The sequence below is a fragment of the Papilio machaon genome, chromosome 3, assembly GCF_912999745.1.
Source record: "Papilio machaon chromosome 3, ilPapMach1.1, whole genome shotgun sequence".
Classification (NCBI taxonomy): Eukaryota; Metazoa; Arthropoda; class Insecta; order Lepidoptera; family Papilionidae; genus Papilio; species Papilio machaon.
This window is the reverse complement of record NC_059988.1, coordinates 7,913,344-8,057,522: the sequence shown is the minus strand read 5'-3', so window position 1 is coordinate 8,057,522 and position 144,179 is coordinate 7,913,344. Positions and strand designations below refer to the sequence as shown.

Sequence of the window (144,179 nt, the reverse complement as noted above, 5' to 3'; positions counted from 1 at the left end):
ATCGTCAAGGTTACCGTGTAAAATATGTCAAGTATGTATGTTATTTATATTAATTCAATGTTAACTATGACCATTATAAACTAAGGTGTAGAATAAATACGCGAAACATTGTACTAATATTTGTGAAGTGATAAACATCGCAATATCAATATGACATTAAAATTACAAAATAAATCATAATAAAACGGGATAGTGTTGATCTTTACAAAACACTTTGTCCAAAACAATAACGAAAAAATAATAATTTGTCCATTGTTTTCGCTGGTTAGAAAATAAATCTTATTATTAACTTATATAGGAACAGCTAAAACACTCACGTACATATGTGCGGTGTCGGCCGCTGATGAAGGGCTCCCGATGCGCTTGAAACTAGTCGGTGCCGACACCGGACATATGTACGTGAGTGTTTTAGCCGTTCCTATATAAGTTAATGATAATGTCTCACGAAAGTTTGAATAATGAAATCTTATTAATTAAATCTTGAATTAACTAATACATCGGTTTTTACGAACCATTATGAGCACCAGAAAAGTTTAATAAATAATACACAAGTTGCATTTCAGTATCTCAATAAAAACAAGAAAGCATTTCAATGTAACCTCTTTTAAGAAAATAACTCTGAAGTTTATATAAATGTCGTCATCAGTGGCTTTGTTTATTTGGCTCTTATAAAATGCAAAAGAGTTGAGTTCACTGATCTACGGCATATCAATTTGTATACGGAGCCAAAACAAAGGAAAGCACAAAGTAGGTCGCATGTGTAAGTCGAAGCCAGAATTTCTATCAAAGAGGCCTACTTCGCAAATTGGTTGAGTAAGAGACGTTCTACATTAGCTCCTAATCGAATGGCTTCAATAAAACCATATTGCAACCTTGAATATTACAGACTCTGTATTAATTGCATATTACGTTGAAATACAATATGTACCGCAGAAAATGATTATAACTTAGAGTCTTTAAATGGCCGCGTATAGGACCTTTAGCAAGGATTTAGTATAAAAAATCTATATTAAGGATCAGCATTAGTCAGTGACAGAATAAGAGAATATGTAAGTGCTTTAAACAACTATACCTACTCTACAATTTAGTAATTTCAGGACTTTATTGTTGGTATCTAAACTATCAAGATTTTTATTTGTTACAAATTAAAAACAAAAATTGTTACGAAGTAGGTACCCGGACACTGGATTTATATTCCACAATGCATCTCAATCCCAAATGTTGCTTAATATAAATTACTTTTGTCTGACAATACAGCCACTTTTCAAACAACTAAATAATATTAAAAGAATAAGATGTGGCTGCGGTTTCTACTTGGCCTATTCTCCGCTATCTCATTCATTATCCTCTTCGCAGTCGGTGCGCTCCACTTTTGGTCTCGTGTACTGTAAGTCGTGCCCTATTTTCTAACTTACACATTACTCGATTATTTTTTATTTTAACAAAGTAATAACAATTGATGGAGCTCGACCTCTGCATAATATTGACGCTCTATTTAATTTTAAATTATTAACGTCTCGGTTTTATTGTGTCTTATCTACGTGTAATTGTTCTCTAATAAACTCTTACCTAACTCTCAAGATAGAAATTTTATGCAGAAAAAAATGCATCGGAACATTAAATAATAACCATACTGGCAGTCTACCATAGGTACATTAATTTTTAAATAATTGAAATCGATTTCATCGTACCAATATTATAAATGTGTAAGTTTGGATGGATGGATGTTTGGTTGAAGATATTTCCTGAACAGCTCAACGGATCTTGATGAAATTTTGCACAGATGCAGAACACAGTTTGGAATAACACATTACATACTTATACATTTTTTTCTTTTCACGCAGACGGAGTCGCGGGAAAAAGCTAGTATCGACATAAACTGAACGTCACTTCAATTTTATTTCAAGACTTCAAGACCTCGCAGTAGAAAGGATTTACGGATAGTACACACATTTGCATAAAAAATAATTCTAAATTAAGGAGCTATTAAAGTATTACAAATAATAGTAAATTTAAAATTACGTTTTTTCATATCGTACAGGTTTATTACTGGTTTATTAAAAAATGTAACAAGATTCCGGAAAACTCTATAGGGAATAAAATTATGTCAGTGGTGATGCAACTAAAAATTTGTTATTCGTGGAAACCAGAGCACAGATTTCAAATCATTACACTTAATCTGGTGAAGTACAGATACATATTAAATAGGTCATAATATTCACAGTACACTTGTATTTAACTATATTTATTTTTTTAAGATATGACATTTTTAAAACTTGTTTATAAATCTATATATATATAAAAGAAAGTCGTGTTAGTTACACTATTTATAACTCAAAAACGGCTGAATCGATTTGACTGAAAATTGGTGGGCAGGTAGCTTAGAACAAGGAAACGGACTTAGGATAATTTTTACCCCGTTTTCTATTTTTTTATTCCACGAGGACGGAGTCGCGGGTAAAAGCTAGTTAAACATAATAAATAAATCTCTTATTAATCTTACATATTTTATCTTTAGTATAAATATATATATACAAGTCAAAACCAGAAAGCATAAGTTTATAAAGTGTGCATTGAAATTGCGTAACGTTCAATCGTTAAATAAAAAAGTTCTAGTCACCATCACTGATGCTTAAATCAATGTTAGTTTGGATCACATCATTTCAGAACAATCGTTTCAAGTTTTTAAAATAACTATTATATATTTGTGACACGTATATCAAGGTGTTAGTAATATGGTAGAGTACATTAACCAACCGTAAACGTCAAGCTTACTACCATTGCATGCAAACACAAACCAAATACATTGTATATTTGTTAAAAAATGCAGCATGAAAAGCAATAAAATGTATCGGTTGATGTGTGTGTCCTGCACTATTGAAATAAGTTTTTTAAATCCGTTAAAAGGCACATGAAGCCAATAAAATTCGAATTAAATCGTGTTCAATGGCACGCTCATGGTGAGCGCGTACGCCCTATATTCCACAAGGTCTGTTCCACACGAGATTACAATAATGCAATTCCATACCTTTTAATTTTTTAAAACAAATCAACCTTTTAAAAATATATGAAGAGAAAGATCGAAAAGCGGCCGAAAAACCAAAAAAAATACCTAACAATCCGCTAACATATGAATTACAATCAACAGAAGTAAATTTCTTATCACTAACATTACCAACGTCGAATAGGCAACTATTATTTCAATGAAGAAGAAGACAAGTGCTGGTATACGAACTGAACTCACCAAACATTATGTCATACATCTAAACATCGGAAACAAACACAACAGAAACAAATGCTGTGATAATTCTTGAGTGGGAAGAATAAGACGAGGAGGAAGTGATAGAAGGAGTGATGTCTGCTGCATATCAATGAGAAATCTGTGTTAAAATAATTAAATATCCCTTTCTTGTAAACAAGTTTGTAGATAATAAGGTATATTTTTCGTATTCGCTATCCTTCAGGATTACTGGTATTCGTGTTAATATAATATGTGTCAATGTAAATGCAACTGTGAAATTGATATCAAACGTAATAACCTCAATTGTGTTGAAAGTTTACGACTAAGATCCGTCAATTGAGATTTATTGCCTGCATCCTGCGCTCAGAATATTTCACACCATTACCACGTCATTTGGACGTGTTTAAAGTTTATTGACATGTGTACCAAACATACGTCAGTGACAATAAAATAATCCATATTTTCTTGGTTACTACATTAACCAATCTTTTTGTATCTTCACAAGTTATCATTAAATGCTGTCGCCCACCAATCCGTCCCCATGGAATTAAAAAAAAACTTAATTAGTAGCTTCTACTATGTGTTCTTCCAGACTGTGTTCTAAATCTATGCCAAATTTCAGGGAGATCCATGCAGCCATTCTGGAGATACCTTCTAACAAACATCCATCAATCCAGATATTCGCATTTATAATGTTAGTAAGATGGGATGGTTCCACTTACATTATTTTGAGTTAATTTTTTTTATTTATATATAGAGTTAAAAAAACAAACAGGAAAACAAAACTACGCCTTTTTTTTATTCTTCACAAAAGATTTAATGATATGTTGTTCAGTACAAATATTAGTCAACTAAACTATTTGCAGTTCATTGACGTGGTTATTTTGGAATGAGTATCGATAATGACTAATTAGAAAGAACAATTCGGATTGTTTTTGTCATCTCTAATGAGCTAGATAAGGGATAGATAATGGAGATTGCCTTGCCGGCAATCTCCATTATCAAATAAATTTTGATAACCTTAGAATTATAAGTAAGCGATTATTAGAATTCTAGAACAAAATCCGTTTAAGTACACGACTTTACCTAAATTATTAAATAGACATTGCTTTAAAACTTTGATTTATTGTTAGCATTGCGTACCGCTGCCGAAGTCTTTGCAAAAAAAATGTCGTCCTTCTCACTCCAAAAAAATAGAGATAAATATATATTTATCTCTATTTTATTGTTGATGAACATACATTCATATACAGGCACTAAAAACAATTACTAAAACGAATGGAAACAGTCAGAAATAAATCGACAGAAAATCGGCGTTTTGCCACTAAGCTACAGCGTGAGTCAAGTTTAAACACCAAATTTTAATGGAAAAAAAAATTAAATCCTTATTAACTCAATGTAGTCAACTTTATCGTAGGTTTCCACTGAATCAAAACATATTGTTTTCTTTGTCTTTCTTATTTTTTTGAAAATGAGAGAGATGATAACATTTTTTAGATATTAGCAACATTAAATGGATAGGGAAGTATTAAAGCGTAAAGAGGTGCCGAATATGTCTGTAACGTAGCTGTTTCTTAACTTACAGACAATGCCGTGCTTAACTGACCCAATTTCAAAGGTTGCAACTTGTCCTAATTCCAAAGAAGCGTAAAAATCCTTACTGTGATTTTTATGACGCCGGAGTATTTGACCATTTTGTGTTTTTCATTTTGTAGAGAATGCATTATATATTTATAACAGAACCGAAGACGTAACAAGAATTATCAACCAAAATTGTATAGCCTCCTGAAGGTACAAAAGGATAAAATAATAGAAAAATATAGGTGTATTATGGATTAATTATATTATGGATTGTTAGTGTATTATTGATTATTATTACATTTTGAGGAATCTAAGGTGAACATTTCAGTTGTTGTATCGTAAAGATAGTTGAAATATTAGTTTTATAAATATTAAAGACATGTTTATTAATTCAAAGATGAACGAATATTTTGCGTGAGTATTTACAGTTACACTTGAAAGCAACGAAACTGTAAATTTATGTAATAAATATATACATATACTATATTTATAGTCTTTTGATAATAAAAGTTCGTAATAATCTATGGTAACTAAATTTTACATGCTTAACGGTACATACCTTAACGCTCGATAAAAAAATCAATTCAAACCAGACTAAGCTGGACACTCTTAAACACATATACACTGAAAATAAAAAGACAACCGGAGACCAGAATTTTTGGAATGAAATGAGGATTAGTTATTAACTATTCTTGTTATCTAAGTGGACTTACTAATGACATGTTTTGGTCAAACATTTGTGTTTCTTATCTGCAGTAAGCAATAAATACAGTGTATTAATGAGTGATAGTTTTTGTGTTCTCTGTCATATTAAATACTTCAAATTAATGTTATATGTTTTGTGTAATGTGTGTTACCAACTTATAAATTATTTTATCGAATTTGCAAAACATAATATATATATATATATATAATAATATAATGTATAATATAATATAATATAATATAATGTTACTGAGTAAATGTAATAAAAGACTATGAAACAGTCGAAACTACATGTGTACTTTAATACGAAAATGAGGCGTTGATCGAAGCCTTAGAATGTAGCACTCACCAGACTTAGGGGCATGGGCGCGGCGCGTCGCTCACCAGCGCACTCTCTTTACTAAATGAATCCGAGATAAAGTATCGCTCCAATTCTACCCATTTCCTTAATAGATACACCGAACATAAAGTAAAGTTTAATTTATCACGGTTGCCCGCCTCCTCGCACCGTTGTTGCTACGGGCAGATTAATCGTCAATCCTCGTAGGTTACATGAATGAAACCTACACATTTCCCGAAGTTGTGTAAATATTTCGCCAATCATATGCGACCTTGCGTTTATCTATGAAACTTTCTTAACATTTATAAAATGCTACGGTGAGATAAGTTCACGAGATGGACTTGGCACGATAAGTCTGAAGCTGAGGAGCGCGAGGTGGCGGATCGGTCGCGAGATCGTGAGCCGAGGCTAGGAGCCCAATGTGTCAGTGCCGTGTCTCGGACGAGGCGCAGACGGCGGCGGTGGAAGGTCGGGGATGCCGGGAGCGCTCGCCGCGAACCCGGGCTCCGCTGACGTCAGCGACGGCTCGGCGCCGCGCGGCCCTAGTCACCACCGTCGCCAGCCAATTATTATTTTATATACACGAACGAAAACGGCGTGAAACAAAAGGCGACAGCGGCCGCGGGGCGCGGGCGGAGAGAGCTAGCCGCAGGAGCGACGCGCGGCGCCATCTAGCGGGTCACTCGACGACCGCTCGAGCCTACTCCTTTCGGGTTTGCGGACGATCGAATCGAGACGAAACCTTTGCGTCCGAACCTCACCGGCGACGGAAACACTGACACTGTTCGAGAGCGGTGCACGGCTTCACTGTCCTGCAAGGAAACGAGGCCGAGGAGCGATTCGTACCGTCGTCAGAGCGTGGCTGCGTGCGGTGGTGGCGGTCGGGAGGGCCATGCTGTCAGGCGGCGCGTGAGAGGCGCGAGCCGGGCATGGCGGGTTCCTGCTCGACACTGCGGTGCGGGCGTCCGCGGCGCGCACTGCACGCCACTGGCCCGCGCACCGCCCGCGCCCGCCTGCCGCCACTGCGCGCGCACACCGCACGTCGCACGCCGCACAGGCCGCACGCCGCACCGCGCCCGCCCGCGCCGCCACCGAGCGCCGTTCGCCGCTCGCCGAGCGCCGTCTGCAGCCGCGTGCAACACCACACCGCCCACACGACACAACATACGCTACCTATCGATTGTCGACTTCACTCGCCTCTGCACTTTAAAAAAAAAGGTCGCCATGCACTTCAGCGTGAGAAGTGGTTACAGATGATTTCGCAGCACACAGCCCGCCGACTGTATTTGTTACGGTTTTACGGAATCTCTACATCGGATGCGTTTGGGGTATGGCTAGTTTGAGTGGTCATGTGATACATGGTGATTGAAATTTTTTTTGTAATTTTTTAAATGCACCATATGTTTTTTTCGTTCTTTGTCTCTTTAAGACACTATAAGAAAAATCAAAGAATTTTATTCTAAGCATATTGATTTATAAAAGCTTTAATTAGTTATGAATACGCAGGATATTTTTACTAAAAACATACAATTTATAATTAATGTTTATTTATTTATTTATTTATTTATTTATTTATTTTAGGAAGCCAACATATTACATGAAAGATGACAATCTAATAAAAAATGTTTATATCAAAGTACATTTTGTCATGTAATACACTTAAAGGCTAACACAACATTTTAACAAAATTATAATACAAAAACAGACAGAAAAACAGAAAACTTTAACATAGTAAATGAGTAAATAAGATAAATAACCTAAAAACCTCTTAAGGTGATTGATCTAAATTGAGAAAATAATCTTTAATTTTATTTTTTATAATTACACTTGAGTCTTTAAAGATGTCAATGTTGGATTGCTTATAAATTTTGTTATGATTGTGTGATATACGATTAAGTGGTGCTGATACTCCGGTATTGCTTTTGGATAGTCTAGTATTGAACAATTTATAATTTTTTAGTCTAGAATATGGTTTCGGAACTATATAAGAGATTTTACTAACAAGATTAGAAGAGCGTATTTTGTTGTTGACAATGCTATGCAATAATTTTATATCTAGTAGTGTTCTACGGTTCTCTAAAGACAACATATTGTAGTGACTCAGTCTTTCCTTGTACGTAGGTAGTTTATTTAATAGTTTATCTTTAAAAGTTATGTGTCTAATGAATTTTTTCTGAACCCTCTCTATTCTGTTTATGTACGTCTTATAATGCGGACTCCAGACTGCCGAACAGTATTCCATAGTACTAAGAATGAACGCGTTGAAAAGGATTATATTGGTTTGTGTGTTTTTAAAATCTTTGGTTACTCGCTTGATAAGCCCAAGAAATTTTAGACCCTTCTTAATAATATGATCAATATGAGTACCAAAGCTTAATTTACTGTCAATTAAAATGCCTAAATCACGAATTAAAGTTGTCTTTTGTATACTATTTTGGTTAATTTTATAATCTAACTCAAGGGGATGAATTTTTTTGTTGAATGAAATTTGATAGCATTTATCTTGATTTAGAGTCATTTTGTTAAGGTTGCACCAATCTACTAATCTATTTATATCCTCTTGAAGTAAATTTCCGTCAGCAGCAGTTTTTATTTCCTTGAAAATTTTTAAATCATCCGCGTAAAGAAGTACGTCACTATTTTGAAAACAATCTACTATGTCATTGATATATATATTAAATAAAATAGGTCCTAAATGCGATCCCTGCGGTACTCCGGAATGAATATTAACTTCATCAGACTGGAATCCATTTATAACTACTCTGAACTTTCTGTTCTTTAGGTAAGAAGTTAGCCAATTTAATAAGTTACCGTGGAAACCATATCGCTCTAGTTTTTTAATTAAAATTGATGGGTCCACAATATCAAACGCCCTGGAAAAGTCCGTATAGATCGCATCTACTTGCTCTCTGTTGTCTATAGATACGCTTATTTTATCAATAAACTCACAAAGGTTCGAGACAGTCGACTTTCCTTTCAGAAAACTATGTTGCTTATCCGTTAAAAAAGATTTTAAATGCCAATTGATAAAAGGGCAAACAACTGCTTCGAATAGTTTAGAAAATATGGATAGTAATGAGACAGGCCTATACTTAGTAATGTCAGTTTTATCCCCCTTTTTGAAAACAGGAACCACTTTCGCCTCCTTCCAGACAGATGGAAAGTGCCCTTCCTTCAAAGAGGTGTTATATAAGTAACATAAAGGCACTGCTAAAGCTTTGGCACATTTTTTAACAAAAATCGATGGAATATTATCGGGACCAGATCCTTTAGTGCTATCAATGTTTCTCAACTTTGATTCAATTTCACCCAAACTAATAGAAATGTCTGATAACACTGACTGATTTATATCTTTGCAAGGGCTGTTGAGGTAAGCTGTATTAGAGTGATTTTTATACATACTGGAAAAATAATCAGCAAAGCTATTACATATATCTTGACCCACGGAAAAATTTTGTCCGTTATAATTCATACAGGAGGGGTATTCACTCCTGTTATTTCGCACTTGTTTTATGTAAGACCAGAAATATTTTGGATTTGAAACAATATTCTTTTCTATATTTTTTATATAATTATTATAGCAAGCTGCAATTAAATTTTTACATCTTTTACGTAGTAATTTAAAAGATATTTCGTCTAGCGGGTTTTTATATTTTTTGTATAGAACTCTGTACCTATTTTTCTCTTTTAATCTTTTAATTAAGTCTCTGGAATACCAATGTGGATAATGGTCGACTTTTCTATGTTATATTTACCTACTCTTTAAAAACTTTATCTAATAGCTAAAGAAACATTGCTTCCCATCGAAGATTGTTGTTACACTATAACCGTCTTAAGGCAAGTCTTAATTCAATGAACTTAGTAGATTTGAACAGGTCATCGCACCTTAAGAGTGTCCAGCGCCGCTCAGTCTACCATTGCCTCTTACAATATCTCGAATGAGATCAGTGATTTTGAAGTTAACTGAATGAACTCTTTTGAACTGTGACATACCGTGAGTTTCTGAGACCGACATCCCCGTTCAAAACATATTGTCATCTCTGTTTTGTCAGAGAAAATGTACGCGCATGACGATTATATTTTATACAGAGATTTTGGTCTTAGAAACCAACGGTATGAGATTATGTCTAATGCCGTTATTAATTTTTTTTAGTCACTTTAGTAGCCACTCTTCAAAGCAAAAATGTCAATTTTTGCTTTAATTATACCTAACTCAATATAAACATAATAATGATAATAATATAAACATAATAGACAATAGGTCTCAAAGGAAGGGCTAACGAAGTACATTTACCTCAGTAGTAACCTACTTCTATCAGAAGATGGCGCTGAACCGAATACGCAATATATTAACAAATAAATTGTTGCTAACATATATATTAAACGATTAAAATAATTCATACATTAAATACTGAATAATTACCTTCAGAGTGAATTCATTGATGCATACATATAAGTTGTAAACAAGATTCAATGTCCGATATGCTACGATCGTCTACGCAATTTGCTACGCTTCGTAGCAGTGCTGTAGTGAGCTGAAAAGCTTCGTCATTTCATTAATTTTACATCTACATCACAATTTTACTGTTGAATTTTTTTCAGGACCAATAAATTTTTGAAAATTACGAGCTAGTCTTGAAGTTTGCGAAAACCATAGCCCCCCGCTACTAATTTAATAAACAATTATCATAAAATGTATGACAGAATGTTACATAGGTTGAAGTTTTTTTTATATAACGTTCGACTAAATAGAATGAATACAGAAGATCATCCAACTCCCGACACCTGGAATCACAAAAACTAAAAGTAGCCAGTGAAGTCCTCTCATACAAGTCTATATGGCATAAAAATCTGGAACCTAGAACTTCACTCTGAAAGCGCTAACTAGACTACTGCTGTTTTGTGAAATGTTTTATATACAATTTCAAAATAAAAAAATAACATAGACTTTCACAACATTATTTATTTTTGCACACTGCTACTACGTGGTAGATATGTGACGTCTTGACCGGAGAAGTACCACGACCTTAAGGAAAGGTTTAAGGCGCGAAAAAGAGGATTCAGAACAAGAATTAACAAAGGCTTATTACAAAGTTATAAAATCACTCAATCCTTCATATATTGTGTTAACCCTTTCACTGCCACTAGCTCTCTTGACGAGTTCATCTTCATATGAAAAAATCGTAGTGGCATGGAACGTGTTAAAACAAAGTTCCGAATCACTTCGAGGTCAAAAAGAAAAAAACAAAATAATTATTACCTAATAACATCAATCTTGCAGTAGGTAAGCACTCTACTATAATAACTATTAATGGTAAATCAACTAAAAAATAAAAAGGTAGTTCACTCGTAACTTAAAATCAAGACTCGTTTCATTATTTATCTCCAGACAAAGTACGACCTTTCTAAGTAAGCTTCCGCGTAAAAAGAGGTCGAGCTGAAAGCTCATGCATGTTAGCGAGTCCGCCACTCACCCGGCGAAATGTAAATAGGGAACACTACTTATGTTCTGAATATGCCCTAAATGTACTATGAACTATATTCATTTTCTATAAGCTAACTTTACAAGTGTCTATAATTACAAATTTTATTTGTATACATATTAAATATGACGTTATCTTACAGTTAAAAAAATCCCATAGTAAATCAAGCATTTTCTTTGAAAAATGCAACTGATGGACGGTTATAATCATTTAATTTAAAAACTAAAAAAAAATATTTATGTATCACGATAAGTATGTTTAACCGCAAAATAAAAATTAAAAACTTATTCGTTTGCAAAATTTCTTTTAATAGTAACCCTCGTGCACCTTCTAAATTTCGTAGACAAGAGTTGAGTAGTTCTAGTTGTAGATGCATACAAAATGAAGAGCTCTATGAAACTCAAGTAGAGAACGAAATATTCCAACCGGCGAGGCCTCTGTGTCTGTATGATTAAAAAGTGTCCGGCCTACATGTTTATAAAGATATTAAATTTTTAGCTTGCATTTGTTTAACACCAATTAGATATTACAGTCGTAGTAAGTTACAACGTTATTTGATTGAACTTGTCACAAATGTTTGGATAAATATTCATAAACTTTGATTATTACCTACTACATATATACATATATATTGATGTTAGCGTTGGACTCGATATCGTACCCCGGAACAAGCCGAAGACACAGCGGTGTGTAGGCAGAATCGAAACTTCAGGATAAGCAAGAGTTTAAATTTTTCTTTAAATGCTGCTTTTACCAGAGCTCAATAGTAAACTAAGTCATTCGTTCATCGTAATTGCAAAATCTATGCAACACTATCGTAGAATCGAGAAAATAAATCGTAATCTTAGAAAATATGAAATATTGATGAAAACGACATCTCAATTTTAATTGTAAAGGTACTTCCACACCTTCCCAATTACAAAGTTCAAGTGTAGGTATAATCGGGAGGTCGGCGCTGCAGCGGCGACGGCGGCGGCGGGGTTGCGGCGACGACCCAGTGACCGAGGTCGACGGCCGTGCGCCGCGCCGCCGCCGCCTGCACCCGGCCCCCGTGCAGTTGACCCCGCACCTACAAATGGGAACTACCTATGTTTGCAGTTAAGGACCCTTTTAACGCCTTAAGCGATAGAAGGCATTGAATTTCGCTGACTATTCGTCAGACGAATATTACTCGATTTTTTAAGTTTCATCTATATGCGCCTCAATCAAGAAAATTTATTAATATAAAGTAAATTTAATATCGTGCCCAATTTTTAGGGTTCCGTATCTCGAAAGGAAAAACTTTACAGAATCACTTTGCTGTCTGTCCTTCCGTGGAGGTATCAAGCTGGAATTTACATAAAATACTCAGGTCTACTGTCCCTTGGAGCTGTGAAAAAATCAAACTCAACGCAATCGAAAGATACAGCCGTTTATAGAGCAAATTGCCGCAAAATTTTGGACTCTCGCAAGGGAATCAAAACGGGTTCTTCCCGTGAACTCAGAATCTTGAAATTTGGTACGAAGCAACGTCTTATAGCACAGATAAAGAAAATATTGCAACAACCGTAAATTTTACTTACATACCTACAGGTTTGTACGGAACACTCGATGCGCGAGTCCGACTCCAAATTCGCCGGTTTTTTTATCCTGATCCTGGTTCGCAGTTCGGTTGCATTTCACCTCACTTTAATTGCATTGCCTCGTAGTAAAAATGTTTATTACAAATTTCTAATTTTACTTTAAAATTTCTCTAAATACCTTAAGAAGGAGTTTATAAAATAAATTATAAAATTATACATAAATTATGTTACACAATGTTACAATATGTATCTTTAACGTAAGGTAATTGCGCGTCCAGATAACCCGCCCCGGACCCAGTTCGAAGCGGCATTTCAAATTCCGTGCCAACAGCGGCGCACAAAGCAAACCGTTGATGGCCTACAAACGAGAACGCCATTGTCTCTACATTCACAATTATAGCTTCGGTTTTTAGCTATCTTAGCGGTTTTAGGTCTTCATTGTAATGGATAAAGAAGCTGTGTATTTATAAAAAAAATAAGGAAAAAAGAAGATCTTAAATCACGGTCCGTCAATCTTTTCACAAACAAGTGCGAAAGTCACCTTCACCAGCCCTTACTTTATATTTTAAAGGGGTTTTTGGTAACCAATATCAAAACAACGTAATCAACTGTGCGTAATTTATCATGGTCAAAAATAAACATATGGAATATTTTATTTTATAATTAACATTGTTATTGTAATTTTAATTAATGTAAAATAAATTTAAATTTCGAATGTTTCACATTTTAATAAATACATAAAACAAAAGCAGTCATGTTAAAATAAATCAAAATTACCTTCAGCCAATTAGTGAAGGTGTTGATCCGGCGTATTTATTTGTTAAACCATATATAGCAATTATAAATATGGGTTGAACATGGTTCTACTTAATTTAATCATTTATTTTATATATAAACTTTAAAAAATACACAAAATTCGGTGAATTATCTGCAAAGTAATTTTAATCAGGTGTAAGAAAATTGATGAACAAATTAAGATGTTACGATTTGTTTTAAATGCTACTTTTTAGTAATAAAATTTTACATCGGAATCATAATAGGTCAGAATTTATTGTAATTAATAAAAATTAACGCTACAATTAATTATAAAACTTGAATCCATATTTACCTATTTACACTAAAAGTTACCTTTAATGACCGAAGTTATTAGAGAATAGGTCCATAAAATAAAATACATGTATAGAAGTTTTCAATATTTTAAAAACATTAAATTATTATAAGTAGACTGCCTACAATGTACCACAAATATACATGTCCGCTAAGTTTATACGACAACTGAACTTTCCACCTAATTACTCTGCTTTATTAATATAGGGAAAGCAGCATAAAAATAGGTCATATATTGGCGACGGAGTGAGATAGAAAATAGTGCAACAAATTGTGGTATTGCTTTGTCCCGCTCTGCCGGCGGAAATCAATAATAGCATCTGGCCACGTGGAGCGACGAAGCCCGCTCCATTTACATTGGACAGACATGAAAAGCTGACAAAACCTTTTAATACAAAAAAATATCAACCTTAAAACTAAAGACGAAAAAATTTACAAGACGTCTACTTATAAGACCAAGATGAAAATTCTACTTTCGGGAATTTTTCGGGAGATTTCTTAATTAAAATATATATTTTTTTATATGATAATTTTATAAGTGAAACTTGTAATTATAGTTTAAAAATATATTTAATGTCATTAATTCTAAATTTACCCCTTATAAATATAAATTATCAAGTAATATTATTCGATGTTTCGGTCCTTAACCATTCTACTAGCGCCACCTATTAATTTTAATTGGGTAATATCAAAACAACAAAAGGTATATCACCAGAGGCTACATCACTAAGGGTAGTTTTCTATGAATAGAGGGCGTTGTTGGAGTTAAAGTGTAAGCTTATTCCGTTATAGGTTGAACGGCGCTGTACAAGCGTGTATACTAACGGTAACATTTGTGTCCTCCAGAGGGCAGTCTTCTTTGAAATTCGTAGAGCTTTTGTGCTATTGATGATTTACTCATAGAGGGCGTACGAGTTGTAATGTTAACGTTAAGTACAGTTTACCATAGAGGGCGCAACCGAACCTTATCAGACGAAAATCGCTAAATAAAGTTACAAAAAGTTTAGTTTACTTTGTAGAAATTTTGATTTGAGAGCTGCAATTAATGACGGTAAGTACATAAGAATAAAATGGTAAATTTATTTGAAGTGGAAAAAGTGGCTAACTAGTTCATTACTAGAGCTATGATAATTCGTTAGAACGAATTGAACATCGCTTAATCAGTTTCAGCAGCAGGTGTTTGGTTTTTAACCATAATGTAGTAGAGACTGAACACTTACATGATGTCACCCAGCTTGAGGCGCGTGTGTATAAGAGCGCAAGTCTTATGGTCGGAGACGGCGAGCGCGGCGCGGCGTCGGCGCGGCGGGCGCGGCGAGGCGGGCGGCGAGTCGGTGCCGACGTGCCGCCGCACGCCCGGCGAGCTGCCACGCCGCCGCACCGACGCGTGCCGACCGCCCACGCCGCCCAGCATCCTGCAATACCAAACAACAGCATCTGTTATTTCTGCTTCAAAACAGCTGCTTTGTGATTAGGTGTGCATTGAAATATTATTTGTACTACACTGTCTATTGCTTTGCCTCACTATTCTACCATCGTGTGAAACAGACATAAGAGTGGATGGCGAACATAGAGCACCGAATTGTTCTGCCAGATATAGAGCGATTTTGTGTCGGCCCTGACTATACTGGGATTGTGTTTCTCCTTCATATTAATCGGTTATATAGGTTCGTAAATTGATAGTAAATGTATGAACGCAGTGACCGCCTTTTGATAGGTTATATTTATAACTAATTCAATAAGACACCATACTTCTTAAAAGTATATTTAATCCGTAAACTATTTGTAAGAAAAGTTTTATCAAAATAATGTTATGCAAACGTTTTTGGAATTCTCATATCCTAGTAGACATCAGTTTTATTGCCTACATAAATGTAATACTCAAATTCAAAACGTATATATAACATTACAGTTGGTTTTACAGACCAAAATAACAAATGAAACATATCGTCAAACCTGTCATTATCTTTGACAAAACAGAAAAAAAGAATGTTTTAAACACGGATTTTTGGTCTCAGAAATCCACGGTTAGTCTTTATGCATGTGTGATTGACATAAGCAGAAAAGCTTTTGAGAAAGATCGTTTTTATCTCGAATCTAGTATTTGATTATTTACTTTTTAGCATTATAAACAACTACTTTTTAATTTATAAATTAAATAAAACACATCGCATAGTTTTTTCAGTAAAAATAACTTTATCTTCTGAATACTTATGATAAAATGAAAATAACACAATCCAGTTTTCCAGCGGTCTGATAACTGTGGAACGCAGCAACCGCGAGATTAAAGTCGACCGCCTCGCTACAAAGTAAGTTTCGAGTGCCTTCGTTTATGGCATCGTATTGTTATTAGCTTATGATGCATGCAAGAGTATTAAATTATATTACTTAGAGAAAATATTAGAAAATATTTATTTTTTTAAGATTTGTGATATAGGTATCCATAAGTCTGTAGGATTCGTATGTAACTTTTCCAAAAATTCGGTTATAGTAGCTTTTACGGATTAAACTTTATTGTCAAGTATTATTCCGCCATCATCAAAAGCCGAGGAACAATTAAGAGAAGAGATTCGACATAAGAAGCTCTTAACAGAAATGGTTAAGGCGATTATTTTAAGTGCACTTGAGCGAAGTGCACGGCTTGTGTAATAGTGGTAATGTATATTAATGCGGCTCAACACTTCTACACCGACACAAGATATTTCTCAGTCAACACTCTAAGTGTACACGATTAGTTGAAATAAATACGTATACTAAGATAAATGTATTTTAGTATTAAGAAATGATTTCCAAGATTTGCGTGTATTTTTTATTAAACATTCATAAATGGTAAAAATTCATCTCCGACGCAAAATTTATGTGTTTCAAATTTATATGTAAAAAAAGTATGGCGTTATATACAGCCATGTGATATGTCAATGCCAGCGTGAGCTCCTGTAACCTAAACGGCTACATTTTATTGATGTATCTTTCGATAGTTTCTCCTCAAAATATCATCTAATAGTGAATGCTATCTTAAAAATAAACATTAAATTACTATGACAAATGTTTTAAAAATATTACAAATTAGAATTAAAACCAATCAACATACCTACGTTAACAACATTTATCTCTGCAGTTAATACAATTATCATTTCGTAAGAGAGCTATCTAAACTGAGTCGTACACCGAATTCAATTTGACTACATTCGTACAAGTTTCAAACTGTATTCGTTAGTACCAAACTATCCGCAGACATTCCTATGTACTAGCGCAAATAATTTCCTCCTTCTCATGTGACGAACTTTATTTCTACACACCTAAGTTGTTCAGTTAACTTAATATTGATTGTTAATAATAAACAAACAGAAAGCCGCAGTAAAAGTTTAAAGGTAAGTAAGAAAGTCCCTTCGTATAATTTTAGTAAAACGAATCTAAGCGACTACTTTACTAATATAGAGTATAGTATCAACACATATTGCTTCTGTTATTTATTTTGATGTATTTCTCTCGACGTAAAGTATGAAGTGAACCTTTGTTCTTACATAAAGCGACTGAATGGAGCATCTTTAAAATTGAAAATGGCTTTTTTTCTTTTTCTTCGAGACCTTGATGTACAAATAAAGGTGACACTTCGCTTATATGTATGTTGATTGATTAGACTCTTTTTTTCAGTGACAGTATTGTTTAATGTTATCGCATATTGTTAGAGGGTCAAATTCACTGCGACTTAAAAGAAAAACCTTTAACAACACAAGATGCAAAATTATATATACAGCCATTGGCTTATTTGAATTGTGTCTTGGTTATTTCCATGCCCGTTTTGATGTTCTATTATAAGTATAAATTGTAAACAAATATTCCTGTATTAGAGTTTGAAGGTTTATTAAAGTTTACGAGGCAATTTCTTGGTATAACCGGATTTGACGGTTTCATATAAATTAGTTCCGGTATCGCAGTGACAGCTTTGCTCACCACCGGATATTGAATAACAGAGAATATCAATATACATAGTATAAAACAAAGTCGCTTTCGCTGTATGTCCGTATGTATGCTTAGATCTTTAAAACTACGCAACGGATTTTGACGCGGTTTTTTTTAATAGATAGAGTGATTCTTAAGGAAGGTTTGTATGTATAATAAATGCATAATATAGTAGAGAAACACTGATAAATTTAAAGGTTTCTAATGTGAACGCTGTGAACGTTGTGTATAAGGACATTCTGTAGTAGGTATATTTTGCATTGCACCCGTGCGAAGCCGGGGCGGGTCGCTAGTTTATTTATAAATAAATTTAGTAATGATTAATAGAAAAAAAATGAGGTGAGGGTTAATAACCATAAAATATAGACAACTGTTTTAACTGATTTATAGATTGGAATTTTAAGCATTAACTAGTTGGAAAGTTAAGTTAAGTAAGTTAATTAGTTGATTTCTATAAAAACATACTAGAATTCCCAGCGAACGGTACAAACATTACTAACATTATTTCCTTTGTCTCACAGTCTTAAACGTTATTTAAAAAGACGCTTAGTCTAGATTTTTCGTACTTAATCCAAATTCTCCGTTAATGAACAAGTAAACGATTTTCAATGCTGCATTTTAATATAGTAAGAAATGTATACAAGTAATTAAAAAATAAATACTCATCGTTGGTTTCCGAGACCAAAATCTCTGTAAAAAACATAATATTGTTGTCTCTGTTTTGTCAAAGTTAATGAGGGGGATAGAATTTGGTCTCAAAAACCAACGTTTAATATGTCAGATATGTATAACCTCAACTATAATACATTGTGTTAAATTCAATTAACTAAACGTTTGAAACAAAACAACAGAAACTTTACTTGTACTCGTTTACATAAATTGCAAAACAAATTATAATTAATAAACGGTTGGAAGAGTTAATAATGATGAAACAAAATTAATGGAGGTTTGCCAACGAATGGAGCGTAATGGTTAATTAAATCTTCTTTTAACATAGCTGATCAATTTTCGACTTGTGTTTGTTAAATCAGGTTAAAAATGCATTCATAACTTAATTTGCGTATAAGTACAAATTATATTTTCTAATGGGAAATAATATTTCAGTTAAATAGACGTTATTAGATTGAAAATTAGGAAAAATATGAATGTAAGGATATTTTTCTATTTGAAAACAAAGTATAAAGTATACTTAAAACAATAAAAAAAATTAAACAATATTAAAGACCATAAAATTAACAAACTGCGACAAAAACAAAGAAATACTTAATTAATTTTCTTAAAAATAATAATCTGATAGAGATTTCTCTACTTTTCTTTCATATTTTTCAAAAAACTGGAGTATAAATTATTGTTTCGGTTTAATTCCCATATAATCCTACTGCCAAACAAACAGTCGACGAAGCAATTAAATGAAGAGATTGTGTTCTAAGCAATCTGATTGTTTAATGTTCCCCTTACTGAAGGGATTCTACAGAGTTGTTTCACAGATAAATGTTTTAGCATCAAATCTTAATAATAATTAAAGTTCTAAATACTTCGCAGAATTAATGGCTCATTTTGATATCCAATAAAATATATATAAGTCAGAATACGTATAAAACAACATAAGGTTCGGTAGAATGTTTCAAAAACATTAATTGCATCCAGTTTTAATCCAAAGAAAAGAAAACAAAAGATTTTTGTCCAAATAATGTAGTTATTTGTTATAATATAGTTATAGAAAGGATAACCTTAAGAATGTGTGTATTAGAAGGGGTTTGATAGTAGCGCCAGTGATAGAGAAATTAAGAATCAGAAGAATAACATATTACGCGAAGACATGATGATAAAAAGTAATGAGATTGAATGTGAATAGCTAAAAAGGTAGAGGAATTCACAGAAAGTAAGGATGGATTGTGTGAAAGAAGATATGCGTAAGGAGGGGTTGATTTCAGATTTGACGGCTGATAGAAATATTTGGAGGAGTAGAACATATTGTGCCGACACCCCGTAGGGACGAGGGTAGGTTGATGATGATGAATATAATTATTTGTCGTCAAGTCTATTTCATTGTTTCCATTTGAGTTACAGCTCATTCACTGTCACGCAGACTTCAGAGTGTCAGGTCTTTTGATCAACAAAGTTCGGTGAAAAGTGACGGATAAATATTATGACGTCATTTTTATGCACTTTTTTATACCCCAAATGGGTTTTAAATTCGTGAAATTTTTCCATCAAATTATGATATTTAAAGTTTTTAATTAAAAAAAGAATATCAAAGTACGATAAGATGCAACATGCTCGTATGAGCAATCTGAAAATTTAGCCCATAATTTAGTAATATAAGCTACAGGTAATAGAGATACGATCGATGAGCCGCTTTATCTGGAGGGAGGCTTTCGGGGAGGCTGGGAGTTACTTCAACAGGTGCCATATTCATTCAACCCTTCCGCCTTGTATTATAATACATTGTCTTTACGTTAATCCTCCATCAAATGTTATTATTTATGATGTTAATTACTTATAGTTTGCCTAGTTAAAAGCTACTTGAAATCATTTAGTTATTATGTTTCTTAGTGAAACTGATTGAGCTTACATATTGTAAAAGACTTTGTGGTAGGATTTTTACTCTATGAATAGCAATAACATTAAAACAGAACGACGATTAAATCGACCTTTGTTACTGTAAAATAATGAAAAATGAGTTAGAAGGACGTTCCAAATTTTATGTTACAATCGAAATTAATCTTAATCGCAAAGGCAAAAAGAACAAAATACAGAACAACTTATATACCGATAATCCCCGGATAGATTGTTTACGATGTCAATAAGCTGAGAAACTCTCTCAGCGAGTAATTTAAAGAAAACCTTTCACAAGTCCCGGCAAAGCGACGGTTACTAAGAAACCTGTTGATATTGCTTTCGATTCTGTCCCCCTCCCCTCGCCAACCACCCAGAGCGCCATCCGTTCGATACTCCCGGACCATCGATCTGATTTCCAATACTCACTATGCTGCGAGCTTTGGGATATGCTTCGGAATAATTACGTACCATCTATAATAATAGTTAATTCATAGTTCAAAGACTTATTTTGTAAATTTGTTATTAAGTTATTGTAAAGTGGATAAAGCTTTGTTTTAATAGATACATTAATTTTATTAATTGTATAGATAAGATCATCGTTATAAAAGCAACATTTTAATTGACTTGTAGATTTAAAATTACTTCAAAACAAAACTTTTTTTTTGCTTTGAAGTCACTTTTAATACTAAGCCAATCGTTCAATAGACGACAAGTTTATAATGGCTTAGGAAGACCACAAATCCTATCTTTGCGCGACATCCTATTTAATTATTGTACTTCCCTGAATCGTAATTACAACACCGCTTTGAGAAAAGATCTCGCCACAATTGCTCTACAAGATCTACATTTATCGATGCTTAAATTGCTTGGAATGTCGTTCTTAAAAATACGGAAAGAAATACGGGTCATTACTAATAGTGTCTCTTTGCCAATAATGTCCGTGCATATTTGTCTAAAACAATTGAAATTATATTTATACCCTCAAATGATGTCTTTATCTAATGATAATTTAAATCAAACTTAAAATTGTTTTGACTTGTGATTTAATTATAAACCCCAATAAATCCTCATAAGCCACATTTGAAAATCTCGCGGAAGTTTGTTACTTAAAAATAAGGAACATAAACACACTTAAACATGCCATTACTTTGATGCAGTTTTCAAGTATTCATATTTTTCTATCTACCCATTATTAAAAAAGTTTAAGACAAACGAAGGAATGACTTTTCATTAGTCAAAATACAAGTCAAATAGCAGTTGAATTATGTCAATTTACTGTCAAAGTTTTAAACTGAGATGAACAATAATATTATTGTGTAATTTACACACATAGATCGTAGTCAGAGACTCGAAGTGTAAGTGCAACGATGAATTATTTTTTTCTAACACATTTATGGCAACAATCTTTTCCTTCCTTTATGATCACAGTATTTATATGTACAAGTGCTTTTTTGTTTACTAACTGCCTGAAGCCTACAAGAGCTTACAAGCTTAATATTTAAGACACTTAAATATAAATATGATCTTCGTTTGATCCATGTCACTAATTTTATCGATGTCCTCTTGAAATAAATTCTCCGTCTAACCTTTTTAACAAACTGATCCAACAAAGTTTCAAGATTTTTTTTTAATCAAAGTTATTGAAATACTTTAAAATGTACAATATTACAGTGGTATCAGGTCGGTCGCAAATAGTTTTGAGTTTGAAGTCCATTGCATTATACAGATATCCTCGAGATTTGTGCAAAGCGCTTCGTTATCCGACCCGACTTGGTCCGCTTCGGCTCTCTCGGGATGGTAAATTATACAACAATTTACACAACTCGGCCAAGTCACTGGATACGCTACGGAGAAAATACAGTTAGTTACAAGAAATAACATTTATTTAGCATGTACAAAATTATTATTACTAACAAGGAGTTTTATCGGATTTCTAAGATAGTTGCGCTCAGTGATAAGTCGGTGTCTTTTCTCAGTATATGTTTATTTAATTATTTCAAATACTATGTATAATAAATAATTTTGCTTACAAAGTATAACAGTATATGGTGTAGGAAAGGTTATAAAATCCTAAATACATAGCAATGTGAAGTTGATTTTGAGTAAAGTTAATGAAACTTCCACTAAATAAGAACGAATAAGCTTTGTCATAATCCCGATGGTTAAAGTAATTTCTTGTAATTCGGCCTTGAGTTATTTTCTTTTGAAGCATAATTACATTGTGGGTAGATTTTATCGAGAGTGCTATGGTATTTCGGTATATCAATCAAATTATTTGATCACTTTAGTTTACACAAATTAGTTGCTAACAAATACTTTGTTTCTTAATAAAGATGAAGAACTTAATACATCAAGGGTTTTTTTTGTATTGTAAGGCGGCAAACGAACAAGCAGCCACCTGAATTCGCCGAAAAAGCGAAACGACCGCTGCCCATACACATCTGCAATTGCAAATGCATTGCCTACCATTTATCGACGGAAGAGGGACGCATATAAAGAGGGGTTATTTAAATACTGTACGTGGCAGTATTTCATTAAAAATTAAACAAAGTAAAATTAAAATACATATTATGACTGTATGGATGTGTTATATTTGTACACACTTTTTATATAAAACTAAGATACCGTTACATTATATTTTAGTGACTAATATTTACATTGGATTCTTTGGAACCAAAGTTGCCATGGCAACACTTGACCAAACAAGAACCAACAGTTATATTTTGACGGCTTCCAAATAAATGTTTTTATTCCATTAAGTTAAAAGTACCATTTCATTTTTGTTTGTGATTGAAGTGTATACATATCGATTGACTTATATATTCGCGTAATACATAATGTTTTAATACAGGAAAAAATGTTTTAATCGTGTACTATGTTATACGAGAAAATAAAAAAACATTACATGATAAAAATACGAACGCAGCATATCTGATGTTTTTGTAATATTACAGTGCTAAGATTTTTTACGAGGTAATCAAAACTTTGTAGACTTCTGGTAACAAAGTCGCTGTGTAAACTTTTATTAGTATTCTCTTATAAAAGTCTGATAATTAATAACAAACTATGAGCTTTTTTGCAAACTTTTTCTTTCAACTAATTAGTTTAAATTTTTGTATCGTTGTATTTTTTCTGTGATTCAATTTAATATTTACGAACATTACTGAGAATACTCCATTATATAATTGAAAACTTCAATATTTCATTATTACTTCGACAAAAAGCTGCCGCGAGTAAATTACGGAAAACTTTTGCTTCTCGTATACCACCCTCCATATTAAAGATTTTCTTAGAAACCTGTTAACTTTGCTTCTCATTTCCCATCGCTTTCATATCGTTCTTATTATTATTACATCGTAATATCGTACTGGAATGACATTTGTAAAACGAGTATTTTTTGGTTCAAAATAGATATAATTTTTTTATAACATGTTAAAATAGAATTCTACGATAGATTCTCGAACATCCCGATCACGTTTACGATTGGACGTTTGACTAACTACTATCCCTTTATCGGTTTTCCTCTTCAGCCCTTTCTAAGTAATCCCCAATGACAGAATGGAAATATAATAAATGTCAAGTCTTTTTTTAAAACGTATTGCTAACATATTCTCCGAGGACCACATCTCCGTTCATATCGAATACGTTTAGTAAACATACTAAGAAAAAACAATGTAGTCAAAGGAAATTATTTGCGCAAGTATTTTTAAAATATTATGCGACACTTATGTATATTTCTAAACTAAGATTATCATAACCTAACGCTGTCTTATACACCAATATACACGATCGAAGAATTTCCTCACAAATTAAATACCTCTTTGATTTGTGGTAGATTCTACGTGAAATATGCGTACGCATCACTATGTTATAGTACTAGAGCATAATGATATTCTGATTGTAATTATTACAGTATAATGTAATGCAAGGTGCATTGACTTTGCCAATTTTTGTATGCCTCTGTCAATTATTATTTGAAATATTTAATAAAATTTAGTTTTACTATGATATATAATGTTTGGGCACTTAACTTTATAATTAACAAGAGGATTTTCACGGGGACTTTAATTATAAAATTCTCGTATCCTTACGGCACTTGAAAGTATGCAGGACTATTGCCGTCATAGGGCGCAAGTGGGCGGAGCAGGTGATTAAACTTCATGCGTCCTCTGTAATATTTCTTACGTGATTAGAATACATCATTGTTCACGTTAAAAATATTTAAAGTGAATTTAATTGGAAATAAACAAATTTGATCAAATTTTAAACAGACAACATGTAATAATCATTATTAATATTTATTGTTAACCAGCTATTGCTATTGATTAAATGTATTGCATTTTTTTTTTCTAATCGAAGATAGCTAATAGTGTTTTTTTTAATTTTTAACTCAGAGGATGCGATTTAATAAAAATACAAGGAATAAAAAATAACGGACCATAAAAAATAAAAGCAATCAGCAAAAGGCAGGCACGACAGAGAGACCAGCCAACTTAAGAATCTTGTTTAATTAATAAATATTTGAAGAAAAATTTAAATCACGAATGGATCTTTCTACAAAGGGCTTTATAATTTAAACTTTATAAAGTTATTGTATTGAATACTCCAATTACATTTTTAATTTATTGCCTTTTATTTGTTTTATTAATTGAAAACTAACAGTTAGATTCTCCAAGATACTACTAATAACAAAATCAATATAAAATACGCTTAGGTACTTAGAGGAATTCAAAATCACTTCCTGCAGCTAAAACATAATTTCACCCCTCAGAACCTTCGACCACAATTTCAATATAAAAGCATTATCCTGAGTATAAATCTACCGCCCTCTTCGGGTTGTAATCATTTTAGATGATAGGTAAGTCGGCGAGGGTGGAATAGTAAACATGGAGGGTTGGTGGGGTACCTTTTGACTTTTAAAAAAACATGAAATATATGATTCTGGTTTAAAATGGTTTATCGTTTGTCTTTGGAACTGTAACTGTAACACTAGTATAGGATCATAAAATGGGATATAAGCAGCTGAACGAACAGTGTTAAATATGACTTGTCAGTTTCCAACTTATTCTTGAAGACATTAATACCATATTTGGACGAAAACACTGACGTTTGCTTGTTACATGTCCTTTGCTGTACGCACAAAGCACAAAAATCGTGATTATGATAACGGGAAAATGTCTACGGTACGTTCAATTCTATTAATAACTATTTATAAATTATACAGTTTTAAATAATACGTCGGTTATACTTTTAGGAACATACTCGATCCAAAATAAAACATTTTGTTCGAAATACTTTATATTGAACACAATTGTGGTGTTCATAAATTCCCAGACAACTTTATATAGAGGAAAGTTTGAAAAGCAAACCACAGGGGGAAGTTTCCGTAGTGAAGTTCGAGTCTATACCATTACTTTGTCGTTTATTGTGCTATAGTACCAACATTATGGGAATTCCTACAGGTTAACGATGTTGAAGTTGTCATCAAAATTAAAATCTGCTTATAAAATGGATAATCAATTAGATAGTTTATATCGGATTGTTGTCAAAAAAGTTAGTTTCAGTAAATATTTATAATGTTAATTTTGGACTCAACAGCTTAGTTTGCCACTTGTACAAAATTCGTAAGCATGTATATTAAAATAATCGTTTATTGCTCGTGTTCACTTTCCGTGTGAAGTGTCATATTCACATGTTGCTCTTTATTTTCGTATATAAAATATAAATACCTTTGACGGTACATTTTTCCCACTTCTCCGAACCCTTGTCAACTTGTCCATTATACGATCAAAACAAAATGAAGCCCACTTCATTTAATAAAAGCATGTTTAAATAATTCTATATAATAAAGAATTAAATTTTAATCATTAAAATTTATGCTGGCATGCAATAAACATTGAAAGAACTTTTACATATTTAAACATAGAAAGAGAATGCATGACAGAAGAAGCAGATTTAAGTTTAAGAAAATAAAAGAAGATATGTTTACTGTCAGACCTATAGTGCTAATGAAACTTTCTTTCGTTTCTTGGCAATTTGTCCTATATTGAAGTTCGTCATATCTACCTATGATTCTTCACATTCCAATAACCGAATTCCATGTAGCTACGAGTATAAAAATGTTTTCTCTTCGCGTAATATTTAAATAACTATTGTACCATAATGAAAATTTAGTTATTGAAAGACACATGTTTTAAAAAAAACATCGGTTAACATCAATGGAATCTCAATTACGCAAAATAAATAATACTATAGTAGTACTAGTCATAAATAAGGTTACTATTACATGGACTGTTTATTAGACATTTTACCTTAGCTTAAATAAATATAAAGTTTCTCTTAATAAGTAAATTAGCAAGAAAGATAATTTTTGATCCTATAATAAGGACAACTTGTCAGTCGGTTTATAATAATAATAAAAACAGAGACAAGAATGTATCTTTTAAAACTGTGAGTAATCCTTTAAGATAAAGGCGAGGGTCTTCAGCCATAAACTCAGTAACACTCGGCGTATGAAGAGGCTTTTATTGGATACTTAGAGATTTGTTTCGGTGCGTGTTTACTTTATTTCGAGGCTCTTTCCTTTTTTATTCCCCCCGAAAGGTTAATGAGATACGACATTTTTAGTATCAGATATTGTTTGAAAGCTTTCCTAATGTAAGAGAATATAGTAAAACAATGTAATAATGATGTTTTATATTGTATTGTCTGTTATATTATAACTAAATAAAGAGACTTTAGGAGAGAGAAAGACCTTAAGATTTCGGAGAATGATTTAGCGTTGTTCGGTCAATTTGGTAGAATATAATAGTCAAAAAAATATAGGAACATTTACAAAGAATAATAGTTTTTTTATCTTTTTTCTATTAATTCTTTTAATTATCTTTTTTATATAAATTGGAACAATATAATATGAAACTTATGTATATTCTAAAAAGGTAAAAGTAATAAATAATTACCAGACAACTGAACCTTTTTCAAAAATAAGTTCACTAAAAGAATGTTCTTGTATCAGCTAATAATTATAGGTGATATTTTTTTTCATCTCTATATTCGAGCAAAATCAAGCCGGACTGTAAAAGTATATCATTGTACAATTTCCTATTCACGAACATCTGAATTTATAACAATAAATAAGCCTTTGTTGGGATAGGTTAATTTAAAATTCCTATTGCGTTGGCTATATGCGTGGCGTGGTTATGTACACGGAATTGAGAACCAAAGTACTAGATTACCTAAATATGCGATTGTGATACCACTGGTATGTATTGCAATAATTAATAAGTTTAAATCATTACAAATTTAAAATTAAAAAAAAAGACAAGAACAATTTTTTTTGCAACAATCAATATAAACATTCAAAGAGTGTACACTATATTATTTACCTGTTTTAATTGTATAAAATACTAGGTTTTACCCGCGACTCCGTCCGTGCGGAATAAAAAATAGAAAACGGGGTAAAAATTATCCTATGTCCGTTTCCTGGTTCTAACCTACCTACCCACCAATTTTCAGTCAAATCGATTCAGCTGTTCTTGAGTTATAAATAGTATAACTAACACGACTTTCTTTTAAATATATAGATATGATATTTCATTAATATTAAGAGGTCGTAACATTTTAAACAGGCCCATTTCAATTTGCTCATTTTGTGAAAAAAGTATCTAGCGACAATTTGTGGCAATTTGTGAGCGCGACAGCTGCAACTGATTTCATGGTTTAGTTACTTCAAGCCTAAGCTTTTAATTGTATTTAAGTGTTTACTTTTTATCAGGAAATAATTGTTAACATTTTTATAGCCCTGGAATGCATTTCATCCCTTACATTTTCTTTGTGAAAAAGAATACTACAATATGTTTTATTACAATGTTGTCACATATTGTCAAGGCGTTATGATAGTCGTAAAACATAAAAGAACGCCAAACGATAATAAGTTAAACGTAATATAAAAGTAAATTTCGAACGAAAATCTTTCCTTGAATAGTATTCCAAGTACATACTGATTTATAAATATAAAGTATGTGCAAAAAAAAATGTTTTGTATTGTACAAAATGTCTATTAATAAAATACATACATCTGCTTTCAACAACCTTTAAGTCTTGAAAGTGGGAAAGTCGTAACTTTTACGAGTCCACTATGTATTGGGGTCGAGTTAGTTAAGTTTTATGAAGGTTATGTCACTTGGACTCATATAACGCCTATAAATCTGTAGACGTGCAACCCGTTGCCATGGTTACCGAATATAGGAAACAAAAGTTAGCATTTTTTCCTGTTTATATTGAACTTTACGGTTGATGCTTATCATAAAAAACAAAGGACATTATTTTTTAGTTTTAGATTGCAGTAAGATTAGAGTCAAATTTTAGATTTATTCTTGATTGATAGTTTTATATATATTTTGACCACAATGCTTGATATTTTAGTGTAGGAATAACTAAAATAAGATATACTTTTATAAATATATAGTAATAAATAATTAAATAGAAATGTGCATAAACATTATACAATCTATTACATTTTTTTTAACTTTGATTAATTTTTAACGATATGCTGGCTGACGCACACAAAATTTAAATAATCCCTAAGCGCGACCCTGGATTTGACGGAGAAGGTAAGCATAAGATGGGATCCTCTGTCGATTAAAGTACATCACATCTACAATTATGGATATTTATGGGTAGCGGTCGATTCTCTATTTTGAAGTATTAAGGCGCTTGCTCGTTTGCCACATTATAATATAAAAAACTGTTATTCACAATTTTATTTCTATCGTAATTGCAGTAACTAAATTTATAATTGTAAAATGTCAAAGCAAAATTTATCTTTAACGAACCGAGATCAGTTTTAAATAATCATTAATTTTTTTAATGAGAGAATTTTATAACTAACGCATAACTCATTAAAAGCTCATCTCTGCAGTCTTTTAATCCTTTATAAAAACAATGTTTTATTACTTTTTTTATCTAATATATTTAAATCTCATTAAAACATGACAGGATTTTAGAATAGAAAAAAATTACAAGAATATGGCTCAGAAGAGGAGTTTGGATAATTTCTTTAACTATGTGGTTTTCACCATCGAAACAAGTATAAAAAACTCTGTCATCTTTATTTTTATATGGTCATCAGCTGTCGCCCGCGACTCCGCCCGCGCTGAATTAAAAAACGTAGTAAGTAGCCTATGTTCTTCCAGACTTTGTTCTACATCTGTACCAAATTTCCTCGAGATCCAATGAGCCGTTCCGGAGATACCTTCAAACAAACATCCATCCATCTAATCATTCGCATTTATAATATTAGTAAGATGTACAGTTTCAGGCTACGGAAACCTGCAATACAAGATCGTTATTATTTGGTATTGATAACATTCGTAATTTTTACATAATATATTAAAGATATTATTAACAGTATCGTCAATAACAATAAAACAAAAATATAAATAAACAAATAAAAATATGCGAATGTAACACACTTTGGTTACAAATGTGAATCTAATTTATATGTTCAAATACATTACAAATATTAGAATTAGATATAATGTTGCAATAATATTGAATAGAATCGTCTGAGGTGAAATTATAACAGGACAATAGTGTTTCGAGTCAGATTACTTACTCTTCCTCGCACAAAGGTCGGACTCGCCGTACTCATGCAATAATCTATATAGGGCTGTCTTCTAAATAAAACGACTATGAATATAAAACAAAAATAAACTCTAAACTCAAAAACGCAGATAAAACGTTTTCCATCTTTGATGACTAACGTCGTAAAACGGTACTTTAGGACAATCATGTATCTAAATAATCGAAATATTGTTGCACGAGACATTTTTATTTAAGTAATTTTTTGCATAATTGGACACAACTCAGGCGGTTTTTAAACATTCTGCCAAAGTTCCCAAAACATGTAATATAGGGATCAAATAAATTAAAAATTGGCTTTTATTTTATTATTTTAAATAAAGCACAGCCCTAAGTAAGCGCGTCGTTATATAGCTTCGGAGCCGAGCTTAGCATTTCTATATAATATCTTTAACATCACGTAAATATCTTGTACATGATGTTATCGATTTAGGAAGTCCGTGTTGATATTAAAGTTGAGTGTACAACTTATATATTACTTTCTACAACTTAATAGAAGCTAAAATTACTTACCTATTTCAGGATTTAAGTTTTACGAATAGTTTAGACTAATTTAATGGCTACTAAACAGATGCTCTGTGTAGATTTTATCATAGTAAATCTATACTATGTAACTTCCTTAATTATCACTCTGCGTGTGAGTCTGAGCAACAGTGAAACTACCAAATTTTAGTTAATTATTTTACTATAATTATTATTAAGATAAACTAAATTTCTCTTTACTAATATTTACCGTTTTAAAACGTTTTGAAACTCTTCGAAAAAATCCTAACACTATGTCCCCCGATCAATTTGTCAAGTAGCAACTTTGAACACAAATTTTTAACATATTAAGATATTGGACGAGCGCCAAGTGAAATAGATATAAAGCGCAATAGAAACATTTTAGCAACAGGTTTACAGATTTGTTTGAACCCTTTGCATGTTAAGGATTTGTTAAAGTTTACTTAAACTTAGTCATTATATTATTTACGACATCAAAATTTAGAAAAAGGAAATAACTACTTTTAAAAGAATAGCAACTCACTTTGTTATTTTATATAAAGTATTTTAAATATAAAATTGTTATTCTTCTCGCGCCCGTAAACGGTGAGATGATGTCCTCGCCCGAGGCAACTTTGACTAATGATATAGTACTAAGCGATATGTGTCTCCTTTATTGAATTCTCTAGAACAAGGTAAGCGCCTCCATCCTACGTAATGTTATCATTCATTCTAACATTATGTAGACATCCAAGAATACATCAAAGAGTTTTCGATCATGTTTTTTCTTATATTATATGAACTCAAAAACTACTTAACCTATTACTTCTACAATAAACGGTTTACATATAGTTTTTAACTTTCCATAGCTCTTTATGTGTTTCACCAAATACATAAACATCTTAAAACATAACTAAAAAAATAATTGAATGTCTACCTTTAACCGTGGGTTTTTGAGACAGAAATATCCGTTTAAAACGTATGGTTATCTCTTGTTAATCAATGATAATGACAGCGATATGTTTTATACAGAAATTTTGGTATCAGAAAGCCACGGGAGGTGAGGTTATTTTTATCTCTATGTCTAAGTAATTTTCGATCCAATCTAATTTAAACCATATCCCTGTCGTTAAGATGACCTTATGTTGGCAATTTATCATGAATCCTTGACCGTAAAGCTTTGACCTTTACGGATTTCATAGGTTAATAATCGTAAACGATTTATAATCATTGTTTACGGCTTTTACGCCCGACTTAAATAAGTACAGTCAAGCAGACAACTGGTTAATTAGAATCACCAGCGTTTATAATTTCAAGTTTATACTCAACTAACTGTCGCCTATGACTCCATCCGCGTGGAATTAAAAAAAAACTTAATAAGTTTCCTATGTATTCCTCCAGACTATGTTCTATATCTAAGTAGGGACATAAACGTAAGTATATCTAATACATCTCAAATATAAAATGTCATCTATTTACTTCGGCCGACACCGACTGCGAAATAACAATAATTATACAATATAGACATGTTACAAGAAAGAAGAGAACTTTCTTTGAAGTTTAGAGACACGCAAAATACGCGCCTGTCGTGGAGTTGCGGAAAAATGAGCCCCTACTACTAACTACTAGAATTTAGAGAGTTTTCATGACATTATTTTGTTTCTTTTTAGTGAATTTTGTTTTTATTTTTCTATATAGAGAATGAGGTCCGGTTCCGGTTGTCAAACGATCAAGCTGTGTTTGAGATCCTCTTACAAAGCTGTTTAAATTATAAGATTATAGTGTTTCAAACAAAGTAAAGTGTACATCATTTTGTAAGTCTTCAACTGGCATTCATATTAAACTAAAAATCACTGCAATCAAGACAAGGATATCGATGAAAACTAAGAATATAACTATATCGTATTTGCTAACTTTTATTCGCTGGAGGGTAATTACGAATCATTTGTTATTGAGAGTTGACAATTGACATTAAATAATATAAACAAACATCGATTTCGACGTTGACATATGTCAATCGCATCATTTGAGTTGCCATAATAATTCGCCGAAAACATAGATTACAAAAAAAAAAAAGCGTTCCGTTTCACCATATTGTACAAAATGGAAATGGACTTCGAAAAATTATTGCAATCAATTAAATATGAAATGGCAACCCAAATAAAAGAGCAAACAAGAGAAATAAATGAAAGCTTCTCAAGACAGATGGAAGAAAAATTACAACCCTTAATCGACGAAAACAAAAAGTTAAAAGAAGAATTGGTTTTATTAAAAGAAAAAATCGATTATTTGGAAACAGAAAAGAAGAAGAATAATATTATAGTTTTTGGAGTGCCAGAGAACGAAACATGTAATGATGAATTGATACAGAATTTTTTAAACGAAATACAGAAAATGGATATTGAGATAAATAAGCAATGGATAAACAAAATTCACAGGATTGGAGTTAAAGACAATGCAAAAGGGAAACCTAGGCCGATAATTGTATCATTAGTCAATGCATGGAAGAAACAAGAAATACTTAAGAATAAGAAGAAAATTAAATCCGAAATTTATATAACCGAAGATTTTCCCAAGGCAGTACTTGAAAAAAGGCGTGCTTTGCAGCCTCAGCTTGAAGAAGAGAAAAAGAAAGGCAATTTTTGTTTCATAAAATACGACAAGTTGGTTATACTGAAGAATAACAAAAATACCGAAAAACGAAAGCGTAAGCCCTCAACTCCAAAATCAAATACTACTGCAGATAATGACCATGCAAATCTTCGAAAACTCTCAAAACTAAACGCCTTTGATGTGCTTAGGGCAAGATCCAATTCCTTTCCACAATCGTTACAAAATATTAATTAGTAATCAAGAACCGGCAACTGGACATATCGTGATCGTATGCAAGAAACACAATTAGCGGAACATATGATAAACATTCTCCCAAGCCGGGTGGTCGCCGTGGGAGAAAAAGACCAAAACCCTCTAAAGGGCGAACCTAAATCTCAAAACTTAAAATATATAACTACATTAAATGTTAGGTCCCTAAAATCTCCAGATAAATTATTAGAATTAGCATTGAACAACGGTATAGAAGATTAGAAGAAGGTATAGAAGAGCATAAAAACTGTATATTTTGTTATAAAGGAGAAAAATGTGCTGTGTTTGGAGTTGGCTTTCTAAAAAAATAAAAAAATATGAAAAACACGACCAAATACAGAAGAAGGAGTTTCCGGTAGGATCGATAGACTAAATATTAACTTCACAAACTTCTACAAACAAGCCAGGGACAGACAGAAGTGGAAATCTTTAGAGGAGGCCTTTGTCCAAGGACAAGCTGTAGATTAAAGATAACAGTCGCCGGTTTAAATGTATTTTTTTTTGCTATTTAACAATGTTAATAACTATATATATATATAAAAAAAAAAAAAAAACTTTGTAAAGAAAATCTTCAGCAATAAAGGCTTTATTATTTATTATTTATTATTATTTATTTTATAGAGAATGAGGGAGGTGACAACATGTATTAATCCAAATGTCACGGCAATTCAGTGCTAATGTGCTTTGCAAACATTATGAAATCGATTTCCAAATGAAAATACCATAGAGTTTCCTTAACTAGATGACAACAGTTATTGCAAATGAAATAGATTGCCTGTTCACGTCATCGTCGTACGGCTATTTCCTTGATACGATTGAGTACAGACCTTATTGTTAACAATATATGGAATTGGAACGGCAACGTCTTTATACAGGACAAGTAACGTACCACAGATAGAAATGAAAATCACTTTACTTACAACATAATAATTCGAATTATAGACAAAAGAATGCTTAAACAAGGAATTTTACTTTTGCCGATAACTATCTTTTTTTTTAAGTAAATTCAACTTTCCATTGCATGTAAGTTTGAGATTCCAGTAAGTTTATTTGGATGTAAGCAACTTGTATCTTTGTTTTATGAAAGTCTTATTTGCAGATGTCATTTAAAAAGTATGAAGTAGTTTTCTTTAATTATTCACTAAAAACTACATGACAAAAGAATAATAATATTATTGTAATTAAATAAAGTATTATAACTAGAAGTCGCTATCGAAAATAAATATGAAGGAACTAGTGCAAGGAAATTCCGGCTTGATTACCTAATAGAAAGCACAAGGGGGAATAATTTTCTCGGCATGAATTAAGGCGAGACTCCGTTGATTTCGCTCTTGTTTGCTTCCTTTTTGTTCTTTGTTATTTTTCTTTATACTTAATGCTTTCTTTTGATTTCTACCACTGTGAGGATGTACTAACATATTAGTAAACAATTTTTAAACGAACATTTATTTTTAAGTAAAATCGTAGATAAATCTTACGAGTTTGGTCCTTTTTGTCGTTTGGTTGTTTATTTTAGCTTTCTCCAACATTGCATTCTGGTAATCATTACCGCCAGAATGCATACCAAACTCTAGAGCTTAGTATACCTTTGCATATTTACATGCATTCTACTTGCATGTTATTTTTAGTGCACATTCGCAAGGCCGCTTTTTCAGCGGCTCTCGATCGAAAAACGCTTATAAGTAACTTGTTTCCTTCGCCCTGCGGGCGCGTTAAATAACCGCCTGTTCGAATGGGGGTTCACGTATAATAAATCTTACTAATACATGATAAGTAAGCTTACCTGTCGCCTGAGTGGTCGAGCGGCGTGAGGCGCGGCCGACAGCCGTCGTCAACTTAGCGGCATGTCTCCCGCCCGTGCACCCCGCGCCCCGTGACCCCACACCTATCCCTTGTGACTACCGCAGCCACTTCCTCACTTCACAACACATCTCTTATCACATTTTCCACCAACACCTTCAACCACTCTCATTCGATTTACACTTCACTTGAATCCTGCAATAAAAGAAATAAAATTTAATCTTAATTCCAACAAAAGTATTATAAAAATTTATACGAATAATATTCTTATTTTATGCATCGTAGTGAGCGAAGACTCATAAAATATTCAATAAACTACACATCTATTTGCCTGAATAGCTCATAATTCTACGAAGTGACATACGTGAGCCAAGGTAGGGTGTTTCCAGTGAAATGAAGATGAAGTGAACGAAAATAGAATGTTAGTAGGTTTTAATGCTTTTTAGAGTACATAATTTATTTAGTATATGTTTTCTAAGATTTTAAATTAAGTGGTCCAAGAAATAAATTAGTTAGAGTAACAAGTACTTTCAAAAATAACAATAGATTTCCAGGTAAAACAAACCAGATTGTTGTGGTAAATAGTTATATTTTATTATCACGGAGCCCACTACACGCACTCCAAAGATAATGTCGTATCGGAGATAACGAGCAGGAATGGCCTGAGCGAACACTACGCCAGCCAATATAGCAGATTTTATGACGGTTTAGATAATAAAGCTTTTTTAGCACTTTTGTTTCCGAGTACACTTACTGTGGAACGCTATAAAAACACGAAGAGGGTGAGCGAAGGCCCGATGAATTAGTACATTCGCGTACACTAGGACGCATTGTTACAACGTATATTTACTATCCTAAATTATACATTGAAAATGTAGCAGAATTTTCGTGACCGAACTCTCGTGTCGAGTTCAATAAGTGTAACGGTGTTAAGATTCACATATGGTAAAGTGTTAATCGAGTGTCAAGTAAGATGTCAGTATTATATTACAGTACTAGAAGTTGCCTATAGTTTTATATTTTAACAAATAATCCTTCCTACTCGAACCTCCCTTATTATCAACGCTGTTGTGAAATAATACCACAATACTTTGACTATTCCTGAGTAAATGTTACAGCAAGTAATCTATGCTTTGTGTCTACTCAACTGAAGCTTTGTTATACATGCATTAAGTAATCAAAAAATATAATACATAAAATAAAACATATATTGAATATAAGAAAAGACATTACCCTTAATTTATTAAGGCGATAATTAATTTGGGGCAGGATTAATAACGTATAGTGGTAAAAACGTATACAATCAATTCTTCACACCATGGTGTCCCGAATGAACCATTATATCAATTGGTTTTATTTCACAATTGTTTTGTTTCAGGCACAATTGTTTCTGTTCTTTAATTAAGAAGGTTAGATGATTGTTTTTGTATTATAATAGTTAATATTAATAACACTAACGATAAGTTCTTTGAAATAACAAAACAATTCTTCCATTGATATGAAACCTACATATTAAATCTACATTGCAAATATGTAATTTTTTATTGAAGTTAAAAAAACGGTTACTTTTTTAAAATAACCTGTCACAGTCAATGATTGCACAAAAAGAAAACAGAGTATTTCATGTAAAAATGAAATACACGAATATCAACGTATGAAGTCCTTTCGGTTCCGACCGATAAATGGAAAGGGAACGAGGAAATAAAAGCTTTCAATTTTCCGTGCATACTTCACGAAATGCATCCCATAAAACATCGACAGACAGACGGCCCTTTTCCGATATTCAAAGCTTTGTCGCCGCCGGCGATGAAGCTTCGGAACGAAAAAAGTTCATTCGGAACTTTCTTATTAAATCTCAATTCAATTTTCTGCATTTATCCAACGGATATTCAATTTTACTCGTACTGTGATTTTTGCACCTTTTTTGTTTTGCTTATACCTAAATTAAATATAAAATATTTTTATTTTAAATGTAATTACTGTGTAACTAATCATGACATTAGAAACTTTTTTTCATGCTTTTCAAGATTTCGTTCATCATCGACATCGTTTTTTTTTAATTTTTCGGCCGTGTAAACCCATGGTTACAAATTATGTATGTATGTGTATGGTTAGTAATGAACGTATAAAGAAAAAACAAAATTAATTATCTCCGTCATATCTTAAAGATTTAAACTGTACTTATGTTTTCTAAAATAGTCAACTTACAATATACGTGAATGTAAGATAAGGAGCTTTCAAATCACATAACAAAAGCTTAGTTCAATGTACGTTGGCAATATATACATAAGCCTTACATGCATACGTGAATACGGTTCATGGTAGTGAAATCATTAGCTCGAAGCTGTCATTACATTGACCTGACTGACAATATCTTCGTACGACCATTATCTTAGTTGAGAGTATCCAAATAACTATATATTGAAACATATCTTTAAACAAGACCCTTTGAATATAACACACAGAAAACGATCTATTTATGTAAAGAATATGAAATAGTATTTAACTTATGTATTTTCAAATTTACGTAACCAGTTATATTTCAATTATACATATGTAATACATATATAATGTAACATTAATTCTTACACTTACATAAACGATATTATTTATAGCAAAATGTAGGAAATGAGCAAGGGCCACTTGAATTCACCAAAATTGCGAAGTGGCCGTAGCCCTTAGATATTTGTATTTGCAGATGCGTTATCTACATTAAATGGACAATGAGGGGACGCACGGAAAGAAGATACATATTTCCACTTCTTATGCGTCCCCTCCTCTGTCCAATCCCCCTCCCTCTTGGATTTCTTCCTTATAAGAAAAGGGTGGGAAGAGGAAGAGGACTAACATTAGACCTCCGACACGCACACTCATAAGACGAATCGCAAATTGCGTCCACTTCACACCTGTCTTCTGTGTGATCGTTGTATTGCACCCGTCGAACCGGAAGCCTAATCATGAAGAAGATGTTAATGCGGCCTCTGCCACTGTTCAAGTAAGAAATTTAGCTTACATTAGAAAAAAATATTTAATATAAAAATAACTTGAACCTCAAAATTCGAGGCAGTAAAATCAAAGTGCAAATGCAAACGCCCTTCCTTGAAATCCGCTGAATCTATTGATGTCTCTTCAAAGAAAACTAAGCAGTTGTAAAAAAATATTTTACATTTCAATTGATAGAAACGTGTTAACAATCATCGTAATAATATGTGCAAAAACGAACTTAAGTTGATATTTATAGATAAGAGGTGACAAATTGATTATTACATTATTATGTAAGTGATTAACAATGTCTTTCTTTTACATCTAAATGTTCTATCCACCTGTTTCTACATGTAAAAGATAATAGAAACACGTAAAACCAAGTAATAGGTAAATACTTAACGTTATGCTGCATATAAAACAACCATCAATTTTATGTCTCCATTGAAAGCTTCATTGATTATTTATGTAAATGGTTCATATAAACCAATACGGCAATCTGATTGTAGGAAAACATATAACGATGAGAAAATTTGTATGAAACAACATTTCTACGAAACATTTAAACAACATATTTATTAAATTCCCACAAACATACCCGTGCATATTTATTATTTTAATTTTTACTATGTAAAGTTGACAAAGGATTTAAAAAAAAAATTATTAGAGAAATTATTAAATGTACTCATTAAAACTTACCACTAGGCACAAAACAAAACGAAACACACTAAACACTAATCGCACAAGCTTTGAAAGTAACGTTTCCGCTTTCATCCCCCGGGGATGTAGCAGGGTGCAGGCGTGGCAACCGTCCGGCAACAGGTCGCATCGCGCACTGAGCCCGGACTTCGCTCAGTTCACGCTCGCGCCAAAAATACTCCAGGACATCGGAACTTCCCATTGACCCTATTGGAAAAGCTTCTTTCGCATTTCATTATGTGCACCTTTTGACGACAGCTCGTTTTAATTGTTTTCGGATATCGAATTGTACAATTAAATATTTTTTATGTAATTGCTGTTCTTTTGTTTCTACAGTTCCTTTTTAATTCTTTAAACAGTGAAATAAGGTTTTTAGTAGGTAGTTACAATACTGTTATGCTTTGCATTACTAAGAAGGTTTTTCTATTATTTCTTGGAAACATAAAGAATTTTGAATCCTTAAGTTGTTGACTCCATAAAGGGCACATTGTAAAATTGATGAAAATATCGACTATTTGACGACGAGTGCTTATCAACCTAGTTTCAACTTCAGTAGATATTTCTATAAAGTGTATAACAATTGTAGTGTAACCATTCTCGACAACTCTTCTCGCAAAGTACTGTTTACATCTTATGAATAATGTTATGTCCGTTCTAAATATAATTAATAGAAATAATAAGGTCGTTTTCAAACAACCAACAGTATTGATTGGAGTTAATTCATGTTAGTGAAATATGGAAACACTTTACTCTATCTAACGTTATAGCCACTGCGAATTCAAACGCCTCGGGGGCAAATTCCATTGGCCGTATAACTGAATATAGTTCTGATTTGATTCTCGTTAAAATTACTGTGTTTTTTACTGTATACGATATGTTACTATCCTTACTAATGCTAGGCGAAATAATGTATGTTTAATCATATATTTTACTTTATTCAAAATCTTATCATTACAAGTTTTCTTATACAAAATCATTGATTTATTTAATTTATCAATTTGATTAAATAAAGTTTATAATTGCAATCAATTGTTTAAATTTAAGTTTTTCGTTTTGTCCAAAATGTTAAAAATATCTAAAACTTACAAATTAAAAAAGCTTACAATTCAATACATTTTAATTTTTCACGTAATAATAAAGAAAAAGCTAGAAAAAAGAAAAAGGATTTTTTATAGCTTTAATATATTTTAAAAGAATACTGTGTATATCTACATAAACTGTATAACGTGTATAATATAAACTACCAAAAACAGAGCATAGTAAATACAAGAGAAATACTAATGAAAATACAGTTCTGTGAACATCAAATATTTTACATGTTTTCAAACCGAAAATGTTTTCATTTCGATTATTCGAAATATGTATTGGTGATTTGGTCATAGCAATGCAACTCACCTGAAATATATATTCAACATAATATTAGTTAGAATATAGCATTCGAATTATTTTTGAAAACCTTGAACCCACTTTATCACTAACTGCGGTACTCAGACTTTAAGTGTATATTTAGTGTGAGAAAACTACACAAGATACCACTTAGCGTGCAACTTAATGACAAAAATGCTATTATTTCCAGTATACTAATTTTTTTTTTTTGTTTTTAAGGTGTAAATTTTTAAAATTCGAACATCAAAACATCTGCGTCCAGTACTATAATTATAATGTAATATCATATTCCAATTTCGCTCAATATCGGAATCAGCGCATAACTTTCGCTTTAATCTTCTAACATTAATCGCACCACCTACACGACTCGGCGCGGCGGCTGGCGGTCCGTACGTAGTCCACTGATTGATTGCCTACCCACACGCCTTACGCCTGTTCACCGTCTAAAATAATGGAGTAAACGCGTTATTACAAATTCTCATAACACATTAGTCTATCGTCCATTTTCATAGAAATTAATCAACGGACTAAATTACAGTGTGAAAAAGTTAGTGTTTTGATGTAATAAGACATGTTCATTATAGTTTATCCGTTTTATAATGATTTGACAACTTACGTCTATAGGGTATCGAATTTATTTTTTATGAAGATAAATATTATTCTTAATGAACGGGTATCACAGTGACGGAACTTATGCGTAAATTAAACTAGTATAAACTATCTAAAATCGATGTTGTAATAAAATTAATCGAACAAATAAAAACTGTAATTGGTGTTTCTATTACTTTTTGTATTTATTAAAGTTATTTGATTTCATTATCAACTAAGCAAATACATCATGTGTACGCAACATTTTTTTTCAATATTACATTCAAACACTTCAATTACATTAATATGAATAGATAAAAAGATTAAATAACTTATGTCGTGACATTGTTCAGCTTGTGTTAACATAACTGTGTTATTCGAAGGATCGTAGATAATATTAAAATATTTTCATTAATTTGCTGTCGCAAATAATAATAAGTTTATTGGCAAATCTTACTAATATTATAAATGTTTAAATGGACAGATTGATGTTTGTTTGAAGGTATCTCCAGAACGGCTGCATTTATCTCGCTAAAATTTGGCATATATGTAGAACATTGTCTGGAAGAACACATAGAACTTAATTTGTATAATATACATTCTGACGGCAACAGATGGCTGGCTTGTTTCGAGCATTATTAATTCACTAGCAGGAGAGTACAGGTTTTATATTACGTATATTTATGTTCTCTATTTATACCAACAAATTTAAGAAATAAAAACTGCATTACTTGGTTTGTAGTCGTTGGTTTCCGAGAACAAAATCCCTGTAAAATATATCGTCATCCCTCTCATTATGTTTGACAAAACAGAGACAATAAAATGTTTTATACATGGATGTTGGTCTCAGGAACTCACGATAAGTGACTAAGCAATGTAACAGTTATGTATTTGATTACAAACAATATAAGTTTTATGCAGGAAAATTAATTGGAGTTTTTAAAGTTTACTTTCTAAAGTTTTTAAAGTCATTCTATAATTGAATAGCTATCATAATGAAAGAAATATGGTGCGAAGCCATAGAATTTTACCCACAAAAATTACTTAATTTCTACATGTCTATACTTAAATATTTAAGAGGAAGCATTTGTTCTTTTTTAGTATTTTTGTATGTGACAAACAGCCTAAAACAACTGGACTGATATCAATTCTTTTGCCATTATAAAGCTACATTATCACACAATAGTATAATATGAACGAAAACGTGACTATCCACTGACCTAAAGGTCGGAAATTGCAGGAATGGTCCAATCAAATGTATCTTTTGCGTGCACGTGACGATTCAGATCACTAACTCACTAATAGGTTCGCGATTCCTTTCTTTACACACGCCGAGCTGATAGGGTACTTATTGTGATTGCTATAAGCTCCTATACATAATTTGCTTTCTATTTTTATTCAAACAACTAATATATTTTGTATTCTATAATAAACGTTTTTCATTTTTATTTTTTTAATTTGAAAGCAAAGGTATAAAGAATATTCGTCCTTAAGGTAATTTAAAAAATTAGAAGGATGTGAATCAAATCGCGAATCACGTTTTAAATTTAATCTCGCACTCGAATATGCTTATAAAACAATGGATGTTCGCAATCCAAATCGCAAAGTTTTTTTCAAACAGTTTTCAATATTAACTAAGTATTTTTACTTTCGTATACGTTTCCAGAGTTTACACTGCAACCTTTAGGCTCTTATCGCTTTATGCGTAATTTGTAGATAACAAAAAAACAAGCGTAAGCGTAAAGAAGTACAAAGGTCGATCAAATCCGTACGTTGCGTGCCACCACCAGCGATCGTAACGCCTTTCCGCTGATAACTACAACTTCACCATTACTTTTATACAACTTTTAAATGCTTTGATTAGAATATTTTTCTAATACTTTCTGTTAAATTTGGGTGTAACATAGCGACTGTTGGAGCAACTATTAAATGTTTCTGTATATAATAGTAAAATTGTTAAAAACAGCAAACAAACAACATTGTCAAATGCTTTCCGAAATAAAATTTCTGTTTTGTCATCAGTTTACGAAAAAAAAGCATGCGGAGTCGTGGCCAATAGATAGAGCTAGTTATAATAAATACATTTAGGTTAGTATTCATTTACTTTAAGGGACACGCAAATATATCAGACATATCGATTGGACACAAATGTCACTTACCTTACCGCTGAGGACGAAGTACGACATCAATTTTCATTTGATGTTTCTTTAAATTATCTTGAAAATTTATCAATAATCGTTTATGTTAATACCAGCATATTTAACTAGACACACACGTCTTCATAAATAATGTAACTGTTAAAATATGATTAGTTTTAGATTACATTTCTTATATATAAAGCAAACATTTCGTATATAATGTCCCAAGTAGAGTAATAAAACATTCCCATATAACTTTCCCAGATATCGCTGGACAAATGAGGTTAAGAAAGACCTACGAAATCTTCGTAAATAAAGCTCCAAGTAAGAAGTCAGGGCGGATCGCTAGTGTATGTATTTTAAAGAATCAATATACCTCGCTATTTGCTACTAATGTAATTCCTACTGAAGATGTAATTGTGACATTTATTGCACGGTCCCTCGCCAATAAAACTCACAGTTTTGTTTACAAATTGGTTCATTTTGCTGAAGGTGTTGTTGTACTACTTTGCATTTTATTACATTTTCATTTATTACCAGCAGTTTCCCGCGACTTTGTCCGCGTGGAAATAAAAATAATCTAATTATAAATACAGTCTATGTCACACGGTGATAGTGTAGCTTCCCAACAGTGAAATAATTTTCAAATCGGTTCAGTAGTTTCGGAGCATATTTAATGCAAAAAAAAAAAATTTAATCAAACATTTCCTCTTTGTAATATTATAGTATATAATAATATAATATTATCAATATATATTATTAATTATTAATATATACTATTATATACTATAATATTCGAAAGGGGAAATATTTGATTACATTTGTTTTCATTAAATATGCTCCGAAACTACTGAACCTACTGAATCTCTAAAGATTACAGATAACTTGTAATAAAATTAATGTAATCATTAATTTATCGAGGTAAAAATATACCTAATTTTTCGGTTAAAATGTTTTCTATATATTTTTATGAAATTACATCATTTAATCGTAAACAAATGTAATATCTGGTATCTGCTTACATGGTATGAACGCAGTCGTAAATCTAAAATATTATCCACAATAGAAATTTGAAGCCTAACTGCGTAGCAACAAGAATAATGTATATGCAGGTTAAAAAGAATAAGAATAATCATTCAGATAATGTCGAAAACGATTTATGATTTGAGTTGTTAAAAGTAAACTAGTAACACCGTAAAATACATAATTTTAACAATTATTTAGTATTTTTTAACAGTTTGTGTGCATTTCTTTTCAGATCTCAGTTTTTGTTAGCATTTAACTTTATAAATCTGCCACAAACATTCCGCTTTTACATGAACTGAATAATTTTAATACTGTTTTTTATTTGACATTCGCCACGGAGTTTACATTTGTAAGTTGTGTACACAAAGTTCATTAAAATGTGAATTGTACGATTTATTTAATGCGCATTTTATTTATTTTTTCATTTTTTACCGCACAATCTAATATATAAAATTCTCGTGTCACAGTTTTCGTCACCGTACTCCTCCGAAACGGCTTGACCGATTCTCATGAAATTTTGTGAGCAAATTCAGTAGATCTGAGAATCGGCCAACATCTATTTTTCATTTTTTTTTAACTGCGCGCGGACGGAGTCGCAGGCGACAGCTAGTCTAATATATAAAACTCTCGTGTCACGGGGTTCGAACTTGAACTCCTCCGAAACGGCTTGACCGATTCTCATGAAATTTTGTGAGCATATTCAGTAGGTCTGAGAATCGGCCAAGATCTATTTTTCATAACCCCCTCCCCCATTTAGTTTTTTTTTTAATTGCGCGCGGACGGAGTCGCGGGCGACAGCTAGTGTATGCATAAAAGCATATTTATAAAAACTATTAAAAATGCGTTGAACATAGAAGAAACATCACAAGAATGTTACAATTGTTTACAGCAATGGTTCGTTCGTAGTTCTTCATAACTTCGTGTCTTCTAACATCTAACCAATTAGAAAGGACGTTTCTATATTAAAATGTTTTCACATAAAATTATTACAGTCTCTAAGCACTTGAAGATTTTTTTCCTTTCAAATCGTAATTCGGTTCACGGCTTACGGGCTAAACAGCAATCAGTACAGTCAAATAACGCACCCCAACACTCCGGATTCAATAGCGGCCGAGTGATTGATTGCCTCTTCGCACGATACATTCGTGTACGCAGAAAGAGTATAGTTTTCGGCCTCTATTGCGTGTTACAAACCAAACAAATAACACATCTGACAGATGTTTGATTAACGCCAGTATTTTACAGCTCCAAAATTGATGGAATGTCCCAACATTACTAAAATGCATACCACTGAAGTGTTTGATCACAATATTCCATTCAAAAAACGTTTTCTACGTGAAAATAAAATACAAACCTAAATCGAATGAGCCAGTTTTAGCACCACTTATAATAAAACAAAATAAGTAACTGTAAACATTACAAATCTCTATCTTTCTCATAAATTCGAAGCATTCATAAATTCATTGAAAATATTTAAAACATTTCTAACTAAAATTAAATGTAAGCATATAAATATCTCTCTGTTACGCTTCGAATTTACATATTTTTTCTCATTTCAAAGTATGTAAAGATATTAAATCAATATTATAAATACAAATGTTTATATATATATCCTATACGTAAATCATTGAACTGATTTACATAAAACGTTTTTATCCTGAGGATTACAAAGTCGGACGAAGATTGAAAATATTATTATGTTTGTATGTTGAACCGACAAAGTATTAAGAGATTGGCCATGCATTAAATGTGGTGTACATTCCCACATTCTGCTGATCAATAAAAGCATGCAACCGCATTGGTTATTCAAAAAACATGATTATATTCATTCATAATGGATTTAGAGTCACTAAATACTATGAATATAAATCATAATTTCCACTATAAAAACGTCAATGACCGTACTTTTTCATAGAAAATCTTACAAATATTATAAATGCGAATGTTTAGATGAATGGATGGATGGATGCAAGTTTGTTTGAAGGTATCTCCGGAACGGCTAAACGGATCTTGATGAAATTTAGCACAGATGTAGAACATTGTCCTGAAGAACAGATAGGCTATATTATGTTTTTTTTAATTCCGCGCAGACGGAGTCGCGTGCGATAGCTAGTAGGTTATTAAAAAACGCTTTTTCAATTGAAGTTAAGTAATTTTACATGAGTATCATACATAAACTTCAACTTTAACAAAAGAAAAGCAATTAAATGGAGCATGATAATTTAATTTCGAATTAAACGATTACATCTTTGGTTGCTTTTATAGAACTCTTTTTGAATAAAATCGTAATGTCAACGTAATAAACAAGTATTTTCGAATTAAATATAGCACAAAGGAACATTTCAACGGCTATCAGTATCACGGAACGGAAATTGCAGCGCCAAGAAATGGGCCGATGTAATCTAGCGATGCCGTGGCAAGGCTCACGGTCACTTTAGTAGTCCGCAGATAAAACCACCTTGTCTTATGGGCTTACTTAAAAATACAAGGGGTTCCTTAACAAAATAAAATCTTGTATACAATGTCAATTGTCATCTATGGATGATTTTGACCCAGTCTAATATACTATTTTCACTTTAGAGCTCAGCTTAGTTCGGCTGAACTACTTTGTGCGGCTGTTTCTACATGAAGTCGCTTGAAAAGTGACTGAAACTCACGCGACTAGCTGCTAAGTGGAAACAGGGATTTCATCTTAATAATTTGAAGAAAAAAATAGAGGATTTTAAAACAATGTGATATAATAATCAGACTTAGGAACTGTTAATTTTTTTGTTTCTCATGCAAATTACGAAGTGTTTAGTAGTAATGGACAAAAGGCAGTCTTTGCTTGGATCGAAATAAGATTTTAAAAATGCTTTTAGTACTGGTAAAAATTAGTCAAATGAACTTATTCATCTTAGTAAGATTATAAATGCGAATGTTTAGATGGATGGATTTTTGTTTGAAGGTATCTCTGAAATGGCTCAATGAATATTGACGAAATTTGGCTCAGGCGTAGAACATTGTCTGGAAGAACACATAGGCTACTTAATACGCTTTATTTAATTCCTCGCGGACGGAGTCGCGGGCGACAGCTAGTTCTTCATAATTATATCAAATTAATTGATGACGCTGTTGTTAAACTGATTACCGGATCGGCCCAAAATCTACACGTCCAGGTTAGATCCCTGCCATGTACCAGTATTTGTTTCAAATTTTACAATTTCGTATGTACATTTATCCGAAGTTCTTAGTATATAGAAAAATATCGCGATGCATCCTGCACATATAGTCGAAGAAATTCAAATATATGTGTGAAGTCAACTCGCACTGGGCCAGCATGATTGACTTTGGCCTATCCTAATCCTCCTATCTTGGCTCCAAGCCCTGAAGATTTCAAAATAATATCACTATACTCCATATTTATACATCATAATTTAAACAAATAGTTAAGTATCACTTAAAATCCTAACTGATAAAGGATTTCATTAAGAAAGTTAGAAACAGCTTCACAAGCCGAACTAAACGAAACAAGAGAAATTACACAGCGCGACTAGAGATAGCTTTTAGTTTCCAATTAGCTGGTAATTTTACAACCCTGTATCTTTATTTTTACACTATGTGGTTATATGACTGTACATTTTACCCTTATGTTCAAAAAAGGTGTATAAAGCAAATGGACTAATAAAGTATTTTTACTTATCATAAAAATATATTTATTTACGTTAGAAAAAGCATCTACTTATTTTTTGAAATTAAAGCTTCAAGAAATGAGTTGACCTAAATTATGGTTTGTTTGCAACGGCACGTGGTCATTGACACCTGCCCCTTTAACTTAAACATTATTATTAGAAAAGACAACTTATACTGTACGCTCTATCCTTTTAATATCTCTATTGTTCTCTTTATTTCTCATACTCTCTTCACATACAACTTATAATTAATAGTTATATACTTAAAACTGGAGGTACTGAAGTTCTAAACGCTGTATCACAGTTACTAAAAGTCAAGCTATTTACGCAATAGATTGGACGTAAATAATACATACGGATGTGCAAACTCGCGAAAACATTATTCTCCTTTGAGTCGGTCGAATAACTTTGTACATTACCGAAATTGAAATATTTTATAAAACTCCCGAATATAAAGGACGAATTCACTTCAATTACTGTATAAAATGAATATGACGCGGGCTTGTTAAATGAATTCGGCAGTCGTTTTCGTGTGTCGTGAAAACAATTTCATTGCTCGGAGCATTATTTCGGATAGTTATTTCATAACAGTATTCATATGAATTAAATGTTTCCTCACGTAAAATATTACTTTTCACTGAAATTAATCTAACCATTAATCTTTATATAATGTACATACATGTTCTGGTCAACGTGATTAATGTGAGAAATATAAATATTATGCGATATGATAAATGTGCATGCATCAGAATTAATCAGAAACGGATATATAAGACTTTATTTCACTAATTAATATTAAAATAAAATCCTGATACTCTACACGAAGGCTCTTTCCAACATTCACTTAAACTGCTGGTAAAGCTTCCTTTAAACCACATCACTACTAATTATTAGATGGTCAACCATCAATTGTACAGCTGGTTTATCCGTTATGAATTAAATATATATTTTAACACAACACTATAATAACGTTTCCTTTGCCTTTTAATTACTGCGCGCGTTTCGTTCACAACTCTAAGAACAGGTATAATCTGTGCTGAAGACTTCAATAAACAAAAGACGCTCGTACACAAAGTCTGTACACACACGCAGCGAGTTCTTTTACCTCTCTGAATTACAGGAGTCTGAAGTTTTCGCACAAAGTTCTACGGCAGAAATACGCTCTGAATACCGAAACGCAAATATGTTTCAAAAGATATATGTGCAAGTTTCTTGAATTTTATATTCTGAAGAAACAAATTACTACGCTTTTACACAATATTTTAATGTGTTTTAAAGAAGGCAGTTTCAATTTCTTTATTTTACAAATTATAGCAAAAGAAATTATTAATAAAATATTAGGTATACATTTAGATTTGTGCATAAGATTTAAAGGTAGTAGGCCTTAGATTAGCATAAATTCTAAAGGCTGCGTGAACGGTAAGTAGTAATATGTTAATGCAAGAAGTTACAATACCAAGTATCTAGTTTAAAAGCAACAACTCAAGATATAATGCCTCTAACACAATGTAAGTAACTAATACTATTACTAATAAAAAGTAATACGCGAAAATAGATAAGGTAAGCTAGTGTATATTAGCATTCACTTTTATAATGTTAGTAGCCGAAAATTCTTGGAAAAACTAAATTATTGGATTACAAATAGCGTTCTATACAAAAATGTTCCTTCTATAGTCATACACGGATATTTGAACCGGTGAGAGAGGCGCTACTATCGCTGTTGGTACTGTCAGAATATGATATAAAACCTCCTTACACAAAGAAAATCACATAAAAGAAAAAAATGATATGGCAGCTATAGTACCCTATTTTTGTATTATTAATATTATTGTACTTTTTGTATAGTACAAAGGTGATCTTGTGACTTTTTTTACATTGACGGGTGGCGGTTCAGATAGCCTTTTTGTTCTGTAACCACAGCTTAGAAAAAATTCAGGCGACATAAAAAATGTCTGGTTAATATCCTGCCCTTTATGACATTAGTTCTTCTTAAAGCAAATGCGCAATCATATTACAACAAAGGCAAAGTGTTATTACTTGCGATCAAGATGTAATTAAATGTCAGGTTATTATGTTATGAGCGGTACATATGTGGAATGTAAGGGAAACATTTGTGGAACATGGGTGAAACATGAGCGGAACATCATATTCGTGGTGCGACGAGACGAGTGCATAATGCGTACTTGACATACTCTGGTTATAAACCAAAAGACGTACTTGATTTCAGCTAAAACTACATTACCACGATATTTTACTTTAGATTTATAAAAAACACTCATTATAATTTTAAAATGTAAGATGTAATTTACAATAACTTCACGTGTAACATTCAAGTTTAATTTCATTCCAGTACTTTTTCAAAATTTATACTTAATAAAGAAAAATATTACTCTAAAAATGTAATAGATTTAAAATTACTTACATTTTTATAAATTTTAATTGTATTTCTGTTTCTTTTATTTAATTTACGAATTTTTATTTATGAAACACATATAGCACTTTCATTCTATAAATATATGCTTTTTAAGTAACTTTAAACGAAATCAAACAAAGCCTTCCTAATGGAGTCTGTCGAACGCCGCGCGTACCAAAGATAAGCTCTGAACGCCTACGAAAATATAATGTATCAACGTCAATAACCCCAAAAGATATTTGTCAAAAGTAAATGTGTATTGAAATAAAAAATTACCCCATTTCTACTACGATACCGAATAACATTTCATTGTATTTTTGCGAATAACTTCGCATATATTATTTTTTATGAAAGTAAGTATACCTCTAGATATTTTTGCATAATTTAAGCTAATATTATAATTGGTATGTTCCCTTAACTTACCGTAGACACTATTTGTTCCGCCTACTCAATTTAAATTTAGTATCAAAAAAACTTTTTTTTTTTTTAGACAATATTTTCTTAAATTACTTTGATAAAATTTAAACCAAAATTTAATCTTACCTTCCATCAAACTAATCCCAAAAGCAAGATAAACTTCACCACATAAACACAACGTACACACACACACACACACACACTTTATAGCACTTCCGGCGCGTAATTTTCAAAACGAGCGGGATTTTCCCTCGGGCGTATGTTAGGCGTCCGAACTGAGATAGGGCGCTTCAGTCACTGGACGCCGCGACGCTGACGCCGCGCAGTTTGCACGCCACGGGAAACAACTGTTGCTTGCTCTATATAGACTTGTAAAGAGGCTTTACTAACTCGTAGCAGTAAGCTCGTTACAATAAGCCATAGTGTTTGTATGCATTTTTGACAATGGAACGCTTTGCAAAAACACGTTATTTTTTATTGGTATATAAGTATAGGTACATATAGTGTTAGAAGGATTTAGATTCGTACATTCTACTTACATGAATTTTTCATCAAAATGCGCTTACATAATAATTTGAATAAACAATTTTTTATCTAAATATGAAGGTAGTGTTCCCAAAAAATGCTACGGCTTAGCGTACGGTTACTCTTATTTTGACTGATAGATCAAAGTTACGTTTTCTACTAAAATAAAATTTGTTTTGAAGATTTAATCACCTTTTTTATAATTTCCCTTTTTATATCATCCTTACCCAAGAAATTTAACTTAGTCACGCTTAATATATCCAATTCAGCGCTTCAGTGAATTTAGGGGCTGTTTTCAGAAACTTCAGCCTCGTAAAGCGGCTGAAAATTAAGTGATTCTTCTCAGACAGCTTCTAATAATAGCTTTTTATTTATGTCGATATAAACTTATATTCAAAATCATAAAGCACTGTAGTACTATAATATTTTAGAAATCCATATATTTAAATATAGCATATATAAGCCATATATCTACAGTTGACAAATAAATCCATTGACCTAATGCCAAACTCTATTTTTTCAATAGGACACTAAGGGAAAATATTTAGTTACATGTTAAGATTTCGTTACAGAAATGGACCCTGAGGGACTGTTTAAGTTACTATTAAACAACGCTAAGTATTTGAAACGTGTTCAATTTAAAATGATCTTATATTTTATTGCAACAAGATTATTAAGACGACTACATTTTTTACACTCTTGTAAAATACTGAAATGTTTCAATGGTAAGAGCCCATTTGTTCCACTGTGTGATAAATGGTTATTTTTCTTTAAACTACAGTTGTTATCCTAAAGCGGTTTTCCTAACATACTTTCTTACACAATGTATTGGGTACTTAATGCTGTAAGGTTAATTACATAAGGATGATTAAAGGTTAAATAACCATTCTATTTAAAAGGTTAGGTGAAAAGACCTACCGATACTAAAAGCCCTAGGATATTTTTATCTACTAGCTGTCGCCTGCGATTTCGTCCGCGCGGAATTAAAAAAAAACTTAATAAGTATCCCATGTGTTCTTCCAGACTATGTTGTACACCCGTGTCAAATTTCATCAAGATCCATTAAGCCGCTCCGGAGATACCTTCAAACAAACATCCATCCATCCATCCATCCAACTAAACATTCGCATTTATGCTATGTGTAAGATTAGTAATATGTATATTTATAAATATTTTAAAGAGGAAGGATTTGCATTTTTGTATGTAACGAATAATAATTATTACTAGTATTTTTTTAACTCCGCGCGGACGATGTCGCGGTCAAAAGGTAGAGTGCTGTACGAGTATACGCAATTATAATTTTAGTACCTGGCTCGTTTGGCATTTGGGATGTACGTTTTTATATGTTATATTGATTCGCCACAAAGTAACAAAATGATTAAGTAATTGGCTTCATGTTTTATACGATTGTTTTTAAAGTTGTTTTTTAATTTGCTTCCCCGAAATCCTGTTTAAAAATAAAACAACTTTTACCTTAATTACAAATTGTGGTAGAAGGGACTCAGGTGTTTCACCGCTGTTATAATTGATTATCTCCTGCGAAAAAGATTTACTGTCCGGAACTTATACCTTTTGCATTTTTAACGTGATATTTTCAATTTTCTTAAGGCATTGCTTTGTTCCAGTCGGGAGTGTCAGTGAGTGATCTTCAAAGGATAGTTACCTACGTAGAAAATAAAAAAGTTAAAAGATATAATAGCACAAGAAATTTAAATAGCCTTTTTTATGACTCCATCAGAGACAATGTGTTCAGTTTACATCTTTAAGGTTTTACCTTTTTTAGTCAGATTTATCCAAAAACCAAGCCTTAAATATAAAGTCTTTATAAAATGGAACTTAATTACAAGTACATTACACAACGAATGTTAATAAACTAAATGCGCGTCTAACGTCAAAGGAAAAAGCTTTTTACTAAACTTTCTTAGCGAGTCGCGCGTATTTCATTTTAAATATATGTGTATTTAAGGCTTCTAATCATTAGGTACATGTTCTTTCATATCACAGATTAACTTAGTTAATAAAATAAGCATATTATATTCACCAAATGTAGTTATGTAGAATGCAACAATCGAATGTACATAAGTTAGGTTCTAAGATTATTTTAATTTAACTCTGAGTAGTGTAACACAAAAATGGACCAGGTATATATACCTCTAATACATATATCAAGAACAGTTAACGATTCAAGATCTTTAGTTTGAATAAGCACGTAATGATATAGTTATACTACTACACTATACACGGTACACTCATTGGTATACATCGTGGTGTCTCTGTATGAACACTAGTGTCTTGATTCAGCCGTACAATTGTAAACAGTAGAGATATTAATGTCGCAATTTCTGTGGTAGTCGAATTGCATCTTTAATTGGTATTGGACTAAAGAGATGCGTCTTAGATGCAAATATGCTTACCACAAACTTTATTTTTGCATAAAAATGAATTTAAAATTATACCTACTGTTTATTTTTAGGTTTGTTTATAAGTAGGCGTTTCACAATTAAGTGAATACCCAGCTTGTTTCGGCGAACAGAATTAATTATGTCACATTGTGACTCGTTGTAGCGAATTTAATTAATAAAGGTACGCGTCAATTACACCTTTGTAATTAACATTGACATACTCGATATTATAAAGTAAACGAGAATTTAGTACCAAGTTTCTTTGTCTTTTAATAGTGAAGGAAAGACATATAAAATTGTTACACCGTAGATACTGGGTTGAATTTTCGGCAGTGGCATTTTAACTTTTATTTATCTTATATGTTTTCGAAAAACATTAATAAAAAATACTTTTGAATTGCAGCTCTTTATAATACATTATAATAGCACTTTTTAAATAACTTTTTTTATTAACCGATGAAACAAAATGTTCCATAAAATTTTGATTAAAGTAACGTTTTCATTTGTTCTATTTAAAAATGCTTCTAATTACTTTTATAATTAAGTGAGGCTTAAATTTGATTGAAAATGAAAATGGGGCGGACTTTAAATGGCATAAATAGTCATTTATAATTTTGTACTTCACTTAACTTTTATTTATGTCCTTCTAAATTATAATCATGCCGTAAATAAAATCTTAAATTAAATTTCTCCGCCTTTATAAAAGAGCATTATTTAAAATTTATCTATTATCATTATTCGGGGCGAAAGAGCAAATTGGCTTTTAATTAATAGAGTAAAAACAACAGTGCTCTATTGAGGACAGAAAAATATTTTGAATCGAAAACAACGCCTTAAAAATCTTGAGTTAAAAAATATATATATGTACTTTCTAATATTTCCTATTATTATGAAGTTGACAAAGGGTTTTAGAAAACTAAAGTTTTACTTTTTACAAGATATACTTAGCCTCAAAGAAGTTTTTGTTAAGTAACAGTAACTTAGGTAGAGAAAGACGTAATATGGTCCCGTCTGTAAGAAAGTAACATCGTATTAAAAAGAAATTCACCATTAAGTTTAGCTACGTTTAAGTTTAAGTTGTCTAAGTTGAACTAAGAGAAAGTTTTATTTTCTTTTTAGAGCATGGAAACGCTATAATATAGCAGGTCATGCTCGAAGCTACCAGGCTTTAACATTTTTAACATGTAACCGTTGGTTTCTGAGACCAAAATGACAATATGTTTTAAATTTAATATAACAATATGTTTTTAAATTTGGTATTTTATTCTCAGAAACCCACGGTAATTGATATAAGTATAATATGTAAGTACGTTTATGTGACTTCTAAAATGTGACTACTTTAATCGTAATAATCAAAAAACAAATGCTCTCCAAAGACCTCCCAAAAAACCCAGTAGTGGGGGAGGGGGAATTTCGTATTTAAATGTATGTTGTACACAAAACATTTTTATGAGAATTACTTATGTTTAGCACCATTTCATAGTTATCATTACCAGTTAAAAAACGGTTGCAATTCGGATGCGATGCAACTTCAGGGTAAATGTATCTTGAAGTACGTACAAGTTTAGTTGACCTGTAGATTTAATAGCAAAGGGAACGTGGTCGCCGTAGTTTGCTCTTCCCGGAGGTCATTAGCTTATAATCCATTTAATTACCCGCCTCTATCGTGTTTAGCTCGGACACAAGCTTGTGGACCGTATGGGAGGCGTATTACCTCAGTTAATGGAATCAGCTTAGAGTTTGAAATTAGATCCAAATATACTAAAGGTCTTTGGTATCGTAATAAATTTCCAATCTTGTTTTATCTCCTATATTCTTAGCTTTCTTATTATTCGAAAAGTATGCCGATGTTTTTTTAAAAAAAAGATTTGTAAAAAAAAAACAGACGCATTGATAACCTCTTTCTTTTTCGAGTCGGCTAATAACACTTCACATGACAGACGAAAGAATACTTTTTTTTATTTCAAACATTGTGAGTCATCGGTTGTTGTTGAGGCCATTATCACCGTTAAACATTTGAGTGTAGGAAGCAGCTTAGGGCTCGTTTCCATTTTATCGTGACTTACATATTTCAATGGATGTGTTCACATATAGACGTCACGATTGACTACGACTTGCGGTAACGACAGATTGTCAAGACAGTGGGAACACATAAAATCCCGTAAAAATAGTCGTTGTAAGGAATTAACAGCTACAGACGATAGTCGTCTGATGATAAATTAACTTTTACGACATAGTGGCAACGTGCCCTTATTAGTGTAAACAAAAAAGTAACTTACAAACTTATGACCACTAGATAGCATGATATAATATAAAACTTGTGACCCAATATTGAGTGGAGTTACTGACCGCGGCATCTCAGCGGGCGCTATAACTGTGTAATCCGTTCAATTACCCGCCACTCTCCTATCTTAGTAGAATTATGTGGTAATAGAGTGAGCAAATCTTGTCAGACGTGAACGACATAGGAATACCATCTCGTTCCAAATTTGAATTTCGTTCATCGGGAAAAGAAAATCATTACTGGATCAAAGTTTCACAAATCAACAAGAAGGTTAATAATTTCTATACATGATATCCATTCAACGCAAAAAAATCACTTCTTTTCCGTAAAAGAATATTAGAAAAATGGTTCGACTATTATTTTCGACCTTTTAACGAAATTAAATACCATGGTGTGGACTTTTGAATTATAAGATGTCTAATTCCCATACTTTTAAACGTTCTTAAGTAACTGTCTATCGCAGAAGTTGAAGGGAAATCTTTTTTTTTACTTTTTACTAAGGTCTCTGATCTTAGCGCAAAGTCAGTTAGCTGAGACCGATTACAAAAAAATACGCATAGAATAAAAATATAAGAAAAAAAAACGAAATCTACTCATAGCTGGTAAAAGTTGTTCTTTTTGTATATTATACAATACCTTTATATACATAATCTTTTATTCAAATACATAGAATTGAAAAATGGAACGTAGATAAAACTTCAGTATTCGTAAATCTGTGAATATGCAGTTGTAGCGCTGAATGGCAGCCTCCTTCAGGCACTCGTTACCGACATCTCATTAAGTTAAGGATCGCGCCTTAACAGGAAGTGCTTGCTAAGTAATAATAAATTATAATTTGATACATGTTTAGGATAGTAACGGTTATAAAGAGCTCAATTTCAAACAGAACTAAGATTAAAGATATTTCAGAACCCTTAATTTTATTAGCTTAGAGTTAAGGTTACAATCCAGATATACATTTTCATACAAATCCGTTATGTTCAATGTCCATACAACCCATTACCGTAGCGTCAGTGAGAGAGAATCCATTGTACTGCCTATATTACTTTGATGAAGTTATTATACGATCTTACAGCAAAAATCATTTAACATAAGTAAAGGCTGTAATAAAGTTGTAACATGTCATAGACAACAAAGATTGTGTTATTACTCTAGGGAAATGTATGCAAAAGGTTGTTTTTTATTACGCAATATACTCTGCACATAGAGTCATAAGTTCAACTGCCTAACATTAATATCTTCAAATCACTTTTCGTAATTAACATATTTTTTTATTCACAAAGATAAAAAATAAGCCCTCCTAGTAATAAGATGAATTTGTTATGTTAAGGTCTTAACTTATTAAGCTAATGTTGCAGTTTGCAGATCTAGTCCTAGGTTAGTCAATACAGTGGGGCGTCGCGGTGGCAAGCTCACGCGATCCCATGGCGCCCCACATTATGGCCATGAGGAGAGTATGCATTAAGCATTCCTCCTTGGAAAAAAGAAAAAAAAAAAGGTTAGTCAATAATATTCATGACAGTCAACATTATCAGCGTCATCAATTTTTTTGGCTAATTTAGCCAAAATTGTCTAAATTCTGAATAAAACTGTAAATTGTAATAAACAATGACCTTAATTTACATTTGTTAATGAAATCTAAGTTATCAGAGCAAATTTATGTCAATTAAATAGCTAAACTAACATACCATAACCTAATAAAGCCGTCGCCAACAACAGCTATGATGTAAAATAATGGAGGCAACGCGGGGCGCACACTTTGTGGTCGCTGTTGCCTATTAGTGTGTAATCCGTTTTACCGGCCCTCTCGTTATACGTACAAACGTGTATTTCATACAGAGCTCAACAAAGATGGCACTTAATGTAATTTGTCTATTAATACAACGGATTAATTGCTTGTTAGCAAGCTTTTGCAAGCGTTAAGTGTAAATTATGTTTTTTATGTAACCTCAATGTTGTTATCAGATCAATCCACGGAAAGAACGCACACAAACTGATAAAACATAACTAATCCAGAAGAAGGCATACATCTTTCGTGTGTTATTATTGTTGTGTTTTCCAGTTACACTAGGACATCCGAAATATATTTTTAGCGCTTTTGAAAAGTAAAGCTTTAGGACAATCGTATTCTGTTTTTTTTATGATAAGGGGGCAAACGAGCAGCGGGAACAAGGTGTTCATCGACGCCTATGGACATCTGCAATACCAGAGGAACCGCAGATGCATTGACGACTTTTGAGATCGCTCGCTTTTTGAAGGACTCTAACTGTAGCGGTTTGAAAATACCGGCGAGGACATTATGTCAAATTTTTGTTTGTAGTATTGTAAATTTTAAGATAACTTTTACCATAATTTTAACTCATACCATATACTTTTGCCATAAGAGACAGGTCATTCTCTAAACATAGATAGATCAACTAACTATTTAAGGTTGAAAGGACCTCACAAAAATTTTGAATTTAATTTTGGATTAAATTTAGTTACAAATCATTTATCTAAATTTTTCATATATATAAAATTGAAAGTAATCAAATTGCAAAAAGTATTTCTACGTCTAAGTAAAAAAGGTCACTTTAATTTGAATTGGGTACGAGTCAATTTTGGTTTTAGAATTTAGATGAGGTTGTGTGATTTCCCTAATACCTGTTAGGCTGAATAAATTCGGGACACTTTTTAAGGTAAAAATAAGTATTATAAGTATTATATATATATATGAAGAGTTTATTAAAAGCAATGAAATACAATCAGTTAAATCGATTTTCATTATTAAACTGTACAATATTTGAACATATATTTTTTCTTTTAGTAAATCTTTCCTCTTCACAAACTATTTACAATATTATACCAATTATTAAACTATCATGAACAGTAATAAACGAAACAATACATAAAATGAAATACCCTACAGTGTACTAAACCTTCGCCCACTCGAAAATAAGCTCTCGGGAAATCGGTGCAAAACATCTCACACATTTTCGTACATAATACAACGTTACGAACTACACTCATTAAATATACACAGTTATCTTTTCATACATCCTTTGTATTTTACGTTAAAATTCAATACATTTAGTATCCAAGACCAGAGTTTAAATATTTTTAGTTAATTTGCATAAAATCATTACTCTTACATTTTTGTTTTCTATTCAAATTCCTATCTTTTGTAATACATAAAAACTTTGTATGACCCTTAATATTATGTATGCACAAGAGTTTTTTTAATAAAGAATTGTGCTATTCACATATAGTTTTAAACTTAATCAACGTTAATAGGTGTCATAAATCGCTTATTAAACAAAACGCCAATGATTACTCCGACAGTTTGTAATGAAAATGAGTAACTTTTCTCATCAACTAATTTCGCAAGTTAACTCGCCGGACGAAATGGCGCGACGGATAATATTAAATCTACTAACTATGCAGATGTTATAAAATCTCTCTCATTAATATTATAAACTTTGCTATGACGACGGTTTGACGTTCGTAACGAAATGTTTTAATTGGAATTACAAGAAAATGTAATTTAATTTAAAAATGTACTTGTTAAATGAAGACAGGGTTATATAATACATCATTCGCAAAGACGCTTTTCCAACGGACGTTAAAAAAACGTTCTAATAAAATAAATCATGTGTACATAAAACAGCGCTTTTAAAACGCATCACTTTATTATTGCGCAGTGTTGAATGTAGAGCGCTAAACGAACGGAAAAAGATTTTAAAGCTTTCGTTAATCGAGAGCCGCCAACGCCAAACTTAATGGCGTGACGTTAAAAAAGCGCCCGTACGAATGAGGGCTAAAAGCGAGAAAATTGACTTAAGATCTTTTTTTAAATCTTTCTTATTCTGATTTACTTTTACATAAAAAGTATATTAGTTATATTTTACATTTCATAAAATATCCTAAAAAAATTATTTAAATTTTCCGTTTTACGCTATGTTTCAATACTTTAATAGCCGTGTTTTGTAGTAAACAGGTTTTTTTCTACATCCTACTATCACAAATAAAATACGCTCGGAATTAAAACTCTGTTATGGGTAACAGAAACTAATTATTACTTTGAATTACTTAGCTATTATGTTATATTTAATTTTAAAATATTTCTCCCAAGTAGGGTTGGCGACAGGCAATCGACTGGCCGTAAAAAATTAAGCCAAAACTTTATAAAACCTCGTGTGTCAACCCCACGTGAGTGGGATAAGGCCAGGGAGATGATGATAGTAAACAGAAACTTATTACTGCGAAGCGCTCATTTAACGAGACTATTTTATAATGTCACGAGCTGTCTATAAAATGATTAAACCAAGGTGTATTTAACATGCCGTGATATTATAACGAGGCTCGCATCTTAAGTGATTGTGTTCATACACGATAGACAGTTCATTAATGGGAAAATTAACAACGAGAACATGAGGACTAAAGCATTTTCTAAACATAAATGTTATTTTTTACTGTTAGATATAACGACTGATAGAGCTTAATGGAAGAATAGTACATACTGTGCGAATCCATCATAGGGAATACGTCAGATGAAGACAGCTAATTAATTGTGCTTTTTGAGAAAATATGAAAGTAAGTTGTGAGTAAAACATATTTCGAATGAAAGCGGCTTCGTTATTATAATTTACTCAAATGTTGTTGAATAATATTTATATTTAATAAAATGGTTTAAGCATGAATTTTATAGCAGCAAGCAACAACATTGCAGCGCCCGAGTAAATTAGTTTTCTCGGTACGGATTTACGATAGTTTAAAGTGAAAAATAACATTTTTAATTCGAAATAAAAACGAAAGAAAATATAACTTGCGTCCATAAAAATCACTAACTTTTAATTGTTTTAGGCTAAAGAACGAAGCTCAATTAACTTCGTATCACGTTTGAAAGTAATGTAAAGTGTAAAAAGAAATATTTATTGGAATAAACATACGTACAATTTTTATCTTATTTGTAATGTTCTAATAACTTACATAAACGTACTAAATAGAACAATACAAGCTAGTCAATGAATGATCCGTTATGCAGAAAAGAAACATCAAGAATCGCATACTTAAAAGTGCAAATGGTAAATATTTCTTGATCTTAGGATACAGAAATAATTGTTTCATTTGTATAAATGAATAGTTTAGTTTCATTAATAAATATGTAGTAAAATTTCCTGCATAAAGACTGTCTTTAGTTTTTCTATCCAATAGATGTAAATCGTAAGTTTTTTAATTAGCTATAAAGGATGACGCTATTTGAGCAATAAAATTACGCGACAAAATGTTCTTATTCCAACTTGTGTGATTGTCACAGAAGTTATCTAATCCAATTTAATTGATATCTTAATTATCTCACACAGATTTGTAATTAACTACCAAACTGTTAATAATAACTAAAACAACTTAAGTTGACTTCAATTTTCACAGATTTATTTTACGTAATTATCTGTTGGTCACTTAGTATGGAGTCATTTTTATCTGGTATATTAAAAATTTCAAATGATACAAGTAAGGAAATGAGATAACCTTGTTACAATTCGATAGCCAAAAACGATTCTCAACAAATGAACATTGCTACCCTTATACCCTTCCCTTACAAACTTATCTTGAAATCACTACAAAAACAATTCAAATAATATTAAATGTCATAATATAACTATGACTTTACTTTTGTCTTTTATAGTTTTGCCTAAAGCAATTTCATTAAAGTTAGTAAAATATTAGTAGTTCCTAGTTAGTTATATACAAAATTGCTTCAATCGAAAAAACCTTTTTCGATTTCACAGCTGTATTAGTGACCGGACTTAAATTCATTCTCCCCATTTTTTTTAATAATATTAGGTAGAAAATGAACAAGCCTGAATTCGCTAAAATAGCGAAGTGATCGCTGCCAATAGATATCCACATTTGCAGATGCTTTGCCTATCATTAAACGATAGAGGAGGAGGCGCACTAAAAGAGGATATTTCCCTTTCCTGTCAGATCCACATATCCTTCCCTGGTAGGACGTGGAAGAGGATTAGAATCTGGTCTCCGGCACGTACATTCATCGGACCTGAATTCTGTGTGGTCGTGGTATTTCACCGGTGAAGTGGGCCAATTCGTGCTCGTGCACCATACGTTGCTGTTCCGGGCCCTTTCACTGTTCCCGATTGTTTTACTAATAAACTCAGAGTCAATTAGTAGTTAGTTGATTAAGCAGTTCTTTAGTGTAGATCAATCATAAAGGTACATTTAGAGTGGTCTGTAGTGAGCATATATTTGGCGCGTAAATTATAACGTTAATTATAAAAAAAATGTCAAGTACGCCTTGTACACTTACCTTTAAGTACTTGTCTTTAGTGCTGTGTCTACCTTTATCTATATCTTAAGATACGTTTTTATTGCCGTTTGAATTACCATTTAAGTATATGCTATCACTTTAATGGCAGAATAAAGATTTAAGTGACACACCGGCCGTCGACTTTGCTGTTAATTTATCTCTACGTATAGGTACGGGGAATATAACATTTAATGCCTCTTTCCCATTATTTTTACATTTCAGTATTACATATGTAATAAGTTTTTGTACACTTTCGGTTTAGGCAATGAAATCCCGAACTGTTCATTTTTAATACTGCTTTTTTAGGTTTATCTGTTATGTGAGCCGAGCTCGAATATTTGTGACAATCGCCATCGTATCGTCAACGACAAAATTTGCATTAAAATTTGTGTAGCGCCCCCTATCGGGCGTAAAGTACACCAGGAATCTCATTACTAATATTATAAACTAGCTTTTACCCGCGACTCCGTCCGCGCGGAATAAAAAATAATAGAAAAAACGGGGTAAAAATTATCCTATGTCCTTTTCCTGGTCCTAAGCTACCTGCCCACCAATTTTCAGTCAAATCGATTCAGCCGTTCTTGAGTTATAAATAGTGTAACTAACACGACTTTCTTTTATATATATAGATGCGAATGTTTAGATGGAAGAATGGATGTTTTTTTGAATCTTCGGGACGGCTTAACGGAGCTAGATGAAGTTTGGCAGAGATTTAGAACATATTCTGGAAGAACACATAGGCTACTTATTATGTATTTTTTTAACTCCGTGCGGACGGAGTCGCGGACAAAAGCTCGTTTTAACATAATTAACGATAATGATACAAAATCGTTTGACACAAATATTTGTGCTAGACCCGCAGTTTATTTACGTTGCTTGTTCCAAGAAATGTTTCCTGAAATGCTTGTTATTCTATGTGTGAAAAGCAACAACACGCACAGCAATTAACAGGCGAAGTGTAATTATCGGCTTAGTTCTAGCTGACGTAGCAATCTTAATTATGATGAAGGAGCGAGAATATAATGATTTTATTCTACTCACAAGTGTTTGACGTATTAAACTTCTATGGCGTATTAAATGGCTTTTACAAGACGCAATTAAAACATGAATAGGTACGGTAAGTTCGTCATCAGCGAATGAAATGTTAAATGAAAAATTTTAGTAAGAAGTGTAGGAGAGAAGAAACTGCAAAATTGTTAGTTCCATATAAACCTGGAACTGACATTAATTTTGAATTCTACTTAAAATAACGATACAATTGTTCAAACAGTAAACAACTTCAATTGTCACAGATCGTAAATTAATTAAGTGAAGTTTTAACAAATACTATACAATGAAATATTGAGCATCTAGTCTGAAAGTACTTCAATTTCGCCGTTTGAAACTTAGCACTGTAGAAACTATTTTAATTTTAACATACTTCTATTCTCTTCGCGTTAAATACAGTATTCTTGCAACTTACTTTTTTATTATTTTAGAACTGGCTATCGCCCGCGACTTCGACTGCGCGGAATTAAAAAAAAACTTAATATGTAGCCTATATGTTCTTATATCTATACCAAATTTCATTAAGATCCATTAAGCCTTTCTGGAGATACCTTCAAACAAACATCATTATCCATCCATCAATCTAATTTTTTTAATTTTTTCTGTCATAAGAACCTTCTCTTGACAATAACAAACACAAAAAAAGAAGTGAAATCGGTCCAACTGCTCACGCGTGATGGCGTGACCAAGGGATATAATAGGTAGTGATGCAACGGAAGTGTGTTAGCGGAACCAGAAACGGAAACAGATGTCAAAAATAAATTTTAGCAGAAACGGAAACGGAAGCGGATGCGGAAACAGAAGTGTAAATAATATGAAAAAAAACATATTTACAATTTTTTTTTTTTTTTTGGTAAATTTAAAAACGAATACACTCTGTATTCGTTTTTCATTTATTAAGGCATTGAATATCGGTGTCCTTTAGCCTTCAATGTATGTATTTTTACTGTGCTCTAATAAGTTAAAATACGTGTTGACAAATGGAGACTTTTAAATATTAAAACTTAAAAGTAAAAATATTATTAAATAATAAAATTCACCGTTAAAAGTTTTGGCTCCCAGCTGTTACCTTTTTTATTTTGTAAACAGTGAATGTGTTAAGTATCAAATACACCAAATCTACATTAGCAAAAGATATAATTATAAGGCGTCGGTGGCTCGTGGCACTTGACTTGCAATCTGCAGGGGTTCTAATTTGGGGTAGGCTCCGAGCCCCTTAGTGGGGATGTATAGTGAGCTGATGATAATAATGATGATGATATATTACATGGTTATCACTTATTCAAAAGTACTCGTAAGTATGAAATGGTCTCATTTTGCCAGTTGTCAAATTTTATATGGACAACAACTAGAAAGTTTACTCCAGCAAGAGAAACTGATTGTTTCAAACAGCAGCAGAAAATATTACGCGCATAAATTCACAAAATAGTACGTAAACAAACATATGCGACAAGTGCCGAAAGGCCGTGCACGGACTGCGCGTCTCGCGCCGCGCATTTGGATCTCTCAGCCGTCGTAAAGTTCCGTTTTATCTCCGTTATAAAAGTTGCGGAAACAGAAGCAGAAACGGATGTTGAAAAGCACGCGGAACTTCCGCACTTGCGGAAACGGAAACAGACATCCGTTGCATCACTAATAATAGGGATTAATTTTTATATATATAGACGATTATCAATGTTTTAAATATTACCCACTAGCTGTCGACCGCGACTTAGTCCACACATGAATAAAAAAAAGAACTTAACAAGTACCCTATGAGTTCTTCCAGGGTTTGTTCTACACCTACACTTATAATACTCATCTCTACGAAACAATACTGCTAAAAAACGTAGTAGGTACTTTTTTGGATTTAAATAAAGATCACAGTTTCACAATTAAAAATCCATTAAGAGGATTCAACATTTTATTGGTATGCATAGCAGGGCACGGTCGGGACTTATTTGCACAACAATTGGATTTGTTTATTTTTAGAAAGAGCGTAGTGTTTTTGATAAAAACACGCTCAGGTTATTTCAGTTTGGAGGTTTAAAAATAACGTTTTGTTGAATTTACAACTTTGTTTATTATTTAAACAATTAAATTCATACAAGCAGCAACAGTACAAGTTGTTTGTAGTTGTTTTTTTGAAATGTACACTAACTTAATTTCTTACTAGACAACATGAATATAATTTTAAAGAAGGAATACTTATTATTTTAACAATCAATAACTTATTACCGAACGATTAAAACAAGATTCAATCAATTTATGAAGATGAGTCATTTATTTTTCGCTCTAAGAATAACAACTTCCAGCCTTTAGGGATTTGTATAAATTATCCTATTATTTTGCGGATAGTAAAATAAATTGGGTCAAGCCTCGGGGATTTGTTGAGTATTAAGTTGAGTGCAAATATACATTTAAAACCGATCAACATCTAGACGCTTGAAAAATACTTAATTATAGTGACGTAAATTATATACAGCAGTGGATTCTAAAGGTTAAAATAGATGACCAAATATTTCTTCCAGATCTAGAATAGATGTAGAGAATTTAAAAAAAAAATATTTTGCACTCCTGACAGGAATGTGAGGTTTAATTGTTTGGCCATTTCATTAGGACCATAGAGATCTTATATAATTAATTTAGGTTAGTTTTTTTAATGAAAAAATAAAACACAGTTTAAAACTACTACATTTTTATTTGCTTCCAACGTGTTAATCTTAAGCGAAATCCTAAATAAGTCAATCTTAATTAAAACATAAGTGCTATAACTTTCAATACATCTTTTCATGTTAGATATAAAAATATTTAATATCTTAACAAAGTAAAATGCACACATACAACTCTTGACTTAGCGTATATATGAAAGAAATATGCTCAATCTTCATCAAATTGTCCGTAGTTCTATAAACTATGGGTATCCTAATTTTCAAAATATTCACAGGGTCAAATGTCACCGGCTCTCAATATGAAGCCACAATATACAGATCACTGTATGCAAAACAACCTGCAAACAAAGAAAACAACGGTTACACTAGTTATTTAATGTTATAAATCTTTGCAAATATCTCTGCGGCCCAAAATCATTGCGAATTTAAGCCACCAAGATATCTGAAAACATTTTGATATAAGTTATGGGGTAAAAAAGTACACAAAACTAATGTAACCCTCCCCCCCCCCTAATCACAAATCTAATCCCCTTCACAAATGAACTGAAAAACGAAAACAAAAATGGCGGTATTTCCTCCATTTCGGCGATAAATTTTTATTTATTTACACAGCTTTGTACACAATATAATTTTGTAACATTATATTAGAAATGCGGTGACGTACTGGAGAGCTTAACTCTAAAAGAGTTCTCTTATCATATACTTTTTATTTTATTTTTTCTTTCTATTCTATTTTTATCATGTTCTATGACAAATTTGTTTATTTGACACTTCAGTCCATATTTGTTGCATTTTATGATGAAATTAGCTTAACAAAAGAATTTACTAGAACCTTTCAAAGATCATCATTATTATCAAAGTAAAAAAAGTTATAATAATTACCAGTATAAAGTCCTAGGTGTCACTTTTCCATAACTTTATAGTCTTGTCGTTCTCTAATGCAGCGGAGGCGATGATATTCTCGGTGGGATGGCACGCTGTGCACAGCACGGTGTCCGTATGCCCCGACAGTCGCTGCACTATCTCCTTTGATTGTAGATTCCAAATGTACACCAAATTGTCCTCCGATCCTGACACTATCCACTGCAAGATTTATATTTACTGTGAATATTGCATTAAAGTTATACCAAGCAAAAATTACACCATGTTTCTCTTAAGACCAAAGTCAATATTAGATCTGAAAGTTATTTTAATTACTTTGTAGGAAACGGAGTAGAAAATTTATTCTAATATTAATATTAAAAACACCTTGAATGATAAAAGATTGATTGAGTTCTGCCTTCAAATCTAATATATAAAATTCTCGTGTCACAGTTTTCGTTTCCGTACTCCTCCGATACGGCTTGACCGATTCTCATGAAATTTTGTGAGCATATTCAGTAGGTCTGAGAATCGGCCAACATCTATTTTTCATACCCCCCCCCATTTTTTAACTGCGCGCGGACGGAGTCGTGGGCGACAGCTAGTATGACATAAGGAGTTGTTTGAATCATACCTTTCCACCTGTAACACTGAAGTTAGCAAAAATGCAATATTTTTCATTCTTATGTCCAGTATATGTCTTGAGACATTTTCCTCTACTATAGTCCCATAATTTCAACGTGTTGTCCAATGTCGCCGCTAAAATATACTTTCCGTTTGGTGAGAACTTAACAAAAGAAACTGGTGGATTGTCATCATCTATTAGTGTTTTCAAACATTGTCCAGATGCTGTGTCCCAAATTCGACTGTAAAAAACACATGTTCTTTTATATATCTTGCCAATACTTATATTATAAATGGGAATGTTTGATGGATGGATGGATGGTTAGATGATTGTTAGACGCTATCTTCAAATGCCTCAACAGATATTGATGAAATTTGGCACAGATGTAGAACAGTCTGTAAGAACACATAGGTACTTATTAAGTTTTTTCCGCGCGGACATAGTAGCAAGCGACAGTTAGTAGAATAGCTATTAGAATAAAAAAATAGGAAGATGAGGAAAGAGAAACTTGAGCAAAGACAAGTAACTTTGAGCTTACCATAAACCATCATAACTAGAAGAAACAATAAGGCTGCCATCTCTGTTAAAATGAACTGCAGAAACTGGATCAGAATGTGCTGGCAATGTCTTCAAACATTTTCCTGTAACAATATCAAAATTTAATAGTAAAACAAGAAAAAAAAAACTATACAGTATTCATTTTCGATATGAGTAGCTTTTGTGCATATGAAACCTATTGAAAGAAGCTAGAAAGGCAGTCCAAATTACATTCAAAGAAAATAACTACAAAACCAACCAATGAAATTAAAAATAATGCAATGACTTATTAAAACATACCTGTTCTTACATCCCATATTCGGACACTTTCATCAAAACTTCCAGAAACAATAAGATTACTTTGTGGGTTGAAGTTACAACAAAATACGTAGTTACTGTGTCCTTTTAGAGTCTTCAAACATTTGCCCGAACTGAGCTCCCAGACCTGTAACATGAATACATTTATACAATTTTCATTTTAATTGATAGAATGTACATTTACGATAACATATTGACCTAAAAGTTTGATTTAAAAATTGGTGGGTAATATAATGCTTACTTATAATTGTGCTCTTGGTAGTCAAGAATACATCCAGTATAAGAAATTTACACTAAGGCTCACCTTCAGTGACTAATTAAGCACTCCCTACTATGGCAATTAATTTATTTTAGTATGGTACATCAAAATGCCAGAAGTTAGTTAAGTAAACAATTTTATCTATCTGGGTCTTAGTTATCTCTAGAGATATTTGCGTATGCCGTGAGAAAATTTATATAAAATGCCTGGCCTAAAATACACTCTTTTATTAAATTCTGTGATTTCATTATTGTTATTACAATAAATATTTAACATAAAGAACTTTGGAACAAAGTATTGTTTTACACAAACTACTATACACTTCCTAACTAAGGCAATCCTTCTAGTTTTATCTTAAAATCGTTGAATGATCGCCCAAGTTTTGCGTTCAGTAATAGTGATTTATTTAAGTTGCAATGTTTTAAGGAAGCTATTTTTCAATTGTGGGTGAAAACAAAATCACAAAATTAACTAACATATGGAAACATACTTCATTACTAAGTGACACAATGGAATATTACAGTGTTACAAGACAAAACAAACTAGGTTGCGGCCCAGTGTAGTATTGTACCCATAAATACTGTTAGAGGTGCTAAACAAGACCTTCATTTGTATTATTTTACATACTAGGTCTAATTATTTACTTGTACTTCTTTCAACAAAAATGGCACATTTTAACAAATTTAATGCCAACAATTTGGTCTTTGTTCAGTTTAGTATATGAAAATCATAATGTACCATTGAATGTTTTAACTAAATATGTTATAGCATCAAATATCTAAATAACATAGCACACAATATAACAAAAAGTATTGTGCAATACATTTTCTCTAATACTATGTGTATAGTGTATAGAGTCAAAACCTATATGCTGCACACATTGCACAAGCTTTTAACATAATGACATCAGTTTGTACTATGCAAAAATTAAGATTTACATAAAACACAACATTATTTTATTCTCAGATAAAACACTTAAAATAGCAATATTTTATGCCATCAAGTTTTTTTTAATCTGTAATTTTGAGATTAACATTTTTACTTTACCAACATAACAAAATATATATACCACACAGCAATAATGATTATCTGTAAGTAAATTTGGACTGTGACATTAGCAATATTAATCACATCCATGCCTCAGAAAGGACACCAGAGATTGTGTTACATCTTTCACTTTCAGACATCAACACAAGTATGCTCATTGGGTTTAGAGGCTCTTACAACTCTTACTATCACATAGTGTACTAGTTGTTGTTGGTTTTAGAACTATTGCTTCTTTGTCAAAGGAGCAACTTCCAATCCTCTCTATTTTATATCATTCTCTTTAACTTTCTCTAGTAACATACATATAAAAATAGACTACAATAAATAAATTAAGCTCACCTTTAATGTTTTATCATCACTCGCACTGACGATCAACCTGCTGTCTGATGACCAAGCCACATCACTGATTCCCATCTTGTGTCCCGCAATAGTCTTCTCAAATTTGCCATCGTATGCACCCCACACTTTGATAAGTTTATCAGCAGCTGAAAGGTGATAAATTACAAATTCAAAAACATTCCAAATAATATTCAAAATTGCCAAGTAAGATTATTTTATAATATACATTATTGTATTTTTGTGATTTTGTGGTGTTTTAACATAGAAAAGGGTACAAAACACTCAGCAATCTCTATGTGATTTTTTTTTTAATGTAATGTGAAAATTGATCAGAATTTTTAATAATGCTGCACAAAACTGCACATGCAGCAACTTACAAAATAAATAGGCTTACTTTGATTTAACATTTAGTAGTTAGTGTTATAAAATTATGATTATTAAGTACTCTTATTAATATTAACAAAAAAAAATTGTACATATTAAAAACTGTAAATATGAAGTAGTTTTATAAATTGACCTTGATTTAAATATAAAGACTAGAATTAAAAATTTAATATTTCAATGATAAACTTAGAAAAATTCTGTGATTTGTACCATTTTCGGTCAACTTAGTCTACATTTAGTTGAATCTTATTCTATAAGTAAAATAAAGATTTATGTCATCAGTACTCAGACCTATTTGGATGTAAAAATATAACTTTTATTTTTAAATTAACATTGACATACTTTATTGTAATATCTAAAATGTTTTATGTTATAGATGAAAAACCTGTATAGACAAAAACAGTACTATAATGGAGCAAAAAGTGTATATTGAGTGTTGTGTCAGTGAAGGTCACTTATTGCCTATATGTGCAAAAGGAATTGTACTTATTTATTGGTCACAAATAGTATGTAAATTATTTATAACTTCAAAGATAATAATGATATTGATATCCTCACGTTATACGAAGTTAATGTTAGGTAATATATGCACAAATATGATAATTTAGAATATTAGAGATCTATTACTATGAAGAAATTAGTGACTGAAATACTCACAGGAACTTGCAAGCCACTCTCCATTAGGACTAAATTTAACCGATGAGACTGCTTTCGTGTGCCCAGCAAGTGTAAATTTGAGAGTGTAATTCGGCTTCTGAAACGAACATCAAAATTAGCGCCAAATCGCACGTGCTCGAAACTAAAGTTACATAAACATGTGCAACCGCCAGATTAAATCAAATATAACATTTTTAGTACAAAAACTCTCGCTACTCACCGTTACCGATGACTTGTTAGATTGCGGAGTACTTTGCGATAGCGAATTCGAGCCGGATAAGTTAGTTGAGGGCCCACTGTGAGTTTGATGTGCCGTAGGATGGCCAGGCCCGGGTCCTAGCGGCACCATGTTTCAACTTTCGACGCACTTATTATCGTTATGTTCGTCACCCAAAACAATCACTAACAAGCACTGAACAACGACGCAAATCGGTCTTTAGACTAGATAAATTCCAAAACTTATCACACACTGGCGGCGGTTCATATAAATCAACGTAGATTTTCGAAGAACATTCCAAATGCGAGCGTCCCAATGCGTGCATTTCGCGACGAACGAACAATGATGCCAACCTAACAGGATGGAAGTGGAAGCTCCTCCCGCCCCGCACTCTACGCATTAAAACGCAAAAGCCCGTTTCCATTACGTCATTTCAAATGTTTAAAACAAATTGTATTTTATTTCATTCTCAATTATAAATATTAAAATAACGCGTAGTTATATAGTTCATTACATAAGTTCTAATAAAAATAATTGCTTTCAATAATACTTGTTCATATGTTGAGATGGCGGTAAAGGGAAAAACAAAATTTTTATATATTTTTTTAATTGACTTGGATATAATATAGATTAACCGTTACTTATCCGTATATATAATTCTATGTCTTTCGTTTTCATTTTATAGTAATAAGACAAAGCCACACGGCAAGCGGTTTCTTAATATTTTTTTATATGGCAGCCAACTTTGACCTCTTTGACATATCCAAGGTTGAATTTGACACTTATCCACTTAGCTAAAAGTTTGCAAATTGATTCAATTCAATTATTTGCTTTAAAAGTAACATAATGGCTTTAAACAAACTCAGTATTGATGCCTTAAATTTGGCAGGAAAACGTGTCTTAATGAGGTAAGTACGACATAGCTAATAAATCGATATTTTAGACAGTTTTAACTGCCGGGTCACTAAAGGACACCGGTATTATTGTACTACCTTACATTTTTGTTTTTAGAGTTGACTTCAATGTGCCACTAAAAGATGGAGTAATCACTAACAACCAGCGTATTGTAGCTGCCCTTGATTCGGTTAAATTTGCACTGGACAAGGGCGCAAAATCGGTGGTTCTTATGTCACATTTGGGTCGCCCCGATGGACAAGCCAATTTGAAATACACATTAAAACCCGTCGCAGACGAATTGAAAAAACTATTAAACAAGTAAGTGAGTAGATTAACTGTACTGATTAGTCAAAGACATCAAGATCAAAATGTTATTTCTCAAATATTTCAATTTTTTAAGGGATGTCACCTTCTTAAAAGACTGTGTTGGTTCCGAAGTTGAAGCAGCCTGTGCTGATCCTCCGACAGGATCCATTATTTTATTAGAAAACCTCAGATTCCATATTGAAGAGGAAGGCAAAGGTGTTGACACTAGTGGAGCCAAGGTAAAAGCTGATGCTGAAAAAGTCAAAGCTTTTAGAGCCAGCCTCCGTAAATTGGGAGATGTTTACATTAATGACGCTTTTGGTAAGAAAATTTTATCTTTAAATCTTTGCTATTTATCTAATACTAGCTTTTACCCGCGACTCCGTCCGCGCGGAATAAAAGAATAGAAAACGGGGTAAAAATTATCCTATGCCCGTTTCCTGGTTCTAAGCTACCTGCCCACCAATTTTCAGTCAAATCAATTCAGCCATTCTTGAGTTATAAATAGTGTAACTAACACGACTTTCTTTTATATATATAGATTGTATGGTACTGATTTTCTTTTACATTTTACTATAGGCACAGCCCACAGAGCTCATAGCTCTATGATGGGTGAAGGTTTTGAACAGAGAGCCAGTGGCTTCTTATTGAAAAAGGAACTTCAATACTTTGCAAAGGCACTTCATGAACCTGAAAGGTGAAAATCTTATATCACTTTATAATGTTTACTTTACTTCTCAGGTGAAAGTATAAAAAAATACTTGCTTAATTTTTTGTGGAAATTTTTGTTACAGGCCATTTTTGGCCATTCTTGGTGGAGCTAAAGTTGCAGACAAAATCTTACTCATAGAAAACTTGCTTGATAAAGTTAATGAAATGATTATTGGTGGAGGTATGGCTTATACATTCCTTAAGGAAACCAAGGGCATGTCTGTAAGTATTATTTTTTATTTTATTTATGTCACTATAAATGTTCACCGAAAGAAGTTGATTAACAACTTTTAACTATTTTTAGATCGGCAATTCTTTGTATGATGGAGAAGGAGCAAAGATAGTAGGCAAGTTGTTGGAGAAAGCTGCCAAGAACAATGTTAAAGTACATCTACCAGTAGACTTTATCACTGCTGACAAGTTTGATGAAAATGCTCAGGTAAAATTATCTATGCTAAACATCTTCCTTAATTAAACAACTGAGTGTTGCAGTAAGATAGCTATTGTAAATCTTATTTTTTAGGTTGGTACTGCTGATGTTGATTCTGGCATCCCTGATGGCTGGATGGGACTTGATGTTGGACCAAAGACTAGGGAGCTATTTGCAGATCCCATCGCAAGGGCTAAAGTTATTGTTTGGAATGGGTAAGTAATCTTCTGGCTTTCCATAGCATACTATATGAAGATTTCTCTAAAAAATAGTTCAGAATAATTTAATTGTTGTTAATTTTTTTTTAAGTTTGCAGAAAAACCTTGGTTAATTTGAATACCCTTGAATATTTCTGTGACATTTTTTAGGCCAGCTGGTGTGTTTGAATTCGAGAAGTTTGCAGGCGGCACTCGAGCTCTCATGGATTGTGTTGTGAAGGCAACTAACAATGGTGCTGTTACTATTATCGGTAAGATAAATTTAATTATCTCAAATATTTGATTTTTTATACAATGCAGATGTAAATTTGTTAAAATTGACTTCAAGGTTCTACTCTTCAACAATTTTTTTTTTTTCAGATTTGTTGATTGTAATTTGATTACTTCCTATTTAAATACCTTATAGAAATAAATTGTAAAATTAGTTCCTAACACCATACACTGAAACCTTTTCCGTTTTTTAACCAGGTGGCGGTGACACGGCCACGTGTTGCGCGAAGTGGGGCACCGAGGACAAGGTCTCCCACGTCTCCACCGGCGGCGGCGCTTCCCTTGAACTGCTCGAAGGTATGTTAACTTTATATACATAAGTTATAGATGTAATCAACTTTTGTAAATCCTAAAATGGCGCTAACTGCCGTACTCAGAGTCGTCAATGAGAGATCACTTAAAATTTCAGTGCGGAAATAAGTGATTCGTAAAATTGCTTTTCATGTACTGTTGTTAATTTTTGTCTTTTGATTTTTTTTTTATTTCAATGCCGTGTTTATTTAAAAAATCTATTTTTTGTGTTCCAAAAAAGAATTACAATGAAGTCGATATCTATACTAATATTATAAAGGGGAATGATTTGTATTTTTGTATTTAACTTAAAAACTCAAAAAGTACTGGACCGATTTCATAAATTTTTTTGCCATTAGAATGTTACATTATCACTAAGTAACTATATTCATTACTAGAATTATTTTTTTAATTTCGCACCGATGAAGTCGCGGGCAAAAGCTAGTAACAAAAAAATAGTTATTTAATGGCAAATAAAATAGGTAAACCGTTTGATCGCGTGCTTGGCAAAATAGATCAATCATCTGTCTTCACAAACATTTTTTAGTCGCCTGGCAGCTGTCGTTCTTTGCTATCGAAAACTAATTAAACTACATACATAGATTGATTTATTTTCTTACACAGAAATAAATAACTCTAGGAATTATCGCTTCATCCGTACATGTGTACGTAATACGCATGCAAGCTTGTCGGATATGTATACTGTTAAAAAGAGCGTTAGTGTTTTTTTTACCGTGTTGCCAAAACAGTGGGCACGGGTTAGCGTAGGTATATATCTTCGCTACTAGTAATAATGCTAGTTTTGCAACATAAAAATTGTTGTAATCAGTCTTAGTGTGCCCTACGACTTTTTACCCGACTGACAAAGAGTGTAATGGTTTTCGCGAGTATGTATGTAAGTGAGTTTTTATGTATGTAGGTTTGTATATATGTAAATTCCATTTTGATGGCCTAGAGTCGTAACGAATTAGCCGATTTTTACAAGTGTGTTGTCATTCTAGTCGTTGTTTTCTTCGTAGTGTCATAGGGTATATTCCTCGGCACAAAACACATAACGGATGTGAGAGATGAAATTCTAAAAAAATAATGAAAAGAACGAGTTCAAATCTCAATCTCCATAACTTTTTTTTCATTGCTAAATATTTTTTTATGATTTCAAATATATAGGTACTGTAATAAGAGAGTGTTATATATATATAAAGCATTACAGTTTATTTAGTTTAAATTAAAAAAAACTGTCTTTTAAAACGCTGCCAATAGATGGCTCTATTTCAACTGTTATAGTCAGTTGTTTTTTTAATTAAGGTTAGTTTATTTCTTCTCGTAACGCAACTTTTATCATTTAGTGTTACTCAACATATTTTTCCATGAACGAATCGCAACTCTATTTTTTTTAAAACATCACTCTTGATGAATAATTAAAGTGTATCAACGAACAATCTCATCTTAATGACACTTCATTCAAATAAGTAATCAAAGTTGCTATATTGCTCTGTTAAATTCCCTGCAACCGGCAGTAAATTTCGCTCTTGCCCTACGAAGTCCCCCGCACTAATTTATTTATATTAAATGGTCTGTCTGTTTTCCAGGTAAAGTTCTGCCTGGTGTAGCCGCACTCTCCGATGCGTAAACTTTTACGAATATTAATGTGATCAGCAAAAATTAGTTGCTTTTAAAATAAATAGAAAATATTAAACGATTATTATTGTAATAACTAATTATGTTTTTATTTAGATTTATTTCATTTTACGTGTGTTGCGTAGATCTAATATTTGTAAGAATAAATGTTAAATAAAAATTATTCTATCGTTTTATTTTATATCATGATTTGGCAGAAAAGAAAACCACAAAACCCTAATTAAAAAAAAAAACTAACAAATCTTGCCCATACACTACATAGTTGCCTACAAATGACACCAAAATTCGAGAAAATAGCGAAGCGACCGCTGTCCATAGACATCCATATTTACAGGTGCGTTGTCTACCTTTAATCGATAGAGGAGCGGACTCAAAAGTGGATGTTTTCCCTTCCTAAGCGTCACCCACCTTCCCCGCTAAATCCACCTTCTCTTCCATACAAGGAAAGGATAGGAAGAGGACCAAAATTAGACCGGCTCAGGCACGCACGAACGTCGCTCATCAGACGGAACGCGGAATAACTTTCACTTCACGCCTGTATAATGATCGTGGTAATTCGTTGTTGAGTGCTCTCCCACTGTTAAATTTGAAGTATTTTATAGGTATACAGTAGACTTCAATATATGTAAGTGACGGCTTCGGCAAAAAAAGCTGGTAAAACATTTATATCTACTAAAATTGAAAAAAAAAATGAAAATCTTTTTCCAGTCGGTCGAAATTAATGTAATTTGACTTGTATACTATGTTCGCGTACCTCCTTTTCAAGTAGATCTTGTTACAATGTAGTTATCCTAGGATGTTAAACTAACGGTTTTTATCTCTTAATAAATTATGTGTAAAAATTTATAGAACCTAAGTTATCATTGTTTAAAATAAAAAGTAGTATAGGTAAAAGAGAACGTGCGCAATGGGCAATCCAAGTTGTTTTAGTTCAGTAATTTCCAACAGCACCTATCCCACATTACATATCTACGTTAGAAAATGTATAAAAAGAAATACCCTGTATCGATTTATGCCGCGCGCAAGCGTCCTTTGAACAACACGTCTACACCAATTACGAAAATTTAACAAGGAAGAAAATAAATTTCTACTTCGTTGTACCTAAAATACTGTAATTATTCAATTCATAAGTAATTAACTTTAAAAATATATACGGAGAATCAATTGATTTCTTTTGAAATAGAAATCGAAGATGTGTCAATGTTCCTTTCAATTGTGATTGCCTTGCCACCTTGCGTGAACTTCGGTCCAATTGGCCAGGACCTGCGCATGCTCAAATGGATTCCTAGGTGTTTTATCACAATAATAATTTCACAGGGCCAAAGTGTCAGTGGCGGTGAGTAGAGCGATCGCCGCCGGTGTACCGGCTGGCGAATTAAAATGTATCCACCTTTGAAATCGCCATAATCGTCGAAAATCATTTTAAATACACGATTTAATATAAAATTATCTAAGAAGTTACTAGTTTCATGTCAATTGTTGTTTAGTGAGTATGTTTATTGTGGTTCCAGTTGATTTAAGGAAATTATAATAGCAGGTGACTTGTAATAAATTAATGATTGTGTTGCTTTGTTATTGATACTAAACTTCGTGTTTACACTGTAGATTTCCTTCTCACGTTTTTATATACTGATACATGTAAAAGATTCTTAATTTACAAATGTTCATGATAATTGATTTAAAAAAAAAATGATCAAAATTAAGTCATCGTACGCGAAAGGGTACAAAGTTGGAGGAGGCTTTTATCCGACCGGGAACCATACGAGCATTATAATTGAATAAATAAAAACATGTAATTATACGGAATATGAAGCTAAATAAGTAAAAAAAATGTTAACACCAAAGTTATTGTTACTAGAAATCATCATCTTGTATTTAACAGGACTCTATTTTAATTTTTATAGTCCTTTTGTTTCATAGAAAGTAAAAGAATCGATTAATGTTTTCGTCATAATTACTCTCCCATAGCGCATGTAAAGTACCGCTTCCCCTTTCTTTTATTCCCCTTTTTGTCAACACTCGAAAAATGAAAACTACGCCTTACATGATCCCGCATTACCAATCATTTTGTTTTCGTTTGTACTATAAATTTGATGCCGGATAAAATCGGGTTACCGAAAAATTTATGTTCCTTGTCTTTTTTACATATTCAAATGAATGTATTTATACAGAAAAATATTATTATTATTATTTTGTGTCCAATAATATACCTAACCTGTTCTATTAACGATATTTCCGCGTCAACTCTATGTATTTTAACTCCAAACGAGGCTCAAGGAACAGGACAAAAAAGGGATTTGTTTTGTTTTTTAATCTAAACCACTTTGTCTACATACATTTTTATTATTATTGTGTAATATTAAAAGTCAGTCGAATGACGCAAGGAGCGAACAGTTACTAGTATCAGTAGTAGTACTTTGACTTCACTATAATAAGGTCACTTTCAAATGTCTTCAATACAAAGTTAAAAGTGAACAAGGATTAAATATTTGAGCTGTGTAAATATAAATATCTAAATACGAAAATGCTGCTCGGATAATGAGCAGTTATTACTCATTTAACATTCATCACTAAGTAACAGGTAGGCCACTTTTCGCATTGTAGATCTTAATAAAAAATATATATAACTCGTTAATCCCCGTAAGAACAACTTAGATTAGATAAACCAGTGACCCAAGCGTTATTACGCGATCCGTACAAAATTGTTACGAATAGGAATATGTATGCCGGAGTTTAATGAAATAGAATGAAGCTGACTGGGTTTCTCCGTACGCAAATAGAAACGTAGGAATAAGCCCGCAGGCATTTTATTCAAGTATTGATTGATTTGGTTTGAATTCGTTATACATCTTTGTAGTAAACCCATCTACAAAATTAGTTGTTTCTTATGAATTTCATCTTATCTCAGTGATAAAAGGAATAGGGTTTTAAAATGAAGTAAAGGATTATTTAAACCGATTCCCGATTAACTAAGCTAAAAACAACTGAACAGAATCTTAAACAGTTGATACTTTAACTAAAGCAGCAGATTGCAGTCTGGTTACCATAGTGATTCATTATGCAGCTACAAAAGCCTTGGAATAATTCGACACGCTATGTGTCTATTCAAATCAACCCATTCTTCTCATATTTCAATAACGTTGAACCGCGAGATTCGACTCGAAGTTGCCCATAAACATAGTATATAAAATCACGGAGTGTTTCGGCAGTACACTCACTCATAACATGATCGCTGTACTGCGCTAAAAATTGGCTTAGATTTTCAATAATACAATCTAGACTCCTTATGTTACGTAACACTAACATACGAACTGTAAATAAAGGCGCGAGAGTATTCAAAAGTAGAACGAGAATAAAAAAATGGTCAACACTTTATTTTTAACTCCTGATGCATTCATTCCCGTGCATAGCGCGAACAAAGAACCTTCTTTCCTGAACAAAGGGGAGAGATTAACGGAATATTTGCAAATGACACCTTTATTACAGCTCCTAATTCAACAGGCGTTGAAAGCTTTGCATTCATACGTCTCAACTATAATATTTTTTTAATTGTTTCTGCGAAAACTAGAATGTTCACTAAAGCTTTATATTTCTTGTTTTTAGTAAAAGTCCGTTACCTCAGGTTCATGTAGTGCCCTTTACCATAGGTGAGCAGCTGCAATACTTAATTAAGTTAGATTACCGATATTAATAAAACATTCCTAGCAGGTGATATTTCTATTCGTATTTATAACTTTGCCGGACGTATGTACTTACGAATCAATTTACATAACTATTAAAAATATAAAAATGACCTATTGAATGAAACTTTTACCAGAATTAATAATACAAAATTTTGCGAACTCTTGACATCACATATAGGAATGGGTACGATTTTTAAATTCTAAATGTGATTTCTTATTTAAAGAATTAAATAATATTTTATTTATTGCAACATTTACTAATTACCATTACCTATTTTATTAAAACCATAAATGTTTCGTTAACAGTTTTTGATAATATCCTTCAATTTAATTTAAATTTTATTCAGTAGCACATTCACTTCCATATAAAAAAAGTAAGATTTTAAAATTATACGTTTTAATTATCAGTCTTTTCCCACAGATAATTAATGTACAATGCCAGACTGGACATGGCTGCTACTGGCGGCGCTGTTCGGAGCGCTGTCGGCACTGGCCGTGCCCGTGGCGCTTCTCATCTACTTCGTCAGGCCTTTCGAAAAGAAACCGACCATAGAGGAGCAATGTTCTATGCCAGTTACCTTGCCACCGGTAAGTTTCAGATATGATTGAGACAAAGTAGTGCTTTTCGCTGGTGACCTTAGTGAGCTCCTGTAGCAAGCAGATTTGGTGTCATCATTCCATTCGTATTCTATTAAGAAGTATAAATTATAAAGTCTGTTTTTTTTTAATTAAATTTTGATTCTTGTTAATTTGTGTTCCTATTATGCTTACCTATATTATGATCCTCGCGCTAAGCGCTTACCACATATCTTTTAAGTTGCACACTATAGACAGAATATAAGTACCGTTGTTAGGGTAGGGAGTTGTTGGGAGATCGCCCATGGCGCTGCGCAGAAAAGGGCGCCACAGGTGTGTGAATCACGCAGTCTCACGTAAAACTCCCAAAGACACGGTACAAAGGGTCGATGGAGAAATCTCGCCCAGTGCGCTATTAGCCCTAAGACCGGCACTGTAGAATAGCAATATATTTGTATGTAACACTGTATAATATCGTACAATTTGCATTACACTTTCAGGTCCATGTCCATAATAACCGATATTTTTTCTCGGTTAGCGATAAAAAATTAACCCTTGACAAGCAAATGCTGTATCTTCTCCAGTATCGAACGTTTTTCTTACGATTTTGTTTCTAGACTTACAATTTTATGGGTTCATAAAAGGCTCGTAAAAGATAGTGTCCTTTACGTTCCCTATTACGTGTCGTACGATCAACAAATCAAGAACAAGTGTAGACTTTGTTAGGCAATTAACTTTATATTGCATTAGGCGAGTTGTCAGTTACAACAAAAACTAATTAAACGTTGACTCAGGCACAACCAGAAAACATGGCTATGCAATCTTTTGTAAACTACATCCACACTAAAATTAGATATATTCGTTCTCCTCAAAAACATTACATAACTTTAAAGTTGACTCTTATCATGAAAGCTCTTTTTTTTAAATTACTTCTCTTAAATATTTATTTCCGTAAAACGATTCCTTTTTTAATTGGCCAATGTTGTCGGAATTCACGACACCGTTTATTTCTTGGCGGCGCGCCAATGAAAAGCAAAGGCGAAGCCTCCGCAAACATTTTGTTTATGACCATTGCGCCCACCATTAAAGTATACAAACGACCCTAAATAATGACCCTTTTAATTATTCTATACGTGAATTCGTTAGTGCTCGTAAAAAATATGGGTATTCAAGGTTTGACATCAAAATGTCCCCATATTACGATTCGAACCGCCAAATTTTAAAGAACCTATCATTGAAATTAGATTGTTAGTAACACTATTACTTTAACAATGCCTTGTTATTTAATATACTGATTTGACAGGAAATAATCATTTACAATTAGTGTAAGTATATACATTTTAACCGAGTTAATACAAATCTTGACTCTTTCAAAAACAAATATACTGCGCTATCAAACACAAATCCTATATCCAAATTTTGATTTTAATATGCCTAGCCTTTTTCAATTAAAAAGGATACGATAAGGCATACAAGACAACATACAAGTCGGAGTAATCAAATGTCTAGTTTTATATATGTTTGATTAACACATAGAAAATCGTAATCACCACTTGAGTGACGCAAACGTAACGATATGATGATATACGAATTTAAGGAATTTTTGCTCTAAATAACATTGCTTTTGACGTAAGGTCTAATTAGTCTTGCACTTTACAGTAAGCGAGGAAAAAAAGGTGTAACATTTTGTAGTGTAATTTAACACAAGGTAAACTACATATTTACGAAATGGAATAGCATAGGGTAAAGGCGAGATAGATGCCTCAGTGGGATAGATGCCTCATTTTCATAAAACCTAACTTCCCAAACTCGCGACTAAAAATCAATAGTATAACTAAGAGCCGCAGGTACCCTGCACCTTAGTTAGCAATGGGCCGTGGTGCGGTGAAGATGCATTTCGCTTATTTGTGGATTTATGTCCGCGGCGAACTTAACAAACACGTCAAAGTTTTAAAGGTAAGTATTTGCTGTTGTATATCTTTATAAGTAGTTATTAATTCCGTTATATTTTTTATTACGTCAATATACTGATTCATCAAGTATGCATCTAGATGGAAATAGTAGCTCTTTTGTTTTTTATTTATTTAAAAACTACTTGGGCATCTATCCCTATCAAAAAGGATAGTTGCCCCGATTTTCTGGGGTATAGGTGCCCCTAGGGGCATCTATCCCTCCATTCACCACGTTGTACTGAATGCGCTTTGAACGTATTTTTATGTTCTATTATATTTTATATGTGTTTATATATATTTATATTTAGACTTTTTACTGATTGTAGCAGAACTATGCCACGAAGATACAAAAGAAAGGAAGGAGTCCGAGCTCGAGTATGTTCTTGGACTACAGAACAATTACAGTCAGCTTTCGAGGAATTGGACAAAAATACAAATTAAGGGGAAGAAAACTAAAGATTTGCCGGTAAAGAGAACTAGAAGAAACTATAAGAGATAAACAGCATAAGCCTAAAGTACAAACAAAGATAACTACACAGAATGATTTGAAAATTATAAACGTAAAGTATAAGTAAAGGCTTTTATGAATATGCGTGTTGAAACTTAATAATTAATAAGTTATAATAAGAATTAAGAATTTCTGTTTTTGTTGCACAAATGATGTTAGAAATTTATTATTAATTTATTATTAAATTAATTTTATTTGATCTCATAATTAGAATTAAATTGTAAAGATGACAATTAAAAGATTTTAAAAACTGCAAGATGCTTTTAATTATAAATAAAAAAAGACAAAGACAAAAATAATAATAAAATATTATAAATATTATAATTTTACAGTATGAAGGGCATGTATCCCGCGCCGCAGGCATCTATCCTTGTTAGTATTTTCATGGTGGGGCAACTATCCATACGGGAAGGCATCTATCCTCAAAAATCGAGGTCCACAAAAAGCTAAAATATGCAAAATCTGTCATTTATAGGCCCAAAAAGACAAATCATAGTAAAAGATAAAGAATTAAACTAGCTATATTAATAGACACTATTTATATAAAATTAACATTTTTTAAATTAGGAGTATATTTCAAAAAGTGGGGCATCTATCCCGCCTTTACCCTATACTATTTGCAAATACTTTTTCAACATTTACACATTGTAATTACAAGGCTAATTAGTAAGCTTCCAGAATTAATAATTAATTATTCCAGAATGATTATTAATTAATCAACTCAATATTATTAAGAATATCTTACAATAAATCTTGTCAAAAGCCGTAGTCGGACAACAGAGCTTAAGTATCTATTTTGAATTCTAAATTGTTAGCGTAACTTAGAAGATAATACTTAGTAGATAATCGTTAGTCGTTAGGTGTTGCTGCAAAACCCTGCAATGTTATTTATTTACATAATCTAGGTCCGTTTGGAGGATTACTGAAATCGAATTGTTACCATTTCGATAAGGACGGAAAAGGTTTTTTTACATAAATTCTACTTTTTTATATCATAAGTTGGCAAACGAGCGAGCGGCCACCTGAATTCGCCGAAATAGCAAAGCGCCCATAGACATCCGCAATTGTATATGCGTTGCTCACCTTTAATCAACGGAGGAAGGGACAACACTAGGGGGAGAGAGGACACAAACTGAGAAAATTTCCCATTCCTATGCATCGCCGACCAATTCGTGCATCAGATGTTGTTGTTGCTGACATCTACCACTGTTTGACTGTCAAAATTTGCAATCACTATAACTAATTTTCTATTTATAACTTTTAAATGTGACATTAATTTTACTCCATACAAGCGCATATGAATTTGAAATAAGCATTTCAACTTTATCTTTCAATGTCTGTTAACTAAACTCGTTTTGTTTGCTTCAGTCTTTTAATAAATCCTTCTACGACTAATAAAAACAAGTTAATATACATAAATATTGATATAAATCAACAGGAGATCCTGAACGAGCTGACCCGCGGCGCCGGCAGCACCCCCGAGGGCGTACTGAACGCGATGCTGCAGTTTATCTTCCAACAGAGCACCGCCGACACGCGCTGGTTACGCCGCCGCATGGCCAGCGAGCTTGCCGAGCTACTCGCCAAGACCTCCTCCGGCAAGATATTTGAGTCCCTCACGGTACGCTACACAAAAATACAAGAACAATACCCAAACTATACGCATGTAATAATGCCTAGCCCCTTGATGCATGCGTTGACAACACGGATACACCTGAACCAGGCGATAGAGATAAATTCAGAGATAAGTTACCGTAAGATATGTTACCGTACCTTACCACTTTTACTAACTCAACTCGTTCTATGGCGCAGGGCACCTTGAGTTAAAGACGTGGGATTCGGCTGATCGTGTGGTACACTCGTGGTAAACGCGCGGTCGCCGCAGAGTCGCTATAACACTGCCATGTGGCTGTGAAGACCGTATCTTTTGAATAATGCCTATTAAAAGTTACATTATTTTTGCCTCAACACATTTAACAATAATACAAAAATAAAGTTTCTCCTGTTCCAGCTTCGGTCATTAGAAGTGGGCACGGAGTTTCCGAGCATAGCGAATATGCAGCTGCTGAGCGGAGAGCTGGAGGATGACGGGGCACGGCTGCGCTCGCTCGATATCCGGTTTGACCTCGCCTACGACGGCAACTTCAGAATCGATGTAGATGCCGTTATGCTACTTGGCAAGATCGCTAATATATCTATCACAGGTCATTAGTCATTTCTATTAAAGTACGAGTACATTTAAGATATTTTATTTCGAAATACAAAATTAACAAATACCAATTAAAAATCATATCGGTTTAATAAAAAAAATCCAGTTGGATGAAGAGGACATAATTTAACAAGTATGATGATATCGTTTTCAGTGGAGAGCATAAGTGGCAGCGTGCGGCTGATGTTCCGACGTAATCCGTACACACACTGGGCGTTAGCGTTCGAGTCGCAGCCCAAGCTGGATCTGCGCGTGCGGGGTCGCTTCCAGGGCCGCCAGCTCAAGCCCCGGCTGGCCTCCCTCGTTGCAGCGCATATCAGGCGAGCGGTCGCTCAACGACATACGCTGCCTAATTATAAAATAAGGTAAGTCTACCGGTCCATTTAATTCCTGCTATTAGAATGCAAAGTTTCCAATTAATTTGATTTTGATTTTATTTGGCATCCTGTTGGCAGAAATGGTATCATTAGACTGGTGTTGGCTAAATTTTTATTTCTGTAGCGAACTCTCTCGCATAAAAATGTTAATTCTCAGTTTTCATTATTCCAGTCCCGAGATCAAATCCAACGATAGATACAACTGGAAACATATAAACCCATACTAGATGGCATTATGTGCGTTTCATGTGGCTCGATGACGATTGAAAATTACATGTTTTTACAATGCTGGATTCGATCGCTGGTCTGGAATAATGTAAACTGGATATAATAACTATTTCTCAAATAATGTCTACTTTTACATTGGCAGGTACAAACCATTCTTCCCGAAGTCGGAGCCGGGCAGCGGGGATGGAGAGGAGGGCCCGACGCCGCAAGGTCGGCTCACGGTACGTCTGGTGGAGGTGACGCGCTTGCAGTGGCCCGGCGGTGCCGGGCTCGTGAGGGCAGCGCTTGCTGTCGACTCACATGGATGGGTAAACAATAATCATCATAGTCACCATTCCAATTCGCATATTATTTTAATTTTGAATCTTAATCAGAATAAACTGAATAAATCTCTTACCTATCTGTGTACACGGTGTGTACAGGTGTCATTACGGCGAGGCGTATTGGTGCTAGACATAGTGGTGCCCGCGGTGACAGGTCCGCTGGGGTTGGTGTGCTGCCAGGGCGTGGGCGCGGTGCTCGTGGACACCGTGGTGCCGATGTCGCCCGCCTACCGTGCGGACCTGCGCCGCGACGACGTCGTTCTCGCTATTGACAACAAACCCGTTAACAATGTCGCACAGGTTAACTTGTTGAGACTTTATTATTGCGAAACGCACTCAACTTATACCGAAAATTAAAGTGCAAATTAACAAATTACACAGTCGATGTTTTCCTTCTAGGTGGGTAAACTTCTTCGCAGCGTGGAGCGTCGGGCGGTAACAGTGCGTGTGCGGCGAGGAGGTGCGGGGGCCGCAGGAACCACTGGCGCCCGGCGGGAGGACGAGCCGCGCAGGCTCCGCACAAACTTCTCCTTCCGACGGGTCTCAGAGGTGATGGAGGGTGTTCGACTGCAGAGCATGCGTGCGGCTACCTCCAGAAACAATTTACTGGTAAAATTCTATGGTGAAATGTGAAGTTCTTAGACACCTTTATGTAACAAAATTGCAACGTTAATAAAATAATTTCATTGTTTACTAGGAAACTGATTCACCAGCCAAACTATCAGATGCATCAAGTGAAGTAGATCAAAAACAAAAATCGGAGTCAGCGAAGCAGACTTCCAAGTCTACGGAGCAGGGCGGTCCGGGTAACTTCGGGCTTAGGAAACGAAGATGCTCCGTAGAGAATAAATCATCAGATAGTTCCGCAGGCAGCACACCGCCCGCCTCCGGAGCCAGCACACCTCTTAGACAAGCGACAATCATCAACAAAATCGTGAAACATCCTGACATACCGATTATAAAAACTGACTCCTCCGAATGCAAGCCTGATAAAACCGAAACCCTGGAAGAAGAAGAGCAAATATTTGAAACGGGCGGGCCGCGACAGAGCGAGCACGTCGAAATCTGCCAAATGTTTTGGACGAAAAGCATCCAGCTCAAACCGATCATACCTTTCGATGAAGAGACTGATTTTAAACTCAATGAAAATCATAAATATCTCAACATTAACGTGTGGGCGACTGTACCGGGCGAAAAGGATGAGTTGTTGTTGGGTTATTTGAATATACCTCTAGCTGCTTTACTATCGGAATGTCAAGATTCTACAGTACCCCATCATATGAAGAGATATCAGTTCCTACCGCCAGATGTCGATATTAAATTCAGGTATGAATAAGGGTACGACAATAAATACAGATTTTTAATGATGATATTTTAATTTTTGTTTCTTATAATAGCCTGTCTTTTGGAACAACTCGAGGATAAACTTTTAATTCGTATCCGCACATTGTGAGGTCAAAGTATGTACTTTGAATGAATAGGCCAAAGTATGTACTTTGGCCTATTCATGTAATGGCTGCTGCGACTGAGTCAACCACTATTCGGCAAATACCATATAAATATTAGAAGTTTTAAAGAATGTTCTTTCTCTTTGTACACAGCAAAAGCCACAAGCTATCCTCGCATGCCGGCTTCGAGCCGTGCCTCTGCTTCGGGGACGCGCTGGTGTGGTGGGAGTGGGAGGGTGCGGGCGGCGCGCGCAGCTCTCCGCGCCCCGCGACCCGCGGTGCTGCCCCGCGCCCGCAGCACGCGCCCGCGCGCGCCGCACATGACTTCGTGCGCACGCACTTCCATAGATCAACACAATGCGACTTTTGTAATAAAAAGGTGAGATTTTTTCAATTACACTGCATTTGGCACAATTCGCATCTCATGTTTTTTTCTCAAGGATGTAATTAACAAAAGCGTATCCAGGGAATAGAAATTCGTAATCTAAAAATAAAATTTTGCTACACAAATTTACAAAAATAAAAAATTATTTTCTCTTTACAGATATGGCTTAAAGATGCAATGCAATGTAGGAATTGTGGCCTATGTTGCCATAAAAAATGCGTCACCAAGTGTCAAGAATCATCGCCCTGTATACCAAAACAAGAGCATGGTAAGTTTGAAACTTCACTTAATAATTGTATTGAAATCGTCAACTTTCTTTAATTTTCAATTAAATATTTAATTAAAAAACCAAAAACATTTCAATCTTAAAATATGCGACACAATTGCGACTGACGTGTGTCGTTAAAAATAAGTAAATGAGTTTTAAAATCTGACATGAAAGTAATGACTTCACGTAGGGAGAAGTGTTAATCTTTTAAAGCTTTTTTGTGAATGCGACTTTTATGTTCAATGTTGTTAAAAGTTCGCTTCGTTTCACTTTGTACAAATGCGATAATTATTTCCTATTTCGAGTTTCCTTAAAGAATTTTACGACTCATTCGAGATAAAGTATTTTTTGTAAAAGTTCTTTTGTTTCACTTTGTGATGACAAAAATAATAATCCTTGAAATTAAAATGAATTAACAAAATTTACGTTAGAAGCATTTGACTGATGATGGCATGAGCGTCGTCAACGATGGGAACGGCGAGATGGTCTCGGCCTAATAGTGTGTATAATATGAACATAGGCTTTCACGGTCGAAGCACTTGTACGTAAACAAATAGCATATTCGAATGAGAGTTATGCAAAATACAATTTTCTCACTAGGAAAAAAAGAGATGACAAAATTACTTGTATTTTGGCAGGGGAATTCACTGTTATGATTTTGTACCATCTTATATAAACTGCTCTACTTATACACTATGCTATACTACAACAATATTTTGTGTTTACCTCAAAAGGGCGAATATTTGCATTCGTTCCAATTTTAAATCAATTTTTGATCTCTCGCCAAGTTTTCTTTGACTTGAGATCTGTTAACGACCATGCCGGTCATTGACTTTTAAGAACGATAAACACTTTTCCCAAAAACAGATAAAAATTATCATGATCTGAATATTAAGAAGCATATTTTGGCTTTCAACAATCAAGTGGCAAATAAATGGCACTACTGAAAATGTTCAACCATAAGAGAACCACCTCTATATTTCGCGTCCAATAATTTTACCTTTATCGATTTTAAATCTTATTGAAGTATAATATTAAACGATAATAATAACGAAACGTGCGCCAAAACGCTGAAATGTTAACGTTACGTTTGTTTATTTTCGTTCCCATATTATGATATGAAAAAACATTACAAACGAGGTTAGATTAGGTTAGATTCAGACTAGACCATTGCGTGACAGTTTCTATTATAAGTAATGCGGAAGTTTTGAATAACGTTCCACTTCGAGGTACCACTGTACCATGCCAATGCAAGAAGACGTAACTGACGCAATAAAATTTGTTTACGTCATTCAATCTTTTACAGACTGTTGCTAAGATCTCTCTCCAGTCTTCATCGACATAGGAAAAGTTACCAAACCATTTTTTATATTTTAACTAACAATTTACTTTGATTAGTTCTTTTTTCAAGATTGTCAATTCCAATTCCAGTAATTAATAGTTACTTGATATTACCTAATTACGGTAAAATCCCGTATAGATATGATTTGGTATGTAAATTCTTTCTTATCGGGCTTCTATCGTAAAAGCAATAAATGTACTAAATAAGTAAACAGGGCTTATATTTTTGGGGATATCGTGATGAGTCAGTGAATGGCAAACTCTCTAAATTAATAAAAATTTCTTTATTAAAAAACCTGTTAGGTACATTCTTTTTATGTACTAGATATTTGAATGACAATTAAAAGATTATGTGCCTTTAAGCAAAAATAACTATAGCTGTATCAATACTACGCTTATCACCCAAGTATTCATCATCAACAATGCGATGTCAAATAAACGATACAGTAATTTTATTTTGATCTTATAGATATCTGATATCTTTAATGTAGATTGGAAATGATTCATATATTTACATTCAATAAATTAATTGGATGTCGAATACGTCTATTTGATCATAAGGACCATAAAACAAAATATCTTGTTAACATAACAGATTTAAAATAAAATGCAACTCTGTAATCTGTAATTTTACGAAATCTTGTGCAACAGTTAATTGCATTTATTTCCATTAAGAAAATACATTTCATAATAGATTCGTTCTATTATAACGATATTAATTCATTTTATTTCAGATCCTTCATCCAACAGTGGCTGCTCGCCCCCAGAACTTATCACGACAGAGCCTGACTCCATGCCGGATCCCGACTCAGACGAGGAAGAAAAGCCTGATAGAAAAGACTCCCTAGATGTTCATGAGGAAGGTTATAATGATTTCATATCAGTTTAAGTAAATCTTTGTTTATTTATATAGCTCGAGTCCAGATTTTAAATGATCATTGAATTGTTTATGGTATAAATTCAATGCCTAAATGTGATTTGAGTAATGCAAAGCCCCTACAACTAATAAGAGAAGTTAGAAATTTGGTTATTTAATAAAAAAAAATATCGGAATAGATTCTGCGACTGCTTTGTTAAATAGCAAATTTATTTCTGTTACACAGACGAACTATTCCATTGCTGACGAAAGAGATTTACGCATTATTTACTCCGGACTCATCAGACACAGTTCACAGACAAACACAGGTTTTTTTACACTTGATGTTTATATCCCCCTTTGTGGAATCACGCTGACTCATGTGAATGAATACCGCTTTATGTTACCGTTACATGTTTCCCTTGTAGTCATCGTCGTTAATCTGTGTGAATGAAATGTTTTATTTAAAACTAGCAATTGTACTATGCCGAATTAAAAAAAAATAGCTTAATGTCACCCAGAGATAGTGCAGATTCCTCCAACAGTGAAAGAATTTCTCAAATCGGTTCTTCAGTAGTTTCGACCAAATCTTTCCAAAAAAACAACCAAATTTTTCCTCTTATAATAATTAGTATAGATTAGGATACTAAAAAAGTGTGACATAAAAGTAAAATTTTTTGTTATATTTTTTAAAACTAACAATTGTATTCTACTTAAAAATTGTTATAAGATGGTTCTCATAATACTCTTACTAGCTCACCTTGAATTTAGACTGATGAAGCGACACATTTAAAAGAGACCGTGTAATATAACTACCTACATATTATATCAAAATCTCTTTGTTGTAGCAACATAATGTTTTGGCTTTGTCGAGACTAAATCTTTGCAAGATTTTTAAACCATATTTCTAGTATTAATAACATTGTGTTAAATTGCATTTTATTGTTTTCTCAGTTTTAAAAAGAATGAAAGAATTTTAGAAACTTGTCACGGTTTAGATCTGTACCCAATAACACGGTAAAGAGTAAAAGCCGCTTCGTATTTAGTAATATTTTACCAATGTCTCACTTAATGATATCATTTTATAGTACGTTACAAAATGTGAGCTAAAAATTCGACGCAACAAAGATACACATTTTGTCGAAACTTGCACATCTATTTTTTAATTTTTAATGAGTAAGTACTTAACAAATATATTTGTTAATAAACACATTGAAATAAACGGTTCGGTTGGCATACTTCAAGGATAATGGTTATCGTTGAGAAATTGAGTGCAATGTCTCTTGTTATTATCTAAAAATCTTTAATCTCATCATTAAAACGTTCACGCACACTTGATATTTCGTTATTTGAGAACGTAGATACATACATACATATGCAAATCTAGATTTACGAAAGAAATATATAGAAGCGTAGGATTATGTATCTTAATGATTAGTGTTACGGACTAGTTTACAACATGATCACGATTTATCAGAGCATGACCAGTATTAGTCACGAAATAACACAGGAAAGTGGATGAATCAAACTTAACTTTTTACAGAAAGAACCAGTTATCCGTAGAGATAAATGTTGACTGTTCGCCTCTACGCAAAACCTTAATGAATGAACTTTCCTTGTTGAATGCTTTTTTACGTGTATGTGTTTCTGTGTATGAATTATTTATCACGATTGTTGATCTCCTTACCAAAAAACCTAATTAGACTTTTAGGACTAGGATTCCCCGAAGTCTTTCGCTCTTTATACGATTGAATTGAATAAGATAAGTAAATCTTCTTCCCACTACAATTGTAATTCTGACCTCGACGATTACAGTCAAAGTTTCGACACCTTCCTTCTATATCACAAATATTACGAGAGCCACAATTAAGTTAATTAAAAATATCCTAACTTCTAACGTACCTAGGTGGTGGTGCGATGAGCGCGCTGGTGGCAGGCCTCAGACGCGCCGGGTCTGCACATTCGCTTTCCGCGCCAAGAACCAACGCCTCCTCGCGCTCCTTGCCGCCCTCACCAAGCCACACGCCCAGGTGGATATAGTAGCTAGATTACCCACCTGAGATAGAAACTAGTGTTCCCTTCAACCAGAAATTTAAAAGACTTTTGTAACACTCACAAGGTCACTCTCCTTATATGTAGCACCTATCCACGTCTGTATACGGCAACAGTTGGCATTTTTCACGATCAGCCCTTGTACCGCAAAGGAGGCAGTCGCTGGAGGGGGGCCCGTTCGGAGCGTGCGCGGCGGCGTGGGCAGCGCGGGGCGCGGGCGCAGCGGGCGCGGCTGCGGCGGTGCGCGCGATGCTGCGCCCAGCGCTGCGCAGCGCACTGCCGCCCGACGCGCTGCTGGCGGCCGCCAGGGACTGCGCGCCTGACCTCGCCGACAAACTCACCGCCACACAGATACATGAATTGGTAACTACAAGTACAACTATAACTTGAGTAATCTAGTGATGAGATGCAGTCCATGGGGATTGTGTCAACTAGTTATTAACTAGATCTGCTTCATGTTCAGCTGCAGGCGGTGCGTGAGGAGCTGTCAGCGGAGGACGCGGGCGGGGGTAACGGCGGCGGGGAAGCGGGGGAGGATAATGGCGAGGGTCGAGCGTGCGCGCTTACGGCGCTCATGCTGCACTGCTGCGCGGCAGCACAGCTGGCGCAGCGAGCGGACGCCGCGGATCCCCCCACCTGATACAACTTAATATAGTGACATTCAATCTACGTTTGTATTTTTATTTCCTCCTACCGACCCTTCCAGGATTCTTTGAAATCGATTTAATAATAAAGTAAAAAATAAAGTTGGTGTGAGAAAATTTGTATGATTACTATAACATATTTAGAATACATTTTTGTGGCCTAACTACGCAGTAGACAGACCTTGGCCTTCTTAGACTACGGATGTACACACGTATGTAGCTTCCCGTCTAAAATTGTTGTAACATCTAGGAAATTTTAATGAACTGATACCAGCATACTTATACTCAGTGATCACGTGGTAGGCGTAGGATTTACAATCAAACGAAAAATAGGTCAAGGGTACGAGCACTGGCCAACTTTAGTGAATTAGTTACCATTATTCAGTTTCTAGGGTTCCGTACCTCGAAAGGAAAAACGGTCACGACACTTTTTTTAACATTAACAGATCATTTAAAATATCACCCTAGAAACGTAGAAATTTCTCATGGAGTTTATATCATTGTTTTCTTTGTTTCTCTCTACCTTATCGAAATAATTACAAACAACGTTGCTACCAAGATATTTTGATAGCAATATAAACATTGAACGAGTTAGAAATAAACGTGCTAAATACGTAAGTAAGTACGCATTAAAATTAGTCGATAATATTTTACAAATCTGGAATGTGTCGAAACAAAGAAAATTAAGACCCTTTCATACGTAGATCGGTCAAAGTCCTTTCTTCTGTTAGTAAATCTTTTGTAACCTTGCACCGAAAGCTGAAGTTCTATATTCCAGCAAAACGACACAGATCAAAGACCCGAACACGTGGTCAAACTGCGTCGAAAGCGTTACGAAGATACGACTGGCTCGTGTCCAAATTTTCCTGAAATAGCACAAAGGATTCGACCTCTCTACATTTGCCGGTGAAAAAGAAAAACTTCTGCGAAATGTCAGTGGTCTCAATATAACGGAAAATTTTGCAGATCATTGCGTGAAACGAGGTCGGCAGATGGCGCTTGAGATGCAGCATAGTATTAGACAAGAAAATTTTATAACGCTAAAAGTAAAGCCCATATCACGCACCTACGTCACAGGAATAAACATCGTCACACAAATAAGACTATATATTCTACGCCTGATTAGTTTATGTTAGTCATAGAAACTTGGTCCTATACCTATATCTAAGATTTATCTAATAAGATTCCTCTCTATATTAAAACTTTATGGTTCTATTTAACGTATCAATGCAGCGTAATCAAATACCTCATATAGGCTACACAAGGCCAGCATATGTCTGTGTTCAAAAGACCCCTTCATACTTTTCCACACATTATATTTCTCTACGGTAATGCAAACCTTATTGGCTTTATCTTTTTGTTCTTATTGGCCTTTAAGAAGACCAAAACTAATTTTTGGGCAATAAAGAAAAGTTCTTAGTCCTACATCAAATAACATTATCATAATAAGATTGTTTACCTTCTGTTATAGACAGTTTTCTATACAGAGAGCACGAGACTCTGGTCGCGGACTTGGCAGTCGTTCAAGGTTAGTAAAATTGAAAATTTGCGTCTCTGTTTGCCGAAACACAAAAACATCTCACTCTAAGACGACATAATAGACGTCAAAGATAAAATTGACGCAAATAAACAAATTAAATATTCATTGTACAAGCTTCTTAACAATGGTGAACAGCTGTTCAGATTTACAAACAGCATACAGAGGAACTTTGATAGTCCTAGTGTGTTAGTATACTAATATGAATAAACAAGACTAAATCTGTATGTAGCCTTGTGTTTTCAGTAGTTGGGTACTTTTAAGTTTCTAAATGCATTCCTTTCCTTTCTTAACTGCCATCTTAAACATCACTTCTTCTTCTTTCTTTTCTTGGTCAGAAATCTTGGTTAGGGAGAGTTTCTTCCTTTAGTGTGCTTTAGAATTGAAATCATGTCGCTCGCTATTCAAGCTGTTGCCATTAATTTCACATCTTAGAGATAAAAGCAATATGCTCTATTTTAGAAAAGTCAACTAAGCGGTGAATTTGAATTACTGCTTTCTTGTCTAAACAACGCTTTGTGCGTTGTTGTTTAGGGAGAAAGTTAAGCTATTAGTTTAACGATGCATGGTTGAGGATTCAAAGCGATTCAATGGGAACAAACGAAATTTTAACTATACTTTCATAATAGTTTTATACCTTTTACGCTATAAGTATTCTAGCTATTCTAATATAACTATGTTTAACATAAGTTAAATATGGTTGAGATGTCAACCGATAATAACCCTGGAGATACATATCGACATAATTCAAAATTAATTCTTAAGAAGTGACAGCATTTAGCAATCCACCTTTTTTTCCTATATCTTTGTATTACAATATAACAATTTTTTATCGAAATATGGGAGTCAACGATGATGCTATCGATAAAATCAACAAAGGCAGTCTGATAAGTAAATTCTGACAACAACTGTTTGGGAACGTGACAAAAGACTGTCCCGAATCACTTTCGGGATCATCGTTTATTTGAGTCGGGAAACGCTAATTCTCTTTGTGACGGGATTCGCGATAAATTTTCCTCGGTACTTCCGCGAGAAATCAACCTGCGTGCAAACTACGCAGCGAACGGCGCGAGCGAAATAGCAAATTGTTATTGTTGTTCTCTCTCTCCCACGCCACGCTTCTTTGTTTTGGCGACGGTATAAAGGCTGACGCAGCGACCGCGTTCGAATACTAAAGGTGGTTGCCGCTCTGCCAGGCGCGTTGCGTTTCGGGGCGGTGTATACTCGTATGCTCCTGTGATAGACTGTGTATTGACTTCAAGGACTCAGTAGTGCAGTAGTGTTCATCAAGTGCAGTGATGAGGCCACCATCTGAATACGAAGGTGCCAGGATGCCCGCGGAAGCGGAGGAGGGAGACCCTAGGGCTCCTGCTATGATGATCTGCGCCCGCCTGGCTGGTAGAGCCATCATCAGAGTCGTCGGACGTTGTGAGGATGCCCAGGAAAACAGTCAACTAGGTTAGTGGAATACTTACTACATAGTCCATTTCTTATTTTAAAAAGAAATTAAACAAAGGAATAGTAATAGGGGCGGTTTCGATAATCCAACTACGAATACGGAATGCGAAACGAAGTTTGGAGTTCGAATCCATTCTATACGACAATTTCGTGTATCATCTCCCTAGCACAAGTTTAGTTCAAGTCATATTTTATTTTTTCATTAAACATTCACGTAGAAAGATAATACAGCCATCTCAGAGGGATTCCCTTGTTTTTTTTTTAATTGTTGTAATTATATTCTTTATATAAAGTTGATACTATGGAAATAAACATTTAAATAGATAAGATATGTTACAAGTTGTAAGTAAACCAGGTAATCGTGATTAGCATTTAGCAGAGCATTCAGCAGTCAATTGTGTTTTTAGGATGCGATGTTCACTCAACCGTTTTAAACTGACGCGCTTTGTGTTTTGTTTTGCATTATACAAAACAATTTCATTTATGTGGTTGGAAATTACTTGATTTGCAATTTGTAATTAATATCAAGTGCCTCAACCTCTATTAGAAGTATCACGAAAACGTATCAGGAAGATTGATTAATTTAAAACAAAAATGAGTGTATGGGGAAATATTGCATCCAAATTATAATTTTTTGATCACTACCAACAGCACCTCAGTATGAATCATCATCAACTAACTATCTCTACTCAATATTATCAAGGTCAATGAACTTTTAAACAACAAAAATGAAAGGTGGTCTTGACCTCTTGGCTGCATATTACGAAATGATCCACTTGTTACTTGTTACCAGACATTATTCGCTGCTCAAGACTTGCGTGTAAGTGCAAAGGCATTTGCTTTTTGCTAGTTTTTGCCGTATCTAAGCCAATGTATTTCGCAATAAAAGGAAGTTTTACTTGGAATGTCAAGGATACCAACAAGTTCAACTTAGTAAATACATCAAACGACCTAGATTTAATATAACTGTTTAGATCGATTTAGGATGCAGTTTTTGAATGTGGTCTCTGCCTACCCCACTGGGTTACGGGAGTGAAATATGTTTTGTTGTTGTTGTGGTAAAAATAATCTTGATTTCACTAAATAATGAACTCATACCAAATGTTGTCAACTCCCGAAATTACTGATTTCCAGAATCGTGATTCACGTTAGCATCCGACACTTGTTAAAAACATCACCTTATATTATCCGTTGCCAAAATATAATTGTAACTTGTCTGTTTATAACATTTTTTTTTTCAATTTTGTCGTCCTAAACATACGTATACTATACGTTCTATAAGAAAACAGTTTGTTGCGAAGTGTCCGAAATAAGAGTAACATTTACCTGAAAAGTTATACACAGTAAACCACTTACTAGACTTTTATTTTAAAAACTTTGTCTCGACCTCTTCAAAGTTTATAAACTGTTGAAAGATACATATCTTAAATGTTCCATGACGCATTTAATTTATACAAATTATTTTGCACACATGAATATAATTATTTGATTATGAGATAATAAATTTCCACATGTAGAATTATGTCATTTGGTTATTACCTAAGACCGCGTTTTTTGGACGAGCTAGTGAAACTGTGTTACACTGCATTTCCATTTAACTTATTATCAAATATCTACGTAATCGATTCATAATACAATATTATATTTTTGCATAATTTATTTCTAAAAGTGATGTAGAACTCACTTGACATAACGAGGTTCAATTTTAGAAGGGTTTTTAAATAAATTTCTTCGATTCTGGTACGGCTCAGATATTTAAATATATGTAGATGTGCATGTTGCATGTCAATTGTACTGAACATATATTATCTGTTGCAATCTCGTTCCGCTTTAAAGCCTATATACAATGAGTGAATCCGGTGGCTGGATATATTCAGTCACACGGAGTTACCGATCTCATTGTACAAGTCAAGAACACAATACTTTTTTTTAAATATAATTTATTTGTTCCGTTAACTGTTTGAGTTAAAGCATTGTTGTCTGCTACTTAGCTCATATGAACAATATTCGAACAAAGGATTGGAGATCGACGAATGCGACCATTGTAAAGCTTTTTAAAAGAGAGCTTGCAATTTAGGTTAAAATAAAAAATAAAAACGATTGTCGAATTATTTGAGCAGTATTGTTAAAACAATAAGTAATTGGTTGAATTGTTTATTAATTTCTATATATAACGTAATCTATTAATCTAGGTAATCACACCCACGCTCGAATGCGTAACGGTTACGCGACATAGATTTCGCTTTCATATATTGCGATACATAGTTTACAATTTTTGTTTTCTTTTTTTTGAATCCCGTGATTTATTTTCGATGTTTTTGCAACCATTAATTTTATGTAAAACACTTTTCATACTTATTTGAAGTAATAATGAATAGTCGAACTTAGAACTTGAGGCGTAACTATACTCTAATTACCAATCTACGTGGTAGTCATTGTTATATTAAACTTAGATATATTAAGTAAAATGAATGTAATCTGATTAGATCTGTACTTAACGCCTAAACATTACAAACATAGAATTAAGTATTGTTCTTCTAATTAGGCGAAATGTGTTACCACTTGCGCAAATTTAGTAAAATAATGAATGTTCTCTGTTGCATTTCGCTTTCGCAAACGCGAAGACTTAGCATCAAAATTGTGAAACTAAGCGAGGTCATTTCGCACTTTTGTAGGTAATCCACTTAAAAAAATAATTGAATTAATTGGCAATGAAAAATAACGGATTTATGTAACTTGGAAGAAAAATATATTTGCATGATTCCTTGGCCGCCCCCATCCCAACTTAGATGTATAGCAACTCGAGCCTATGTATCCGTGTACGCTTGATAACGTTCAGGATAAATCCCTTCTGCGTTCTCTGTAACTGTTTTAACTTTGGACTACAATATTTTAAAAGTTGACGTTTAATGAAAATTCCTAGCCATAAATGTTTCTTGTAACACATGGCCGCTCGCGAAGTAAGTCGTAATTTCTAATATTAGTTCGTAATTTGCGGAAGAGAAATGATTTTGCGCAGCTACGAATGTGTGACTGCGAGTGCAAGGTTTGCGCCACACGACCAATTACATGTAGCGTGTTTTAAAATTAAAAGTGAATCCGATTATCCTTGACCTCGATGTGTTAAAACAATTCGTACGAAATTCGGATTATTCTAAATAATTATTTCCACTTAAGAAGCAACAGTTTAAACATTTATAATAAAATAAAGTCTAATAGAATTGGGTACAACATAAAGATTCTACTGAAAAACAGAGCAATACAAAAACTGAAAGATGAGGAAGAAATTACATATTATTTCGTGATGAGTATATAAATTGCGGTAACTTTAATCAAATGATATTGAGTTTCAAACGTACGTGACCAACATATACCTACTCTTTTCAAAAACCTTTATGGTCACAAACTTGTTTCCTCATTGTAATCCATATATTACGTTACAATCAACCCCCGGAAGACATTTCATACTACTTATCACGAGACTTGACGTATTTCCAAGTACATATAACGAAGCACTAGTGTTGTAAACATTGTATTATTTGCGGCTATCGATGTTACTTATGTTTATTTTTGTGTATTATTTACGTATTTTAAAATATTAAGTAAAAAGATGACTATTTTGGTAGGTAAACAGTTTCTAATGTAATGAAAACCTCTCAGTCTCTGACACAAATACGTGTACACTTCTGATTCAAACGCGTTAACCTTACGATTTTATGCCATAAATGGGCGAACAGCTCTGTAGAGGCCGTTGTCCGTATAAAAGTACTTCCTTATGAACTCGCAAATAGTAACAAAAAACAACAACGTAAACATTTTTACTAGAGATAATGTTTAGCATGTTATACAAAGAAAAAAAGTTGTTAAAGTATGTACTACTATGTAAGAGTATGAGTACCTATGTAAACTATCTTTGTAACAAGAACTTCGTCGTCAGCTATGTCCCCCGAGGGTCTCGGAGCCTACTCAAGTTAAGGGTGACTGGGTAAGTGGTTGGTTGACTTCACATGTTACATCACGATGTTTTCCTTCGCCGTAAGAAATTCTGAAATCAAGAGCACATTGATATGTAAATGACGGAAATCGAACATGGACGTGTAGATTTCGATCCGGTCCGATCAAAGGCTTAACAACTGCGCCACTTACGTTCCGAGAACTTACATACCAACCAACATATGTGCATAAAAACTGAACTAAGCATGTGCGAAAAACATAACTCTTCTGTGTCACTCAAGTAAAAATCTTTACATTTCAGAACAGACAAATGAAAATATGGTAACACTCGGTTTCACTCAATGTCATTGTCAAAAATTGACTTGTGTCACGGCATTAATAGCACAAATATTACAAAATGAAATATGTAATGCATTTTTTTGCCAAAAAAATGGAATTAATCATAACTTGACGAGTAATTTAGTACAACTTACTAACAAAGAAAGTTGACTATCTTAGATTTCTATAATATAATATCAACATTCAACGTCATTAATTGTTCTTATAAATAGCATCTTTAAAACAGACTGGGGCTAAGTAAAAATAGAACACTGGTTAGTAGATTGGAAACTTTGATTCGTAGTTCTTGTTGAAGTCGTTGTGATATTATGGCACAAGCTGTTACACGTGTAATTTTAAGGTGCGAAACTGCGCAAGAGACTGAGGCACTGGGTATGTTAATTCATGATTTTGTAGTTTAGTTCAGATGAAATGATATGAATTTCTCTTACACATTGCTCTGCTAAATCTAGGTTAAGAGTTTCATTCGACTTATGTCATAGTCTATTTTAGATTCTATGCCGTTATTTTCTTTCAGTAAAATACCTTATTAAATAAAAACTAATACATGCATTTTAATAGATGAATGTTCACTTATTTATTTGGAAAAATAAAGTGTTTATGCTTTAATAGTAGTAGAGCCATAGTTCAATGAAAGCATAAATGTATCAGAATGATGCAAATAGTTAAAAAGAATCCAGTTTTTTTAATAATAATCCTTACTATATTCCTTACTATCCTTACTAATATTATAAATGCGAAAGTAACTCTGTCTGTCTGTCTCACTTTCACGCCTAAATTACTGAACCGATTTATATGAAATTTGGTACACAGATAGTCTACAGCCTGAGAAAGGACATAGGCTACATTTTAACACAAAAAAGGGGTTGAAAGTGGGGGTGGTAATTTGTATGGAAGTATCCTCATTTTAACAGTTAGAAGCTTGAAACTTCTTTCTAAGGCTGCTAATTTGAAAGTAAAATAATTAGCCCAAAAAAAATGCTCCCCGAGATAGTATTTCACGCGGACGAAGTCACGGACACAGCTAGTAATAGTAATCATTTTGTTGCAATACAACAGTCACTATTCAATCAGTGCCAAGAGCCGCAATAATATTATTAAGCTTTTTTATAGGTTATAGTTATTTTAAATTATTAATATTGTGTATTTTTCAATTGTACAGATTTATCAGAATGCCAGCTGATGCAAGTACCAGATGCAGTATACCATTTGATGCGACACACGGAACTGAAGAGTTGTGACCTGAGTGGAAATGTCATCACTAAGATACCACCTAAGTTTACTGTTAAATTTAGCTTAATCACAGGTTGGTATTACTGATGAACTCACTAGATTTTATGACTAACTTACATATCTTATGTATCATTAGCTAATATAACTATTATATTGGTAAGAAACAAGGAATTTTTGAAAGTCCTACTCAGATACAAGATTTGTAGTAAGTTGTATGAAAAGAGAACTATTGATTGGCGAATGAATGCCCAAACAACATCTAAAACCTGACAATTAGACCTGCAAACCATAATCTAAAAGGCGAGAGATATTAAATCAATAAACATACAATTCTTAATTTTACAGATTTAAATCTTGCAAATAACCAAATGGCAAGGTTACCAGATGAGCTCTGTACGCTGGCCTGTCTAGAGCGGCTGGACATCTCGCACAACAGCTTTGTGTCCCTGCCACAGATTGCCTGCCAGTGCCCCAGTCTGCACACACTGCTGGCACATCACAATCAAATCATTGGTACTTGATTCATTCTTATTACGTCATACATAAGGTAATTCAATACCTTTAGGATTGCAGAGATAAGTCCTTGAATAAACATCCAAAACCATATGTTATGATAGTTTTCATAGATTATCTATTTAAAGCAAACAATACTCCTTATAATTTTGTTTATTTTTGTTTGGTTAAATCTGTTATACTAGGAATTTTCCCATGGTCAACATTTTACAGTGTTACATTTTATTTCCATGTACATTTTACATTTCCAGTTACTTTAGTAACTTTATTTGTATTTTAACCTATGCCACAGCTGTTTCACATACAGCTGCCTTACATTATCCCGTCAGCCAAATTTAATTGATGATTTTCTTTATTTACAGAAGTGGATGTCGACAGATTAGCTAGATCAAGAGCTCTTGAATATGTAGACCTCAGTGATAACCCCATACCTCCAAGAGTGCAAGCAGAACTGAAGCAGCTTTCACGACCTTCAGTGTCAATATCGGAACGAGAAAAAGAAGATTGGGAAGAAGATCTCTTGATATAACTGATTATGGACAGTTTGTGCAGTGATTGTGAAGGACTGGATATGTATTGTACTAAATAAATGTGACTATCCATTGCATAACACATGTATCAAAACATATTGTTATTCTCACACACTTTGGAATGTCAGAGAAAGCATTATGTTTTTTTACATGTTTTATGACGGTGGAAAATCACCGTAAGGGTAACCTGGTCCTATCTCAGCTGTGATCTATCAATGTGTGTGGAATATTAGTTTTATTAAGAGTATTATAAAACTCATTATAATAAGGCATTAAGGTTTAAGGTTATATGAGAGATTAACACTGTCCGCTCAAATACTATTCTGGTACTTAAGTATTCCCCAAATGGTACTTAAAGATATCAAAGTTTTGATATTGTGACATCATACAATTATGTTAAGATGTTTTTGTTGTATTAAAAACTAGTCGAATCATACATAACATAAATAATTATTTTTAGACAATTTTTGTATTTAGTCATTGCTGATTATATTTTTTTTAGTAAATCTTGAAAAACTATCTTGTATTTTTTTACAAAATGTAAATATCATATAAGTCAAATTTTTACTGACGAATTTAAAGAATGTTATTTAAAAAGTTATAGAATGTAATGAATGAAATATTTGTTACTGATTTTTCTCAATTAAACTTTATTTGTTTTACTGGATTAATATAAATTTTTATTGGCTATATGTTTCGCATTCAAAGAAATGTTTATTTTCAAAGTAAAGTGATAACTAATAAAAGCATATAATGCTGAGACTTTTTTTGTCGTGTTTATTACTATATGTCCTTTCTGTGATAGCTTTGATTTTTTTTTTTTATATTACAAGGTGGCAAACGAGCAAGCGGCCACATGAATTCGCCGAAATGGCGAAGCGACCGCTGCCCAGAGACATTCGCAATTGCAGATGCGTTGCCTACCCCCAATCGAGGTGGAGACGCACAAAATGAGAATAATTAAACTTCCTATGCATCCCCTCCTCCATCAAATCCCCATCCCGTTCCCATCCATTCCTTATAAAAAAAGGGCGGGAAGGGAAAGAGGACTAAAATTAGGCCTTCGGCACCACACTCATCAGACGAAACGGGGAATTACCCACTTCACGCCTGTCTTCTGTGTAGTCACTGATAAATCTGATCTGATGAAACTGATTTGATAATCAGATCAGATGATCAGTGCCCGTTTTTTTTTTGACGTGCGTGTTGCGGAAAATGTTTCAACTGGTGCCTCTGTCCCTAATTCTGCTTCTAGTACTTTCCGCCCTATTCCTTTAAATAATTCTTCGTTATAAGAACTTTTTCGAAATTCAAAAAGTATCAATGGTTTTACACAAAAACAATATTGCTTGTGACAAATGACAATACAAAAATGACCAAAGCGCACGTTAAACGTAAACTTTAAATAGTTGCTAAATTAGAAGCATTGTAATTTAAGACAGTGTTTTAGTATATTTTTTTTAAATAACGCTATGTCTGGTCACGGAGATGATCCATCGTTAAAAGGATTGAGCCGGTATTTCAACAGTCAAACCGATAGGGGACGAGCAAATGTTAGTAATAATAATAATTTTTAAAATGTGCATTATCATTTAGTGTTTCGCTCTAATGTTAATTGAAAGGCTTAAATTCAAAGTTTCTTTTATCTTAATACATTCATATCTATATATATATATATATATATATATATAGCTCAGGGCATTCAAATAATGACCTCATTTAATCTTGACGATGTATGGCAAGTTCTTTCAATACTTGACGATGAGTCGCAACAGTCGACTTTATTTTAATAATGTTAAAAACGTATACTTTTAGGGTAAGAATATATCAATATTACAAAATTTTTTATAGGTTTCCAAAGTGACTATGTCGCTTATGGCTATGTACTACGTTTATTACAAAATGACGAGACCTAAAAAAGGAAAGAAAAAATAAAAGAAGATAATAATAATAGTAAAAGTTTGAAAATTCTATATTTAATTTTTACTCGTTTCATTTGATTTTTTAACTTTATTATTTTGCCAATATAATTTATAAAAAAAAATATCGTCGTATTGATATCCTTTTACAAAAAAAAAACTAGTGAAACGAAACGTTTTTCTTCTGTCAAACGACAAGGTATATCTTTCCCTCTTCAACAATTGATTGAGGTTGTAATTACATAAGGCTCAAAATTTACTATCAGGTAATTTTCATATTACTTTAAATTATAAGACGTAGATTATTTGTTCATGTTACTTTTAATCTTATTAAAATTATTGCGAATTAAATCTGAATAAAATCTTTTCTACTATACAGAATGGCCGGAGATTCTGTCGATGAATCCCAATTAAAGGGATTATCCAAGTATTTTAACAGCCAGACTAACAGAGGGAGAGCTAATGTAAGTATTTAATTTAATCGCGATAAATACAATTTGCCCTTTTTAATCCAATAAACATTTATTTGGATTAAGTTTTACCTACAGTAGTTTTGGTTGTCATCTCATAAAAGTAAATCATTACTTTTACCAAATTAAAATGAATGTTAGTGATACGTTTATTAATGATTTAGACTTTCTCTATTCGAAACTCATCCTTTCATTTATTTGGTGCTACTGTTGTCTACATACCATTTGTACTCATAGTACTCATACTCATATTGAAATAACTTTCTATTAATTAATTGGTTACTTACATACCTAGTACTGTTAAAAAGTAATTCAGGACTTTTAATGTCCACAATTTAATATTTTAAGCTTCCTACAGTCTAGTTAGTCTTGCCTAGACTTTATTTTCATGCTTCTTCTAATAGATGTAAAATTAGTTGTTACTTATTACTTACTAATACCCTTGTATTTAAGATAAATAACTTATTTTGTTCTGTTACAGACCGCTAAAGCAACATATGCAGTTTTCGGTGCTCTTATATTATACTACACCTTAAAACCCAAATCTAAGAAGTAATCAATGAACTTCATAATTTTATTTAAGTGCAAATTATGTTAAAACTTATGAATTTTCTTAAGTTCAACAAGCTGTAATTTAGTGTACATTAAATCATGTGAAATATTTGTTTTTTTTATTATTTAAAATGATAACTTGTTTTAATTCTTGTAAAATAAGAAGTACCCATTAAGTCATCAACAGCCTTTGTCTGTATAGCAGTGAGCTAGGCATTGGCCTTTCCCAATGCCTTCCATAGTATGCGGTCCTCTGCCCTCTGCATCCAACGACTTCCCACCGTGTGAACTATGTTGTCGGTCCATCTGGACAGTGAATGCCCCATGCTCCTGATCCCCTTCCATGACCTCCATTAAAAGTGAATTATCAAAATTATTAACCAATTTCTTTTTTTTTTTAATTTTCCCATATAGTTTTATTGTGACATTAATTTTAATAGGAAACATATTTTGTCCATGCAATGTATTCAAGTCAATTTGGTTTATACAACATTATGGTTATTGAAGGATAAGAATCTATGGTATTCCACTTAATAAAAAAAAACAAGTTTTTATAAATTATTTATTTGGTATACATATGCAGAAAATAAATAAATTGGACAGACCACAAACACATCAAATTATATACCTTATAATCGAGAAAGAACAGTCTTAAGAAAATATGGATTTCTTTGGTGTTAAAAGAATAGTATTTTTTGGATTATTACCCATTTAGTAATAATTTAAAAAATATGGGAATAAGAGAATTACAATACTTAATAAAGAATAATTTTACAAGTATAATATCAATATTAAGTTCCTAACCGAATGAGCATCAACTACTTTGTGCAGGCTAAATTTGTTCAGTACAAAAATTATTTCTAACAGCAAAGCACTAGCACCTTATATAAAGAACCTGTCAAATGAAACTACTAAATACGACTTTAATGTACAAGCTCACTACATTTTAACAAATAAGTGCGGAAAAGTTCGTATTAGTACGAAATATGTGATGTAGATTTTGAGAAAAATAATACTGTAAATAAAGTATAAGAATTATCCAATATCACATATCAATAAAATACATGATTACTATCCCCCCAACAATACTATGACTAGCATTCAAAAATTGTTCACCAAACAATTTCCATAAGACACTCTTCACACATCACTTAATTTCAACATCACAGTTGTGTGAAGCTCAATCTATTTTGGCTCAATACATGGTTAATTTTCATTCCATATGTGGTTTTCACTGCGGAAAAATTCAAACAAAAAATACCGTAAAGGCGCTACTTAGGCATGAAATGTCGTATTGAAAAAATGTGATGTATTTGGGAAAAATTTGGGATCCCTTCCCGAACCTTGTCACACTTCGTCGACCCTGTCCCTCTAAATTTACATGTAAAGTAATTTATGACTAATCCCTAATCCCTCAGAAAATTAAATAATTATTTTTTGTTTGGATGTTCAAGCAGTGGAAACGCACGGCAATGTTTATCATATTCACTTTATGGTTAAAAATCACATACATTAGAACACCAATGGAATGACATTGTGTCGCCTCGTTGCACATTTCGTAATTCTAAATGTTAAAATATTTAAAAAAGCGTAAGCATTGTCATAAATAGAATAAACAAAGCTACAAGTATTATAATAAAAATTCCAAAATCTCAAAGCACTATTGGACATCGATTGTATTTTTACAATCTTACATTAAACAAATGCACATGAGAAATATCTCAAAATTATTAAAATATAAAAGGCCTCGAATAAATTTAATAAATGTTTCCAATTTTTATATTTTTTAGCATTTCTTCTCATTTGAAATCTCCATTCAATACTTCTTATTATAAAATGTCCACTCAAATTATTTTGACTTCAAAATACAATATCCAAATATGCAAATGAAGTTTTGTAACAGTGTGGTATTGCTTTGTTTCATCTCATATTAATATATATTTTTTTACATTTAAAAGATAGTATACTTGTTTCATAATGACTAATTTTCAACAATTAATAGGTTGTTTTATGAGTGTATTTTCTAGGTTAATACATTATGTTAGAGCTGGTGAAACATTAATTTAACTACAACTATAAGTGAAAGTAAATTTGACAATAACTCAATCGGTGGTTCAGATAAGAGTTTCATTATAAATACGATTTAACTCAGAATTACTTTAGTTTGAAAACTTGGTATTTTTTTTATATTAAATTACTCGATATCAATTATCATATTATCTACTGTAATTTTAATAGGCTACTATGTAATTCTCTACAAATATTTCCTTTGAGTAAATACCTTTATTGCACATTTTTTAAGATTGATATGGATCGGTGTGATTTGTGTATTTTTGCAGCTTTCCCAATATTGTTATCCACAAGAGGACCAGCTACATAAAAACATGTCTATTTCTTGTGCCACTATTGCCAACTTATACACAAAAATTTGTTGTATTATACCAATCTAAAAATATTAATTGTCAAGACATATTGATATAACTCTGGCGATCTTATACTTATTTAATCATTAAAAATGTGGTTCCCATAATCAGGCTGGTGAGCCATAAAGAAAAGGTTTAAAATCTTATAAGTAAATTTGTGTGATATACGAAACTAGAGCCAAGTGGGTGGGCGCGTGAGGGTGTAGAGTGCGGGCGCGGGGGCGGGCGCGGGGGCGGGGGTGGGCGTGGCGTCGCCGTCGGAGTCAGACTCCTCGGAGGAGATGCGCTCCGCCGCGCTCAGCGCAACCCTCGCGTACTCGTCCGTGTCGATGCTCTTACAGAAGTGGATGGCGTATCTGGATGTTACATATATTTATTATATAAATTTTTATAGCAATTGCCCGTGGTTATTTCTGCGTGGAATTAAAAATAATCGAGTACTAAATATAGGTTAACCCGAGCATAGAGTACCTTTCTAAGAGCGAAAGAATTTTTCAAATCGATTCAGTAGTTTCGGAGTCTATTCAATGCAAAGAGTATAAAAAAGTAGCCTATAACATAGGTATATTTGACGTGTTAGATTTTGACAAAATCTTTACTTTAAACAGCTTTTTATAAAACGTAAGATATGTAACTGGCTGCAAAAAAAAAAACTGATACCTCAATTTCTCTCGTAAAACCGCTTTGCATGAGTATCTTGGCATCTTGAGAAGGAAGAAACATGTGTAGCTCTCCGGCAGGAAGTGGTCAGGCGGCTGGTACTTGTCCAATACCTATTAAAATAAAATAAGTCTGAGGTTAAAAAATAATTAAAAACAAAGGGATTTGACCAGTGAGCAAGTGCGCTGCACAATTAAATAGAAATTGAGGACGTTTAATAAACAATGTTGACTCACTTGTAGAACAAAGTCCCTCTGCCTGGGGTCCTGTGGGGCGCGCGGTAGACGCGTGCGGCCCCACACGAAGCGCAGGAAGAGCGCGCGCTCGCTTCCCGACAACTCCTCCATCACCTCCCAGAACCACTGCACCAGCGGCGCGTTCGGGTCTATGCCTACATTACATTTGTCGTATTACTATTACTTGTACAAAAAAAAAAACAAATAATATTAAAATCGGTCACAAAAAATACAATGGATCCGATTGTTACGGTACCTTTATAGGTGGCGGAGGCTCTTAGCGCCTGCACGGGTATGTCCGGGGATCCGCAGACGAGCGTCTCCAGCTCTGCAGCGGTGAAGAGTGCCAGCAGAGGGGAGGGGATGACACGCGACATGCCATCACGCACCGCCACCACCTGCTCGTCGAACTCGTGCAGTCTGCATGCACATAAACAACAATATTAACATATTCAGTGCAGCTGACCCTACGGTAAAAACAACTATAATCTGTAAGTAACGAATCGATATGGCTTTAGTCGAGAAATTTAATGAAATAATGAACAGACTACCGTTTCGATACATTATGAGATATAGTCGGCGCGTTCTAGGCCATTAATGAAGTCGCTTCGCTGTGTTTTGAGCAGCGGTACACTATCTTTGCTATTTTAATTTTTTTTTTCATTATTTTTTACATGAATAAAATTACCTATAATGTAACGCCAGCTGCACATACTCGTCCTTGTTATCAGGCGTTACTCGCTTGTGTCGCGTCGACAGCGGTACCTCGTGGCCCGCGGCGGACGGTATTGAGAATGGCAGCTCCAGGTTTTGCAGTTCCTATTACATATATATTTTTATCATAATTCTAAAATCTTGGCTTTATATTTGTGATATTACTTTTGATTGTTACCTTATTGGCGGGTGTCATGTCCCGTATGCAGAGGAGAGCGGGCAGGAAGTCTTTGTCGACCTCGGCTAGGTCCTGCGGACGCAGCGGCTGACCCGCCAGCTGCCGCCACACGCCCTCCGCCAGCGACAGCGACAACGGCGACCCCGTGCGGATCGCGATGCCCATCAAAACACCTATACCCAAACATAACACACATTGTTATTGTTGCGTATATTGTTTTTTTATAGAAACAAATTATCGAATTGTTGAGTTCAAGCATTCTAAGAACAAAGGGTGTTGTGATAAACTGCACAACTCAAGTTTCTTCTTAAGTTTCTCCTGTGGTGTTTATGTTTATCCTGCTTAGACTTATAAAAAATATTCTAACCTAGGAATCGGAAGCAGTTGAGGTGTAACGGCGTATTAGCGGTGGGGTTGAGCAGGAAAGCATCCCGCGAGGCGCCTGCGTCGCCGCGGCCGTTGGGCGTGGCCATCAGCAGCGGTAGCGAACCGTTCTGCAACTCCTCGCACATCTCCGCTATGCTCTCGCTGTAGCCGCCACCGCAGTCGTCCACACTCTCACCTACACAACACAATACATTCATTATTATTGTTTTATACCAAGTAGTGACTAAAAACAAGTTATTTAGATCTATATTCGGCACAGCCCTAGCACTATATTCTCTATATATCCATACATTTAAGTACGGGTAAAATTATCACTACTAATTAATAATCTTATCGATATATGTTCCTTAACGTTGTTAATTTTTATTTGATACTAGTTTTTACCCGCGACTTCGTCCTCGCGGAATAAAAAAATGCACACAAGATAAAAAAGTTCCTATGTCCGCCTCTTAGTTCTAAGCTACCTGCCCACCAATTTTCAGTCAAATCGATTCAGCCGTTCTTGAATTATAAATAATGTAACTAACACGACTTTCTTCTATATATATAGATATATTTATAAGTACATACTTACCAACAAATTTGACTTTCCACACACGATGTGGTAGAGCGAGAGCATCCTGTGTGAGTGCAGGCAGACGCGCCACCATCTGTCCGAAGACGGAGCGCATGCCACTCGGTCCAGCCAGCCCGCAGCCTCCGCGTCTCGCTCTCCTCGCCCCCACCCGCGACAGCTCAACAACCGGCCCATGTTGACGTTCTCGTACCATCGTCGCCATTATCGCCTGACATACATAATACAGTCAAAGCAAACACAAACTGACTATAAGATTTTTTTTTATGAACTTAAGTCATGTACCTTCCTAAATGCTGCCTCCTTGACACTGTAGAACAACAATGTTCTTAATTGATCCAAAGGTCCATCTAACACTAATAATGACAGATTCGGACATACTAATTCCGAAAACTGATGGAGTAGTACCTGAAAAAAGAGAGAAATATTCAAGATTTCAAATAATTTATTATGTCATTTTTAAATTGTACTAGCTGTCGCCCGTGACTCCGTCTGCGAGAAATTAGTAGCCTATGTATTCTTACAGACCATACAACAGTTCTGGATATACCATCCATCCAAATATTCGCATTTATATTAGTAAGATATGTACCAATCTGTTGCATATTAGTTGCGGCGAGAGGTCGCGTAGTAAATGGCACTCGAGGGGCGGGTCAGGTGGAGGGCGCGGCGCACGCGGCGCCTCCACACACAGCGCCACCGTATGCGCACTACCGCAAGCTACTTTCGTCACTCGTTTACCCTGGTAATTAACATAATTAAGATACTAATTACAAAAAAAAATGTAATAGGAGCTTAAATATAGACGTCAAAATTGATTATGGGTATAGTCAAACAAGGATATCTGAACCGATGAGAGGCGCTACTATCGCAGTCGGTTCTGTCAGAGTATAAAACCTACTTAAGAATTACAAAAAAATGACATGACAGTACAGTACAAAGAGGATTTTGTGACGTTTTTTGACGTTGATAGGAGGACGCTAGTAAGCTGTCATAATTAAGTTCGACTTATGCTCACCGGTTCAAATAGTTTTGTAGGTCTATACCAGCTAACAATTTTCTTAGATTTAATTCACCAGCTACTCCTTTCTTGGCCATTATACACACCTGTAATGCCATCAACAGCCGAGGACGCTGAGCGGCGAGCGTGGTACCGTCACCGAGCTGGCCCTCGTCGTTGTCTCCCCACGTGTACACCTCGCCCGTGTCCGTACACGCCACACAATGCAGGCTCCCTACATTATACAATGACACAGAAATCAATATAAAAAGACTACGAAACCAATACTAAAGTACAGAAATTAATTATAAAACCAATGGAACAACAAGGTCTCTGATGTAAATGTCAGGGGAAGGAGAAGCGGCATAGAGCCGTTAAAAAAAAATACTAAAGTACATTTAAAAATAAATTGTAAAATGAACTCCTAACATGAAAGCTTAAATTGTTGTATATAGTACCATTTGCAAGAATGTAAAACAAGTTTGTTAACATGTAAAAACCATAAGCACCCCCAGCTTCTGATCTAGGCTAGGTCTATAATGAGACAACTACCATTATTATGATCTTATTCAAAGTAGTTGTGTGTTTTAAATTATTTGATTCTCTAGGGGGGGGGGCGCTCTCCTTACCCCCCCCCCCCACCTCTGGCGACACCAATGAATTAATTAAAAAATATATTTTACCAGTCGCAATCGAAGTGATGACTTTTCCTTGCATGCCAGTGACGCGCATCGGACGGCGCACGTGGTCGTAGCTGCCGTGTCCCAATCTATGGTAGTCACCTTTACCCCTATCAAATAAATCATTCAAGTAATTGCCAAAAAAAAAAAATTCAGAAAACATCTCCTTTCTTCACTAATACTGATGAAGTTATTAACATGTACATACCAAGTGTAAACACTTCCGCACTGACACAAGGCAACAGAGAACTGTGAGCCACATTCCACTTTGATCACACGTAACCCTTTCAGGCAGTCTATTCTCATCGGTAACTTGCAGCCTTCAGAACCTCCACGACCTTAAAAAAACAATAAGTAGTAGTAGTTATATACGATTTTAAGTTATCAATCCTTGTTACAATCAGTATGAATCTGTTATAACGTGTTGTTACCCAGTTTGCCGTAGTCGCCATCACCCCAGGACCAGACGTTGTCGTCGCTGGTGATGCAGAGCGTCTGCGCGTCACCCGAGCCGCATGCCACGTCTATCACACGGTATTGAGACAAAGCCTCCACCTGGATAAATTCAATCAATTTTGAAAAATCAACTTCCTGATATAAAAAAAAAACACACGACAATTTGTATCTTTAACAGATCAACATCTGTCGTGAATGAAAAAATTAAATACATACTACAGTCAAAATCTGTTATAACGACATCGAAGGGACTACTCATATTGAGTCGTAAAAACCGATAGTTGTAACAACCGGTGACAGGTATTAATAGGAAAGATATGTATATAACATTCAGCCAGGACCTTTGATTTTGGTCAATTTAACCGGTATGTTGTTCTAAACGATGTCGCCATAAACGGTTTTGACTGTATAAGTACATTTTATTACAGACTAGCAAAGAGTTACTTTCGTAGTAGAATACTCGACTTGAAATCATGTAAAATCTTTTTTTTTTTTGTATTATTTACCATCTTGGGTACGAGCTGGTCTTCGGAGTCGCCGTGTCCGAGGCGTCCGTATCTTCCCTTGCCCCAGGTGTAGATGCGGCCGCGTGCTGTGAGACAAGCTGAGTGCGCGCCGCCACACGCTATCGCAACCACCTCTAGACCTGACAGCGTCGTTATCAGCTTCGGACGATCGTAGCTCCTATAAGGAGTTTAATATTAATATACAATTAATAAATCTTTAATAACATATAATCTTTTTCAGAAAATTAAGTTTTCAAAGTATATTATTATAGAATATTACTGTGATTAATTTAAAAGATAATTTATCTCACACTCTATTGCCGTGACCCAGCTTGCCGTCTTCGCCCTCACCCCAGCTATACACGTCGCCGTCCACTGACAGAGCTAGACAGTGCTTGCCCCCAGAATTGCACGCCACCTGTGTTGATGTTATTATTTATTTATTTAATACTAGCAATTGCCCACGACTCCATCCGCGCGGAATTAAAAAAAATCTAGTAATTAATATAGGCTGTCGTATCCGTGGATAGTTTCCCAACAGTAGCCGTTCCCTAGTAGCAGTAGTACCAGTGCAGTAGTAGCATCCCAACATCAAAAGAATTTTTCATGCAAACAAAGAAACAAATCTTTCCTTTTTATAACATAAGTATATACTACTACTTGTTTATCGCTAATTTGATATTTTCAATTATTACTATTACATTTCAATACGTACCTTAGTAATAAAAACATGTTGTATAGACGCTAAAAGTGTAGGCTGTGAGACAGAATCGATGCCTCCTATTCCTAAACGACCTCCTGCGCCGTATCCTGAAAAATAATCATCATAAAACAACAAATTAAAACGTTAATTATTTAAATTATCGCGTCAAATATCATCATTAAAACCATAAACATACCAGTAGCATAGACCTTTCCATCAGGCGTGACCGCGAACAAAGTTTGTTCGCCGCCCACAAGTTGTACGGGGTTAAGTGCGGCGAGTGCGGCGCATGCGGCGGGCGAGCGCACCTTAGCGCCCTCTACTCCACCCAGTTGCCCGCGGTGGTTGTGTCCCCAGCCGTACACAACACACCCACGCGAACCTCCAGACCACCAGCCACACCATTCGTCTGGTCGCCTGGTACACGAAATATATCATTTCAGACAACTAAAGCTTGTAATTTTTTTTTCAATTAGTACAAATGTCAAATTTAGACAAACACCCACTTATTAACCCAATGTAGCAGCTGTTCATCATGTTGTTTTGTAAACTTTGTATTATCCTCCCAGGGTTGCTGTGCGTCTCCGGTGTCTTCGTTATTATAAACGCCGAGGTCTGCCAGCCGTTTGCGCACATCAGCAAGGAAGGGCGCTGGCATCGGCGCGCGGCGTAAAAGAGCGTCAGCCGTGCGCATACACAGGCAGTACCGTTTAAACCACGCCCACCGTGCGCTATCTGCGCCTGTGCATACCCGTGAATCTATCCGTAGACCGCACGCGAGCCATGCTAGCTCCTGACAACAAATATTTATATGTTTGATTAATTTATTACTTCTAGCGTATAACTTTTTATATAATAATAGCAGTTAGCCGTGACTTCGTTTGCGCGGATTTCAAAAGTAATCTAGTAATAATTACAGCCTATGTCACCTGGGGATAATGTAACTTCCCAACAGTGAAAGAATTTTTCAAATCGGTTTTCAGTAGTTTCGGAGCCTATTCAATGCAAAAAAGCAAACAAACAATCAAATCTTTCTTCTATATAATATTAGTATAGATATGGAATATTTTACTTTCAGGTAGTGCGTGTGCAGTAGATGTGTGCCGGTGCGCAACGCGGGCTCCTCGTGCTCGTACTGCGCCTGCAGCAGCTGCGGCAAGCGCTGCAGCGCGGGCGGTGTCACGCCCCCCACACCCGCCTCACGCGCACCACCCGCACCGCACACCACGCCACGCAGCCGCCGCACGCACCACACACGCGCTCGCCACGCTGATGCAATATTCTTACTCAGATTTTAAAATGAAAAAACCATAGGACCTGATTATGCTTATTTTATTTAAACTTTTAATGCTGTGTACATGTATAAAAATGATAACTTACTCAGTGTCGGCATCTGTGCACATATAGCGAGTGCCTGTGCTAGTCTCGGCGCGAGCTCATGATCATTGGAGATGGCCTTCAGCAGAGGACCATCGAGTAAGCGCCACGCTAACTCTACAGACGGACATGACAGTACGCAGCGATCCGATCCGCTCTCCTAACAAAACAAATAAATTTTTTAAATTATTTTATTAAATAGTTGTTATCATACATTTGTTCTCTAAAAGAAAAAAAGTCATACCATCACTGCATGTATTGGATGAACCGTGAACCTCCATCCCCAACCGTTCACTGACCCGTCACTCGTGAATCTCCATCGTAATTCATCACCTATGAAAAATTTTTACATTTTAATACACGTATACGCACACATGCACGCTAGTGCGTGTATGTAAATTCATACTCACACATGAATACGAAAAACAATAATTATTACACTAACCGTTGACGAGTATCTCCTGCGCCCAATCGGCGGGCTCGCGTCCGGAGCGCGTGGCGAGTACGCGACCCGCAGCGTCGGATATCGTCAGCGGGTCATTGCGGCGCTCCGTCGAGCAGCCCGGCTCGAACATCACTCGCAGAGACGTCGCACCCGGAATCTTAACCGCCCCTACACACAGCACAGAACATTAAATAAATTATCCTATCCCAATATATAAATTGTACTTTTCCATTTTTATTATGTCCGTTTTATGGTGTACCCGAGATGTCAGTATCGTCGGCGTAAGGGTGTGGACTGTCGACGGTGGTGGGTTGTAGCGAAGAGCGTCCGCCACCGGCCGCCGCTTCCTCCAGCTCGCACACACACACCTCCACTATCATGTCTGCTACTTCAGGCTTGCTTGAACATAGCGCTGTATAACGAAAAAAAAATTGTAAGTAATCTTAGGGAGAAATATCGACTTATCTCTGTAACTGTTCAATCTAAAGACAATTTTTATATTGATTTTTTTTTATATCTTACTATCATCATATTCATATTTTGAAAGATTTATGTATAATATCAAATAATTAATAATAAAATACCCATTAAAACATCAGTAATAATTTTGACAGCATTGTTAGCATCGGGCACACGACCAGCGGCAGCGAGCTTCAGCAAGTCCACTAGCGCCCGAGCATCAGTCTCGCCTAAGTTCGAAGTAAAGTCATCCAGCAACAACTAAAAAAAAAAACAATTAAGAGTATAACAAAACGTTTCATTACTTATTCACATTACCTTCTTTAAATTTATACAGATGAGAGATGTTAATTAAGCCTAACCTAACAGACTTACTTTAGGTGCCTCTGCTTGCTGCACGGTCATAGTTGCTGCGGCCACGGATACAGCGCTCGAGGACATTAAAGTCGAATGCCGTGAAGATATTGACCCGCTTAGAGGACTGCTTGTACCACTCTAAAAGGCGAAACAAAAATATAAACATGTACATCGCCATTACACTTTTTCTATAGATTTTTATGGTATATGTACTTACTGGTAACGTAGTTTTGTCGGCGGGCGCCTCCCCACCACCGGTGCGGGCATCCGCCTCCGCATCCTCCTCCTCCACGTCCAAACTGATCGACACCGGCGTGGAGGAACACGCCTCATGCGACCGTAATGCCTCCACTAGTAGACTGCGCGCCTAGTAGTTACAACATGAATTAATTTAAATATTGACGAAAGACTTACTCGTTACATAAGCGTGACCGATTCTTATTACCTGAGTGATGTATAATGCAAGTAATATCAACGATAACGCATGTTGGACGGTAACTGGCGGCTCTAAAGGTAATGATGCCGATGCTAAGGACGGCCTTGGTCCTTGAGGTTCTTCTATGCCTGTCTCTTCGGCGTATAAACCTGAAACAATGAGAGCATAGTTAATATTAGTTTACTGACTAAGTAAAATGAATTTGTGTTAGGCAAATGTATCATTCAATGTACCTAAGCTGTTAGCTCCTAGAGGATCCTTGAGGGTGGGGAAGGGCAGCGGCACAGGCATCTGTGTGAGGGGTGGGGGGTGCGTGTGAGAGCGCAGCGCCCACGCGGCAGAGTGGGAGGAGCCGGCTGCGGCGCGCTGCACTCCCTCCACCCCCGCCGCGAGGGCAGGGCGACGGTTCACACATGTCGTACCGTTGCCCTGCTGCCCGTGGTCGTTGTCACCCCACGCCCACACCTAAGTAACATAAAGATACATTTTGTATTATAATTTTTAACACAGTCACGATTCAACTTCACACAGTCTACTTTCCCGGCTGTATGGTGTTAGAAAATCACGCATAGTGTCTTTATCAATATATCTATGTACTAATTACCTGATTATCGCTGGTGACGGCGAGGCAGTGCAATGCGCCCACGGCAACATGTATGACTTGGCGGCCGCGCAGTGCCTCAACTAACGTAGGCCGACGTACGTGAGCGTCTAAACCATGCCCCAGACGGAAGTAGTCGCCTTTACCCCAAGTCCATACCTGTAAAACCATGCAACAACCATCAATCAAATAGTAAGTACGAGATTTAAATGTGTGATAAATTCAAAAGGCATGTATACCTCTCCGTCTCTTGTTAAAGCTAAGCTGAACTGGGCACCACACTCCACTTGTATCACCCCTAGAGTATTCAATCTCTCAATATTCATGGGTACAGCGCAACCCTCTGAACCACCGCGACCTTAAACAATTATTAAAATAGTTACACATATATCTAGGCAATATTGTTACAGAGTATTAAATGTACGCTACACTGTTACTATAAACTTACCTAACTTTCCAAAATCTCCATCTCCCCAAGAGAACACTTTTCCACACATCGTTAGCGCTAGAGTCTGCGCGTCGCGAGATCCACAAGCCACTTGCACCACCCTATACGCAGCTAGAGCTTCCACCTACAATTAATAGATTGAACAAAATCGTCAATTAACTTCTGACCAGTCAAAAATGTCTTTTGCAACATATTCAATAATTAAAAAAAATATTTTCGTCGTTATATTTCAAACCTGACCATTTTAGGTGAGAGCTGAGTGGTATCATCGCCGTGTCCCAACCGGCCGTACTCTCCCAAGCCCCACGTGTATAGATGTCCGCGGGCAGTAACACACGCGCTGTGGGCGGAGCCGCACGCCACGCCCACCACTCGTTCACTGGCCAGGGCTTCTATCATACGCGGAGCTTCTAATGTTAGCCGATTCCCATGTCCGAGTTTGCCGTCCTCGCCTTCTCCCCATGAATAAACCTATAACAATTTAAATATAACGTTTTAAATCTTCATTAACCGAATGTTTTCCGTTGGGCCGATCGGCCTACCGATCAAACGGCCCAATGGGATATTTTTGTCATTTGACCTATTGAATCCAAAGAAACAAACAGGAAACATTTTATGTTGTATCAGATATCTCTTTATGAGTATTTATTTAGTATTTAATATTACTAGAGAAATATTAAGTGACCTTCCCATCCGCGGTGAGAGCGAGGGCGTGCTTGCCACCGGAGTGCACGGCGACGCGGCGCACAAGTACGTGTGCGAGGTACGGGTTGGCGCGCGGTGTCGATACGTTGTTGCTGTGACCCAATCCCAGACGACCGTTCGTGCCTTCGCCGCAGGCGAACAACTAAATTAAGAGAAATTACAATTAAGACGTTCTTTCGTAAAAATCACTAATCAGAATTAAAATCTCGTTGCTTACTTTGCCATCATGAGACACAACGAAAAGTGTCTTGGACCCGCCAGCGATATGGATCGGCTTTAACGCGCTTAAGACAGGGGAGAATACGGGAACTTTTACTTTGGAGCCTTTAACACCTCCCAACTGGTCTTTATCATTCAAACCCCAAACATACACCTGTAAACAAAATTGAATCGTAAGACTTAACACAGTAAAGTTTGAAATATAATCACAGTGAAGTCTAAAGTACCTTAGGGCAATCGCTTTGCGACGATCCTGGATTGCATTCAGTCGAAGCTGCGAGGGTACGGTTATCTTTCTCTATCCAATCTTCAGCTACGAAATTCATGCCCTAAAAAAACCAATTAAATTACTGAGTATTGCTCGAAGCTGTAAAAAGTAAACATATACATTTTTTACTTACCGATAAGACTTCCGAGTAGAGAGGATTCGGTCGAAAGCCCGTGATATATAATCCATGTACGCGACAATCTGCGTTATTGTTTTGCGGTTGTTTAATACTGATCTCTACACAGGGATAAAACTGAAAACAGATTAACACAATATAATTTATATTTCGAACTCAATTTTTTAACTGTCTGACCGTTTATGAATTTTAATTAGACATACCTGCTTGCAGTCGGCCAGTAACTGTATCTGTGAGAGGTGGGCGGGGGGTCGATCACGTGTAGGCGGGGCGCACTGTACCGTGTGCAGCAGCAACATGGCGTCCTCGAAGTTGACGCCCGCGCGCACCGACAGCGACGCTACTGCGTACTTACCGCCCGCCACGCCCACACCTAGTCGGCGGATACGAACCGCCGAACGCATTTCCACACGGATCCAATGCTGTAAAGATTATTTTTATTCGTATTTAGCATTTAAAAAAAAACAAAATAAAAAAGATACTAACGTTATCGAATATAGGTGAAAAATTTCAAAACGAAGTACAAATTTGAGTAGAAATTATATTCGAAAAGCGGATTGTATAGAGTCAGTTGTACCTCCCCAGTCCCGCTGTCACTCTGCCAATACGTATGAGGTACGCCATCTACCAAACGCCGGGCACCGTGCTCCTCTCGACTGGAGGACACGCGAAGAGCTCGGATAGCACCACGCCACCCTACCGCCGCGCCGCTAGCACTTTCACCCCACTCCGCTGTCAAACATAATAAAACGAGTTGCAATTGAAAATAACTATGAATTATTTAAATAAAATTATTTGTTCTTACATTGGTCTGTGACAAGCTCCATCTCGCTGACTTGACCCGTCCAACCCGGCTGTTGTGGAAAGTCAACTCTCAAGTCGCGACCGTTACCAGAGACCCCTGTTAATGTGTGTAATTTTATGTAACGAGAAGCTATTCAAGAAAATCTAATATTTAAAAGGTATAGGTGGCATTTTGTTCTCGTATTTATTTTAAACGATTTGACTACTATTTTAGCAGACAGTTTGCCATATTTATTTGAATGTACCAGTAACGGTGCCGATGCACGTGTGGTCAATGCAGCCCCACTTGTAGCGGGGCTGTGTGACGGCGGCGCGCACGCGCACGCGGTCTCCCGGCGCGAAGGGCGGTGCGCCCGACACCACCTCAGCGTGCAGCGCACGCACGCCGTACACGCCCCCGAGACCGCGCCACTCCACCTACCACAAAAATTTGTAAAAAATTTATATTTACAGTAACGCAACATACAAAATAAAAAAGAATATTGCATTCTCATGACTAACCATGCAAAAATATAAATTTTAAAGTACTTACGTGCAAAAATACATTTTGTTTGTTGTCACGCTCTATCTTTTGTACTTGGCCGACATCGCCCAATGAAACCTGAAGAAATGGATTTTTAGATGCGTTTTTTAAAAATTAATAACTTTGACAGATACTGCAACTGTTGGCACAATGAAAAACTTACAGCTTCATACGCCTTACAGCATCTGACAGTCATTCCGGGCGCGATGACGTCAGAGAGATATTGAGCGTATTCCTCTTCGGACGAGAAACAACTGCGCCAGCGATACGGCGCCGGTCGCTTCTCCTGCTTCGACGTGTGCGCCTTCACCTCTGACGTAGACTCGTCGAAGTAATGCTGCTGTTGCTCCAGCAAGTACGCGACCAGTGATTCAACAGTCGGCACGAAGTTACCACCTATACATACGTTAAATGTAATTATAAAATACTAGCTATCGCCCGCGACTCCGCCCACGCGGAATTAAAAAAAACGTAATAAGTAGCCTATGTGTTCTTCCAGGATTATTTTATATCTGTGCCAAATTTCATCAAGATTCAGAAATTCCTTTCAAACAAACATCTATCCATCCATCCATACATCCATGTAAACATTCGCATTTGTATTAAATATGATTTTAATGTAGGAAGTTTTACCCAATGTTTGGATAGCTGCATGCACGGCATGTCTAGAGAAGCCCATTTCTATGACCTGCTGCACTTGAGACGAGTTCGCCCATGAGTTAAGGTCCTTTCTCGCTAAAATAAGAGAGCAACTTTTATGACTACTATCAATGTATACAAAAACGTCTGTATAGAAACGTATGGCATGAACTAATTCTCACAAATCAAATAAACAAACTTACATAATGATGCTGTGCTTGTGGAAGGACCCATAGAGAACTGCAACGCATTACTCTTGGCTACAACTGGCGCTTCCGGTGGTGAATCTACTTCTTTTTCATCTCCTAGAAAACGAAACATTATAAATTGTCTGTCAAGGATATAATAAACTTCATTTCACATTGTAATGAGTTTTAAAACATTAGTAAAAGTTTACATTAGATACAGAAGACCGAAGAGTACAACCTGCCATTATGCTTGGCGTTTGTGGACTACGAGAAAGCCTTCGATTCGGTCGAGACCTGGGCGGTACTGCAGTCTCTCCAGAGGTGCCAAATCGACTACCGGTACATCGAAGCGCTACGGTGTTTGTACGAAAACGCCACTATGTCAGTCCGAGTACAGGGTCAGGACACGAAACCGATTCAACTGCAGCGCGGTGTAAGACAGGGTGACGTCATTTCCCCGAAACTCTTCACCGCGGCGTTGGAAGACGTTTTCAAGGTCCTCGACTGGAAAGGACTAGGCATCAACATCAACGGCGAGTACATCACGCACTTGCGCTTTGCTGATGACATTGTAGTCATGGCTGAGACCATGGAGGGACTCTGTACAATGCTCGATGACCTCAATACAGCCTCCGAACGAGTGGGTCTGAAAATGAACATGGATAAGACGAAGATCATGTCGAATATCCATGTTCCACCCACTCCAATAACCATCGGAGGCCATACCCTCGAAGTTGTCGACGAGTATGTTTACCTAGGACAAACTGTCCAGTTAGGTAGGTCCAACTTCGAGAAGGAGGTCAATCGCCGAATCCGACTTGGATGGGCAGCGTTCGGGAAGCTACGGGGTATCCTCTCGTCCCAAGACTTACCGCAGTGTCTCAAGACGAAAGTCTACGACCAGTGTGTGTTGCCAGTGTTGACCTATGGAACTGAGACGTGGCCCCTCACTGCGGGCAACATTAGGCGGCTCAAAGTCACAGAAAGGGCAATGGAGAGGACAATGCTCGGAATCTCTCTGCGTGATCGCATCAGAAATGATGTGATCCGCAGCAGAACCAAAGTAACCGACATTGCCCAAAGAATTGTAAACCTTAAGTGGCGATGGGCCGGCCATATTGCCCGCAGAACGGACGGCCGATGGGGCCGCAAAGTGCTGGAATGGCGGCCACGTACAGGTCGACGCAGCGTGGGCAGGCCTCCCGCAAGATGGACCGATGATCTGGTCAAGGTTGCGGGAGTATCCTGGATGCGGGTTGCACAGGACCGATCATCGTGGCGATCTTTGGGGGAGGCCTATGCCCAGCAGTGGGCGTTACGAGGCTGAATGGAAGTAAAAGTTTAGAAACGCACTGACCGGCGACGTGTGCTGCTAGTTGTTGCACCAAGGCAACGGCGGCGTTGGCGAGGTCGCGCGGGGAGTGCGAGCCTGCTAACGGGCTCGGCCGCACTGCCAGCGCGAGTAAACGGCGCAGTAGAGTACCTTCTGTGCCTATACCCATACCACTCCTCTCTAATGTACCTGGTAACACATTAAACATTTTACATAAAAGTGACACTCCTAGTAAAGTTCAACGTAACATTTTATTTGGTGTTTAAACAAAGCGTTTAACACGATGTTTCATAACGTTTTATAGAAAAGGATCATGTTGAGTTTTCTGTTGGTGTTGTGAATTTTAGTCAAGTTCCCTTCCCACCCTTCTCTTGACGATATGATAGGGAGGTGGATTTTGCAGAGAAGAGAAGCATAGGAAGGAAATATTCTCTCCTGTGCGTCTCTTCCTCCGTTTATTACAATAATGCATTTTATAATTTTCAGTTGATTTTGTAATAGATTTGTTCCTTAGTCAAAAATTAAAATATTTCTTACTTGCATTATCCGGGGGTTGTAGTAAGACCTTTCTGAGCTTCGTGCGAGTCGACAGCAGACCTCTGACAGCGCATAACATCAGGAGTTCCATTTGCTGTCTTCTCAAACCGTAAACATCTACGTCGGCTGTAAATAACAAATCAATATTTGTTCTTCGTTGTCATTGTAAATATAATTCTTAATACATATATCAATTTTGTTGTTTAAACATCACCAAATTTTGTCATTTTCTTAATACGAGACGAATTATTTAATAACTATCATTTCATCCTATTATTATTTAATACTGGCTGACGCCCGCGACTCCATCAGCGCGGAATTAGAAAAAAAATAATAAATAGCCTATGTGTTCTTTCAGACTATGTTCTACATCTCTGCCAAATTTCATCAAGATCCGTTGAGCCGTTCCAAAGATCCATCCACCTTCAAACAAACATCCATCCATCCAAACATTCGCATTTATAATATTAGTAAGATAAATTGAATTTGTTGTCATAAGTTAAGAAACAAGGAAAGAAGATAAAGAGGAGAGAAATATACAGAGAGGTCGTCGTTAAACGCTAGTTTATAATATTCTGTACAAAGTAATTGTACCAGGTAAAGGATGCGTGTGCACAGGACACGCATTCGGTATAACGCCGAGTAATGCGGCGCAAACACGCAGCGCGCTCTCGCCCCCACCCAGCGCCTGCGACATGCGCTCGCTCTCCGCACTCGTCACACCGCTTAGTTCTACCTGTCACGTGAAAAACTTTGTGCCACCGTTCAATCGGGAAATTCACCAGTTTATAATCTAACAAGACTAATTATAAACTGTCTGGAAATTGCAAATTGAGATTAATTACTCACTATTTTATGATTTCTAGTAAAGTGTTTTAACGATTAAAAAGTGTATAAATGTTTAAAGCTATTAAGTTTACCTTGGTTGCAGTATTATCATCGTGCATCACGGTGACCTTTGCTCTGGGAGACAGTTGTGTCACGATACCATACCGCGGTGGTGACCCGAAACTTACTCTTTGACCGAGTCTAATGCGCCATTCCAAACCACCGACAACTCCTAGTGCACCGGCTAAATGAAAATTTCCCTTAGTAAATGAAGTTATTCACTTTTAAGGACACAATACATATTAAAGTTATTAAAAAGAATTACCCATAAGACAAGTATTGAGAGAAATTGGCGATGGCTTGATACTTTGAGTAAGTTCCTGGCTTGCATGCGGCCACCAATGCCAGTCGTTTGTTATCTAAAACAATACAGACATATTGATGACATACAGACAAATTATTGTGACACACAAACATGATAGCATCATATCATGGATCTTTACGGGCGTAAAATCTATCATTATTTAAAGCACTGGGAGAAGCAAGCAAATATTTATAAAGTGCTGCAAGTAAACAATTTGCAATAGTACATTAGTACAATAGAAGAAAAAAAAAGGTACAGTAGAACATTAGTGCTCAAATTTCGCGCTGGCATACAACTGGCATGATGTAAACACTAACTGCCAAGAGTGTGCCCATACAGTCGATGGCAGGTTACTACTGTCCTACTGTACTGGAATGATGTAAACCAGACATAATGTACCGTGTGCGCGGCGATCTGCAGTTTGTCGAGCAGCACGGCGTTGATTGGCGCGTGCCATTGCGGCGCGGCGTGCAGCCGGCGCACTAGCGCCACCACGCCCGCGCACACCGTTCCCGTATAACTGCTCGTTGCTGGTGCGCGCCATCTGTTGTCTGCAAAATAGTAACAAGTATTTTATTACTGGCAATAAATCAATTATGCATTAAATGTCATAAATCTGAAAATTATAGTGTCGTTAATTTATCAAATCCTCAAACTATTAGAAATATAAATAGAAATGCGCTTATCTTCATATGTAGTCACGCTATTATACAATGTAACAGCTACTCATAAAAATAAAATCTAAACTAAAACCTTATTTGATTACCTCTAGATTTAAATTCCTAACTCATTAATGTGCGTTACAGTATAGTGAATGATTAATAAATATGTTTTACCTAGTTCCTCCTCATCGTTGCCAGTGAATATAGCTTGCGTGGGTCTCAGTGCAGGGTCCGCCGGGTGCGTCTCAAGCCACAGTCGGCCCACGAGCGCAAGCAACTGCGTCGCCACAGTCCTGCGCCACTCAACCGGTCCCGAGTGCTCCAGCAACACTCGCTTTAGCAGCCAGATACATTGGATCTGATGGACAAAAACATGTTAAGAAACATAAAGGCTAGACAAATAAGGAAACAACTTATTAATTTTGCTTTATCGTATAAGATGTAAAAAAAATACTAACCTGTAGGAATAATAAATCCTGCGTGACCGATTTGTCTCCTGCAGAAATTATGCTGAAGCATAGTTCGAACCAAGACTCCGTGCATAATGTTTTTCTCATATCATGGTTTTGTGCACTTGCTAAAAGTAAAGTTAAAAATGTTGAATTGTACACCAACGGAAGTTATTCATACTGCATACATCAAATAACAAACTATGTAGCTAACCTCTAATGAGCGCTACAGCAGTGTGTGCGTATGACGCGAACGCGGTTGGCGGGGGTACATTATTTGCTCGCGCGATGACAAGCAAGCGTCGTTGGAGTGCGGCCACATTGCGCCGCACCACGCCTCGTACGTCGTGCGCACTGCCTGCGCGCGCGCACGCCGCACGTAACGCGCCCGTGCAAGCCGCACGCACTTCTTTCACCGGCCACCAATCTAACGTAGTCTGACCTGTATAGTAAAAATGTTTACGAAAATCAATAAATTTATTAATCGTGCCATTTCTTTTTTAAACATGTTTAGCTTACGATTTTCAGTCTCAGCTTCATAAAGAGAAGGTGGCGGAGAAGGCGAGCGCGCTAACTTCAAGTCATATTTTCCTTCTTTCCCCATGCGATAGGAGTTAGTACCACCGCTGTCCCACAGGATGCGTACCCAGCCGTCGTCACCTAGTTCACCGATCACTCGACCTTCGCCACCAGGCCCACCATCCTATGAACAAAGCAGTCAATGAATTCCTGCACAGTTTTAGCCGGTTTCATTTAATTTTATTTATATTAATTTGTCACCTGATCTCCCCACTTCCAGTCTCTACCGCGCACTACCCTGGTACCTATTTTCATGAGGCTGGCAAGCTCAGGCCCGCTTAGTGAAGCGCATCTAGCTCGGGCACCCAACTTTTCATCCTCAAATATAACTAAACATTCAACTGAAAGAAATTAAATATTTTTTATATAATTTTTCAAATAGATAAGATATTTATTCTATAAGAACAAAAAAAATTATAAAAAAAAATAATTAAAAAGGTTTCGCATACACTTAGATCTTGTTACTGCTGGAGAGTTCTGAGAATTATATAGAGACGTATCTCCTCCGATTTGCCTCAATAATGTCATGCAGGAACTTAATGCTCCGCCATTGATCAATTGCTCCAACTCTGGACCGTAGCAACCCTCCACCACTAATGTTAGAAGAGATATCAAAAACCTGAAAAATAAGAATATTAAATTTTCAACTCAATCACAGTTATAATACGATTCATTTTTATTTATTACCTCGCTCGTGATGGTTTCGTGAGCAATGCGTGGGCTCCAAAGTTAACGCTCATCTTCAAAGGCATTGGTTGATGTTGTTCAGCTTCTAGCACTTTCGCCCTCAACTCTATAAGTACGTAGTCCATCAATCTAGATCGCTCTAGTAGTACCATGTACTTCGTGTAAGGTATCACGGATTCGATGCCCTTTAAGGGTAATGTTAAAGGTATTGTTGGCTTAAGTTGTGTATTTGGTGAATCCGCCATCGACGCCCCACATAGGCCAGCGAACGCCGCATACTTAACACTTTCCGACATCGTCTGACTCGAGTGGAGTATCTTATTTATAATTTTGTATCCATTCTTTCTTATTTCAGCTCTTTGCACCTGAAATTATATTATAAATCTTTGCAATTAGCCAAATAAAACAATATACAGTAATGATACAATTAATTTAAGTTACCTGGCAATACAATGCTCTCCTCAGCATGTCAAGGTCACACGACTCTTCACTCATTACGAAATCAATTATGGCCGTTGTCACGCTTTGTTGCTCAGCTGTCACTTCTTCTAGCATCCAATATAAATCTGTTAAAAGGTGAAACGTTTTTTTTAAATGCCACAAATAGATATATAACATAGTTAAAACAGTATGTATACCTTTTTCTTGACAAGCGAGCTTTGCTACCCAAGCATTGACAAACTTATTCCTTTCTGACGTATCATCATCTTTTTCTTCATCTGCAGTGAATAACTCGTTTTTCAAATCATCAGCCTGCAGCAGTACTTGTTTTTCGCTTTCCATAGATTCCTTTAGAATGGAATTATCTGTTATATCATTTATGGAACTAATTGACACTTCATTAGTTGGTGTCTTGTCATCGTAATCTTTGTCTTGAAGATCTTCCTTTTCGGGTATTTTAAACTCACCACGAGCTTCGTTACGCATATCGTCATAATTTGAAGCATTTTTCATATCTTTATCAAGTGGTCTGTCTTTTAATTTCAATTTATTTTTAGTTTGTTGATTCGCGGCATCTTTCGAAGCCGGGTCAGTGGGTCCTTCTGAATTATAGTAACACTTTGGTTCTACGACTTTTATGCGAATATCGTCAATAGGCCTTGTGGTGTTACCTAGTCCCGATTTAATTATTAAAGCATCGCCTTGCAGTAAGCTTCCTCCCGCTCTTAACATACTCTTATTTAAACTGTTCTGTCGATTTCTTAAGTCTTTCGTTGTTTCAAAACTGAAATAATAAAAAATATAATATTAATACGCAGCATTCGCTTATATTTTTCATCAAGAATTATAGCAAACATTACCATTTATTGAAAGAAGGCGATTTGGCTAATCGCATGACCTTCTGGAACATCTTCTTAGCCGCGGGCGGGCGATGCGCGGGCGGTCTCTTGTGCAGCGCCGACACCGCGGGAGATATCGCCGGACGCACCTCGTGCAATAGAAACCTTGCCCTTTCTAATGGCGCTGCACACACCTACATTACAAATTACGTAAATCATGACATCGTAAACACTGGTGTATAAAACCATGTAATGTATCTTACTTCTTTATATCCACGTGACAACTGTTGCCTCGTTCTCATAAGTGTCCACTTGCTCTGCTGGACCGCCTTTAAAATCTCCGACATCGCCGGAGACAGTCTTACTTCGCCTTTTTTCATTTCTGCAGAGATTAATAAATGCATTTTCTTTTCATTACAATGGTTACATCCAAATATGACAGCTATTATGAATTTAAGACTCGCTAAAAATCCATTTATCGATGGTTTCTGACACCAAAATCCCTGTATAAAACACATGTTTTATTTTGTAGTCTAAGAAACCAACGATTAATGTGTTAAATTACCAGTGGTAGCAGTTGCAAGGGCATGTTCCTTCAATCCGACATGGTACAGCAACACGGCGAGCAAAGCACGCCGCAGCTCCTCCACCGGGTGCTCCGGAGGGAAGTGTGGAGCGCAGCCCTCGCGTCGCTCGCACGCCCACCACAGATGCAGCGCTAGAGGATCCTATAACAAACACAATTTTAATTTATTTTTATTTTTTACTTATTATGAAACTTTACATAAATGCTCTTTATAGTACAACGGAGTAATGTTATGCAATATTTGAATCGGAAAATCATATAGTTCGAAAAGGCCGCTTTTGACTGACCAGAGCGCTAGACTAATGCCCTCTGCTAATTACACAGTCAATCAATCCTGTTAATACCCCACCTCCCCCAGGCGTGCCATTAAAGTAGGTATCTCGCACAGGGAGCTGGTAGCTTTAAAACCGGTAGTGATTGTAAAGTACAAAATCTAGGATATCTTACTAGCAACTTAGGCTCGGCGAGTGCGTATAGCAGTGCGTCAGCGCGCGCGTGCGCAGTTGTAATGCTGGGCCGGGGGGCGGGGCCGAAGGGGCGCGGCGCCGGCACCTCCCCCGCCGGGCTATTGCCGCCCGTTGATGAACCACTGCGTGCCTCCGCTTTCTCCTCTTCAAACGGATTCGACAGTTGCGGTACCTGCATAAATATAATATATTTTATGCTCTTATCTTTCTAATAGTATCACTGTTTGGTTCACAAATATTAACCCAGACGATATTTTTTACCTGTAAGCCGCCTCTAAGGAAAACGGCGGCCGCATGAGCAGCAACTTTACGTTCAGCCTGCTGTACCGGCAAGGAGCGGGCGAGTCGCACTCCGCACTCCGACATGCCCAACATCAATTGGAAAGCAGTCGACGACAGCATGTGCAACACTCGCAACGTCGGAATGCTCTCCTGGAAAAATATGGTCCTGTTACAAGACAGCGTGACTTGAGACTTTGAAACCAAATTGTTTACCATTTTTATTTTATTTGTTTCCGTTACCGTAATGTTTGCACTTACTTGACACCGATGTCCGTGAACTTGTTCAGCATAGAGTCCGACGCATTTCTCAGTGATGGCGGACATGTACGCGGCGTGCGGCTCCTCGCTGAGCGCGGCTGTGGCATCGGAGCCGCGCAGTTTGCGCACCAGGTCCACGGTGCTGGTGCTGTCGCACCTAAACTTCTCTACATCGTACACGAAGCCGGACACCACGATCCACGATCCGCCATCTTTTACATGGTTTTGTATGTCGCACCTGAGCATAGAGACCAAATTTTACTGATATAAATATTTATTATATTTTCATCCCTACTGAGTGGCTCGGAGCCCTAAGTTAGGGGTGACTAGACCATAGTCAACCACGCTGGTCCAGTGCGGGTTAGTTGACTTAACACATATCTTTGAATTTCCTTCCTAAAGGATGTTTTCCTTCACCGTTAGAACGTCGGATAAATGTACAATGTAAATCGAAAATCACATTGGTACATGGCGGGATTCGAACCCTGGACTTGCGAATTGCAAGTCAAGTGCTTAACCACTGAGCCACCAACGATCCAGATAACAATTTACTAGCATCTAAATATAGTTTGGACTATTAAGTCGCGATATAATGTACGATCTCCTTCGAAATGTTTATAGACGGGAGTATATCTGGTGTTTTATACCAATAAAAGTGTTTTAAACATTTATCATACTTTCTGATGACACTCATGTTGCGGTGGTGCCGGCGTGTGATGAGACCTGGCCAGCCTAGTGTGTCGGTCTCGTGACGTGCGGCGGCCGGCAGCGAGAGCGCGGCCTCGTCGCAAGCTCTCGCCACTACCGTCAGCGAGGACACGCACTCCATCAGCGAGAACGTCGAGCGCGCCGCACATGTACACACCCATGCGCTCAGCTCGCTCACTACACGACCTAAAATAGTACAACTTGTGTAAATGTGCATATATTTTTAAACTGCATATATTACTAATATTATAAATTCGAATATTTGGATGTATGTATGGATGGATGTTTGTTAGAAAGAATCTGCAGAACGAATCAACAAATCTCGATAAAATTTGGCATAGATGTAGAACATAGTCTGGAAAAACACATAGTCTACTAATTAAGTTTTTTCCGCTTATATTAGATAAAAGAGAGTTCAATGATAAAAAATTAAATCAGTTAATTATCCTTGCAGTGTACTTGCCTATAATATCAGCGCTGATTACGTTGCAGAGGGCGAGCAGTTGTTCGCTGTCGGCAGTGCGAACGGCACGCGAGAAGCACGCTGCCACGGCGAGCACATGCTCGGCGAGCAGCGCGACGTACTCAGCGAGCAACGCACGCACGCCACCACGCGTGCTACGTCCACCACGCGACCACATCGCCTCACAGAACAGAAGCCTGCAATATTTTTTCAATATTAATGTAACGTGTTTTTAATTGTGATGCTAATTTGCTTGAGCCATTTCTTCAACGAGCAGATCAAGACATCGGATTCGGGTCTTTGTTTAGGTGCAATACCTATGTTCCTTAGTTTAAAAGACTTTGATTATTTATCTGTTTTGTCTACTACATTTGAATGTTGAGTTAAAGCATGCAGAATCGAACCAAGATTTCTTTAGCTAATATTTAATAAAGAAAATAAGACTAAATAATTTATTCATGTAACATATGTTTACCTTTGAAAACGTAACAATAAATCGCAGCTTGGGCTAACTGTGTCGTGTACTTTCGGGTCGTCAGTCTTGCTACTGTTGCCGTTGATAATGGCGTTTATGAGCATTTGAGTTTGACAAGTCGTGTTTTGAATTAGATGTTTAACCTGATAAATATAACAATTTACTTGAGAAGACAGACAATAACTAATGTTGTAAAGTTTTATTTTTCCAATCGCTTTTTCGTACATACCAAGTGCATTAGAGGTACTGATGTACCATTTTCTTCTGATGTCGTTGCGTTATCAATTTGGTATTCTTCTGTGCAGCCACCTGTAAAATTATAATATAAATATAATAATATTCCAAAATAAAATAATAGAAAATTAAAATAAATACAATTTTTTTTTAACCTTTACCTTCCTCCACATCGATATCGTCGGCGTTAGCAGCAGACGTAGAGCCTCGTTGTCCTGTCACTATATCAACTTGATCGTATTCACTGTAATTTAAACATAATTTTCATAAAAATAACACCACTTTACAATTTAGAAGGCTTATAATGAACCGCTGTTTCGAAGTGTTTCGGTGGCAAATTTGACTGTAATACACACTCATCAAGTTGCAAGTGGTTGTATGTGTCAGTGGCGTGCGCTCGCAGCGCGTTCTTGAGAGCGTCGCGCAGTCCGCCGCCGCCCAGCAGTGACCACACCAGCAGCTCCGTCATGAACCGAGCTCCAGCGCTCGCCACTGCAGTACCTACACGTTACAATCATGCATTTTACTTTTTAACACTCCAACATGTCAAAAGTCGATCTGTCACACTCATAGTCAATCATTAAGGGCCTCTTTTAGTGCAGATTGTGTATGAGAAACCCAAACTAAAGGACCAATGGAACATTATTAAATAAATCTGGGTATAAATTTAAAATTATCCATATAGTTAATGAAAAAAATATCATATATAGTGTACGCAATGTATTTCCTTTAACTAAAACGAAAAACTATTTTTTTTGAAATTTTTGTCTGTCTTCATAAGCCGTGTTTATTCCGTAATCAAAATTCCGCAAGCAAAAAGTTAAGTTTAAGATCCCTCTCGTATTGAAATAGTCGAAGCGTGATGCAGCTTCAGTGGTGTGTCACTGACCATGCGGCAACAGTGCGATGAGATGCTGCGCTCGTAACTGCGGCGTGGGCAACAGCAGTGGCCATGTGGCGGCCAGAGCTCGCCGCGCAGCACCCGCTGCCGCCGGCCCCGCACGTCCCTCCACCAGCGACACCAGTGCACCATGCAAACCACTGCACCAACTGCGCCTCTCCATACCACCGCTGTCCTCAACATCCGCTTCTTTCGAACATTGCCATGCGTGTACCTACACAATGGTTATCATCACCATCAGCCCTAATATGTCCGCTGCTGTGACATTAGCCTTCCCAAATATCTTTCACAGTATGTGGTCCTCCAATTTCCACACCCAAAGACAATATGTATATTAATAAATTGCTCTATTTCTCTATGTCATACATGTTTTAATTATTTCACAAGTAATTTGGCAAGTACCTATAATAATTGTACTTACTTGTAACCTTAGTAAATTGAGACATGATATAGCTAGACATTCGTTTTCTTTTAACGTCGCAGTGCTACTTTGTTCCACGGCAATTTTTAACAATCTCTCGAGTAATCTAAAATTATGAATCATTGATTTAGAAATTTTATAATGGAATATTTTCCTTCAACCAAATACGTAACGTTAGCTTAGTTAGTCAGCTTAGTTTTAACGTTAAGTTAACGTTACGATTAGTTAAGTTTACTTACATAAACGTGTTATCAGATAAATCTATAACAAAAGGCATCGAAGACGGTAAATCTCTAGGATTTTCTTCGCTCCACGCGATTATTTGTGCAGCACTACTAGAGGCACCTAAAAACATAAGTAAACATTAAGCTACATGTATAAAACAAACAACAAAAAATAAATATTAAACAAAAATAAAAACTTACCATTGGCTTTAAACGAAGAGTTAAAAACTTGCAACAATTGCGGCACCGGTCTCCTCATATTGGCGCGGTCGTGTGTACCCCACAAGTACAACGCACCATCAGAAGACAGCGCTATACCGTGCGTTGCACCCAACGATAAGTCTATTACTTTAACACCTGAAAACATTACAGTTATTTAAAAAAAACATCAACTGAGCCATGTTGAGTTTTGCTACGTAATTTGTGTTAAAATTGCACCTTGAAGAGCTTCCACTAGCTTGGGATCGTGAACTGAGTCTGCATTACCATGACCAAGACGATGTCGTTCACCTTTACCCCATGTGTACACTTGGCCACTAAAAGTAATAAATAACCCATATTATTTACATAATAAAGAAACAACATGTCGATGGGTCCTATGTATAAGAGCGAAAGTAACAAATTGATGATTTTTACTTTTTTGTGTTAAAAGCTACCTCTTAGTTTAGTTAACAACTTACACTAAACAAAATCCAATATGGTTGAAACTTTAAGAGCCTCTCCTGAAAAGTTGTCAATTTGTACATTGGCCCTTATTCGTAGGAGCCATTGATGTGTTATTTAGATGAATTACACATACGTGTCAGTAAGAACAGCGTGCCAATGCTCGCCGGTGTAGACTCGCGTTACGCGGAACATGCCGAGCGAGGAGAGAGCACGGGGCGTCCCGCTCTCACCCTCCCCAAACACTTGCACTGCACCCTCCAGCGTGCAGCACAGTGTTTGACTCTCACCCCAACCTTTATACACACATTAAATATCACTTTCAACTTTAATTATGCTTACGGTTTACTGCCATCCTTAGGAAGAAATACTTCTATACTCTTCAGCGGCTTCCTTCACAAAAACTTAGGAACTACGAATGTAACAGTTACTTACCTAAAGCAACGTCGACTATGCGTTCGATATTATGCGCGTTGAAGGCGACGGGCTGCGGTGTGAGGCAGTTCTCAACAGTTCCGTGGCCAAGACGACCGTGTGAGCCCCGACCCCATGTGTATAAAGCTCCGCGAGATGTTATCACAGCACTATTAACAGAACAAATCATGATGTAAACCATTGACCCGTTGAAAGGTATTACGCTTGAGTTAGTTACAAACCTGCAAGCAAATCCAGCATAGACTCTGATGACTTCATGGTGCGCAAGATGATGTATTGTGGCGGGGGCATCCCTGGGCGCGGTGTCACCGTGGCCGAGTCTGCCATCCTCACCCGCGCCCCACGACCACACGCCGCCGCACGCAGAGCAGCACAGAAAGTGCCTCCCCGCCGGGTGACATGCCACTTGAATTATTGTCTTATTTTCCAAACCTATAAGTAATGATAGCTGGATTAAAATCATATCAAAAAAAAAATCATATTAAAGCAACAATAAACGAACTAATCCTTAAAACCTCTCGAGATATAAATGTATCTGGCTCGAAGGACCACCGTACTATCATTAAATTTCCATTTCAACATACCTGGAACTAAATGTGGAGTTAGGCTATCATAGGGTAAGGTGTAGACATCACCATCATGTGTTAACAATAGAGCCAGTTTTTCAGCACACGCAACTTGCTGTATTCTCAGACTGCCAAGTTGGATTGGACCAGAACCAATAGCAACCACTTCTTGTGCGGATTCTGTGCACTACAAATAAAACATAAAAAAAGTCATCATTGTCGCTTGAGGAACTCACGCATCAGAGCTTATTACTCTTTTCAATGTAAACATAATGTTGAAAAACTTACAGTTACAAAACCCTTCAATGGAGGCAGCAATGGAGCACCAAGTCTGTCCAGATGGCACAGTAAAGCGACACCGGCCTTTCTCACTTCCATTAACCCATCGCCACTTGGTATTGTAAGATCTCTGCAACATAAAATCTATTGTTAACACTTCTTAACCCAAAAGCCGTGAGATACCATCTATTCTCGAACGGCGGATGCAAAAAATTTGTTACCCTTTATTATGCACTTACTTTAAAAATAACTCGGAAGAATTACTTTCAGTTGTTGGTTCATTGTTAACAACTGGATTAGGGGCGGCTACTTTTGCCATTCGTCTCAAAAACGGTCCAAGTGGCGCAGTGCACTCTTCCAAAATAATTCTAAAAGTAGAAGGAATTTTTACAATATACTTAAATGCAATATGTACTTACACTAATGGAAATTTAATATCGTTCACCATATTATGTTTCTATCGGATACCCTATTACTTTAAAAAAAAAAAAACATTTTTTTTTCATTTGTTTTTCATAATGTGCCAGGCATAAAAAGGTCAATAATAAACCTGTTATCAGGCAGTCGTTTTTGTCGCGGTGGTAGTGTGACAAGAACATCGGCCGCTTTCAGCAGTGCAGGCAGCTCCGCCCTGCGAGCGCACAGCTCTACCCACACGCATAGAGAAGTGCGCCAGTCGCCCATTGGTACATTGCAGCCAACCTCACTGTTTGGAAAAGTTATAAAAAAAATAGTAAATGGTTTGTAAATCTCATGTCATAAAATTTCAAATACAGGATGCAAGGTATGAAAGAGAATTAATTCCTTTGCTTTTAGTCTAAACTTAAAATGTCAAAAACAAAGTAATAAACTAAGTTATAACGCAATACCCGACAACAACTTGATGTAGAAATTTTGCAGCACTATCAACAACTTCTGCCCAGATCTTCTGTGAGCGTGGTGCCTGCGTCACGCCGAGACCGGCGCCTGCATACAATGCTGCGTCAGGTAGCGCGCGCACCGCGTCCAATGCGTCGCGGAGCAGAGCCGAGCACACGTCCGCGTCTTCACCGCAGCGCCATGCACGACGCACGAGCGAAAGAGCCAATCTCAACGCAGCACGCGCTCCCACACGTGCTAGTCCCAGTGCACTGAAAACATATTGTAACATTAGCATATTGTAATGAATTAAAACCTAGAATTTATGCATTAAATTTAAAAAAAAATGAATTTCCTTAAAGGGAGATACCTCTCAGACTCATCGGAATGTTCCTCCGTATCCTCTTGACCAACAGAAGTGATTTCAGTAGATTTTAAAGTATTCACAACACCACTGAGTGCTCTATTGCTAATAGTATGAGGTGGTTTCTTATCTGTTTTGATTTTCTTTACATCTTTGTTTCGAGTTTGTTCCCTGTAAAAATTGCAAATGTTACAAGACATTCCACTTGTAAATAATTATTCTTATATGAATCTTATTAGAATAATACAGCATAACAATTTTTTAAAATTATGTGTTAAATAGATTTATGGCCATTCATATAAACCCAGTAAATAGTGAATATGCTGCTTAATCAAAATATTAATATACATTATAAAATAATTGTACCTTAAAACTGCCACCAAATGTCTATTGCAGAGGACAACCAGACGTCTGATTTGAGATATTATTGGACAACTGGTAACTGTGTTAATAGCTTTTATACGCTGCTCCCATATCATTGACTCCATTAAACTTTGCAGACATTCTGGACCTTCACATAAAAGGAAATTACATAAATGTGTTCTATTATAATTGAGCTAATTTTCTATACAACTTTTAACAACACATTTGACAATTTCGAAAAGTTACGTTGAATGAATTAATAATATTATATAAGAATATATTGTTAAACCAATAATATTGTAACTGCAAAAATATATGGCTAAATGTGATTTTGATACTAAAAATATTTAGTCTACCTTATTCAAAATAATACTGTTGCTGTGTCAATAAGTAAATCCAAACAAATGTAAAATAAATTTCTATATTAAAAAATGATGTATAACCTGGCTCTTGTTTCCATTTGATTCCATCAATGTACCAAACAGATGATGGTGGTGCTACTAACTTGGCTTCTAAGGCCAGACGCCTCTCTTCATCTGACGAGAGTGCAGCGCAAGAGGCACAAGCACATCCCGAATGAGGACCACATAGTCCATCACAACAGGTGCAAGTTAGATTCTAAAATATACCATTTAGTTAAAAAAAATCGGTAAACTAGTATTTAACTCTAGTGCGACAACATACCCTAAGACCGCAATAATATTTCCCACTATCGCCTAATTTAGCTGTTATTCCAGACGCATTGACGAGACCATCTCTAGCTTCAAAATATATTTCTCGGTCCTGGGCTAGACTATTGTACAATACATTAAGAGATACGGAGTCGTGCAGAGCATCTTGTAAATCAGGGTTCAACCATTTGGCATCCAAATGTTGTTGTGGGCGAAAAATATATTCATCTTGGTAATCCTCCGAATCAGACATTTCCGTTCCTGCTAGACTTCATCCATTAAAGAAATTATAAATGGTACACGTTTCAACATAATGCGTATCACTTTGAAACGGAATTATGAATCGCTTTAAAATATTTCATTTTGAAATAATACAAAGGAATCAATTATTTCAAAATAAATGTTAGTTTTTTAATCGAACTATGAAATGCAATCATTCGAAGACAGACTTAAACAAACTGTCATACTCAAATGTCAGGTGGATCTCAAAGAGTATACATTGCTTGTATAAGTTTTGTCAAAATGCAACTTTTGTTTCATTTCTTGGATTATAAAATCATCCTAATTTTTATAAAAATTACTACAATTACTTTGGTTTCATTCATTCGTCCATTCTCTGGGATGTTTAACTGAATAAATTCTGATAAGATATCATTAAATCCTTAAACCTTTTAAACTTCAATTTTAAACAAGGTAAAGAAACCACATTTTAATTTTCAGAGTTGTGTGCTCTTTTATCTTAGGGTATGTTCCGATTTGCACTGCGACCACTCTACAGTGTGACGTCAATTCAGTATACTTTGAAGCCGTTCCTTTACAGCCAGTTGTACTGGTTACGATTTAAAACGGAACGCAATCCCGTACACTGTCAGCCGCATTTTTTGACGCAGCATTCAAATGAGTGTATTCAAGTTTTCTAGTACATTAAAAAAAACTGTTTTGGAGTACTTTCAAATTAAAAATATTTTAATAACTATTAATTGTGAATTGATTTTATCTAATATATAAAATTCTCGTGTCACAGTTTTCGTTCCCGTACTCCTCCGAAATGGCTTGACCGATTCTCATGAAATTTTGTGAGCATATTCAGTAGGTCTGAGAATCGGCCAACATCTATTTTTCATAACCCCCCCCCCCCATTTTTTAACTGCGCGCGGACGGAGCCGCGGGCGACAGCTAGTAATATAATAAAAGTTTTTCATAACAAAGAATATGTTTTTCATTACTTAACTTATATTAATTTTGTGTGTAAGTTAACATTTTCAACAGTCTAATAAGGTTAATTTTTGCAATTCTTCCATTGTTTTATTTATTAATCCAAACTAATTAGAGATCTTTAAAATTTTCTGATTAAACTGTAGCTTTGTTTATAAGACGTTAGGCACTCGAGTGGTTTTGACTGATCACGTGATCAAGGTACTGCGAGTACCTTACCTCGAAAACGCCAGTGCTCACAGTAGAATATGGCGGCGATTTATGACGTCATATATTTCCCTAGGGTACTGCGGCAGTGTACTGGCAGTCCATAACGGAACGAATTTTTCTACAATGATAGCACTGTGCAGTGCTCACAGTGCATATCGGAACATACCCTTAATATCCGAGTCACACAAATGTCAAAGCTGTCAAAGTCAATCTTCGAGCTACATGGTTACAAATGGCGTGATTGGTTAATATTCCTATATTTTTGTAGATTCGATATAAAATAGGGGCTCTTCACTTATAGGAAATTTTATGAAAAACCCGCTTCGATGGATACAGATATTTTATTGGGAAATAAGGACTGTCTTTATGGTAATTACAGTATTTTTTAACATATATAACCCGGGTTAAATGAAAACAAAGTACATACTTATATAGTTCTAGACGTGGTATTGTTATTGTATCGGTTAAGTAATTAAAAGGCGTATATAGTAATCGGTGTCCTTGTATTAACTTTCGCCATTTATTGAAACAATTCTTAACGCATGCATTTATTTATCGGAATAATAATCTTATGTTTATCGAAAATAAGGAATTATCAAGTGCTTATGTGTTAAGAATACGTTTTACTTTATAAAATTCTACAGTAGTTGTTTTTGTTGCAGATACTGATTTCCTGGACCATTTCACAAACGAATATCAGTGGTCATCATTGTTAGATGCAGCTGATGCATCGCCTAGTGAAATTCTTGCCGAAGCGGCTTCTATATTTGTGCCGCCTATATCACCTATTTTAAGCATTAAATCCTCACCCAATGAAAGCAGTAGTTCGGATTCTGGCAGTGAAGATGATTCAAAAAAGTATTTTTTATTTTCATATAGTAGTGTAATTTATTACACACTTTCCTTTATAAGAACCAAATTGAAATGTAATTAACGTAATCTCTATTTAAAGTACTTGTACTATTAGATCTAAAATATGACTATATTTAGATGGTAAAAACTTGGAATATATTTTAATGAGCATTTTATAAGATGATAGAGAGCACATCACAATATTTTTGTTCAATAAATGGGACTACTACTATAAATTAGATTTAAAGTTGATTTGAGCTACTATTTGGGATAAAAGTTTTGAATTACAATAGATAAAAGGAAATATCTGTAACCCACACAGGGTTCTTTACTTTGAGATATGCAAATTTTAAGAGAAAATATCTACTTTCAAACCAAGTACCTAATACTTTATTAAATCCTAAAAATATTTAAATGACAAATTGTATTACAGTTCCAGTAATACATCAGCTAGACAGTCTTCATTGTCACCTTTGGATTGGACATTTGATGAGGACTCATGTAACTTAAAACTAGAAGATGTCGAACAGTTTCTTCAAAAACCAGGTATATATATTTTACAATCTTACATCTTATTTATATTATAAACTTGAATGTTTAGATGGATGGATGTTTGTTAGAAGGTATCTCCAGAATGGCTCAATGTATCTTGAAGAAATTTCGCATCTATATAGAACATAGTTTGAAAGTTCTTTCTAAGGTGTTCACTTTAAATATTTGTTAAGTTTTTATAATTCCATGCAAATTAAGTCACAGGCAAAAGTATGAAGTTACTCTGATAAAAGTTCTTTTTATTACTAATGAATTTTTGTACTTTGTAATATAATAAATTTTTAAAAATAGTACAATTTTTTTTTAGCACCAAGTGATACAACAGAAAATAATACAATTTATCCACCAAACAACATACAAGAGAAAAATGGTCCTGTTATGGCTATTGAAAATGGAGTCATTAAGGTTGAAATAACTTAGATTTGCATTACTATGTTTTACAATAATTATTTTAATCTTGTACATTTATGTTAATCATTTCTTATACAGGGTGTTACTGTAGACAATGATGCAGTTTCTGAACATAAATATATACCACTATTGACTACAAAGGATGGTATGCATTTACTTCATCACTGAAGTGTTATTGAAACATGGTAATTACTAAATAATGATTTAAATTTTTCAGAAAATGATTCAATTCAAAATGCATACTTCAATGTTGTTAATGAAAATATTTCCATCAATACTAAAAAAGAGGATAAACATATTATGGTTATGGAGCAGAAGAGGATACCAATTATATTAAAAAAGCAACAAATAATTAATATTAAGCCACCAAATATTGTGATACCTACAGAAAGTTCAAAGGGGAAAATTGTGATTTCACCATTGCCTCAAACAAATATTACTGGTGACAAGAGAGTTAATGGTTACCCAGTTAAGGTAAATTTAATGTAATTTCTAATTAACATCACACTATTTTCTCTTACAAACTTTTACATCAAACATTATTTTTACAGTTGGCAACACCTCAAAAGAATGTTATTATAAGTCCCAAACTGGAAGTAGCTAGTGATAGCACAATAGTACAAAATGGTACCAAACCCATAGATTCAGATAATATACCTTCTAGTGTAGATTTAACAAATTTAAGTGATGCAGAAATAAGAGCTATTAAGAAGCAACAGAGGATGATAAAAAATCGGTAAAAATTACATATTTACATTTATAACTTTTAACAAATTCTCTTATTTCCTTATTAAATGTAATTTATTTTAGTACAATTTCACAATTTTATGTGATTCAGGTGTAGTTTTAAATGTCTTTAGATATTGTAATTTCATTTTTTTTTTATTTGACAGTGAGTCAGCATGTCAGTCGAGACAAAAAAAGAAAGAGTATGTAACAGCATTAGAACAACAACTGTTGGAGGCCCAACAGGAAATAGAGAGGTTACGACTAGAGAATAAGTTGTTGCGGGATCAACTGGATAACAATGGACGATATCGGAAGGTGAAGCAAAATTTTCTCCAGAACTGCTCAAGGACATCTCTTTCTTACAAATATTCATATGTCTGTTAATACAAATAAACTTTCTCATTTATAATATAAGTTAGGATTTATTTATAACTTTTACTTTCTTAGAAAAAAATAATTATCCATTTGCTTTATTCTAGATTCCGCGATTGGATACTTCCATTTTGATACCTAAGAAGAACATTGCAATGTTGTTTGCTATGGTATTTATGGTGTCACTAAATTGGAATATTTTAGGGTAAGCAATGATTTGTTAAGTTGTTATTTCATTCCAAATATTTAATTAAAATAACCCTTTATGTATGGATAAAAATTTATGTATGTTTTGTTGAAAATTGTATTGTGTGACATTGTATTTAAGATGGAATAGTACAACAACGTTTATTGGACCAAATACACAACAAACGGTGGCGTCACGACATTTATTGTGGGCTGAGGATAACTCTGATTCAATACCCGGTAAGAGCTCTATAGAAATAATTATGAATATATTATATTTGTTATTATTACCGATACAAACGGACCTCCTTGTAAATATGTTTTATTATTTTTTTGAATATAGAACTTTTTTATCTTTTTCTTTCTTTTTTATACAAAATTGTATTAGTGTAAAATATATATTCTTCCAAGTTAGTCTAATCGTTTTTATTCGCTTTTTTATACATTTGTTTTCATTTTTAATTCTTTTCTAAATTATTCCAAATTACCGCTCGTGTCTATCCTTTCTCTACAAAGTTTTGGTGTCAGAAGGTCAACCACCCTTATTTACGTTTTGCTTTCATCTAATACTTTAGTTTTGTTTGCTGTCTTTGACACCAGGGGTTGGGCATGTTGACGATACAAACGGACCTCCTTGTAAATATGTTTTAGTTATGTTATTAAAAGTATAAGTTTCCACACACACCTATAATACTTATCTCTCCTTATAATTTCAGATTATGATCAATTCGTAAATCGAAGTAATGAGAGTAGCGATTGCCAAAATAGCACCATCACAGAATTTCAAAATATAAATCAAACGGAGAGTATTAGAATAGCGGGTGAATTGAAACGTTGGATCGGCGGCGGTAAAACTCTAAACTGGACCAATCATAAGCAAAATGATGCTAAAATATATCCCAGTGCTGAAAAAATACGTGGTAAGAAATACCTTGCTGCAAACCGAAATCTTACTATTACTTAAAAAAAAAGTAAAACCTTATCTTACTAATATTATAAATGCGAATGTTTAGATGGATGGAAGAATGTTTTTTGAAGGTATCTCCAAAACGGTTGCATGGATCTCGCTGAAATTTGGAATAGATGTAGAACATAGTCTGGAAGACACATAGGCTACTAATAAGGTTTTTATTAATTCCGCGCGGACGGAGTCGTGTGGGACAGCTAGTATATAATAATGTAAGTTTAATTATATTTATTTTAATTACAGATGGTCTATTTGAAACATACGGGATATTTAATAGACTGCATTTAGATAACAATTTATTAGAATTTCCAACTGTAAAGAATCCAGAGAAGAACCCACGTCAAAAGCTGCGCATGCGCCGTTTGAAGCGAAGCAAAGACGTCGAATTTCCTGACAACAGCGTCTATGATTACAACAAACTGTATCATAAGCCGATACGGAAAATTGAAGATTTTGATGTTGACTTCGGTGAATGGAATGCTTTACTTCAAGCGTTGCAGAGGAGAGACGACACGTTCTATGTTGTTGGTGTGGGAAAGGGAGAGCATTTATTGTTACCTGCAGTTGCGCACAATGTCACACGACCGCCGAAAATGGCGTTAATCTTACCTGCGAGAACTGGAAATGGTTAGTACCACTATTGGATATTCATCAAATACTAATGCATTCATAAAAAAAAACATATTTTCATAAGTCTCATAAATAAAAAACTGTTTTTAATTATATCTTTCGTTTTAGATTCATTAATGAATGATCACGTGACCCTCATGCAAATCGACTGCTCTGTTGTGAACACATCTCTAGTCAAACTCAAATCCGACGCATTACCTGAAAGTTTAAGAAAAAGTAGAAATAATGATTTGAATACCCCAATCCCCGTGTACAATAATTCCAAACCTAAATATAATAAAAAAGGCTATGTGAGAAGCAACAAAGATGCAATTGACGCTAGTCTCTCGGATGTTATGCAGAATTCAGGCAATAATGCATCCAATGCTGTAGAAAATAAGAAGCAAGGTAAAATTAGCAATATTAATATGAACAGTGACCTTTTTGCTCAAATATTAAATCCTAAAAGGTTAATTGTTAGTAACAAAGATACAATAGAACATATCAAATCAAAAAATGATAGTTTTGTATAAAGCTAACCGCATTAAAATTTCATTACATCGTGTAATACTTATACAGTCAAACCTGGATAACCTAAAGTCATTGTCCAGTTTAAACGGACAACCTCAATAAGCGAGAAAAATATAGCGATCTCTTGTAATATCGCTTATCCATGTTCGACTGTACCTTATTTTAAAAGAACATCTGGTAAACAGAAAAATGTTAGCGTAAAATGAGCAATGACTTCGTCTTGGATATAGGAAATAGTATGTTAGGTCTACTTTTTGGACTT

The 144,179-nt window shown here is 34.9% G+C and overlaps 7 protein-coding genes across 10 annotated transcripts; 5 read left to right on the top strand and 2 right to left on the bottom strand.

The window, feature by feature from the left end:
* Nucleotides 1-65,903: 65,903 nt before the first annotated feature.
* On the bottom strand, nt 65,904-71,474 carry LOC106719638 (WD repeat-containing protein 5). The gene is made up of 8 exons (XM_014514014.2): nt 71,112-71,474; nt 70,892-70,988; nt 69,851-69,996; nt 68,188-68,332; nt 67,889-67,991; nt 67,360-67,591; nt 66,747-66,947; nt 65,904-66,202 (listed from the first exon to the last, which is right to left on the bottom strand). Exons 1-7 carry the CDS (start codon nt 71,238-71,240, stop codon nt 66,759-66,761), a joined length of 1,041 nt encoding a protein of 346 aa, XP_014369500.2. The 5' UTR covers nt 71,241-71,474; the 3' UTR covers nt 65,904-66,202; nt 66,747-66,758.
* Nucleotides 71,475-71,858: 384 nt separating this feature from the next.
* On the top strand, nt 71,859-75,924 carry LOC106719632 (phosphoglycerate kinase). Its single transcript, XM_014514007.2, has 10 exons — nt 71,859-72,016; nt 72,120-72,323; nt 72,406-72,632; nt 72,891-73,008; nt 73,106-73,244; nt 73,327-73,461; nt 73,546-73,667; nt 73,821-73,921; nt 74,139-74,237; nt 75,821-75,924. The coding sequence occupies exons 1-10, from the start codon at nt 71,955-71,957 to the stop codon at nt 75,859-75,861; spliced, it is 1,248 nt and encodes a 415-aa protein (XP_014369493.2). The 5' UTR covers nt 71,859-71,954; the 3' UTR covers nt 75,862-75,924.
* Nucleotides 75,925-77,185: 1,261 nt separating this feature from the next.
* Nucleotides 77,186-92,767, top strand: LOC106719731 (PDZ domain-containing protein 8). Of its 3 annotated transcripts, XM_014514172.2 has the most exons (15): nt 77,186-77,406; nt 79,974-80,140; nt 84,027-84,209; nt 84,600-84,792; nt 84,952-85,162; nt 85,545-85,710; nt 85,825-86,025; nt 86,125-86,334; nt 86,423-87,051; nt 87,327-87,552; nt 87,718-87,826; nt 89,902-90,030; nt 91,930-92,053; nt 92,228-92,438; nt 92,539-92,767. In XM_014514172.2, exons 2-15 carry the CDS (start codon nt 79,988-79,990, stop codon nt 92,713-92,715), a joined length of 2,922 nt encoding a protein of 973 aa, XP_014369658.2. In that variant the 5' UTR covers nt 77,186-77,406; nt 79,974-79,987; the 3' UTR covers nt 92,716-92,767. The 3 variants fall into 3 exon arrangements, 2 of the variants coding, with proteins under 2 accessions (XP_014369658.2, XP_045542362.1); XM_045686406.1 differs by having other exon boundaries at nt 85,545-86,025; XR_006756771.1 differs by lacking the exons at nt 92,228-92,438; nt 92,539-92,767 and adding an exon at nt 90,271-90,352 and having other exon boundaries at nt 85,545-86,025; nt 91,930-92,007.
* A 2,644-nt stretch (nt 92,768-95,411) lies between these two features.
* Nucleotides 95,412-102,401, top strand: LOC106719732 (leucine-rich repeat-containing protein 40). Of its 2 annotated transcripts, none has more exons than XM_014514173.2 (4): nt 95,412-95,714; nt 101,170-101,313; nt 101,586-101,753; nt 102,116-102,401. In XM_014514173.2, exons 1-4 carry the CDS (start codon nt 95,555-95,557, stop codon nt 102,280-102,282), a joined length of 639 nt encoding a protein of 212 aa, XP_014369659.1. In that variant the 5' UTR covers nt 95,412-95,554; the 3' UTR covers nt 102,283-102,401. The 2 variants fall into 2 exon arrangements, with proteins under 2 accessions (XP_014369659.1, XP_045542405.1); XM_045686449.1 differs by lacking the exon at nt 95,412-95,714 and adding an exon at nt 100,207-100,379.
* A 1,970-nt stretch (nt 102,402-104,371) lies between these two features.
* On the top strand, nt 104,372-105,333 carry LOC106719695 (ATP synthase membrane subunit K, mitochondrial). The gene is made up of 3 exons (XM_014514091.2): nt 104,372-104,468; nt 104,582-104,666; nt 105,154-105,333. Exons 2-3 carry the CDS (start codon nt 104,583-104,585, stop codon nt 105,226-105,228), a joined length of 159 nt encoding a protein of 52 aa, XP_014369577.1. The 5' UTR covers nt 104,372-104,468; nt 104,582; the 3' UTR covers nt 105,229-105,333.
* Nucleotides 105,334-107,467: 2,134 nt separating this feature from the next.
* On the bottom strand, nt 107,468-137,710 carry LOC106707351 (probable E3 ubiquitin-protein ligase HERC2). Its single transcript, XM_045686516.1, has 89 exons — nt 137,297-137,710; nt 137,056-137,230; nt 136,616-136,760; nt 136,256-136,420; nt 135,897-136,157; nt 135,578-135,733; nt 135,267-135,395; nt 135,037-135,157; nt 134,767-134,935; nt 134,404-134,614; nt 134,183-134,331; nt 133,884-134,043; nt 133,523-133,620; nt 133,286-133,441; nt 133,100-133,205; nt 132,861-132,966; nt 132,428-132,653; nt 131,895-132,039; nt 131,700-131,782; nt 131,534-131,613; nt 131,305-131,447; nt 130,830-131,026; nt 130,336-130,552; nt 129,659-129,896; nt 129,380-129,550; nt 129,099-129,290; nt 128,631-128,793; nt 128,329-128,447; nt 128,087-128,259; nt 127,424-128,010; nt 127,227-127,351; nt 126,786-127,150; nt 126,548-126,717; nt 126,300-126,439; nt 126,039-126,222; nt 125,734-125,961; nt 125,529-125,647; nt 125,245-125,428; nt 124,808-124,959; nt 124,370-124,463; nt 124,137-124,288; nt 123,811-123,952; nt 123,217-123,342; nt 122,704-122,868; nt 121,362-121,463; nt 121,153-121,254; nt 120,683-120,915; nt 120,529-120,597; nt 120,242-120,413; nt 119,998-120,093; nt 119,770-119,924; nt 119,396-119,614; nt 119,190-119,309; nt 119,016-119,117; nt 118,787-118,942; nt 118,550-118,711; nt 118,105-118,335; nt 117,865-117,988; nt 117,656-117,774; nt 117,420-117,575; nt 117,049-117,280; nt 116,825-116,964; nt 116,597-116,746; nt 116,398-116,517; nt 116,148-116,283; nt 115,823-115,975; nt 115,564-115,731; nt 115,363-115,451; nt 115,122-115,278; nt 114,814-115,010; nt 114,248-114,534; nt 113,938-114,158; nt 113,754-113,848; nt 113,350-113,456; nt 113,039-113,216; nt 112,508-112,631; nt 112,285-112,414; nt 112,080-112,186; nt 111,504-111,631; nt 110,989-111,138; nt 110,682-110,804; nt 110,397-110,607; nt 109,803-109,997; nt 109,436-109,608; nt 109,232-109,362; nt 108,800-108,963; nt 108,544-108,698; nt 108,308-108,420; nt 107,468-108,003 (listed from the first exon to the last, which is right to left on the bottom strand). Exons 1-89 carry the CDS (start codon nt 137,534-137,536, stop codon nt 107,820-107,822), a joined length of 14,463 nt encoding a protein of 4,820 aa, XP_045542472.1. The 5' UTR covers nt 137,537-137,710; the 3' UTR covers nt 107,468-107,819.
* Nucleotides 137,711-138,920: 1,210 nt separating this feature from the next.
* Nucleotides 138,921-143,941, top strand: LOC106709443 (cyclic AMP-dependent transcription factor ATF-6 alpha). Its single transcript, XM_045686365.1, has 13 exons — nt 138,921-139,077; nt 139,371-139,566; nt 139,994-140,106; nt 140,420-140,517; nt 140,602-140,668; nt 140,741-140,997; nt 141,075-141,259; nt 141,417-141,567; nt 141,732-141,829; nt 141,953-142,050; nt 142,527-142,730; nt 143,021-143,404; nt 143,516-143,941. Exons 1-13 carry the CDS (start codon nt 139,035-139,037, stop codon nt 143,917-143,919), a joined length of 2,298 nt encoding a protein of 765 aa, XP_045542321.1. The 5' UTR covers nt 138,921-139,034; the 3' UTR covers nt 143,920-143,941.
* Nucleotides 143,942-144,179: the final 238 nt, after the last annotated feature.

Coding starts and splice junctions, on each gene's coding strand:
- LOC106719638 (XM_014514014.2), bottom strand. CDS start 71,240: ATGGTGCCGCTAGGACCCGGGCCTGGCCATCCTACGGCACATCAAACT. Junction 67,592..67,888: donor TCTAGTTATGATGGTTTATG/GTAAGCTCAAAG, acceptor TGTTTTTTACAG/TCGAATTTGGGACACAGCAT. Junction 66,948..67,359: donor TCAGTGTTACAGGTGGAAAG/GTATGATTCAAA, acceptor TAAATCTTGCAG/TGGATAGTGTCAGGATCGGA.
- LOC106719632 (XM_014514007.2), top strand. CDS start 71,955: ATGGCTTTAAACAAACTCAGTATTGATGCCTTAAATTTGGCAGGAAAA. Junction 73,245..73,326: donor AGGAAACCAAGGGCATGTCT/GTAAGTATTATT, acceptor AACTATTTTTAG/ATCGGCAATTCTTTGTATGA. Junction 74,238..75,820: donor TTCCCTTGAACTGCTCGAAG/GTATGTTAACTT, acceptor TCTGTTTTCCAG/GTAAAGTTCTGCCTGGTGTA.
- LOC106719731 (XM_045686406.1), top strand. CDS start 79,988: ATGCCAGACTGGACATGGCTGCTACTGGCGGCGCTGTTCGGAGCGCTG. Junction 87,827..89,901: donor TATACCAAAACAAGAGCATG/GTAAGTTTGAAA, acceptor ATTTTATTTCAG/ATCCTTCATCCAACAGTGGC. Junction 92,054..92,227: donor TCACCAAGCCACACGCCCAG/GTGGATATAGTA, acceptor TGTACCGCAAAG/GAGGCAGTCGCTGGAGGGGG.
- LOC106719732 (XM_014514173.2), top strand. CDS start 95,555: ATGAGGCCACCATCTGAATACGAAGGTGCCAGGATGCCCGCGGAAGCG. Junction 95,715..101,169: donor CCAGGAAAACAGTCAACTAG/GTTAGTGGAATA, acceptor TCAATTGTACAG/ATTTATCAGAATGCCAGCTG. Junction 101,754..102,115: donor ACATCACAATCAAATCATTG/GTACTTGATTCA, acceptor CTTTATTTACAG/AAGTGGATGTCGACAGATTA.
- LOC106719695 (XM_014514091.2), top strand. CDS start 104,583: ATGGCCGGAGATTCTGTCGATGAATCCCAATTAAAGGGATTATCCAAG. Junction 104,667..105,153: donor CTAACAGAGGGAGAGCTAAT/GTAAGTATTTAA, acceptor GTTCTGTTACAG/ACCGCTAAAGCAACATATGC.
- LOC106707351 (XM_045686516.1), bottom strand. CDS start 137,536: ATGTCTGATTCGGAGGATTACCAAGATGAATATATTTTTCGCCCACAA. Junction 133,442..133,522: donor GCTAGTGGAAGCTCTTCAAG/GTGCAATTTTAA, acceptor TAATGTTTTCAG/GTGTTAAAGTAATAGACTTA. Junction 110,805..110,988: donor AACTAATATGCAACAGATTG/GTACATATCTTA, acceptor CTCTTTTTTCAG/GTACTACTCCATCAGTTTTC.
- LOC106709443 (XM_045686365.1), top strand. CDS start 139,035: ATGGATACAGATATTTTATTGGGAAATAAGGACTGTCTTTATG. Junction 141,568..141,731: donor ACAATGGACGATATCGGAAG/GTGAAGCAAAAT, acceptor GCTTTATTCTAG/ATTCCGCGATTGGATACTTC. Junction 142,731..143,020: donor CAGTGCTGAAAAAATACGTG/GTAAGAAATACC, acceptor TTTTAATTACAG/ATGGTCTATTTGAAACATAC.